At 39.8% G+C, this 144,179-nt stretch overlaps 3 protein-coding genes and 1 long non-coding RNA gene across 5 annotated transcripts; 2 read left to right on the top strand and 2 right to left on the bottom strand.

Annotated features, from left to right (window-relative positions):
- Window positions 1–22,539: 22,539 nt before the first annotated feature.
- On the top strand, window positions 22,540–67,101 carry LOC128502996 (rho GTPase-activating protein 20-like). The gene is made up of 15 exons (XM_053472996.1): window positions 22,540–22,779; window positions 48,763–48,842; window positions 52,217–52,387; window positions 52,806–52,955; window positions 53,641–53,682; window positions 53,919–54,003; window positions 56,286–56,363; window positions 57,184–57,250; window positions 57,639–57,827; window positions 59,230–59,405; window positions 60,469–60,630; window positions 62,034–62,143; window positions 64,189–64,378; window positions 64,868–64,985; window positions 65,142–67,101. The coding sequence occupies exons 1-15, from the start codon at window positions 22,699–22,701 to the stop codon at window positions 66,824–66,826; spliced, it is 3,384 nt and encodes a 1,127-aa protein (XP_053328971.1). The 5' UTR covers window positions 22,540–22,698; the 3' UTR covers window positions 66,827–67,101.
- Window positions 67,102–68,274: 1,173 nt separating this feature from the next.
- LOC128503004 (uncharacterized) lies at window positions 68,275–68,803 on the top strand. The gene is made up of 2 exons (XR_008355190.1): window positions 68,275–68,386; window positions 68,426–68,803. It is a non-coding gene; the product is annotated as an uncharacterized LOC128503004 (long non-coding RNA).
- A 12,349-nt stretch (window positions 68,804–81,152) lies between these two features.
- Window positions 81,153–86,938, bottom strand: LOC128503002 (adrenodoxin-like). Its single transcript, XM_053473006.1, has 5 exons — window positions 86,735–86,938; window positions 83,581–83,708; window positions 82,931–83,060; window positions 81,599–82,113; window positions 81,153–81,438 (listed from the first exon to the last, which is right to left on the bottom strand). Exons 1-4 carry the CDS (start codon window positions 86,890–86,892, stop codon window positions 81,993–81,995), a joined length of 537 nt encoding a protein of 178 aa, XP_053328981.1. The 5' UTR covers window positions 86,893–86,938; the 3' UTR covers window positions 81,153–81,438; window positions 81,599–81,992.
- Window positions 86,939–96,062: 9,124 nt separating this feature from the next.
- Window positions 96,063–135,549, bottom strand: MSN (moesin). Of its 2 annotated transcripts, XM_053472999.1 has the most exons (13): window positions 135,377–135,549; window positions 110,142–110,225; window positions 105,890–105,985; window positions 104,831–105,105; window positions 104,396–104,479; window positions 101,289–101,435; window positions 100,765–100,861; window positions 99,969–100,132; window positions 99,503–99,633; window positions 97,656–97,816; window positions 97,135–97,227; window positions 96,597–96,830; window positions 96,063–96,470 (listed from the first exon to the last, which is right to left on the bottom strand). In XM_053472999.1, exons 1-13 carry the CDS (start codon window positions 135,386–135,388, stop codon window positions 96,306–96,308), a joined length of 1,743 nt encoding a protein of 580 aa, XP_053328974.1. In that variant the 5' UTR covers window positions 135,389–135,549; the 3' UTR covers window positions 96,063–96,305. The 2 variants fall into 2 exon arrangements, with proteins under 2 accessions (XP_053328974.1, XP_053328975.1); XM_053473000.1 differs by lacking the exons at window positions 104,831–105,105; window positions 105,890–105,985; window positions 135,377–135,549 and having other exon boundaries at window positions 110,142–110,200.
- Window positions 135,550–144,179: the final 8,630 nt, after the last annotated feature.

Below are 144,179 nucleotides of genomic sequence, written 5' to 3'. Positions count from 1 at the left end.
GTGGCAGTGTAAGCGGGCAGGGCTAGCCTCAACCAGCTTAAGTTTGTATGAGGATAAAATGGAAATGCAATGGGGAGAGGGTGTAACAAAGTAAAGAGGGAGAGGTTTATTTTAAAGGAGGAGGAATCAATTGTTGTTAAATAATTTAGAACAAATAATAACTACAAACCTCAAACGGTTAAAATAAATAGCAGAGAGGATTCTCCAGCTGTAACTGGGTAATTAAGCTGCTTGCCTCTGAGCTGCAGTAATATCATGCTCAAAGGAATCAAATATACAAAAAGAAATAGCGTTAACATTACTCAGTGCCACAATATGTATAAAATACATTTGATTAAATTAATATATAATATATAGATCAATATTATTAAATACAATGTATTCTGCAACCTTTTGCCCCAATGTCGGCTCCACAATGCATCATGGATCTACCTCTAACTGGCCCTTCTCCTCCAGCGGCGGACATGTGCGCCCATACATATATATATTTTTTGTGCATTACTCATAAAATGGCTTAGAGGGAACACTGCTCCTGAAAAACTATTGCTTTAGTAAATAAACCCTTAATGTGAAATGTTCTACAAAAATATGTTTTTTTGAGTAACCATTAGAGGGCAGCAAATATAAAATTAGACTCGTATTCTGATGCATGAAAAAATTCCCACACACAAATGATACATGCCATATGAAAATTTATCCTATATAACTAGAGTACTGGAAACTGAATATTTTCATAAAACAGAACAGTATGCAGTTTCTTTAAACAGACTGGTTTAAAAGCACACGCATTTTTTGCTGGATTGCTTAAATGGCAGAGCTCAGAATAGCTCCGATCTATCATAATCTGCCTTAAAATGAACTGGCTTGTACGGTTTCACAATTTTTTTTTTTTTTTAGTAGTAATACATTACTTTTAAACATAAAAAAAAGTATATTTTATTATTCAACATAGCTTCCCATTCTAACATAACTGTCCATAGGTGGCACTATACTATAAGAAGAATAAGCAACCAGCTGCTGATGCTGAGTAAATCTATTATGCTCCATTAGAGAATATGCTGACCATAATGTTAACGCTATATTGTATTTCCAAAGAAGCTCCAGTGGCAGACCGGGTGCTGCAGCATGCAGCCAGTACCTAGAAACGCTTGGCTGCATGTTATCTGAGCATAATCTAGTGCATGGCTGCTATTCAGCCGCTAGCTGCATTTAAGTCATCTGGTGGCTGCTGGCCTTTAAGTGCAAGGCCCCCCATCCAGCTCAGGATATGAATACTCATCTTGCATAAACCTGACTGCAGGGGGGTTGAGCCAATGGAGGCTGATTCTTAATCCATGAGTTGCTTGTGAGTTGCCAATCTTACCTTGCATCCCTGGGTCATTGAAAGCACTAAACCCCTGCAAACACAAAATGCACTCGCAGGCAACTCATATGTTACTGAATATAGAGGTTAATTATCAATTGTGTAAGTAAGGCTTGAGTGAAGTCTGGTCAATCCAGTTAACCATTTATGTAACCAACTGCTTGACTTCTTGGTGACTAGACCCCAAACCTGTGAATCTCAATGCCTAGCAATACAAGGTTCAAAGTGAATGACAGCAGCACTTATGTGGTTAACTTCATTCTCTTTTGTAAATCCAGGCAATGTGGTTAAAAAATACTTACATTAATAAGAAAACAATTAAACTGTTACATCTCTGTTCCCTTGCAGCTTTCAACCTCATGACACAAGACTCTGTTTCACATTGATACACTCTAAGAGCCTTTCAAAAATATTCAGACCCTTCAGAAATTCTTTCATGTTACAAATGGTTCATTGAAATTTGCTTTCTGTGTGATGTTATATTTAAAACAATGAAATACGTTTTTTAATGTGTTGATTTTATTTTGATGGAAAATGACAAAGAAAAAAAAAGAAATTAAACAAGGAGCTTGTGTAAATATTTAATCCCCACACACAAATATCCAAAAGCACCTCCTTTTCCTGCAAGAACAGCAGAGTGATTTTTGGCCCCTTCCTCTATACAGATTTGATCAAGGTTGTAAGGGTTGGTAGAACATCCCTTGCGGATAATAATAATGTTGCCACAAATCCTTAATGGTATTTAAGGCCATTCATCTTTTTTGTTTCTGAGCGACTTAAATCATGCCTTGGCTTCTCGTTTTGTGCTTGGTATCATTGACTCTAGATTGTAAGCTTGTTTCAGCAGGACCCTCCTCATGTTGTTTCTGTAAGTCAACTTGTTATGCTATATATTACTTGTTATGCCCGGTTTGCCCATACTGTTGAGTATGATGGCGCTATATAAAACAATAAATAATAATATTAATTGACAGAACAGTGAATTTCCATTTGAGCTTCAGCTTTTACAGTTGGTTGAAGTATTTCCCAGTATTTTTCTCTATCTTTTCCTAGTTCAGTTTTAACAAAATATCGAAGCTCTGCTGATGAGTAGCATCCCCACACCGTGATGGTGCCATCACCATACATCACTGTAGTGGTGCTACGTTTAGAAGCATGAACATTGTTAGGTTTGCACAAAGGATTTTTTAGATAGCTTTGATCTCAAATGACTACAAACCTTTTTCCCACATCACAGTTGAGCACTATCATGCTTTTTTGTCAAATGGTACATTTCTTGCCACTACTCCATAGAGACAGTGCTATGCAAAGCTTGTGACATGGTTGGCGCAACTTTAATTCACTCCATGCTGTTAAACTCCCTTTGCCACCACTGGCCTCTCTTCTCAGCAGATAGCGATCACTGTAGCTATAATCTGTAGATGACCTTAGTGGATAATACTGCAAGGATTAGAGTAGAGGAGGAAATGTTTTTTTTTTTTCTTTAAGACTCAACTGTAGGGAAGGCAGAAACCAACAGCTCAATGGCAAACAATAGAAGGAAAAGGTTTTTAGATAGTGTACAGTATATATTGGGAAGACAGAATAATGATATAAAAAGAAGAGCGTTGATAAACTGTAAAAACTGCATAAATTAATATGATCATACATTTAATGCGTTACAATCTCTAAGTGCGAATAACAAATATACTTATATGGGTTATAGATTTAGAACAACTTATATTTTGTTAAAATTGCGCATGTTTGTAAAATGTTAATCTACCATTTTACATATAATATTACAACCAATGAACATACCAGGAAACTTTCTGAATAAGCTGACCTTGAAACGCTTTGAAATATTGACTTGAAATCATTTATACAAATAATTATATTTATATAAACCACAACTTCTCCATAAAATTATGATTGAGTCAGCTGTAGGATACTGGGGCCAGAGAATCTGCCCGTTCAGCCTCAGGGTCCCACTGTAAGATGGTCATGATCATAATTCAGAAAATTCAAGATAACTTTACCTATACGCTAGTTTTCTATAAAACAGTTCCTGTTTTGCTAACCCAATCTTACCATCTACTCAGTTTCCTTCCAGCTGTTTCAATTACCACATTGCTTTATACTAGAAAGTGAATAAAACCAAAGTGAGTCTGTTGAAGCTTGAATGAATGCTAATGAAAAAGTTATGTTTTGACAGCTATTAAATCATGTAGCATAATGCCAAAATTGCAGCATTTCTCTTATTAAGTTATCTTCATAAAATAATTCAGAACCCCTGTATCTCAAAATATAGGGATTGGTCATCTGGTATATGCATGTTGGGAACGTTCTAAATGAGCTGACCCTGAGACTCTTTAAATACTAAACATTTAATAGCTCATCGTGCAGACTCTATGTACTGACTCATTAACTGGGTTACCCAAATAACTAAAATATTGGTTCTTCAGTTGTCATTATATAACGTCGCATTTAATTAAGTAAAATGAATTCAAACAGAGATATTGGCCATCCCATTCTATTAGGAAAAACACTAAATAGCTGTCTCAGATATCATTACATCAGTGTAGAGTATGAATGAGTCAGCTCCAGACCCTGGTATTGAAACAAAAGCCCTCAGAGTTAGGGTCAAAGTTTACAATTTTTACAATTTACAATTTAAATATTATTTCACTCCAGTATACACAGTATAATATATCTCCCAATATTTCAAATGGCAAACGAGATGTTTTTGTTTTAGTGATGCCGTTTTAAGGCATTTAGAAGAAGGCTAATGTGTGCTGATTTATATTATGTTTATATATTTGTTGCCAACTTTATTAGGGTAAGAAGTGCAGACAGTTTTTGTTTTTTGTATAATGTGTGCTATTGACAGAATTTAAATATAGTTTGTGCTGTTTCTATATATAATTTTGAATTTTTGCGGCACAAACATCTCATTCTTTAATGTGTTACTTTACATATACTTTTTTTTAACACTGGGGAAGGGGTAACAATACCAAGAGAGGTCCTCTCCAAGATAAGGTTCAGATAGAAATTCAATGGAGAACTGTATAATATTAATATATTTAATATTATTTATGCAGATAAGCAGATCAATGCTGCTTGATTCACACAATCATATGTAATACATTATATATGCTATACAAAGCATTAATTGACCATTGCGGGACTAATTAATTTCGTGATTGTTGATCATTATTTACTTGGCTTAGCCTCACTTCCTGAGGACAAAATAAATTTGTCTTAGCTGTGGGTTCTGGTGGCTCCAGTTGCTTTCAAGTGTTTGATATGCCATTTGCTGAACGTGAAGACAGTGTCACGGCGGTGGAATGAGGAGCCCAGGCCCTGCCCGTGGAATGTGTCAGGAAGCCCTGCCCGTTACGTGAGGGGCCTTGCATACTTCTCAAGTGAAACCATTTCCTGGCAGCATTCAATGCAAAGAATCTTCTTTCATTGGTCTGGTGAAGAAAAAAAAATACATATGCCTTGATGCAGTTTCTTAAAGTGTACCAATCTATCAGAGCATTCTTTATGGCATATAGATAAACAGGCTGATACTATAAACATGTAATGCTGTTATTTACTTTTACTTTGTTTGACCGTATGTACAATGCTGAATTTCCTTATGAAATATAATTTGATCTAGGTAGTCTATACAGGGACACATTCACTATAGGTAGATACCCTAACACACAATCTAAGGAATCTTTAGGAGAAAACTTTGGGTTAGCACCACATTTTAGGGTCTGGTTTATGAATTTAGTATTAAATGAATGCGTCCAAACCTATTAATTCCTATCTCAGGTAACACTCTTCTGATTGCATCCCAACGCTTAGGATATCCCCTGAAAATACCTAAAGAAGAAACTAACTTTGAGATGGTGGCAGTGATGTTAAAAAAGAGAAACTAAATCAATGATCAGGGTGGTAACAGAAAATTTAATTTTGTTTGTGTTTCATTATGCTGTTTTGGTATTTTTGGCAGAAAAGAACAACAATTTTTCATTGTTCACTTTGGCAAAACCTTGCCGCACTTCAAAGAATCTCCCATGTAGTGTCTACATTGTAAAACAGATAAAATTTTCTGTACCGTGACATCTGGCCTAGCACACCAGCACAGAGGGACTTCCAACATTGCTGCACCTGTATGTTCCAGCGTGCTGACAAAGCCTAATTTTACAAACGTCGCATTACCAGCCTCAAAGCACTCTGGTGGGATAACTTTGTGACAAATATTTTTTTTTTCCTCATATATTTGTATGTGTCTCATCCCTTAGGTTTTTTATGCAGATGTTTTTCTTCTAATGTGAGATAATGTTTTAAATGTGTGATAACTAAGATACTAACAAGGTCCAGCGTATGGACAACTGCCTTAATAAATGCAGTATGAAGTTAAAGCTAGTTAGTCCCAAGGGAATTTATTACCAAATGTTCCCAGAAAAAGGATTAGGAATGGGGGTAAAAGCTGTCAGCTCTACAAAGCGTAGGTATTCTGTATAGGAACATAGACTCTGATGTCAGAAACATTTGGCACATCTCATATTTTACTGCTCATATTTTACTGCAAATCCCTAAGGTACCCCACTATCCTCTGAATATGCAACATTAACTACAACCCTTGTCTCCTGTCTCCATTCTCACAGACAAACACACACACAATTAGACATCCATGCTCACACACACAATTACACATCCAGGCTCACACACACACACAATTACACATCCATGTTCACACACACATCCATGCTCACACACACGCACAATTACACATCCAGGCTCACAAACACTGTATGAGCAGCCATCGGTTTCACCCGATACACTTGTGTCTCCCTGTACCAGTTCAAAATAGTTAAGAAAGGGTCCTTCTAGGTCGGAAGGGCACTTTGTAAACTATTTTGGATCGGTATGTGGAGATAGGTAAAAGGGGTCACAGGGGTCGCACCAGGCCCCCTAGAGGCACAGGCCCCATCACAGCTGCAGCCGCTACCCCTGTAGTTATGCCAGTGTGGCCATCCCATGCATGTTTAAATGCCCTTACTGTATTAACATCCACTACTTCTGATGGGAGGTTACCAGTAGAGTAAAACTTTTCTTAATACAATTTCTTTACATTACATCTAAACTTCTGACCTGTTCTGAAATTTGTTAAATCCTTTTAAGCTAAACTGGACAAAAGTATTGGGACACCTGACCATTATAAGAACAGAGACGTTTATGACATTTATAATATGTAGCTGCCCCCTGCCCCCCTTTCCAGGTATAGAATCTTCTACTCTTCTGGAAAGGCTTTTCACAAAATTTTGGAGCATTTCTCTGGGAATTGTTGCCCATTCATCCAGTAGAGAATTTGTGAGGTTAGGCACTGATGTTGAACGAGAAGGCCTGCCTCGCAATCTCCGTTCCAGTTCACCCCAAAGGTGTTTGGTGGTTGAGGTCAGGGCTCTGTGTGGGCCATTCAAGTTTTTTTTACAGCAACCTCATCCAACCATGTATTTATGGACCGTGCTTTGTGCAATGGGGCAGTCATATGTCAAGACTTATTGGAAAATGCTATAAATTACCTTTGTGACCTTTTGTAACACCATGATACCATTGAGACCATTGCGAGCATTGTGGATTTTATATGATAGGCAAGTTATTGTCTACATTTATTCATATGTAGCTGTTGAACAAATGCTACAAGCAACCACCACACCCAAGAAAATATTTTTAAAAACATGGTATAAGCTAGCTTTTCCCCAGTTTTAACCAAATACTTTAAGGTTGTTAGGGCAAATTAGCATGCTAACAAATAAGCAGCCATGGAAAGTATACATTTATCAGCCAGCAAAATGTACTAACCAGTTTAATGGTTTGCAAGCAATTTTAAGGCAAGACAGGAGGCTTCCTATTTTGCATATCTTCCTTTACTTCTCACCAATAGCAGCAAAGAAAGAAACATTGACAAAGAAAAAACAACCAATAGGCATACACCACAAGGTATATACACCCTAGCCAGTCCTTCCACTTCCTCTTTCTTTGCTGCTCACCGATAGTGACAGGTCAGATTCGTTTATTACAGATTTCTGTTTTAATAATATTTGATATATTATCCATTACTGTGTCTTCTGTATGTCTCTTGCCTTTTATGGAATGATTCCCTAGGCTTTATTCCTTGTCATTTTAGTCCTCTCCTGAGGGCTTTTTGGTTTCTCCACTAGCACCCCCCCCCCAGGATCAGTACCACACTTTCTGGTTTTTCTCTCTGCTGTCGGCGTTTCTGTCTGCCGCCGTTTCGCTGTGCTGGTGGAGCCGCTACCGGCGGTCTTTTCGCGGGCTTTTCTTGTGCCTCGCGAGATTTCGCCGCAATTTTTGATATTTCGCGGTTTTTCTGTGGCGGCGGCCATCTTGGTTTCCTTTTTTGACTCCTTGATGCCGTTTTCGGCGGCCATGTTTTTGGTGGCGGCCGGATCTCGGGTATTTTAATGATTTGGTCGCCAATTATGATTTATTTTCAGTCTGTTTATATTTTCTACTCGTTTGTCATTTCTATTCATCTGTTTTTTATTGCAGGTTTCTCTATTTCAGAGCCCCTGAATTTTATTCTCTGTGTGCCTCAGAGTTTATTGTTGGAGCCTCTATTGCTTCTGGCTTCAGACAGGCTGAGCCCCTGTCACACTATACAGGCTGAGCCCCTGTTGTGCGCATATATATTGAGGGCCATTATCACATTGGCTTTCGGCAGGCTGAGTCCCTGTCTCATATCCTTATATACATCAGGCTGAGCCCCTGTGATCCTATCATGTCCCAGGATAATGCCCCGAGCCAAGACGCCTTCATGGCATGGCTAGATTCCAAATTCTCCTCCTCTGTGGAGTCATTCATTTCTAAAATGTCGGCATCTATACCCCAGTCAGCCCCTCCTCCACCTCCAGCCCCGGTGGCTCCTTCTAATGTCATCTCAGACTCTGGGTCTGACAAGTCCGAGGAGGAGACTAGATCTTCTAAACGCCCCTGGAAGGGCAACAGTGCCTCAGCGGGCAAGGGCAAGGCTCCTGCCAAACGCCCGAAAATTCCTGCCCCTTCCCTGCTCTCCGTGCACCATGCTGCTGGGGATGAGGATTCCCTCCAACTACCCCTCTCCATTTTAGACGAATGGCAGGCAGAGGGTTCTGATAATTCTGAGGCATCACTTAACCTGGCCTCGTCCAGGACTCTAGACTCACGATACGTACGTGAGTGTTTGGTGGAGGAACCCCTTCTTAATGAACCCCATCATTCCGGAGGCCCCTCGGTTACCCCCCACTCTGCCTCTACATCTACGGACCTACCGGTCGTAGACCCCTCCGGTTCTGCCCTATTCGACCCCACCACAATGCGCCATCCCAGAGCCACGGAATGGGCTCCTCCTGAGCACATTGCGCTATATATTCACAAATGGCTGCGCAAACCGTGATCTAAGGAGGTGCGCAATAAGCTACGGGCTGAATGTCCCCGTCCCTGCATTCCCGACAAGGTGGCGCTCACTCCTGAGCTTGACCCTAATGTGGTCGCCCTTTTGTCCGCCTCGCGCTACCCTAGAAAGGGCTTGGAACAGGGTCTTAAATCCGCCCAGGATAAGATCCTGGATCTTGTTGGCCCCATTACCCAAATTTTGTCTTTAGCAGACAAGGCTTATCTCCAGGCCTCTCCCCTTGATCCCAAGCTTGTCCGGGAATGGGCTCTCCGGACTGTCTGCCTTCTGGGAAACGCCAACGTCGCCGTTGCCACAGAACGGCGTAAGGCGGTCCTGCTCCGTATGGATCCTCGGCTGGCAGAACTGGGCTCCAAAGATTTGGGGGCAGCCGCCAACGGAATGCTCTTTGGCGACGCCTTTGTCAAAGAGCTCAATCGTCATGTTTCCCTCCTGTCTTCGTGGAATAAAGCGAAGCTCTCCATGAGGAAGGTTTTCCAGCCAGCCCCTCGTTTTTCCTCCAGGGCTGGACGACCGCGGGGCCGGGTCGCCAGCCGTTACTCTTTCCAAGGCTCCAGATACCCCCAGCAGCCTCAACCGTCCTACCGTGGGGCTTTCCAGCAGCGACCCTTTCCACAACGTGGAGGCAGCAGAGGCAGAGCTTCTACCGGCTTCCCCAGAGGACGCTCAGGGTTCGGTGAGTACAGATGTTTCCTGTCTCTCTTCCCATCCACAGGTCGCTGGCAGGATCTCCCGTTTTTTCCGCAACTGGGTGCGGATTACGTCAGACCCTTGGATCCTCCAAACGGTTCGCGGGTATCTGATAGACTTCGTGTCTCCCCCGTTCCAGGTAAGCAAACCTCCTCCGGCGGTCAGATCCGCGTCAGACCAATATCTCTTAGAGTCAGAGCTCCGGTCTCTACAGGCCAAGGGAGCTATCGAACGGTCCAGGGGTCCCGTCTCGTTCCTCAGCTCTGTGTTCTTAGTCCGGAAACGCTCCGGAGAATTTCGCCCCGTAATAAATCTCCGGTCCCTCAACGCATTCGTGGCTTACCGTCACTTCAAAATGGAGGGTATTCATCTCTTACGGGACCTTATGTCCGAAGGGGATTGGTTCACGAGGTTGGACCTCAAGGACGCCTATCTCTCGGTCCCTATCCACCCGGATCACAGGCAGTTCCTTCAGTTTCTCTGGGGCGATCAACTTTGGCAATTCCGCTCTCTTCCGTTCGGCCTCAGTTCGGCCCCCTGGTGCTTCACGAAGCTCCTCAAGCCGGTGATGGCTTTCTTCCGCTCTCGGGGGATTACGTGTATTGTTTACCTCGACGACATTCTTCTTTTCTCCAGGTGTCGGACTCTCCTCCAGGTACAGACGGATTTTGTGGTCCGGTCGCTACATCAGTTGGGCTTCATCGTCAACACGCTCAAGTCCGAGTTGGTTCCTCGTCAGCGGATTCAGTTCCTGGGGTTCATCATAGATTCCAAGGCGGCTATGCTGCGTCTCCCGAGGTCAAAGATGGTGACTATTCGGAAGGAGATCCGCGTCCTTTTGCGGAAGGAGGTTTGCTCCCTTCGCATGCTAGCTCGAGTGGTGGGTCTGCTTTCAGCGTCCATCCAGGCCATTTTTCCAGCCCCTTTGCACTACCGGGCTCTCCAGCGCTTGAAGGCGCGACACCTCCGCTCTCTTCCTTCCTACGATCAGCCGATCCGGCTCGATCAAGAAGCTCGTCAGGAGTTGAATTGGTGGCTTCGTCATATGGAGGCCTGGAACGGCCGGGCCATATTCGGGTCCCAGCCCGATTTCATCCTGGAGTCCGACGCCAGTTCCCTAGGCTGGGGTGCAGCATCCCTCACCGAGGCAACGGGAGGCTCCTGGTCGCTGGAGGAGCGATCCCTCCATATCAATTGTCTGGAGCTGATTGCGGGGTCGTTCGCTATCCGCAGCTTGGCAAGGGACCGTTCCGATTGCTGTCTCCTTCTCCGTATGGACAACATCTCGGCGGTGCGGTACATCAACCGCCTAGGAGGTACGCGCTCCAAGCTTCTCGCCGATCTGACGAAAGGCATCTTCGATTTTTGTCTCCCTCGCAACATCACCTTGCAGGCGGAATACCTTCCGGGTCCGGAGAACCTGTTAGCAGACTGGTTCTCGAGACATTGGAGAGATGCAAGCGACTGGAGGCTTCACCCGGGGGTCTTCCAGGACATCCTGCGTCTCCGAGGGCCTCTACACCTAGACCTCTTCGCGTCGAGGACGAACCGCCAGCTCCGGGAGTTCTTCAGCTGGCTTCCAGATCCGGAGGCCCTGGCGACGGACGCCTTCACTCAGGTTTGGCCGGTGTCCGGCGCTTATGCCTTTCCCCCCTTCGCCCTGATTCCTCGGGTCGTCCACTTTCTTCGGCGTGCAGGAGGCTCCTTGGTTCTGGTGACTCCGCTTTGGCATGCGCAGCCCTGGTTCCCGGCTCTGCTGGAACTGTCGGTTCAGGATCCGTTGGCCATTCCGGTGTTTCCGTCTCTTCTGACGGACCCGGAGGGGCGGTTTCACCCCCTCCTCCTAGAGGGACGCCTATCTCTGGTCCTGTGGACAATCTCGGGGGACCCCAGCTTGTCCAGGGCCTATCGGAGGTCACTCAGTCCCTGCTCCGAGAGTCTTGGGCTCCGGGCACCCGGAAGTCTTACCGGGCGGCTTGGGGACGATGGGCTTCTTGGTGTTTGGGACAACACATGGATCCCTATTCGGCCCCTTTAGAGGGTGTTCTTAATTTCCTGGCCGGCTTGTTTCAGGAAGGTAAGTCTTATAGGACTGTTAACCTTTTTCGGTCAGCCGTTTCTGTTGGCCATGTAGGTTTTTCGGGTGAGCCTGTGGGTAAGGCTCCTTTGGTGTGCCGTTTGCTACGGGGCATTCGATTGTCCAGGCCTCCGGCCCCTCGGTATGACTCCCTGTGGGATGTGGCCCTGGTCCTGGATTTCCTTCGGGCCTGGCCCGATAACGATTCCCTGTCTTTACGTCAGTTGTCAGCTAAACTTACCTTGCTCTTATGTCTTTTGTCTTTTCGCAGGGTCTCTGACGTTCGGGCTTTCGATGCCTCGGCTATCTCTTTCTCGCCTGACGGTATTCGCTTCTCCATTCACAGGAGGACTAAATCTCTGTCCTCTTCCGTAGCCTACCCTTACCTGTCCGACGATCCTAAACTTTGCGTTGCCAGATGCGTTCAGGCTTACCTGGCACGTACGTCGGCCCTTCGGTCTCCCTCTTCTTCTCAGTTGCTCATCTCGTATGTTCGGCCTTTTCAGCCGGTCTCGAGCCCTACCTTAGCCAGGTGGGTTCGTTGGTTGCTCTCCCTGGCGGGTGTAGCGACCTCTTTTGGCGCCCACTCGGTCAGGGGTGCGGCGGCCTCGGGCGCTCTTCGGGCTGGGGGGGCCTTGAGCGATATTTTGTCGGCGGCGGACTGGTCTCGTGCAGCTACCTTTCGCACCTTTTACTTTCGTCCGCTATCCTCTGCAGTTCCCGCGTTGGTGTCGGGCGTTAAAACTGCAAAATAGGAAGCCTCCTGTCTTGCCTTAAAATTGGAAATTATTCTAGCCTGGGTGCCCGAATAATTATAATTTTAATAAAGACAGGAGGCGAGTATTTTCCCTCCCTTCCCTCCCGTTTAGCTTCGGGATCCATGGTGAGGTAATTTTCGTTTGTGGTGTCTTTTACTCCTGTTATTGTCATTAGTGCATTTCGGCGCTTTTGTGGTGATTACTGCCTCTGATATTACAGCTTCTGTGTACCTGTGCTCTCCCTTACCATATCATTGGTATCTGGTACTGTTACGTGTTCTCTTTGCTTTTCAGCTTGATGCCCTGTCCGGGTGGTACCCCTCCGGGTTGAGATCCTTCGTTACCTGCTGTTGAGGTTCTTTCCCATGCGGACTCCCCTGTTCCTGTTTGGAGCCTGCCATGGATCCGGTCTTCTTGTTGTCGGAGGTCGTCGGCTGTTCTTCGCCTTCTTCTGACTTCTGGTTGGAGTTCCAGTTTGTGTCCGGTGTTCGTCGCCGGTGTTTGGATGTTCTTCGTAGGTTCCGGTTCGCAGCGGTCGCAAGAGGAAGTGGAAGGACTGGCTAGGGTGTATATACCTTGTGGTGTATGCCTATTGGTTGTTTTTTCTTTGTCAATGTTTCTTTCTTTGCTGCTATTGGTGAGAAGTAAAGGAAGATATGCAAAATACTCGCCTCCTGTCTTTATTAAAATTATAATTATTCGGGCACCCAGGCTAGAATAATTTCCAATTCTACTGAACTGTAAAACTAATCTTATTGGCAATGAGAAGAACAAGTAAGGCGTGGAACTCTAGTATCCTTAAATTATGTGTATCCCTTTGTATCATTATTTCTAACAAACATAAGTGAATCGTGAGGCCTTCAAGAAAACATCATGTTGCAAATAGCCTTTATACATATCTTAGCCAAACATATCTAGCTTCTCAAGTACTGAAGAGGTTTTATGACTATATGCCGTGTGTGGAAGACTGCCCAAACACTTTGAGTGACATCAGTATTAAGTGTATTATGCAGGGTGATCCTGGACAGAAGACTGTTTGTTTAGCATCTGTGCCAATACTTATTCATTTTCAAAAAAATTGCGTCTACTGGTTGCTTCATCTTTTTGGCCTCAGGGGGGATAGTCTGTAAAAATTCTCCTTTTATCTCTGTTTCTTCTTTCTCAAGAGATCAAAACACGACATGGCAGTGTCTGATTTCAGTCACCACAGGGGCAAGGACACACTTAGCTCATTGAATAGGCAGCACATAGCAGACCCCACTCCACACAACATACTGAAGCCAATCTAAATTGAGGGAATCGGTCATGTAATACTTTTGCTTTAATGAAACATGTTCATTGTTCTAAGTCTTTAGTCTTCTTAGGTATGAATAATATGTATTGTATCATCTATTAAAAAGTGGAAGAGCATAATGCTGAAAACTAGATTCATAGTTTACGTTAGTATCTCAAAGCACTAACAGAAACAAGGAAAATTAGTTATGTTGGCAAGTGCAAAAACCATTATTAAAATGTTTATGGACAATCCGACACATGCATATATGGCTGCAATCTTGTTTCAATGGCCATATGGCTCTTTAGGTTGTACATTGTTGTACACCAGCTCATTTTCGTAACATTGTATTGGCAACAAACATGGTGATCTACAAGGTGTGGCAAGAGATAACCTATGAATGCAACCCTCTGTGATGTTTTTTTCCCCAGAAATTGGTGCATAAATTGGGCAGTTAAATTGTGCATAAAGATATGTAAGGACTCCGTAATAATTTTGGTATTTTGATCTGGGAACACCCAATATAAATTTGCCCTAAGCTAAAATAAGTAGTGGGTAATCAGGTTCTAGTGTTTTTCTTGCGCGTCAGCCTGCTCAGCAATCTGCGCAAATGATACTGTTATTTCTGATTGGATAACTTGTTAATCTAATGGCATCTTATATTAGGTCCTACAAACATGGTTGGAGGACGAGGTCCTATACTGCTGCCTACAACTGAAATAGGTTATCATTAGATTTGGGTGCTGGAGGAAAGGTTGTGTTCGTTTTTTTTTTTTGAAAAATATTTTCCTGGTCTGTCGCCGTCTTCGTATTCAACAAAATTCAACCAACTTTTGTGTTTTCGAAAATCACATTTATCCGTTCTGGTTGCCATGGAAACAAGAAATAAACTCGTAGAAGAAGTTGAATTCTTAGTGTAGTTACAATCCCGGTTCCGTCGATGAACAAATGGACGAAGGTTTTCGTATTGCACACATCCCTTTTCTGTTTCTTTTGTCCAATTTTGCATTTGTTCGTTCGTTATACTGATGAATGGACGAAATGGCACGAAAACGCATTGGTACAAAAACGAATGTGCAAGTCTAGTTATCTGCAGAGACTGGAAAAATACTGTATTCAAATTAGCATGTGGTCATGGCTCAAGCACCTTGCTCCATTAGGTCCACAATTGACTCTATTTATGCTTGTTAAATATTTATAAAACCTCACAAATACCGAGTTTGGCACTAAAACAAAGAGTATTTGTGAAGATTTAGAAGTTGCTATGAGTATTTAAGAAAGTTACAGGACCGTTAGCTAAACATTTGGTCTGTATATTCATTTCACAGCAACCAAATGATAAACTAATTTAAAAACACATTTTCTATACATTAAATGTACTAGCACTTGATTCCCATATCAAGTTTATATCTGCTGCCATAAAACAAATTGTAGTAAATGTACCATTATAGAAGCATAAAATGCATAGTTGCGACATGAGTGATATACGACTGATATTTTGTTTCTATATATAACTCTTTGAGTGTCAATAGTTTGAAAATGCATTGTATGGCACACCTGTCTAAAACTAATTGAGACAATACATGTCATTTTTATTTGTATAGTGTGACATTTTCTTGTATTTAAGTGTCTTTCCCACAACATATTTTTATTCATAATCATTTTAGTGTAAACTGTTCTGTGCAAGTGAGTTTCCAGTCCCCAGCTGACTACATTCCATGTATCACCTTATAAACATTAATACCATATTTCAAAACAATGGGAGGATATATTAACCCCAAAAAACCCCATTAACCTTTGAGTGGAGGTGGTTGGGACTAATCTTTTTATAAATAAGATGCCGATATGCATTAGATATACTTAGGTAACCTTATAAACAGAATACAGTTTTTACATACTTTTTCTCAGAGCTATTACACTATTAATAGATACCTATTTTAAGGCAAACAGTAAATCACATCACATGATGTAATGGCAAACAACTAACAAAACATTTTTCCCATAAAGTATGGCTCTCAGGACATTGACTATATTCCATTAAGAACTTAAAAGTGGGCAAATCACAAGTATGTAACATTATGTATATATATATATATATATATATATATATATATATATTTTTTTTTTTTTTAAAGTGATGGAACTAAGCTCCTGCATTCCAAGTGCTATAAAGATGGCTAAGTCCATTACACCATTTATATTACATTTGTTGCTATAGTGCCAGCAGATTCCATAGCGCTGTTACAATCAGTGGAATCATTTAAAATCACAAACAATAAGAAACTGGTACAAATGAGAAGAGGACCCTGCTCTTGTGAGCTTACAATCTAGTCAGTGGATGAGGGGGAAGTGAAACAATAGGAGAGGACTGCTTGGATGGGTCTGTATGATCTGTAGGGGTTGTTGGTCATTCAGATGTCTTTAGTAGGATGATGGCTTTCGATTTTTTGGAGAAAAGCTTGTACGCTTCTCGAAAAAGGTGGGTTTTCAGAGAGCAGACAGATAACAAACGGGATTGTGATTTGTGGGGATGAGATGCCTTCACCTGAGAGTGGTTAGTGGTGAGGTAAGGAGAGAATGGCATATGAGCTAAGGTAAGTGAGACGGCAGAAGGGAGGGAGAGATGTGGACTGTGGAGGGATTGTTAAGGGGAATGAAATATATTTAAGAAGTAGAGAAAAATAAAAGAAGAGTCAAAACATGTAAGGGTTCATAGTGAGGATTATGGTGATTGGGACAAAAAGGTGCACATGAAGATGGTGTTGCAGTTCTTTGAGTCAATGTTTGGGGCTATTTGTGCTCAGTTGTGTAAACAATCTTATTATGGTTTTGTCAAGTCTCCATGATTATTCCTCCCATGAAGTTATCTCTCCCATGTTGTAAAGTTGCTGGTTGTTGATTCAGGCAGCCTTTGCAAGGGTGGGGTGAGAAGAAGAGTGATAACTTAAAGACAGGAAAACAATCAGCTACTGTTAGGTCTCCCACATTGACACACAAGTAAATGTTTAAGTTACGTATGTCCAACACAATTACACTGATTGACATACAATGATCACAAGGAATACATCATTTTAATAAATTAACTTTATTATGTGACTGTTCCCTGTTGAAGTCGTTTTAATTGTGGAATTCCCTTACAAAATAGCCCAGTATAACAGACAAGATTTTTTAGACCAGAAAAATATTGCTTCTTACTTTTCACTGCACAAGAGCATGTATGGTGTGTAATCAATTATATATCAGCATACGAAGGGGTACTATAAAAACATACGATAACTGCATATTCATAAACAGAACAGTCCAATTCCTGAAGCTGGTTCCTACTCTTCTCATACTGTTCATTGTGGGAAAGTATTACCTTTGACGAATGCTGTGCATATTATTAAAAGCCATGCATTTTTTAGATAGCTGGTGATCTAATGTCCACGATGACCTCAGAAGTGTTTGTTTTTCTTGGCTCTCTCCCATTTAGGATTTACTCCAGCCAAGTTAAATTTAAATATGTCCAAAACCATTACACAAAGTGTTGTACTGTACTTTAGATAGAAATCAAAACCCCTGTTGGATAAATCACCTGATTAATACCCATAGAGGCGTAGAAAACAATCACGCCACATGAGTATCACTCCCTGGAGAAGAATACTACCTCAATAAGATATTGTGTTATTTTGGTAATTTCGTAATCAGACATCATCCATCCATAAAATATAGAAAGACACCCACTTCATGCTGAGGTTGGTATGTACAACAGCAAAACCATTTAACACTACTCCATAGTAATTCCAATTTCTCTATCACCATGTAAAATGTTTATTTTAAGCAAAAGTCCAGTTGCATTCTTACTGAAAATAATGATTATTATTATTACATAATTGCTGGCGATTATTAATATCGCTTATTAGTTATACATGCTGAGATACAGGCACTGGGGGTTAAGGACATAATGCTATCAAAATTTACTAGTGTATCATTGCAAAATGTGCTAAATATTACCCCTGAAATATTGTGTCTATGGAACACAGTAAATGGAACTGTCCGGAAGTCACACAAGGTTTACTGCTCCTTTTTGCAATACTACTAGAGTGTTGGGCATGGATAGACTGGTCAGTTTAAGGGAACAGGGCCCTTGGATCAAACTGTCCGGAACGAAACCTTATGCATGACCAGGAGGAAGCTGCTAAATGTGATCACAAATTGTTACAGCAACTGTTCCAACAGCAAATCCCACAGTATCTGTGAATTATGTGCTTCTATTGTAATGTTCACTATACTGTGACTTTAAAAATAATAGTTAAATGGAAGATATTTTTAGTGATATATAATAACTAGAAACAACTAGTTATGCCGAGTATATATTCCACTAGTATATATACACACACAAACACATATACACTCACTGGCCACTTTATTAGGTACACCTTGCTAGTACTGGGTTGGACCCCCTTTTGCCTTCAGAACTGACTTCATTCTCCGTGGCATACTTTCTACAAGGTGCTGGAAATATTCCTCATACATTTTGCTCCATTTGGACATGATGGCGTCACGCTGTTGCTGCAGATTTGACGGCTGCACATCCTTAATGCGAATCTCCTGCTTCATCACATCCCAAAGGTGCTCTATTGGATTAAGATCGGGTGAATATGGAGGGCATTGAAGTACAGTGAACTGGAATTGTCGTGTTCAAGAAACCAGTTTGGGATGATGTGAGCTTTGTGACATGGTGCATTATCCTGTTGGAATGAGCCATCAGAAGATGGGTACACTGTGGTCATAAAGGGATGGACATGGTCAGCAAGAATACTCAGGTAGGCTGTCACGTTTAAACAATGTTCAATTGGTACTAAAGGGCCCAAAGTGTGCCAAGAAAATGTCCCCCACATCATTACACCTCTACCACCAGCCTGAACCATTGATACAAGGCAGGATGGATACATGCTTTCATGTTGTTTACGCCAAAGTCTGACCCTGCCATCTGAATGCCGCAGCTGAAATCGAGACTCATCAGACCAGGCAACGTTCTTCCAGTCTTTTATTGTCCAGTTTTGGTGAGGCCTTGGTTGTAACGTGTGGTTATTTGAGTCATCTTCTGTCATCTCGAACCAGTCTGCCCATTCTTCTCTGACCTCTGACATCCTCAAGGCATTTTCGTCCACACAAATGCTGCACACTGGATATTTTCTCTTTTCTGGACCATTCTCTGTAAACCCTAGAGATGGTTGTGCATGAAAATCCCAGTAGATCAGCAGTTTCTGAAATAGTCAGGCCAGCCTTTCTGGCACCAACAACCATGCCACGTTCAAAGTCACTTAAATCCCCTTTCTTTCCCATTCTGATGCAAGTTGTCTTGGCCATGTCTACATGTCTAAGTGCATTGAGTTGCTGCCATGTGATTGGCTGATTAGCTATTTGTGTTAACAAGGAATTGAACAGGTGTACCTAATAAAGTAGCCAGTGAGTGTACATACATCCCACCAACCTCCCTCCCCCTGCAGCTTGTTATCTGGCTGCTCACACACTGTGAGAGCAGCCTCGGTTTCACTGCTGGGTCACGTGACCCCCAAAACGCTTCTGTCTCCCCGTGGCTTTTCAAAATAGTTTAGAAAGGGCCCTTCGACTTGGATTAGTGTGGTCCAGGGTGGAAGGGCCCTTTCTAAACTATTTTGAACCAGTACGAGGAGACAGGAAGAAGGGGTCGCACCGGCATGCCTAATAGTTACACCAGTGATATGAGTACTGTGTCTGGAATACAATCCTAAGTACTGAAAGCACTCAGAGGGTTAAAGGTAACAAAACACAGTCAGGCAATGAAGAAAAAACGATGGTTTTCTTACACTTAAAATACACTTAAAGGAAAGGAATGCAGCTGAGAGTCTCAAATCATCCCAAAAGCATTATATGCTTGCTCCTATTAGAAAAATCCTAAAAAGTTAAGGTTTGGCTTGTTCCCATTCCTTGGCCCTGCTGACTGGGTGTGGTCCGATCAAAAATTTCACTGCTGTATTTCTAAAGGAAGCTGGATCTGTGTGCGGTTTATGAATAAAATGGAAAATGTCTAAAATGAAGCTACAAAAAACCCAGTATCTTTTCTTGTGCCTTGATTTCCTTCTCTTCAGTTTTTCAGGTGACTCAGAAACTACAAAGTTCACGTGAGGCTGCATAATTCTCAGATTAAGTCAACTCTACAACTTTGGCCTCTTTCTATAGAAAAGAAAAACGGTAAGAAGAATGTAAAAATTACCCATGCAGGAGATGTTTGATCTTTTCTTTTGGGTATTTGCAGAAGTAACAGTAGTTTGAGCTTCAAGTTGAGATAATAGCAGTAACATAATAAGCTAGGTTGAAAAACGACACGTATATCACGCGCAATCGCATACCTGCCAACTCTTGCTCCAGGGGTCCCGGGACAAAATTGGATGGAGCCAAAAGTAGGCGGGTTATGTGGGACTAGGTGACTCCACCTACTTTAGGCCCCACCCTTTCTGTCTAGAGTTTGTTTATCAGCATTTAGGCTATGTGCTTCTCTCTGATATACACAGTTTAAATGCAGTGCTGGATGTGCACAGTGTAATGCATTGTGCATAGGCAGTATTTTTATGCTGAATTTGGTGGGACAGGACCCCAAAAAAAGGGACTGTCTCGTCAGGACTGTCGGCAGGTATGATCCAGAACTGATAAATAAAATTCACAGGACCCCAAATAAAAATCTAAGACTTATTTAATTGTGTTTTGAAATGTTACTGCATTCTGGTGAGTAGTTGATATCTGCAGTATTTATCTGTTCTGTGATACAAATATTCCAATAATCAATAATAAAGTTACACATTAGTGTATCTTGAATCGAAAGCTGATGCTCAAGCATATGGTTTTGCAGCTGGTGGCCTATGGACTGGATGTCAAGAGTTTTTGCATAGGTGTCAGCCAGCCATTAATTTTATCTGCATTTAACTATGCAACATAAGTAATGAATGATTTGCAGCTCTAGAAACATGTAATTTAATGGCAGATAAGACCCAATCAAACCATAATCAGTCCACAGTCTCATCATAGATGTAGGATAGCCATATTGTTACTTGTTTTGCATCCCTTACTGTGTTAACCTCTACCATTTTTGCTGGAAGTCTGTACCACTTATGCGTCAACATTTCATTAAAGTGAAAACTCCACGACAAGTCCACGACCGCTTGTTTTGAAATTTCTCCTGAAAAAACTCCCGTCTCTACATAAGCAGTTACATGTTCCTATTACATCCTCTCTATCTCTTCTTTACTACAAGTTATACATATTGAGATCCCTTTTTTCCTGTAAACTGTTCATTATTAGTAAACCTTTAACCTATTAAAAAAACATACTGCTTAAATTCCTCATCTGGGACTGACCCTGGAATCCTTAGTGCCTTCAGCAAACCAAGTTTTTGATGTATATCTCATTAAATGGTAAGTTCAATGGAATATGAAATATTTGTTTTATATATATATATATATATATATATATATATATATATATATATACTTTAGTAGGACAGTGGTTTTCTCAAAAAATATCCAGCTGTAAAGGCAGAAAAAAGTACATAAGCAGAATCTAAAAACGGAAAACTCAAGCTTCATACAACTACAACCCAGAAAATTAGAAAAGCATAAACCAGGTTCGTCACAAACAAAAAGTAAACTGTAAGATCATCTTTGTTTTAAATATGTATGTCTGTGGGCAATTTATTGGGAATCACTGACCCAAATGGCTTGTAATTACATTTCAATATTAAAAGATGTTACAATGAAGCCCTGAGGGTTGATTTTGGGATGGAAACCAGGCCCACAAACATCAAAGAACGCAGCATCACTCTTCCTAGCACTTGTTTATTCCCGTCAATTTTGAAGGGCCAGCTGGACAAGGACTTGCCAATAAAAAGAAGTTTGAATTCCAACCACTTCATTATCAATCAGAAATAATGTTCTTCAAGCAGAAGTATGTTTAACCCTTCAAGACCAGAAAGGATTGTCAGTATATTGACCTGCAAATAACTGATCAATGAGATATTGATCAGAATCCTTGCATTGAAACTCTCCTTGCCTTGTACCCATGTTTGCATTATCTTACTGAAATAGTAGGTCCCTGTTAATATAAATAATACAAATGTAAAATTATGTTTTTTTCTTACTCGGCTACCAGATGTGAGCCGGTTACAATCATGAGTGGTGGACCTTTTCATCACTCACGCTCTACAGTAGTTCATCAGTGTGCTAATGCTTAAGTAATTGTTAAGTTACAATAACGTGTGGGTTGCTTTCAAACCTACAGGATGCAGCTTTGCACATTTCTGCTTTTTCATATCAGAAAAGAAGAGACCACTGAGTCCTGTAACTTATGTACTTATACATTTTGCTATGTTGGCCCAATAAAAGCAACCATCAACTAAAGGCTTCATAATATTTTGGGCATTATTTTGCAGCTATAAACATTTCTTGCAACTCATATAAGTTTTTGTGACAATTAATTTGATCTTTAGTGAGCAAACCACACTGAGAAACAAATAGTATGGAGGAGATGTGTATGATCATATTCATAAAGACAGTTGTCTGCTTGGTTAGAGGTACTTCGTTAGCATTTATGTTCAGCGTGCTGTCTATGCCATTTACCAGCCATGTACACACACAGACGCATGCTTGTCTTCCATTAGGGTGAGATAGCAGCCCTGGTATGTAGTAGGCTGCAGTCTGCTTCCAGCTGAGAGAGAAATTGTAGTTGTTAGTGAAGCAGAACAAGTACAACCTCCTATATGAATGTCCTTATTTAGTCAGCCTGTGAGGTGGAGCACTAAAACTGCATCCTCTCTGCTGGCTGAAAAAAGTCAGACACAAGTCAATGTTAAGTTAACTCTCTCCACCGCTCTGCTCCATGCAGTCTGCCAGCAGAGTGCAATGAATTAACCTACAAAGGAAACATTCCTCTCTGCTCCAGAAGTGCTTTGTTTCCTTTGAGTGGAAATTTGAATCAGGCTTTGACTTAACATTCTCTCATCTCTATGTGTCTGCTGGCTGCTGTGGATAAACATGTAAAACCAAGATATAATGCATTTGACAGCAAACGCTCACAATGAAAATGACCCTTCAACAGGCAAGTCTACAGAAAGCACCTAGCAGAGACCTAGGATCCTGGATTCAGGAAGGAGGAAAGGTGCGTATAGTAAAAGACCATATACTGAATTCATATATGCAATGATCCACTGTATTGTACTCAGTATAACTCTATTATTATTTGTCGTAAAGATTATTATAACTATACAAAGTAGACTCATGGAGTAGACAGATGTCTTTTTATTAAGTCATTTTTTTTGCCCACATTAAATGAAGTAGTTGTTAATGACTGGAGGAGATATGTGCTCCATTCTCAAATTGTTTAATAGTCGTCTATAATTATTCACTTTCAACTGTACAGTACGTAATTTTGCATGTGTGAACCAAGATCACGTCAACTAGAATTACCCTTACTATGTATCTTTCATGCACCTGCTTTATTTGTCCAATTTTTTAAATCACCTACCCACCCGCTCACCACCCATGTCTTTTTGCTTTTATACTGAGCTGTGAATTATTTTGTTGCTTCATAAAAACAAAAGACTTACTACATTGATTTTAAGGTTCTGCTATCTTGAAAGCACCTTGACGAAATTATATATTTTTGTATTAGTAGTTTTTTTTTCTGATTTCCACATGTTGTGCGCCTTAAGCCATTCAGAACCTTGGGTCATAGGGCCGGACTGTACTATTCAATTAATGATGTGATACAATATAAACTGTGGGTTACTGGCCAAAAATACTGAAAGTCCATATCATTTTTGTTGGATAGTAGTCATCTGTTGTATGAAGGGAAGGAATTGAATATGCTATTGTTATATTCACTGTTGAACTGATGACCAGAGTAAGGAAAGGGAGCCATATCCCATTAACATTAAGAATGGGTTGCAGTATATGTAATATTAAGAGCGGATATTTGTTGTTAAGTGGTTTTGGCATATGATGGAACCTTATACCAGAAGAAGGATCATTTTCTTTTATGGGCTAAGCAAAATTCTCAGAGTTTTGTATGACCTGTAAAAAGGGATATACAGCATTACATCACTGCGTTACATCATTGATTTAATTGGTCACTAACCAACGTTTGTCTTAAGTTAGATATTGCTTGTTCTGATCATGACAATGTGAGGGTAAACAGATAAACACTAAAAAACTTCTTTTTTTAGTCTTATTGTCTTTAATGTATCTCAATCAACATAACCATCTTTACTCTCACATATTTTGTGATGTTATTTACAAACAATAGTGCTCATCTCAAATCTCAAGCCTTACCCCTATGGATTCTACATGCTGCAAGAGAGTCTGACAAATTGCGCCCAGCAAAATACTCTTCAAATTCATTGAATGCAGTGTCTGAATTCTACATACTACTGGGCAGCATTAGCCAGACTCTCCTACAGTGTATAGAATCCATAGGTGTTAGATTTCAAGTGGCTGGGGCGTGAACTCCCAATACATCAACTTCTCACATGTCTTGTGGCTGATCGGGGACATTGAATGTGTCTCAAAGCAATTCTTCAATGAACTCCTGAGCCAACAGCAAAGTTTTGAGAAATGGAATAGCTAACATAAACCCTGAATAACACAATAGCATATTTTAACAATTCTCTCTTGCCTAGTCTTTCGACTGAGCCCAAGGCCTTATCTAGGACCGTTATTTTAGTTTGTTTGTTTGTTTATAAGATTATCTTAGTGATGAAGTCCTTTAAGGGTTTCAGTTCTGCGTTATCCTTTTTTTCTCTCTTTCTTCATTATGACCCCCATTGATAATTTGCTATGTACCTTGGACTTAAAGCAGCCAATCTGTGTCAGGAAAGAACATTTGATAAGAACCATTAAGCCCATTTAGTCAGCCCATGTTTTTTGCTTTAAAGACTCAACCTTAATCCTTGGTCTTAGATTCAGGATGCCTATTCCATGCATGTATTAGTCTCTACCACTGCTGCTGGGAGGCTATTCCACTGCCCCTGTAAAGTAAAGCTTCCTTACATTACATCCAAGCCTCTGAGCCTCTAGTTTCAGTTGTCCTAAAATTTCTCTTGCTTTTAAATAAAGTCCCATCCTTTACTGTTAAATCCCTTAATATGTTTAAAAGTTTTTATCACACCGTCTGTTTCTCTTCTCACTTCCGAGTTATATAAATTGAGATCCCTGCAAGCCATTCACCGTTTCAATAGTCCTTCTCTGAATTCCCTCCTGAATGTATATGTTCTTCTAGAGATGGAGTCTCCAGAACAGTAGACATTCCACTAGGTAATGTCTGTTCGGAGATCTGTAAAATGGCACACCAAACCAAAGAATAATGTTGTATTATTATATACTGTGCTTTATCAGATCGCCAATTTATCCACCTAGCTGTTCTACTAGCTGCTTTTTGTATATACGCATGTGTCATTTAAATATTGTGAACAATTGAAGTAGAAATTAACAGTTGTGGTGCCATATTAGCATCTAACAGCTGCTCATAACCTCGACTTATCTTGGGAAAGAAGAAGGATATTTTAACATATTGTCATGTTTATGTGGAATATCATACATTCAGGGTTTTGGCTCCTTAGGGTTTATTGGTTTACTGTGTAGCCAAGTTAAAAAGAGACTTTTACGGTTTTGTTTAAACTAGCTTTTTATTTTCACATTTTGATCTGTGATTATTTTAAGGAGAAACAATATTTTACAGTGGGGTCATTTATGCCAAAACTATTAACGTTTCTTACAGTATATATATATATATATGTTATGAGCTCATAATTCTCACAAATATAAAAAGTGTTTTACCCTGAGTATGTGGGTATTGCCTTAGGTAACAACCTATCAGTGCAAGCTTTGGTGTCACGTGACAATTAGGTGTTCCTGTTAAAAAATATAGATGATGCAAAATGTTACATGATTTAAGAATTATTTCTGGAAAGGATTTGGGTATTCAGCAGTACTATGAATGATGTTTCTTATAAAAGGTCCACAGGATACTTGCTTTCAAAAAGTCAATGAGAAAACACACAATTTCTAAATATAATTTAATTGATGCTGTTAAGAATTTCATATTTTGTTAAAACAAAGAAGAAAATAATAGTATGCAATCACACGTATTAAGCAGATGAAGGTTGTGCCGCTTTGTCGATTTGTAGGCAAGATTAGTTGCTACATTTGACTTCCACATATTAGCGCACTGTGAAGTATCTAAAAAACACAACAGGTTCCTTTTAGACATTAGGGATGTGCCCATTTATAGGTTTATATGTTCTTTCAAGAAGAAGTAAAGATTTTCACAAAATATTCGGATTTGATGTTTTTTGCTTTTTTGTAACACACCAATAAATAAAAATAAGGCACGTTTTCCTTTTATATTCTGAACATTCTTACACTTTATCAAAAACTTAAAATAACCATAAAAGTTTAAAGGTCAAAAACATGATCTTGTTTCTGCCCGCAGACCATTTTAGTGCTAAAAATAACTTTGCATTTATCCTTAGTATCCACAGAATGAATGCACTTTTGTATACCAAAGCCCTTGGCGATGAATACGCATGGAAAGGCGTGCTTATCCATTTAACCCCCGCGTACGTGCATTTAAAGACAGTAACATGACAACATTAAAAAGGGATTGCATGGCACAGGGACGCGTTAAATTTGCACTGGCTGCCAATTTACTGGGCAATGATCCAAATTTGAAAACAAAAAAGAACACATTCTAAGCACTCTGATCCGAACCTACATATTCAAAATAAGGCTTTAGTACTGATTTGGCCAAAGCACAAAAGCTCACCTGCCATTTCGAGGCACGCCATTATCTCTAGCATAGGAGATCCATACCAAGTATCCTCAATAAGAAACAGAAAAGGCTTTAAATGCCCTATAGAGTAGAAGCTTACAAACAGGGACCTCTTTAACTAATGTATATGTTTGTGTAAGTCTGTCTATTCTAGTCTTGCCATTCCCCTTTAATATACGTGTTGTGAGAAGTGTTCCATAAATTGTTGGCACTATATAAAAAAAGATAATAAAAATACTAAGAATAATATATCTTTAATCGAGAGCTCAAGCAAACTAAGTGTGAGTGCACCTTTTTTCCTAAAAACCCTTTTGTAAACTTTGAAATACCGTATGTTGGCACTTGGCAGCTGCTAGGTCAATAGAAGAAAAAAAAAAAACTATGCTCAATTCAGTAAACCTTAATCATCTTCAATGTTGTAACAAAAACACAGTAAGCAATTTAACAGCCTGACTAAACATCATAGTACGACGGTACTCTGCGACCACACAGAAAATGCTACATTGAAACCATGGAAAAGCCCGCTCTTAAAGCGATTCGATGAGGTCCGCAATGTGTCTGACTGCCTAAAATTGATACATTTTGCCTGTACATATTGCACCATCAAATCCTTCATCTAACCTCCTCCACAGCTGACTAAACTAAATGTAGACACCATACAGGAACCAATTTAAAAAAAAACACTGCATGTGTGCAGACAAGCAAAAATAAACCTTACCAAGGACATTTAACCCTTATAAGTATGACATGTTATGTACCAACAAAACATGTCAACCACAACTGCTACTCTTGCGCTCCTTACATATTACTAAATGTTCTCAAACCTCACTTACTAATCCAACTGGTCAGCTGCCAATCATACCGTCCAGATGAGGGTGTAACATGTGTAATATGTTAACGCAAAGATGTAGTGTTTATTCTCTCCTTCAGCGAAACTTCCACATCTCTGTTTTGTACAGCAAAAAGCCTTCCTTGAAATGAAGATAAAAGAGACATAATATTACAGTAATACAGTATATCTGTTGTATTTGGGAGTTGTAGTAGAATATAATGTAATGTAAATAACCCTGTTTGAGAGTACTAGCTTGCTGAAAGATTTGCAAGGTGGTTTCCTGACAGATTACTGCTCTATTTCTAATAATATTTTATTTCCATGATGATGACTAGGAATAATGTTATGACTCTCGGACTATGTCTATAGGGAACGGTTACTCCTAACCTTACTGTCAAACACCATGTTTCACTGGCAATAATATGGATATTTATACAGTATATTATTCTTGTATTACTATAAATCCATGTCAAAACAACAGGTGTGTATATTATTCTAAAGGGCTGGTACTTACAAGTGTCATTTATCCTAAACCACGACTGCTTTAATGTAATAAAAAAAAATGTATATTATACCCATCCTATAAATTCCATGTTAAGTAAATACCTCAAGGGGGATGGCTGTAGATTAGATTGCTGGGCCTGGTCAAAAATATGTTCAAGTAAATGCTACCTGCCTGTGGCCGTCCTAACCTGAAATTTCCCGCTCTTATCCAATCTCGGAAGCAAGGAAGGGTTAAGGCCTCGTCAATAGCAGCATGGGTGAACGAATGGGATAATACTCAGGTAGATAATATGGAAAAAATGTCAAGTTTAGTCACTGCTACATCGAATAGGCCTAGATATAGTTAGTTTTTTACTTATTGCGCACCAACAGATTCTGTAGCACAATTACAATAGTGAAAGAAGGACTGTGAAAATTAACAATAACATTAAAACTGACAAGATTCAGTCTGACAATAATATTGACACACAGTACGACATAGTGGGAGAAGATGGCCCTGTTCTGATTGGTGGTTGTTTGACTTGGTTTAAGTCTAATGGTTTTTTTCCAACCTTGAGTTGATAAACCTATAGAATATATTCACTAATCTTTGGATTCCAGTGCAATATTTCATATCAACAACTTTGCTAAGCATTATGAAGGACTCATTGAAGTGACTGTCTTTTGAAGGAAGGGTTATGGTAAACCAGTGAAATTATTTGGGTGGCTCTTTACAGTGCATAATTAAAAGAACAGTCACACTGATAATCTTGTTATCATGGCACCTGTAAGTGGGTGGGATATATTAGGCAGCAAGTAAACATCTTGTCCTCAAAGTTGATGTTTTAGAAGCAAGAAAAATGGGCAATTGTAAATATCTGAGGGACTTTGTCAAGTGCCAAATTGTGATGGCTAGACGACTGGGCCAGAGCATTTCCAAAACTGCTGCTCGTGTGGGATGTCCTGGTCTGCAGTGGTCAGTAGTGGTCCAAGGAAGGAAAAGCAGTGAACAGGCGACAGAGTCATGGGTGGCCAAGGCTCACTGATGCACGTGGGGGGCAAAGGCTGGGCCGTGTGGTCAAATCCAACAGACAAGCTACGGTAGCTCAAATTGCTGAAAAAACGTAATGCTGGTTCTGATGGAAAGGGGTCAGAACACACAGTGCATCACAGTTTGTTGCGTATGTGGCTGCATAGCCACAGACCAGTTAGGGTGCTTATGCTGACCCCTGCCCTCTACCAAAAGCACTTAAAATGGGCACATGAACATAAGAACTGGACCACAGAGAAATAGAAGAAGGTGGCCTGGTCTGATGAATAATATTTTATTTTATATCACGTGGATGGCCCGTTCTGTGTGCATTGCTTACCTGGAGAAAACATGGCATCAGGATGCAGCCATGGAGCCCCCATTTCGCAACTTACAGGACTTAAAGGATCTGCTTCTAACGTCTTGGTACCAGATACCGCAGCACACCTTCAGAAGTCTAGTGGAGTCCATACCTAGATGGGTCAGGGCAGTTTTGGCAGCAAAAAGGGACCTACACAATATTAGGAAGGTGGTCATAGTGTTATGGCTGATTGGTGTAAGTGTAGATAGTATGGCCCTCTGATTCATAAATCGCAACAGACAGCCACTGGGTACATAAGAGAGCAGTGGTTTACTTGATTTAAATGCTACCCGAATTGCCACTCAACTAACTTACTGCTCACTGCCTGGTGTATTAAGGGTAATGTTATCTCACCTTTTGCACATGTTATCATGGCTTTTTCCTATTTTCTTATTCATAGAAAACCAGCTGCTGAAATAATACAAATATAAATTGTTCACATATGTTGCTCAATCAAAATCATCTTTGTTTGCTCATTTCCTTTCCAGGTGCTAGTAAGAACGATACACGGAGATCCAGATGTCCTGTATATATATTTTTAAATGTTAATGTATCCCCTGCACCTGTTACAAATACAACATGATTAGGATAAATCCCACATAAAGCAATGAGGATAATATCTAAATCTGCTCTATCGCTAGCTTTGTGGAAGGTCACCAGATGTATGCATTTTTTCACTTATTAAATGCATGCAGAATGCAGGGGCTAGTGTGACTATTTTTCAGCAGTCACAAGAAGAGACCTCTGTGGTCCTGAAACTTATATAACTTTACACCTTTTCAGGGGCGTACCTAGAGTATTTGGCACCTGGGGCGGATCCTGTATGTGGCACCCCCCACGCACACACTTTAAAACTGCATAGCTTCGTTATATAGCTTTGTTATATACTGGTGCAGACACTGAAGGTGGTACAGCATTACTGTTATTATTATATACTGAGGCAGACATTGAAGGTGGTAGAGCATAACGCCTATCACTATATACTGAGGCACACATTGACAGTGGTACAGCGTAATCCCTATCACTATACATTGAGCCAGACATTGGTAATAGTGCAGCATAACTCCTATCACTATATACTAAGCCAAACATTGATGTGGTGTAGGCCTACCACTTCATTGTCTGGCTTAGGGATGCCCGAAACGAATTCTGGACTGAAACCGAAAATGCAGCATTTACCTAGCCGAAACCGAATATGACCCCCCCACACCATAAAAAAAATCTAACACTTTTATTTAAAGTAAGTAACACACCAAAATAGGACAAAACAATTAAATATATATATACGTAACCAAAGAAAAAATGGGCACTCACGGGTCTTTGCAGTAGTTTACTTCAATCAGCACGGCCAATGTTTCGGACCACCTACGGTCCTTTCTCAAGGCAAAGACCCGTGAGTGCCCATTTTTTCTTTGGTAACATATATCTGGCTATTTTTGGAGCACCCGGGCAAATAAAAGCCTGTTTATATTAACAATATTTCTGAGTGTGCAGCCGCTCCCTTTGGTTTGTATATTATATATATATATATATATATATATATATATATATATATATATATATGATTGTTAACAGCAATCACATTCTTATCATGCCCGGGCATACCCAGATTCCAGGATATACTCGCAGACTTGGCATGATAGGAGTATGATTGCCCTATCTACCCCTTCTCACTCCCTTCTGCCCTATCTACCCCCTATCCCCCATCTCACCCATTCTCCCTATCTACCCCCTCCTAACTATCTACCCTCTCCCTCTTTGAAGTTCACTTACCTTTCAGGAGTCCTGCAGTGGGGGTGCAAGGCCTCTGTCTCCCAGCTCTGCCACTGTATGGAACAGTATAGAGTGATGGGAGTTATGATGTACTTTAGAGCATAATTATATAATGAAAAATTCATTGGAAATGGTACAGCATAACACCCATCACTCTCCCACACTTACCAATCCACACATACCAATCCACACATACCAATACCAATCCACACGTATACCAATCCACACACATACCAATCCACAAACACACTAATCCACACACATACCAAACCACACATATACCAATACCAATCCACACGTATACCAATCCACACGCACACCAATCCACACGCACACCAATCCACACGCACACCAATCCACACGCATATCAATCCACACATATATCAATCCACACATATATCAATCCACAGACATACCCATCCACACACATACCCATCCACACACATACCCATCCACACACATACCCATCCACACACATACCAATCCGCACATATACCAATCCACACACATACCAATCCACACACATACCAATCCACACACATACCAATCCACACACATACCAATCCACACATACCAATCCACACATATATACCAATCCACACATATACCAATCCACACACATACACCAATCCACACATACACCAATCCACACATATATACCAATCCACACATACACCAATCCACACATATATACCAATCCACACACATACCAATCCGCACACATACCAATCCACACATATATACCAATCCACACATATATACCAATCCACACATATATACCAATCCACACACATACACCAATCCACACACATACACCAATCCACACACATACACCAATCCACACACATATACTAATCCACACATACCAATCCACACATATACCAATCCACACATATATACCAATCCACACATACCAATCCACACATATACACCAATCCACACATATACCCATCCACACATATACACCAATCCACACATATACACCAAACCACACATCAGGGGCGTACCTAGAGTATTTGGCACCTGGGGCGGATCCTGTATGTGGCACCCCCCACGCACACACTTTAAAACTGCATAGCTTCGTTATATAGCTTTGTTATATACTGGTGCAGACACTGAAGGTGGTACAGCATTACTGTTATTATTATATACTGAGGCAGACATTGAAGGTGGTAGAGCATAACGCCTATCACTATATACTGAGGCACACATTGACAGTGGTACAGCGTAATCCCTATCACTATACATTGAGCCAGACATTGGTAATAGTGCAGCATAACTCCTATCACTATATACTAAGCCAAACATTGATGTGGTGTAGGCCTACCACTTCATTGTCTGGCTTAGGGATGCCCGAAACGAATTCTGGACTGAAACCGAAAATGCAGCATTTACCTAGCCGAAACCGAATATGACCCCCCCACACCATAAAAAAAATCTAACACTTTTATTTAAAGTAAGTAACACACCAAAATAGGACAAAACAATTAAATATATATATACGTAACCAAAGAAAAAATGGGCACTCACGGGTCTTTGCAGTAGTTTACTTCAATCAGCACGGCCAATGTTTCGGACCACCTACGGTCCTTTCTCAAGGCAAAGACCCGTGAGTGCCCATTTTTTCTTTGGTAACATATATCTGGCTATTTTTGGAGCACCCGGGCAAATAAAAGCCTGTTTATATTAACAATATTTCTGAGTGTGCAGCCGCTCCCTTTGGTTTGTATATTATATATATATATATATATATATATATATATATATATATATATATGATTGTTAACAGCAATCACATTCTTATCATGCCCGGGCATACCCAGATTCCAGGATATACTCGCAGACTTGGCATGATAGGAGTATGATTGCCCTATCTACCCCTTCTCACTCCCTTCTGCCCTATCTACCCCCTATCCCCCATCTCACCCATTCTCCCTATCTACCCCCTCCTAACTATCTACCCTCTCCCTCTTTGAAGTTCACTTACCTTTCAGGAGTCCTGCAGTGGGGGTGCAAGGCCTCTGTCTCCCAGCTCTGCCACTGTATGGAACAGTATAGAGTGATGGGAGTTATGATGTACTTTAGAGCATAATTATATAATGAAAAATTCATTGGAAATGGTACAGCATAACACCCATCACTCTCCCACACTTACCAATCCACACATACCAATCCACACATACCAATACCAATCCACACGTATACCAATCCACACACATACCAATCCACAAACACACTAATCCACACACATACCAAACCACACATATACCAATACCAATCCACACGTATACCAATCCACACGCACACCAATCCACACGCACACCAATCCACACGCACACCAATCCACACGCATATCAATCCACACATATATCAATCCACACATATATCAATCCACAGACATACCCATCCACACACATACCCATCCACACACATACCCATCCACACACATACCCATCCACACACATACCCATCCACACACATACCCATCCACACACATACCAATCCGCACATATACCAATCCACACACATACCAATCCACACACATACCAATCCACACACATACCAATCCACACACATACCAATCCACACATACCAATCCACACATATATACCAATCCACACATATACCAATCCACACACATACACCAATCCACACATACACCAATCCACACATATATACCAATCCACACATACACCAATCCACACATATATACCAATCCACACACATACCAATCCGCACACATACCAATCCACACATATATACCAATCCACACATATATACCAATCCACACATATATACCAATCCACACACATACACCAATCCACACACATACACCAATCCACACACATACACCAATCCACACACATATACTAATCCACACATACCAATCCACACATATACCAATCCACACATATATACCAATCCACACATACCAATCCACACATATACACCAATCCACACATATACCCATCCACACATATACACCAATCCACACATATACACCAAACCACACATATACACCAATCCACACATATATACCAATCCACACATATATACCAATCCACACATATACACCAATCCACACATATATACTAATCCACACACATACCAATCCACTCTCACTTAATGCTTTCCTACCTTTCCTTTCTTCTTTCAGCTTCTTTTCCTCTTCTTCGCTCCTCTTCTTCAGTTCTTCTGTCTTCTCTGTCTTCTTCCGGGTCAGAGGGCACGGACAGCGGTGGGCGCGGCTTCAGTGCTGTGCCGCGCGGATCGAAAGGGAGCGGTATCAGAGGTCTTTAACAGACCTGCGGCTCCCTTCAGTGATCACTCAAGGGAGCCGGAGGTCTGTTAAAGACCTCCGATACTGCTCCCTTGCGAGCCTGCTCCTCCAGCGGCGGACATTACTGTCCGTCTCTGGAGGGGTGCCGGGTGCCAGCAAATTGGCACCCCCTGATGAGCGGCACCCGGTGCGGACCGCCCCCCCCGCCCCCCGCTAGGTACGCTACTGCCACACATATACACCAATCCACACATATATACCAATCCACACATATATACCAATCCACACATATACACCAATCCACACATATATACTAATCCACACACATACCAATCCACTCTCACTTAATGCTTTCCTACCTTTCCTTTCTTCTTTCAGCTTCTTTTCCTCTTCTTCGCTCCTCTTCTTCAGTTCTTCTGTCTTCTCTGTCTTCTTCCGGGTCAGAGGGCACGGACAGCGGTGGGCGCGGCTTCAGTGCTGTGCCGCGCGGATCGAAAGGGAGCGGTATCAGAGGTCTTTAACAGACCTGCGGCTCCCTTCAGTGATCACTCAAGGGAGCCGGAGGTCTGTTAAAGACCTCCGATACTGCTCCCTTGCGAGCCTGCTCCTCCAGCGGCGGACATTACTGTCCGTCTCTGGAGGGGTGCCGGGTGCCAGCAAATTGGCACCCCCTGATGAGCGGCACCCGGTGCGGACCGCCCCCCCCGCCCCCCGCTAGGTACGCTACTGCACCTTTTTCTGCATTGTCCCAACCAGAGGTATAATCTAAACTTAAAAAGATAAATGAGGCAGTGGCAGAGGTTTTTTTTCTTTCTTGGGCTTTTCCTACTTCAATTTATACACACCCATGTGTCTACATTTGTCTGCTGGGTCACTATATAACTGGACTATATGGCTGCTGTTATTAGACTACTAATTTTTTCTTAATATGTGGTGGCTCAAATTTGTAGCTAGAGGTGCAGCACAAATCCAGCCCCAATTACGCTATGCATCATGGGGCAATTCTCAATGATAGAAGAAAATGTAAAAAATCCCTCCTGCACTGAAACAAAAATCATTAGGGCCAAGAAAAGGGACAATAAATCCAGGTTTTTGCATCAGATAACTTAGTTAAAGGTTTTTTCCGAAATGGTTTCCCGTCAGAATTTTCTTTAAAATAAACCTATAAGTCGTATGCCACCGAGCTACGTAAGTAATGAGGTTCCAGTTTCCAAGCACTGTCAGGAATGCGGAGTGGCTGAATAGCTTCCACAAGCTGATGTTCATAAGAGGTAAAGCCATCAGCAGCTCGCACTAATGAAACCCAGATGCTGGAAGCTGTATTTATTCAGGAGACTGCTTATTGTGCCAAGCTGCTGGCAATTGTACTCCCTAACTGTAAACACTATCCTTAGAGATAAGCAAGCTGAAACCACAGCCAAGGTGTATTAAAGCGTTAAGTGAAATCACAGTCTTCTAGCACTGATTACCAGTTGCACAGGCCTATTCCCGAAATATGTGATTATAAGCCAGACTTTAGACTTCATATTTATCATGATTTGCTACTGACGTATAAAAGGTGTTTTGCAACCAGCGATGACACCTGAACCACTGCCATAAGAAGTGTATATAAGAGTCACTTATCAACCAACCATCTTTCACACAAAAAAACCCTGAAAAAGGTATTTAGAACATCTGGCAAAACTATTGTAATGCAGAAACTGTTATTCATACCCTCTCCTTAAAAATGGAAATTTGGGTAGATATATTTAGTGATAACAAGTTGGACATATGGCAACGTCAACAGGCCGAGATTACGGGAGGATACTGATACATAATTCAGATGATAATGTTTGTAGATCATTACATAATAAAATGTGATATTTAGAGGATTTTGGTGCCTTCAGCCTGGTCTGCACTATTATCTGGAAAAAAATTGATGTGGTTAGCTTTAATCTCAGTTTCCTTTTCTTTTCTTTTTTTTTTTATAGCCAACCTGACACTTCTGACTAAGAGCCAGAATCTAGAGCCAGGTTCCAGCTGTTATAATGTTATTTCTCCCTGTGTTGCAATCTGGAAATACAGAATAAGACTAGGGAAATCTTAGTTTTGCATTATTTTATTTGGCTGGTGTGAATCGAAGAAAAAGATTAAAAATAAAACAACACGAGATAGACATCAGATAACTATTTGTGCTCTGAACTCCCCATCTGATGCATGGATCTCACACATTGAACAGTTCTTAGCTACACTTGGTGAGGTAACCCATGAGTCATGACTAAATGAAAAATGCATCAATAAAGAATACAGTTTATTTTAGAGAACCATACTGCCTATATGTTTAGTTTTATTTTAAGTTGCAGACTTTCCGCTATTGTTGCAATTTTATGCGCAGTAGAAGGACTGTTTTTTAAGAGCAAAGTAGCTTGGGTATTTTCAAGAGTTATTCAAGAAGCATATTCATCAAAGAGAGCTAAGGTCTAAATGAAATCATGAACTCACTCTGTACCCGCACTTAAAAATAACCTGCTTTGAAGTGTTGAAGCAACTCAAAGGATTTTACTTGGTTGTACTGTAGACACCTTTTTGAATTATATAGAATTATGCACCTGCCTGATATTTAGGTAAAAATGGCGCACCAGTCAGATTTTTGTCAGTTCTCTGACCAAAGCTATATTCAGCTGCCATGTTACACTTCGTTTTAATGTAGCTCTATGACGCTAAAGCCCAGATCGAAACATATCAACACTCATGAACATGCTGAACCCTCACATATGGTGCTTTGTATGTGACTGATTTCTCAGAACTAGAAGATATATGATGTGGTAGATTCCTTGGATGGAGCTTAATTGTTATACATCTTATGTTGCGTACAAATTTACAAGTTTGTTATAAAAACTTTTGCGGTGAGACTCAGCAATGAGATAAAAAGAAATATATTAGAGTTAATAATTTTTTTTGCTGTTTGTTTTTTCTATATAAAAATTAGACTGGTGTATATTTCTATAATGTGACAAAGGTGCCTGCGGAATTTGTGTTCACAACATATAGGCTTTTTAGAAGTTCTACAGTTACAAAGTGTGTAATTCACACCCTTTTGTATTACTTCATTGTAATCGCTGTAAGGCTTTTTATGATTTACTATCTGAGTTATATGGAGCACAAAGAAACCCCCTAGAGGCAAAAATTGACATATATGCTTCTTAAGGATTCAGCAAGTAATACAGTGTCTGAGTAAACAAAGTTCATTATGATGTCATTTCCTAAGAGCTATTGTGAGATGCATATATATTAACATGTTCTTTAAATGTCTGGACAGACTATGCAACTGAGTTTCTTGATGGTTGATGTTCATAAATAGTTTAGGATTACTTTGTTTCAGAAATGTTTTTGTGGCTAGGACCAGAATAGAATATTCTTCTTTTTATTGTTGTTATTACCTTTCTATCTATTTCAGTTGTGTTTCTCTATTGACAAACCTGCATCATTTTAGTTTTCTTACACGTTAGTTAATTCTTTTTTCCTTCATTCTAAACAATAGACTATAAGTGTAGATAGCAGAATAATTAGCAACACGTAAACCAGAAAATCCGGAATCTGGAACCACAGACTATAACCACTTGCTGTCAACACAGAACCCAACATGGCAGGCATATAGGTTAAACACATTTAGGGCACCAACACCTTTTCTTGCAATTTTCCCAGTAGCTAAATGGTTTCTAGCTGCATAGAAGGCTTCTTCCTTTATTTGGTGTATCTACAGACTTTCTATTCAGTTATGTGTGATGCTAAACTCCAAAACATAAACAGTAAGTTTAATTCAAGTAAACAATGTGCTTCATGTGTGATGCACAATTGCAAACCTTGTTGTAATTCCTATTACTGTTGTTGATACTGCACTTAAAGTATGCAGTCAGAGTGTAGGCAGTAAAATTATATTGAGTCAAAGAGTACCAAAGTACTATTTACCCAGAGCAAGTTGTCCATTAAAAATAAATCTGCCTAGTTCCCCAAACAGTGGCTACAAACTCAAACATTATAGCACACAGTGTACAACAGCATGTAAAACACAAAAAGGCAGAAGTGGTCAGCAGGGTTGTCATCCACATTCATACCCAACTGTCCTAGAAAGAAGAAGTCACACTAAAGCCTCAACCATTATTGTATTGTGTATAGCCATTGAAAATAAAATAGCATTTTAAGTGTTATAAATAAAGAAAAGCAGCAAAGTCCTTGCTGAATATGGATGGCCCCATGTCAGATCCCACAGAAGCAACATCTCTAATTTGCCTTTAGCTTTTATGATAATCCTTTTACAAAACACTATCGTTTTTTTGGAGCTTCACTCATACTCGAAACAAAATAGAACTTGGGTGTCACACTCCAGGACTCGAGAGTCACACCCCGGTGAGATTTTCTGGATATCGCTGCATGAGCACTACTTATTGCATGGCACTCAAAATGGTGGAACTTATTAAATCACTTGTGTTTCAAGCAAGGATTTACCTAAAGGCTTGTCTCTTTGTATCCCTTGAGGCCTAGAGTTCGACAACATTGAAGTAGAATAACACAAGGCCCAGGGGACAAAAGTCTTTTTAAATGTGGGAATGGTATACATAAATGTGACAATTATATGCATGAAAGCTGAAATGTATTACGTGCAATAGAAAGCACATTATAGTGTTACAATAAAAATACAATGTTGACACTGGTATTAGGTCCAGTGGAAGTTGCCTGATGTTAAATTGGTGTTGGTTTAATAGGTAACAATCCCATGTATGATGTATAAAGAAATGCAAATCATGGTATATCCCAGCCATAGCTGACAGAAGTAGATCCAGGATTTATGCATTAGCATTTGAGAACGTACCCATACGACTAGTACCTTTTACTCCCAATGTCAGCTGTATTTTGTGCGTTCTGTATCTATGGGAGAAGATGACCTCCTGGCATATGTACAAGCCTGTGAGGGACCAGGCAGACTTGATCTGTGCCAGTCAACTACAGATCTACTGCACCTATCACTGGAAACCAAGAACAGTGGCCACAGTTTGTACAGCGCAGTCAAACACAACCAGCAATCCCACAATTTATATTACTGCCTTAAAATATTTCCTTATGTCACACTGGATTAACCAAGTCAGAAAATCTTTGCTTGCATGGTTAAAATGTTTCTTTCCAATAGGCTAGCGACTCTCTTTTTTGCGTCACATCTCCAAAGAAACATTGCCACATGGTTGTACCCATGCAAACAACAGGAACCCAGAACTGACTCTGGAGTTCTTCAACAAAATGATAAAAGCAGTACAACGTTTACATGAACACGCCAAGGGGCAGGGGATGGTCTTCACTGTTGGAATAACACTGTGCAGACCTTTCTATTTACTGGAACAATGGAATCAGAACAGTTTCAAGGCCCAAGGAAATACTTTATAGAATTTTCCACTGAGTCTGCTCTTCAATAGCTCAACTTCTCTTTTACTGTGGCTGGAAAACTTTTGGCTGCATATTAAACTACAGAAGTCTTGGCCCATATTGCTAAGGAGATCTGAACAATAATAAATACCTCATTAAATGGTGATTAGATAATTATTTAGTTGTGAAAGCATTCTTAAAGTAGTTGTCTTAAGTTTTCATAATACAGAAGGAGAAAGTGACCTGAACATCTGAGTACAGAAAACAGCATTAATTGTACTAAGAGTGATGTGATCATGTCGTTAACCTCAGATCTATGTTGGCATTCTCTGTTCAACAGCATAGGGGATGGAAGGAGGGGGAAAAGTGGGCACACACTCATTTTAATCCGTGTCCCACGAGACACTAGAAGTGGGTAATTTATTAGAACTTTACCTTGGTTATAGACTGTCCTGTGGATCCCATTTTTTATTGTTTTTCTATTTTTTTTTCTATTTAAACTTTTTTGTAAAATTTTGCAAAGCTGCGTCAAATGAAAAAAATATTTTCATTTTTTGGGACAGGACAAGATTTGAAATAAAAAGGGTTAACCGCACGGTCCACCTCCTGCTCCTATGGGCTATAAAGCCACACTACCCACACAGACTAAACTGTCAGGTTTTAGAAGGTCTTTCTCTTTCATTTTCAATTACTGTCCATTCCACAAGAGCCACAGTGACCTAGTGGGCTGAAAAGGCATTTGCCTCTCCAGATGCAATCAGTAAGGCCGCAACCTGGTCATCTCTCCATACGTTCTCTTAACATAACAGGCTCAACATCCTGAGCTCTGAGGATGATGCTTTTGGGTGTAAAGTCTTGCAAGCAGCGGTTAAGCACTCTAACCTACCCTAGTTTTCTGGCTTGCTACATCTGTAAGGTCTGCTGCCACTTGGAGGATGTGGGGCAATAAAAAATTATTATTGTAATTTCACTTCCCGACTCCCAAGCAGCAATACTCGATTTTCTTCTTTCATAAAATACTTTGTATTTGTGTAGGCTTTTAACTTTCTGGGGCTATGTGTGGGTAGGGTAGCTTTATAGCCTGTAGTTAATGCTTTATTTCAGATACTGTCATGTCTAAAGATTTTATCAATATCCAACCTTGCATACAAAGGATAAATGAAAATGCTGTTATGTGACTAAAATAATTGATCAAGGTGGTGCAGTAGACATTGTGTATCTAGATTTCAGTAAGGCTCTTGACACTGTCCCACAGAGAAGACTAATCAATAAACTGCAATCTCTGAATTTATTTCCCAATATTGGGACAGAAGGTTGTAGTCAATGGAGTATATTAGGAGCATTGTTACCAGTGGCGTACCTCAGGGATCTGTACTGGGACCCATTCTCCAGGAAAGGTTAAAGGATCTTAACAAATATAGCCTGGAAAAAAGACATGACAGCGGGGATATGATAGAAACATTTCAATACTTAAATGGAGTCAACAGGATAATGGAAGATAGTTTATTTAAAAGAAGAAATACTACCACAACAAGATGACATAGTCTTAAGCTAGAGGGGCAAAGGTTTAAAAGTAACATCAGGAAATACTTTACTGAAAGGGTACTGGATGCATGGAATAGTCTTCCAGCAGAAGTGGCAGATGTTAATACAGTGAAGGGTTTAAGCAAGCATGGGGTAGGCATAAGGCAAAGCTAGATATAAGATGATGCTCTGGATGCTCTGTGTATTTCCAAGCATATAACTTAATTATTTTCTAAGACTGTAGTAATTGTGCGATAACCTGTTAAATATGGAGCAATATGATAATAGAAACAATATGTAAGCATCATCGGTGGCCCGCTCGAGGGAAAAATAAGACCTCTTTGGTGCTATAATTGGAGCAACTGCCCCAAAAAAGTTAATGAAATTGGTCGGCTGATCCAACTTGCCTTGATATATGTAGTATATTTTCTGCTAAAAATGGCAACAGACAGAACACTTTGACTATAAAACATTGAAGTTCTGGAAAAAATATTTCATAATGTTAGGTTATTGGAGAACGCTTATTCTTGAACTTTCTTTGCTGTTTGTTAAAAAAGCAACATGATGAACAATAGATTCTTTCTACTTTTGTGATACTATGTTAATATTTTGTCTGGAATGATAGAAAAGTCAATTATGAACCATGCAGGATAACATTTAAGATAACATTGTAACAAGCAAACTATTGTAATCTGTATTATGATCAGATATGTTCGATGGCTTCGTCTACTTGTCAAAAAATATGTTAAAACACAGTCATGTTATTTATAGACGATAAAAATAATAACTGCAGGAAATGTAAACATTTTGTCAATCATTCTGTACCCGGGAAAGGTTTTGGTGCAGAATAAAAAAGCCATAAAAATACCTATGTTTAGTTGTCACATGTTAGGTTGTAAATGACTGAAGGCAAGTAATAATAACATGCCTAAAGAATGTTTTAGTTAGCCACGTATTTACCGTTACCGCTTCCCCTCCATAGCCGGCATCTCCATTTTATTATAAGGGAAACGTGCCTTTTAGACACAAAGCACCGTGTTATGGCATCATACACCCATGCTCAGTGTCTTAAATATGTATAGCACCTTGTAATCCAGTCTATGGAGTCTTCCAAGGTGTAAGTGAGTCAGTCGGCCTAGTCGACCTAGGACAGGATATGTCACTGGTTTTTGTTATAATTACCTACTTAAAAGGCTTATTTATTTGTACCATTGTCTGACTGAAACAGTGACATATCCGGGCCTAGGGTGTAGCAGTCCCAAGAGGACGATAAAGGCCCACAATGTAGTAATATCTGGGCCACCATGCCTTAAAGGCACATACTGCTTTTTAAATAATTCAGGGTGCTGACTGTGGAGGGGGCAGCTGAGGTCGCTGCCCTGGGTCGGGCCTAGGCTAGTACCCAAGATAAATACACCTCTGCATAAGGTGCAGGTTGTTACCATTGCTGAAACTTATTGCAACCACTGTGGTGGTAATATTAAATAGTATATTCATCTGTATAGTTAATACTTAAAAAATTAAATAATATTACACTAACATATGGTACAAATTATTTTTTATTTCCACTTTCTATTGTGTGTTAAAGTTTTTTGACATGTCCTTTTGATTCTACAAAAAATGTTATGGTCTTTAGAGAGCAGAAAAAAAGTATCCATTTAGGCCTACTATGTAACACTCCATGCACCCCATTCCATAGCTTAATAGATTTTTTAATTTAAATGTAGTGTTTTAAGCAATTTTTATTTTTCATTCACACCAATTAAGGTTTGAATAGGTAATCAAGCCTGAGATACCTTGGAGCTGCCAAATTTTATGTCTAGGAATGTGTTTTTTAAAGATAATGCATAAGAAAAGAGGGTTCATTTTAACCCCACTTGCACAATCCATGACGATCACTGGTTGTTTGTCACATTCATTTTCTGCTTATACCCTGCCTGTTTTCTGCCTGCATAAAAGTTTTTTCTTTTCCCCTTTTTTAAATTGCTCAATATTTCGTCGAGTCTGGAGAAATGCTGCAGTAGCGTCTAATGAAGTCTGGAATGTAAATCTGGCATTGAATGAGATTGCAACTCAGCCTAGAAAGGCACCCCTACACAAGGATGCAAGATGTACCTTAGTATCAGCCATAACATTATGACCAACTGCCTAATATTGTGTAGGCCCCCCTTCTGCCGCCAAAATAGCCCTGACCCATCGAGGCACGGACTCCACCAGATCTCTGAAGGTGTACTTTGGTATCTAGCACCAAGACGTTAACAGCAGATCCTTTAAGTCCTGTAAGTTGCGAGATGGGGCCTCCATGAATGCATCCTGGTGCCATATGTTCTCCAGGTTAGCAACGCACACGCACCCGGCCATCCATGTGATGTAAAAGAAATCGTGATTCATCAGACCAGACCACTTTCTTCCTTTGCTCCGTGGTCCAGTTCTTATGCTCACGTGGCCATTGTAGGTGCTTTCGGCAGTGGGCAGGGATCAGTATGGGCACCCTGACTGGTCTGTGGCTACACAACCCTATACGCAGCAAAATATGATGCATTGTGTGTTCTGACACCTTTCTATCAGAACCAGCATTAACTTTTTCAAAAATTTGAGCTACAGTATCTCATCTGTTGGATTTGACCACACGGGCTGGCCTTTCGCCCACCGCATGCATCAATAAGCCTTGGCTACCCATGACCCTGTTGCCTGGTTGCTTTGTTGAACCACCAGGGGTAGGCAACAGGTAGTTACTACTACAGAGGCATAGCTCATAGCAAAACTCTCACAATCCGTTGCCAACATCTAATAAAACATGCCAACTGAGGATCATTGAAGAAATAATTCTTGTGACTCTTCTTGGTTTCTCCCTCTTTTGAGGCTTCCTATGAACATGAAACTTGCTCCCTACAAAGTTTTGTTAATTATTTTCAATAGGCATGAAGTCTTTATATTGATTATGTCTATTTATATCATTAAAGTGTGATTATTTATTAACCAAAACGTTACTGTATACCATCTCTTCTGTCCCTAGCTTGTAAAACTATTTCTTATCTACAAATTTCTATCATCCGGGATCGATACAGGGCATACCTGGGAACTCTCCAGGTCTCAGTCGACACCCGAATCCTCCTGGTCACGGCAGCTGGGTCCTGACACACCCCACTCCCTGCCCATTTACCCCCTTAAATGGGGGGGTGTCTTTTGATGAAGGCGGTAACTCCCACCGATGTTGGCGGTACCGCTCACCGGCATCGCTGGGACGTCATAGCAGCATCTCGCAATGGTAGACTCCGGGTACATGGAGCCTAAAGGTTCCCAGTTATGGTTCAGGGATCAAACCATCAAACTAAAAGAGATTGAGCCTAATTTCACACATAAACACTGTGCAGAGAACACAGAGATTGGGGAGAGGATGGAGAAAATGTTAAAGAACAGCCCTAGCAAAAGGAAAATATATGAGTGTTTCTTTAAAATGTTCATGCTGTTATGAGAACCTTATATCCAAGAAGCAGTACAGATATTTACTTTGTAAAGATCATGAAAGAAATGGGGAAGAAGTATCAAAGTGTATATTTTGATTAAAAGAACATGGAAGCTTTAGAAAAGGGCTAGAACACATTTGTATAGCAAGGCTATACCATGGGAGGTTCTAAACTAGGTTGCTGGGCTTCTCTCTTTAAAGAGACTTTTCTTTCCATTTAATAGTTAACTTTTATTGATGCAGTTTTGAGAAAAGTGGCAAAAAGGGTATCCCTCTATCTCGAGCTCTACTAAGGAGACCCCTTCCATATTTTTTGTGAAGCCTAAAATAATATACCCTCATGCATTTCATACCTCACATGCAAGTTTGTTAAGTGAAATCTTCCAGCTACTGTGAAAATAAGAAAACCCTAAGCCATAAATGGATTTAAAATGAACAATATTAGAGGTGTGCATGCCAAGAAATACAGATCAGGAGTTGGCAGTTTTGTTGATGGATAATGCACTGTTATAGCACAGAGCCCAAGTCGAGCGGGTAAGCTCCAAATCATTACCTTGGAAACATAACATAGTAAGAGAGATGTTGACAAAGCTGTCCGGTTGACAGTTTTAAAACCAAAGCACAATTCAGGACCAATGGCCATTACCCAATATGGCCTCACTGGAGAAAGCCACCCTCAAGATCAAATGGTTTTGTATGGAGTATATATACTTTAAAAAGAAACCTTATGTTGTGTAGGACAGATGGTGGGGAAGCGTTGTTAAAGTGCTAATGCTTGCCACTTACCACGATTCACCATTACCAGGTTCTCCAGAGAATAAATCATGGTACTACCCATAACTTCATTCGCTAGCAGAACTAGCTTGAGTGATGGCTCAAAACATACTGAAAGGTGGATGAGATGTCCTGGGATATATTAGGTCACGACTTCCACCACAATTAATTCTTATGTATTGTTTGAGCATAAACAAGGAGTTCTTTTCCAGATGGGCACCTGTGACGGAGACCCGTACTCTGACTGAGTGGCTAGGTCCCAGTCAGGTAGATCGAGCGTTTCCTGGCTTATAGAGCCACCATAGCTGGCTAGTTCATAGAAGTCTGCTTCTGGCAAACCAGACGGGATTTCTCAGCTACCCTGTGCCCCCCCAGTGAGCATAGGGTTACTTAGACATAAGAGGGGACTGGGCAGGCAGGTAAGGAGTCTCCCCAGGAATCCACCAGTGCCCCCTCCCAAACTCAAACATACCTCCATGTGTCCTCAGCCTTAGAGGGTTACCATGACAGCACCTATCACTTGTCATGTTTTGTACTCCTCCACCTCAATTCAAAGTAAGGTAAGCAAGACAGTATGGCAGAGAAATATAGCCCTTTCCCTTTACAATCTTGCAGTTAAACACTGGCGTATCTTATGAACGGTGAGAGCCTGTTTTCCTTCTACCTGTAATATAGATGGACACTGACAGGGTTTTTACAACAAGGAAAGCCCCCTCGATAAATAAAGACCTACAGTCCACAAGCAGGCTGTAGTTATAGCATGTAAAGGTCCGACGATAGACTACATCTTAGGCAGCACTCTTTTTGCATCACTTCTTGAAAGCGACGGACTTTATTGAGGACTTTTATGGTGGGCCTTAATGGTTGGCTCTTTATTTTCATTCATTATTTAGTTTTTCATATTTGCTTCTATATTTATGTATATGCCATTTTTTTGTTGTTGCATAACTGACTTTATTGGAAAATCTATTTTCTTTATCCGTTATTAGTTCACTGTGCTCTGGTTCCAATTTTATTCTTGTTGTAGAACAGTGGGACATTACTGGTACAGATTCCTTAGGCAGCTCTATGTAATGTAACACTAACCTTGGCTGTTCATCATTAGTCATTAAGAAAACAAAAAACTCTTATGTTAATCACTGAAGTTTGAATTGTGCTAAAATAACAGCACGTCACCCAAGACCTTAGGGTCTTATTCATAGGTGTTTTAAATCATTCTGAAACTGAATATGACAAAAATACATGATACCCATTCCTTTTAGGAAACCTGGAATTAGTTCCTAAGAACTAACAAATGATGTCATACCTTGATAACTGTGCTGATAACCATTTGACTTGATAATCGTTCATAGTTGAAGTTTAATGTGTAAATAATCATTTAAATTGTAGCGTTATTAAGCCTACAGATTTTTTAAAAAATGGTTAAAGAGCCCTTTGTCAAGGAACGTGAGTGTGCGTGAATGTCCAGCAATATTTGGTATGAATGAGGAAATTATATCGACATGCCATCCTAAAATTCTAAATAATGCCTCTATAAAGAGCAGATAGTATGTTTACAAATTAAATTGTGTAAATAAATAAAATGTATCTTTTTTTACATAATTACAGAAATTCGCCATAAATAGTGCAATTAAAAATCTCAGTGCCCCTTGGCCATGCTTCTAACCACAGACACTAAAACCTAGAAAGTGTTCTCCTTTGGCTGTTTAAAATGTTGGAAGCTATGTTGAACTGAGAAACACATTTGGTTACCAGCCGTCCACCCATTTCACAGAAAATACGTGCTGACATTTTGTTTCCATAACCACGGATATTTTTAGAGATGGGGAATCTTCGCAAAAGAACAGATGTCTGGGCATTTCAGTCTGGCTCATTTCCACATAAAACTATTTTGTGGTTATTTGCATATGGTTATTTTTAACAGATTTTTAACAGATACATATAATTTTACTGTTATTGAGTTATGAGTACATTTAGCACCGCAAGATGCAGTACATTAAAAATTGGTGAAGCAAATAGTCTTTCTTTAATATTACTACATTTACTGTATGTCCAGATATCACTAGCTCTCGTGTCAGTAATTTCTCCAATGTTAATACGAGGACCCAAATCAAATTCAGATCAACTTCCATTTTGCTAGGGGAGATTTATAACAAGGACGTTTTCCGTAAATATTCTGCTGTATTATAGAGAACTATATATAAATATGTTCATGCTCATATTGGAGGAGACCCTATGAATGTTTAAATATCATTCTGTGCCTTTAGGTTGCATAATGAAGTGCAAATTAACCTTAGGTAAAATGAAAAATATGTTGGCCCATATATATATCCTGGAAATTAGCTATACACGTTAGACTTGAACATTTCAACTCACCGTGCACTATGCAGCGCTAACCCCTGTTTGTTGGGTCTGCATAATGAATAGGTAATACTAAGATTTAATTTTTAAAAATTTGCTGATGAAGAAATACGCTATAGATGACCAGATCTTGCAGGAGAAATGCTCTGGGGTTTGCCCTTCATAATGTATATCAGAGTTGACGTTTTCTGTTCTCCTGCTGACTCACTCGACCTACAATTGCATTCGTTTGCCTTTTATTCCCCCTATGGCCGAACCCTTTATTTGTATAAAGCTTTATTTTGTAGTGAATAGGTATGTTTGAAAGGTCAGGAAAACCTAACTTTTTGTAAGACTTTTCAGTGTAATAACATTTGCAAGCATGCCCAACCCTAGCTAAAACTGCCACAGACACTCTCTATGGTCTACTTGCAGAATAAAACAAAATGTCTACAAAACAAACTATGATGCGTTGTGGAATTTGATTATTTTGAAAACAGCTGCATATTTATTTGCATGAAGCAACAGACAATAAAAATCCATGTTTAATATGCCGTTTCATTATAAGGCCAGCTAATGCAGCTAAGCAAATGTTGACCATATATTGTGAAGATCAAGTTTCGCATTCTGGTGATAATACATCTAAAAAAATATTTAAAACATATTGCGCAAAGTATAGCCATGCATATATGCGACATACTGCATTGTACAGGGTCCTCTCTATTTCCATACAAGTCTACTTTAATACATATATAATGATGAGTGGAACAAATATGGAGAACAAATCATTTCTAATTAATTCAGAGACCTCCACATCCTTGAGACTATGAACCCTAGCGGTTAAAGACATTGGAGTAAACAAGGCTTTGTGTGCAACACACTTGTACTTAGTACTTAACTATCCGGTATAAATAATTACTTTGAATATAATTGTTAATATATATATTACTAATTATGTGCAAAACAGAGATTTCTACTTGTATGACTGTTTAGTAGGCTAAAAGTGGAAATTAGTACTTATTCTCAAAAAACATATTTTGTCTTTTTTCTTCTGCAGAAGATGAAGGCCTCAGTACAACGAAGACGTTCCACGTCTGCCATCACCAAGGCCCTAAGCAAGAGCAAATTACATTCCAGGTAAAAAGATGACATATGTGCTACTTTACTGGCCACTCCATGTTCATTTACTGGATGTTGCACTTTAATTGTTTTATCTTTTAATTGTATAAAAGTTCAACACAAAAGATTACAAATGGTATACTTCTTGGACTTCCAGATTATGGGCATACTGGAAATATGAAAAAAATATCTTAAAAACTGAAAATACCTAAATTACATAGTGTTTACCAAAATATAAGGGGACTTAATTATTCCATAATATATCACCTAGTAATCTACTGCCATTAGCACAGGTATTTTGGATAATGTAGGTAGCTTTCTGAAGTGACAGATGTTTTGCGTTGAATCATGCTTGTACATATCCTGCACCTATATATTTAACTAAAGGACCAAGGACTGTTATATTTTATTAATAACAGCCGAGGAAGAAAATAACTCCCTTATCCTGTGCACCATGCTCGATAGAGAAGTGTAAACTGGGATTTGGCATTATGGGCATGGTGTGCTTTCCATCCCCAGACCTGGATGGTACAACTCTCTGCTCCTCATGACTGCCAGGAAGGAGATGTTAAGTCTGAGGATGGTGCAAGTACAAAAGTGGGTTATAGCTGAGGTATGCGGTTATGGCACAAGAAGTGGGGTTACAGGGCAAGATTATAAGAAGGAGTAATTTGGTTGACCGCAGGGTAAAGAAGGGAAGAAGGAGAAACATAGCTGAGAAGAGTAAATGTTGGAGTGTGAAATGCCGTTGCTGTGGATGGTTGTGGCACAGGATGCAGGATGTTCAGGGATTTCACACCCATGCAATGATCATGTGTTTAAAAAATCATCAATCTTAATTATCTGCTTCTTTGTTGACAGAATTTTAGGGGACAGATAAGTAAATTATTTTTTCTCATGTTGCTGTTCTTTTCTGTTATTACCGGTAATAATAATTCATATTTTATAGTTTTTGATAAACAGATTTTACCGTCAAAATTGAGTTTTGAGTTAGCAACAGATCATAGTTTGAAAAAGTTAACCCCCTCAATGTTTCTACACAAAGTAGTCTTTATAAATGGGTATAATTTGAAAAGAAATCTCTACTTGTCTTGAAAATTGATCATCAGTAAGTAAGGGTGTACTTAGTTTTTCACACATGGATTCTCCATTTTGGCTTTATTTGTGTTGAATAAATCATGACACACGAAAAAAACACACAACACAGTGCAGCTCACGATCAAGATAACGAGGTTAACTGAAACACCACCTATACCTCAAGTGGAATCAACATATGGAAAAATACTAAAACAATTGTATCTGTCCTCAGTAAACCACAATGACATTTGGAAATAGCAGTTTAGGGAAATAAGAAAAATCTAGAAATATATGTGACAGTATGTGGTTTTTATACTGTCACATATATTTCTAGATTTTTCTTATTTCCCTAAACTGCCATTTCCAAATGTCATTGTGGTTTACTGAGGACTGATACAATTGTTACAGTATAATATTTATTTACCTAATTTTTAGACCTGTTATGGATTTTTTCCCCGATTCCCCCCCCCCGATAAATGTAATGTAAACTGGGTGTGCTTTCTTTTTTCACACAACTGTATATTTAATGAGAGCACTCCAGGGGATCTTTAAGGTTCGTTCAAACTCTCAGTCAATTTGCCTTGCCAAACATCATTGCTTGATGAAGGATTCACATACACATGTTAGATATTTGTCTCTGATTTCCCAGAACAGATATAACGGTATTGTTTAGCCTGACTGTAGATACAACAAATGAGAAGAAAATAAATAAATGAAGGTTAAAATTGGTTGAAAATGCTGAAATTGCTTGGGTATTCAATAGCCTGTATCCTTAATGGGTTGAATACCCTTGCAGTAATAGTCCCCAAAATCTATATGATGAGTGACCAAGGGGATACCTAATATAATTCGTAACTGTTTAGCTTAGATGTCTAATACTGCAGGAATCTTCTTAGGAATGATGTACCATTCTCATAAAGAGAATAAATAATTAGAATCAAATTGTTTTTTTTTTCCCAAACCCGAAAATAATTTCCAGTTTCAAACAATAACAGAGAAGAGTCAACAGCAGCCAAAAGATTTTTCTCTCTGTTTATCTGCCTGCTCTTTTATAAATAATTCATCTGGGTGTTTATCTCTACTTAAGAGTTTGTTAGCTGAGAAATGGTAGGAAACACGATTTCAATATCGTGTTACAGCTCTGAGATTTGAAAAAAAACTTTCCTGACATATGTGAAGTGGCTGAATAGTGCAGATGCCTTCATTTTTCCCTGGCATTTACGCTATTGTACTTAAATTATTTTTACTAGGAACATAATAATAAAATATTCTTTTATTAAACAAACCATATGAAGGAAGCTATTCCCAACATAGATGTTTGTTTCATCAGTTTGAGGCTATCCATAACCTTGAATGTTTAAAGCTCGGATTGCACTGTAGTAGTCATATGGTTATCAAAATGATCATCTCTATGAATGACTATAATAAGGATACCACGTCCTTGATACAGAAAATAAGGTGGGGTTGAGACAAGGTTAAAATTATATAAGGAGACATTTGTTTTCCTGTTGTTGGAAAAAAGTCACAGTTTGTAGGATACAATTCTGTGGGCTTCCTGTTGAGTTTCCTGTGTAATTCCTCTGTTCTAGAATTCTAACTAATAAACTTTTGTTTATGCCAACTCTGATTTTAGAACAGACAGGACAACATAAATGTACCCAACATCCCTAGTGTACCAGATAGTAAAATTATACAGCTGTCTATTATTCTTGTCCTTGTCTTGTACCATCTTGTGACGCTTGTGTTTGGAATCGAGAGCGCACCTTTTCCGGCACAGCTCTTTTGAAATGGAGACCTATAACCTTTTGTTCTGGTTCCTAAACAAATTTTCCAAATTTTGGGACTCTTCATTTTATGGGATGTTTATTTCTCCAATTGAAAAAATAGTTTGTACCAGAATGTTCTTTAGGGAGTACAGGGCACCTTAGTCAATTGGTCCCGAAAATAGATGCCATGATTGAATATTTGTTCATATCTTTGGCATACTGAAATCCCACGAACATCATTTAACCAAAAATAACAGGTCTGACAATTTATGGCTTTTGCTCTTCAAATATCATATTAAGGCATGCTTATCAGGGGTTTTAGTGAAACCCCTAAATGTAATAATGATCACTCCTAACATATGTATGTATAATGAGTTTGCATACTATGTCTGTATAAACCCAATGGCAGTCTACCGTGGACATTCTACATTTTAAATGCACATATCACAGGATAAGTATGAGGTACATTTTTTTTTAACTTGGATATATATCTAGAAGTGATACTATCGCTTGTTATATTTAGGTAATCTCTGCTTTTTGTTTTCATAGGGAGATTACATTGTTTCCCGCAAACTCCGCAAATGGACTTCTCCTTGGTGCTTTCTGTAGCCCCAGCAACATGTTCATAATGAAAGAGCGAGTGCAGCTTACAAGTGGGTGGCAGATCCAGGAGAGACACCTGTTCCTATTCACTGACACCCTCATCATTGCAAAATCAAAGTGAGAACAACCTGTATGACTCTTCTGGGTCTTTTTTTAATTAATTGTTCAACGGAACCACACAAATAAACATAATACAACTGATTTGTTACAGCATTTGAAGTAGTGTTTAGAATAAGTGTTTAGATTTTTAAGTTATTAATTGAGTTGCTTATATATTTACTCTAATTGATCATGCTCCATATTATGCAGTCAAAAGTTAAAGATGTAACAGCTTATTGCTCACAGATAATGTTTCCGCTTATTCCACTTTTGATTCATACTATCAATACAACTGCTTGCTTAATATGATAAGCCAATAATCAATTTTTTCTACTTACTATTGGAACCAATATGACTTTTTATGCATTTGAAAAATACCTTCTGTACAAGGTATTGATGAACCATATTGAATAAAACCATGTCTTATATCTTGTAGGTCCTCTTCCAGCCTGAAACTGAAAAAGCAGGTGCATCTGAATGACATGTGGACAACCTCTTGTATCAGTGAAATCTCCGAAAGAAATTTAAGCACTGATAATTCTTTTGTTATTGGGTGGCCCACCACAAACTATATTGTCACTTTCAGGTACATAAACATTCATATCTAAAGTGCACTTGGGATAGGTGATACATTTTCTGGGCCAGTGCTGTCCAACTCTGTTGTTGTGAAGAGCTGGATTTTCTTGGACCAACAAGCTGGGATATCTGACCCACAAATACTAGTGCAATTACACATACACGCTAACACACTTACACTAATCCATACTCACAATAACATACTTACACATACACAATCCTCACACACTACACAGCCGTACCTTGTCTGGAGCCTTCCCTTAAGGCCGCTTGCACAGTGTAAAAGCAGCCAGGATATTATTGCAGTGCCATGTAACATGGTGTAAGTGACCCTGCCATTCTACCACCTTCACAAATGTGCCAAACTAATCAGATCGTTAATCTGTATGAATAAAATCCTCATAGCAATATTATCATGGTATTCTGTATTTTACAGCCACCTTTATTTTTTTATTAATGAGTGAATCAAAACATAATGTTCAGGTCAACTGAGATGGAAACAAGAGGAACACTAACAAAAAAAGCCTTGAAATTGGAAGAAGGAAATTCAGACTGGACATAGCTTTAATATTAAAATAGAAGCAGGAAGGGTTGTTTGCTTATGTTGTGGATCACAGGAAGGAACCGTTATATGTCTACAACAGCCTTTAGAAGTCACGGTACTTACTTCTCTATGCATTCTTGTTCTTTTGCAGTTCCCCAGAAACAAAGGAGAAGTGGCTCTCAACCTTATGCTGGTCAGTTATCCTTTATTAAACTCACTGTTAACCACTATTGTTTCAGAATGTACTTTTCAAAATGGCAGGAAAAACTATAAAACATAAAACAAGAAAAAAAAATAGAAATATAATACTGTTCTATTTGTTTACAATTGTGAAATCAACATAACGTTCTATTGAACATTCTCTTTTTTTTGAGATTGGAAACTATTTGCAAATATTCATTGACAGAGGTGTTATTCTTTTGTGCATAGGCATATTAATGAGGTGAAGAAGAATGAACATGGCAAATCAGTGCCCATCAGTGTGTTATACCTGGATGCAGATGATTTGACTTCTGTAAGTAAAAGTCTAGCCTTATTTTCTCATAGACTCATGTCAGGCATGTTGGACTATTTGGGCATTACATTTAAGTCTCTTACACTTTAACTGCTTGTCTGATCATCAGATACCTTCATTCAGATCTTGGGAACACTCTGGTTCCCATTGAAAATCACTGCCAGAAAAAGCTATGACGAACTGCCTCATATCTGAACTAGATCTAATTTTGGATGTGAAATACAAATTTAGGGAAATAAGCTCTTCAAAAATATTAAGCCTTTCCCTCAAGTAATAACAGAATGGAGTCTGGTCACTGGTCTCTCAATGGCTCTGATTAATTTACTATGGCATTCGTCATGACATTTATGTACATCTCACTGCATTATGAAACTCGTCTTGGCCGACCTTCAGCTGCTTGTTTTCTACAACAAACATTTTTACATTTCAATGCAAGATTGAGGTGATATATATATATATATATATATATATATATGTATCTTTTAATCAACCACTGGGCCTCTGCATGCCGATGCAATACTTCACCACCATCAAGTGTTTAAGGATGCAGCTTTTTATTGAGTGGTATTCTTGGCCATATTGCATATGTAAGGAAAATACATCTATAGAGAAGAGGATAGTCAGAAGGAAGTCTGAAATAATTTTGAAACAATGGCCAACGTATGTTGCTTTGTTGCATCAATCAGCCCTGGGGATCTTTAATACATATACTGAAATTGTGTCCTGCTAGTGAGAATAGAAGGTAAACAAGGTCTGTTTGATCACTTCCCTTAGTTACATCAACTCACATCTGGCATAGGAAGTAAGTAGTGCTGACTCTGCACTTTCAATACAGATCTTAACACAGACATTGCTGTTAACTCATTCTATGCTGGGGGACGGACAGCTCTAAATGTATATATACTTGTGTGGTGAACAGAACTGTCGACGTCTATCATAATTTTAAAAGAAAAAAAACATACATAGGGTTATTTTTTCTAGTGGTCTTGGAAGCAAACCCCCGTTTAAGGCAGAGCCTTGATCCAAGTCTACGTCTTCTGTTGTCTCTGACAGAACAGTACCCTCGATTCTATATTTTGCCTTTGGATTTTTACGTCTCAAGGCATTCTTTTATATTTACCAACATTGCAACTGCAGTTGCCAGACTCTCATACCCATGCTGTTTCTGATTTTGCAGATCGCTTGAGCAGGGCCCTCCTCACCTATTGTCTCTGTTAATCAATTTGTTATGTTACATACTACTCGTTATGTATTGTACAGTGCTAAGGAATTTGATCGCGCTATATAAAACAAAAAAGAATAATAATCATTGACATCCAGACAGGGCCGGCCCTATAATGGGGCAGACTGGGGCAATTGCCCCAGGCGGCACTTTAGAAGGGGCGGCACTTTGCCGCCCCAAGCGCTTTTTTTTTGGTTTTTTTTTGAAGCGGAGGAGAGAGAGAGGGGCACCGAGTGGTTTTCGCTTACCCGCTCGGCGCCCCTCTCTCTCTCTCCTCTGCGGTGAGTCTCCCCGTTCGGTCCCGGTGCCGGCTTGTAATGCAGAGCGCCGGAAGTGACGTCAATTTCCGGCGCTCAGCATTACAAGCCGGCACCGTGGCAGAGCAGGGAGACTCGCCGCAGGACTGTTTAAAGGTAAGTACCGGGGGGGGGCGGCGTTTTAAACTTCGCCCCAGGCGGCGTTGAGTCTTCGGCCGGCCCTGCATCCAGATATTTAATTATTATTTTCATTAACATGATTTCCATTAACTTCCTAACTACTAACATAAGACTTACTGGTCTGTAGTCAGCAAATGTTTCCCTGCAACCTTTTTTATGTGAATATACTCGTCAATTGTGACTGGTTAAATAAGTCTGCCAGAACACTAAAAACATATTTTTACTTTGGGTGTATACCACCGGGTCTCATGGATTTGTCTGTTTTTATTTTAAAAAGTTCAAGTAGATCTTCTTCATTTGTAAGCACACATTTGTGTACATTAGATTCACATAGTATTAGCATAGTCTAAATTTAGTATCACAGATTCATGGGAAATGATGGCAGATTCTTGGAAAATAAGTACCAAATAAAATCATATATACGTACGTGTATGCACATAAAGACAGCTGATGCATTTTATGCTGAATTGCCTTGAAGCACTTTAAGAATATGCTTACAAGCATTCTATCAATTAAATAAAACTATATGCATTCGAACTAAAGGGTGAAACAGCAAGAGATTAATAGTGTAGAATGATGAGATTGTGTCACGGTGTTTTATGAATTTTGTTGTCTCTTTTCAGAGTACCACCATCAATGTTTGTAACATGGATACAGCAGACAAAGTGATCAAAATGGCTTCCCAACAGCTTGGAATTCCAGTAAGTGCATACGTTATTGTCCATTATTCTCCATCTGTTGAATTTGCATTAGTGATTATCTTGATTATATTTATGCAAATTGTAAACTACCGCTTTATACTTTATTGTTGTGCTCAATTGTGCAGTTGAGCTGCATATTGAAGAGAAATCTTCTGCAGTTTACTGCATTTGTACTTCACTGTACTGCAGTTTTACTGCAGTTATTTTTGTACGGAAGTAAAAAACTGCAGTAATTTTTTCGTAAGGGATAGCTTGTAGTTTTTAGTTTTCAGTTAATCCTGTGAACAAAAAGATAAGAAGACTGCTTCCATGTGGTGCATATAAGTAAAGGAGGTTTATAATGCATGGATATTGTTTATCTTCAAACTGTAAACAGCAATACACACCAAACACTAGTTTATTCTAGCAAAGTGATAAAATATAGTATTTCAGAAAGTGCTACTTTGCATAAAGTGCACTGTAGCCATCCCTAGCTTTTAATAGGCCCTAGGAAAAAATGGTTTATGTTTTCATCTCTAATTGAAGAATTTAATTGATACACAGACTAATACATGTAATACAACTGTTTTTGTTTATTTGCATTATTGTAATAAGGTAGATCAATCTTAGTTACATGAGTTTAACAGTAATACATTGTTAAATATGTAGATATTGTATAATAGATATGTGTGTGTGTATAAACAATGCTAGTGAGAGAAATACAATGCAAGCATTGGGCAATGTTTCATCTTCCACAACTGCAATAGTTCATGATCTTCTTGATTCTAATTGGCGGTGCTCTCCTTCTTTAATAACTTCTCTTTAATGTGTTTCTTTGTAGGGCAGACCAAGTGACTACCATTTATGGGTTTTGAATGGGAAGGATGAACCCCCTTATTCCCTGTTTGGTGAGACCCCTGCCGAATACTTAATATATATATATATATATATATATATAGGGGACATCTTCACACTGCTTGATACACTTACAGATGTACCATAATAGAGCAAACCATGAATCATTTTGGTGTACCATGATGTACCAAAGATAATGTTCATTTACTTTTCAGGGTAAAATATCGTTTAGATAATGTACGTGCATATTAATCATTTTCACATTAGATTATCTTGCAAATACTAGCCTTACATTGAAGCCATGCTATAATGTTTTAATCATGTTATTAAATCCACTGATCAAGTCCCTCTATTATATCATTGGCAGACACTGATGTTTATGAGTATGCACTTTACTTTGTCTTAGATACACATTTCTCTTCTGTCCTTCTGTTTTCTTAGGCCATGAACACCCCTACAGTATTGTCATGAACTGTCTCCAAGAATATTTTAAATTACCCAGTGGAAGCAACAACAATCTCTTTGTAGACAAGAGCACTGAGACTGTCATTGCAGAGCAGCTTCAGAGGGAGAGACAGTGCCGGTTCATCCTTCGCCTGAAGCCACAGGTCCCTTTATATACAAGAGGAGGTAATGCACCCTTTGTGGCTACCATGTATTTCTTGGAGTAATGAGGTAGTGTCAGTAATCCAAAATTATAGTTTAAGCATATTTGCAACAAGATAACATTCCAACCATTCAATAAGGTACCTGTAGCTTAAAAGTACAATAGAATAGTCAGTAGTCAAATAGAGTTTATGATTTGTATGTGGTACAGAAATCTTATTTCTTTAATTGGAGGGGTTTTTGTGGCAGATTGATCTCTTTGGATGAAATTAGGAATGACAGTTTATAATTCATTAATTAATTAATACATAAAGTTGTTTTATTATTGTTATTTATCAAGAAGAGCAAGATTTTACTCTTTGGTCTGCCTTTTGCCAGAAATACTGCCTAATTATTCAGGCGGGTTTCTTGAGTTCACTGACTCATATCCCTCATCTGAAGACAAGACATATTTAATTTATATAGTGGAGCAGAATATGAATAGGGAGAAAAAAATGGGTAAATTAGGTCAAAGTGGATGCTAACAACAATCTTGGAGAATGTGAAAGATTAACTTCACATAAAATGGTATTAGGTCATCACGGTTAGGTATATTGCTAATGTTTTTCTAATATTTGTTTGTGTCAATGACCCCGTGTGCACTGAGCACTGATGGGCCCAAGGAAAGCTCTAGCAGAGAATAATAGTGGTGAGCTTCAAATGTTACCCATACCAACTTATCCCTAAAAAGAACTGTATTATCAGCCTGAGAACAACCACTGACAGTAAGAAAGCATAGATTTTCGAAGCAGGGGAGACAGCCTGATATAACATGACCTGGTGCTATTTGATGATTTGCAACTTAACGTCTCAAAGGTTTTTCTCACAATTTCAAGCAAATAGCGGCACTGCCTACAGTGTGTCAGCAGTTTTCTTATGTCCTATAGCTTTCTCACTCACTCACTCACTGTTCAAAAGCCAAACTATCAAATATCTCACTAAATTCATGTTAAATTTGAGTTTGCAGAAGCTAGAATGACTCATACCAACTCATACTTTTAACGCATAAAGGGTTAATCCACATGTTGCCTGCTTTTGCAACTTCCATCAGCTCTCCTCTAACGCAGTTCTCTGTTTATGCGAGTGCAAATGTAAGCTGGCAATGTGCACGTTGGACCTCAACTAGTGTGGGCTAGCTGCTGCAAACTTACATCTTTTCCCAACTTGCAAACACTTGCTGTTTAGTAAATAGGCTTCACAAGACTCTTGTGTAAAATTAGGCAACTGATCGTCTGACAAATATTTGTTATTAACTCTCAAAAATATCAATAATTGGCAATACAAACAGGCATTAATTTGTGACCTATAGCACATAGCTTAGAACATAATAAGACCTGTTAAATATTATGAATACATTTAAAAAACTAAAAAATTACCTGTTCCACAGAATCAGTGCAAAAACATTCAAGGAGGAAAAAGTCACTAATAGACTGGGCCCTTCGGCGTAGTGGAAGTACCACGCTGAGCAGTCCTGCCTCTCAATCGCCGACTACCCCTCGCAAACTCTTTGGCTTGTCCCTATCATCTGTCTGTCTCAACGGCAATCTTCCCAAACCCATCATGGTAAGTCAGGATACCTTTTTATGATATCGGCGCTATATTACACTTTTATACCTAAATTTAGCTTAATACGGTGACATGTGACTAGCTAGTGGCAGATTGTCCAAAGAATGCTTTCTCTGGACAGATACATTTTACTCCAAACCAAAGAATCTTCTCCAATAAAGGCATGTGTGAATGGTTGGTACATGTTTTGTGCAGTTATACTATGCATAATATATACACTTATGCAATTATAAAAAAATGAGCCTGAGCTATCTTGGTCATGGCTGATAACAGATAATTATAGACGTATTCAGTAAATGCTTTGGTGCCTTGGTGGAATAATGTGGAAACTAAGGCCTCCAAGTCACTGACAGATGATGGCCTTGGTAGCATTAGAACAGCTCTTAATGTAAGGGCTCCATGATGGTGCATGGAATGGTCAATAAATACATACAGACAGTAAATAGTTATAGGGCAGCAGTCTCTATAGTAGCTTTGTCGCTCTGGCAAATGTTGGTCAAGCTGGACAGGGCTTAAGTTGAAGTTCCAGTCAGAGATACGGTTGGGGTGGTGTGGTAGGCGATGACAGAGAAAAAAGGTAATAATCTACCACAAGGATTTTTGTTCCTTCCTCTCATTGTTCTTTGTTTTGGATTAAAATGATCAACCTGGTCCCTGAGGGCTTTAGTTGCCCTTAATTACTGCTAATCCGAGCGACTAACGCAACTAGCTAAGTGCAGGAGAGAGTGGGTAGGGTCCTTGGTGAGTGGCAAGCAGTGTGTCTACTATGAAGGAGATGTTATGCTAGTGGCTACACCTATGTAAGTACTCTCAAGGACTCCATCTAGTCATCAAAGTGTCATCAGCAAAAAAATTCAAATTAACACGTTGATAGATTACAGTATACATTTTAAGTTAATTTTAAAATAAACTGTCACAGTGTTTAATCCCACTGTGACCTTTTATTTCTGTGTCTGTATCTTTGTTTAATAAAAAAAGATTAGATTTTTTTTGTCATGTATTTTAGCACAAAAGAGCTTAGAGAGAGCTGTGCAATCACCTTTTCTTATGACATCTTTAGGACATGCTTATGGTTCTGTATGAAGAAGGCCCAAACACCAAGGGGATCTTCAGACGTTCAGCCAATGCTAAAACCTGCAAGGAACTAAAAGAGAAGTTGATTTCTGGAGATGAGGTTCAAATAAATAGAGAATCCGTCTTTGTGGCAGCCTCAGTGATCATGGTACTTGCTCACCTCTCTAAGGGTTACAAATTGAATACTAGTAATTTTAACTCCTGTAACATGTTAAACTCATATTACCAAATAATTATAATCTTTTATTTTTCTTTGTTAGATTATCGTATAAAATGCAAAGGTTTCTTTACAATAAATTGTATCTTAAATTATCTATGTAATGCATGCATCTGTTGATACAACTGATATGATAATGCAACACTTTCTGTGTCATTGTGGTGAGAAGGAGAAGAGAGATCTGTGCTGGCAGAGGCACACATCCCCTTTCTCCATTTTGGACCATTGGTGAGAGAGGGTATATTGTGGGTGATTTTGGAACTACGCTTCTAAAGATGAAGGACTGTACAGGAAAAAGTGAGAGTGTAGTTTCTAAACCAGCCTTGCCTGAATCAGTCTGAATCTTTGTAGAAAAAAAACCTCTAATGGGCAGTCGTTATTTCCCGAAGACCAATAACATGGCATGTATTAGTTAGACATGTAAGTTACATCACTTTTTCATGTTTTAAATGGTTACTCGCCTCTGATCTTGAAAAGCTAAACATAGACTAAATTATATAGTCAGAAGACCTGCCTTCCAAAGAAGGGACTTGCATTCCAGAATCCTATACTGCTAAACTTCCTCTTAGTTTAACCAGAGGGTGTTAATCTTTTTTGATATGGAACAAACCATATGGGTGGCCCCTGGAAATGGGATCTTGAATGTTATGGCCTCCGTCTTAAGTGGATTGTATAGATTTTTCAAGGTCCCTTTTAAACAAACACCAGAAAGTAGCCTTGTAAAAGTATGAGATGGGGTTGGAAAAAAAATAGAAATTATAGCACCACATTGACAGCCAGAATATACAACTAAGGAGATGTTGTATATTCCTAAAATATTCCATGAGGAATATAGAGAATACAACAAAATCTAAGATGCTTAATAAACGTGCAATAATTAAAATTATTTAGCTTTTACCTTTTTAAATGATGATGTGAGGCAGAGAATTGTTAACTCAATGGGAAGCAAAAATTCTCTTACAATGAATGTAAACTATAGCATATGAAAAAGTAATGCCAAAAACCTGGGTCATCAAGTGCCACCACCCTAGCCAGACAAGGCTAAAACACTGATCTATGAGAAGAAAGGGTTCCACTTGATTATTAATGTCATAGGTTTATTTGGTACCCAATATGCCACATCCTATCAGTCATATAATTATACTGTATGACTTTTTGAGCACATGACATTATTTGTTTAACTATGAAGGCCCAAAAGTAGAAACATTTAAAATACTAGAAATCATAGGAAATGACTGTTTAAAAAAATGAAGATTATTTTTTAAAAAAATGTGTTTGTAATTTATGTTTACTTGTGAACTGACCTTCCTACTATACGTATATATTTGATTTAGGACTTTCTGCGCAATATACCTGACAGTATTTTATCCTCAGACATGTATGGACTGTGGATAGAGGTTACGGAAATGGAAGAGCATGAATATAAAGTTGAAGTTATTAAAAGGTTAGTTCAAAGTTTGGAATAAACATAACTGCGAACCCCTCCAAGACCCTTATTCAAAAGTAAAACACTTTTAAGTGTCTCAACCCTAGTATTGAACTTTGCCAGAACTTCTTCTCTGTATTAAGCTTGGAAAAATAAAAAAAATAATATAAAAAAAAAATATATGTGTACATACCTAGGAACTCTCTGGGAGGAGTGCCGCTTCTCTGGTTCTCCGGATCCCTACTCCCCATCCATTTCCCCTTTAAATGGGGGTGTGCCCTGCGATGTTAGCAGGAATGCCCACCAACATCAGTAGTAACGCCCACCAACACCAGCAGGAACACCCACCAAGATCAGTGGGAAAGCCCACCAATGTCAGAGCTACCCCCAACCAACGTCAGTGGTACCACCTACCAACATCAGCAAGGAGCCCACAAGTTCCCAAGAATGTGTATATAAATATGTGTATATCTCTCTCTCAATACAGTATATCTATCTACATCTATATAGTTGTGTGAAAAATAAAGTACACCGTCTTTGAATTATATGGTTTTACGTTTTAGGACATAAAACGCTCTTCACCTAAGGGTGAATTTGCTGGGAAGTCCACTCCTGGCTTTATTTTTGTTGAATAAATCATGACATAGTGTAATATGCCATTTCTTATTGTTAATCTGGGGTTGTTTTTACCTAATTTTTAGACCTGCTAAGGAACAGGTGATTGCTATTATATCCTGATATGTAATTCAAAGAAGTTGTCCTTTCTTTTTCACACGATTGTATGTATGTGTCCTATTGACATCTCAAGGTGTATCAGCTGATTTCTAGTCTAGTATTATAACATCAAAAATATCAAACTTAAATTCTACATTTAAAAGCATAAATACAGAATCTGTAATGGTGTAGCTCGCAATGTGATTTCCGCTACTGCTGAGTAAGTTTGCAGTTAAAACCTTACATTTAGTAAATCAATTAAAATGGATTTCCATCTCAGGTATCTTTGAATGTCAAAAACGAAATAACTAGCATACAGTACACACAAAATAACTAAAAAGTCTTGTCTGCTCTGCAACAAATCATATATCACACTGTAAGGTAGTGTGTTACTAAAGTGTAACTAATTTAAGAAAAGCAGGGGAAGACCTAAACAAAACAAAAAAATGAATAAAGTTCTACTATATGTCTTCACGCATAAAAGTCCCTCTCGGTAACCAAAGCACACACCTCAAAGTATTAGTTTTAGTAATATGGGTGCGCAGTAATATGTCCTGCCTTGTATATTTTGTATATGATAAATACCAGTTATTATTTTGTTTAACATTCAAAGAGACCTGAAATGGAAATCTATTGTAATTAATGTTATAAAGGTTAAATTTTAACTGGAATACTTACTCCACTTACTTACTTTTGGCAATTTCTTTTCTTTGTGGTGCTCCCATTTTTTGAGTGAATAATCAATCAGGGTTTATTTAGTGTGTTAATAAAAAAGAGTCGATGTGCTTGTTTCAGATCATGTTTAGTGAGTAGCTAGTGGCTTCTCAAACATCTCCATGAGCCTCACACTATCATAGGAGACAGCAAAACAAAATCTGCTCGGTAACCAAGTCTTTTACAACATGTTTCTCCCTCGACTGTCTGTTCCTGGTACCAAATGATCTCAGTACTACTGAAAAATAATTTTATTGATTACTTTTTATGAAGGGCCTTTTCTAAAATATACGCTACTTAGAGAGCTGGCTAGGGCACTGAATTGGTGCAGGTACCACCATCAGGGTTTCAAGTCCAATGTTTTCATTTCAGCTTGTACTGAATTTCCCAGCAGCAATAAATATCTACTTTTGTGTGCCGGTAGTGAATTATATCTGCTGCTACTAAATTGTATTGTACACAACACACTTGATATACACTTTAGTATGTTGGTGATGGGTGAAAATGAATTCATATTCCAGGTTGTCAATTTTAGTAAGGTGATCATTGTAATACAGACTATGTAAGATGTTGGCAATAGCGTTATGTCTTCTACAGTGAAAGAATGATTTCACTAATAAAGTCCTTCATTCCAGGTTGTTGAAGCAGCTTCCAGAAGCCAATGCTGTGTTACTTCAACATTTATTTGCGGTTCTTCATCACATTAAGGAGAACTCTGAGGAAAATCAAATGACAGCGTTCAACTTGGCTCTTTGCATAGCTCCCAATATATTATGGCTCCCCACAGCCTGTGACCCAGAGGAAGAGACTAAGTCAACGAAAAAGGTAACTGCACAAAGCAGCCTGTTAACACATTAACATCAAAGTGAACGCATTTCTTTCTTTATTTTAACTATTTCTTTTAAGCATGTTTAATGAGGTTACAAGTTCATCTGGATGGGGCTGGCTATGTGATGGCATTGTATATTTTCCATGTGGTGCTCCAACCATTTTAATTATAAAAATATTTCTGTAATTTGTGGAAACAATAAAATAAAATTCCATTCACAGTACTCAAAGGATTCTGGCTGGTGTCCACATGCTGATGTCCATCCTCAGATTATACCATATTTTTAGAATTCCTGCACATGTTGTTCCTTTTTTAAGGATTTCCTTCACTTCTTAGTTCATGAAGACATAACTTTTTTGTTTATCAGTTTGATAACTAGTGCAAGATCCTCTCCCTTAATAATTATATAGATATATAAAAATCAATAATTTCCATAGGTTTTTTCAGTCGTGTAATAATGTTCTTGATATTGTTCTCCAATCCAGGTTGCACTTTTAGTGCAGTTCCTGATTGAAAATTACCATCTTATCTTCGGACAAGATGTAGAATCATTATTCAGAAAACCTGATAAAGAACATTCAACAAGCGCTGATGATTTATCAGGTAACTGGACACTGTGTACAGCAGAAAGACTGATAACTCCTAAAGAGCCTTATGAAATATTTATCATTTTTTCCTATACACAATTATTTGTTTGTATATTTCTAGTGTATCCCTTCAGTTAGCTAATTGCATCGTTGGTTTGTAAATTTCTTACAGGTATAAGCTTAATCCACGGGCAGGATTCCTCAGATGAACTTGAATTTGCAGCATCTGACTTGGATAAATCAGACCCAAATTTGTTGAAAGACATGGATGAGATGTTTGACGAGTCTTTATTGTTAGATGACAGGGAAGACTGGGACCTTTTCAGTGAAATTGCTGCTTGTTATCAAAGTAAAACCAGGATGGATACCTTGGGTTGTCTTGACAAAGACCCCTTTAACTGCATCAACTCTGCATGTTGTCTGAGTCCATCCAGGGACAGATGTTCCTCAGAACCAACTGTCTGTCTCAGTTCCAGGATTCCTGTTCAAGACCATGAACCTGTTGCTCGGCAGTCCAGTTGTGATGCCACCATTATGCATAACCATATTGACTATATCAATCACCTGAAGCAGCTTCAGATGGAAACTCAGAAGCTAATAGATGAAGAACTCAGTACAACAATAAATAAGCATATGCTTTGGAGATCACCACAATCCCGCACCAGGCTGAAGAACAAAAGCCCACATAAATTAACACCATCAAGTAGGTCAAGCTTTTCAAGCCTTTCTTCTACCTCCACCTCTCCATCAGCCTCTTCTTTAAGTTCTCTGGACAGTACTTTTTCTTATTGTTCAGAGTCTTCTGTTTTCACACCAAATGATGTAACTTCTCTACCATTCATGTTTGGGACATCAGCCCGGCTACACACATTGTCTCCAGAAATCTCCCAAAGGAAGCTGAAGGAGTGGCATGCACCTTTGTCCATGCTTTTTACTAGTGATCTTGATTTAGGTGAGGCACCGGTGAAAGTAGAAGATAAAGTCATAAGTGAGGACAACATACAAAAAAACAATAAAGACAATAAGTGTTTTGCAAAAAAAATGGACTTTGACTTTAGTAGTTCTGTAGAAGCTAAGGCTACTACAGGCTTGTTCATAGACTCAAAATGTGAAGAAAACTATGTCCAAGCTAATGTATCTTCGGATAATTCTCACTGCGTTCACAGAGAAACCTCCACAGAGCACACAGAGATCAGTAAACAAGAGTCTTCCAATGATGATAACCTTAAGAAAACAAAAGTCACATTTTTTATGTCCCCAAATATTATCCCTGTAAAGAACATGGATGATTCAGATGAAAATACAGATTCAAATGGCTCACATTGTCAATCCACAAGGCTCAATATACCCCAAACTGTGTTCTATGGCCAAAATGCCCCACTTGTTCTACACTCCGTATCCAGGAAGCAACACCTTGAAATGGAGAAACCGCTGTGGCAAACACAGCTAAAACATGTAAAAAGCACATCTACTACAAATGTAATGTTACCAGACAACACAAAACCAGTGGAGAGTTGCCAAATGTCTGGTATATACAATGAAACTGTTAAAGAAGAACAAATTATAGAACATAACACTGAGGAAAGAATTGAAGAGCCAACATTAAATAAAAGTCACAGCAAGTCTATTACCTCCTTTACTCAAACTATTCGTATTGTCCTGCCATCGTCTGTAAGGAACACCATGAGGGGGTACTTTAAGCACACTGAATCAAAATCTAATAGCACTTCCCAAGTAGAAACAGGGCTGGAATACCTGCTCCATAAAGCACCGGAAGACTGCAACCAGCCAACCACAAACAGTTCCATAGACACCAAGGAGCAGAGCTCTGTTCAAGTTGAACAATCATTTGTGTAGCAATGACCCACACAGCTCAATAATGTTTTTTTATAGGAGATGTTCAAAAGTTGTAAGACATTTCAAAATGTACAAATTACAAGATGTGAAAAGTTATATTGTATAAAAAAATGATCAAAGATTATGTGCAGTAAAGAGAAATAGTTTGTAAATGTTTGATATTTTGGATGGAATAATTGCCCTTACCCTTGTTATAATTGTAGGTCCATAGAATCACCCTACAGTGTATGTTTTCCAGACTGCTAGCATTAGTAGATACAAAAGGGACTTTCTGTTCTGCTCCAGATTTAAAACTCTTGTCAGCCGTGGACATAAAACAGAAACAATTATACAGATGACAACTGAGGTCCAGATGACGATAAACACTAAACATGAGAAGCATTTTTGTGAGGACAGTGGATTCTATGTAAATTATTGAGGCATTAAATGTAAATTCAGGGTGCCCTCTTGGGGATGTTGCTGGAGATCTTAAACCACCAGTGACTGTTTTATTAGTATTGCTTTGTTACTTCTGCTTGTAGAATGAAGATTGAATGGCATCAGACTTTACTTTCTTTTGCCACAGGTAGTGCCTTTAAACTGGTGACACTTTAAAAAGTCTCATGCCTGACAGCAATAATTTCCATACATTCATTTTCTAAAAGGCACTCACAACTGAAGGTAAAATCTACTAACTGCAACCTAGTTTAAGAATTGCTGTTCTAGTAACCATATTCTGCTATCACATTGTGACAATCCTTGGTCAACTAAAGAAATGTAAGAATGCTTTCTCTTGTAGGTTGAATTTGTCAGCGCTTGTGTATCTGTATGTAATTCTCATACAGTGCATTAATATAAAATAACAATAATAGTGCATTCTTGCTTTAATATACAATTGGTAACATAAGTCTTAATTTTAGGAAATGTTTTAAAAAAAATCTTTAAAAAATAACTTATTTTGCTTCTTGTCTAGATGCAGGGGTTATTTTGAAGATATATTGACAATTTAACTGACGATTGAACACCTGTTGCACTCAAATGGTTTAGTTATTATGCAGGCAAATGAATGTTATTAAGGGTGTGTGCAAGTGTTAAATGGAGGGTCTGAGTATGTATAAAGAGGGTATTTGATGCAGGAGTATTATACAATATTCCATGAATGAATTAATGCTACGACAGAGACCAAACAATAGATGACTCATAGGCAATAGTGCAAGCATATATGGATTTGGCACAAGAATGAATTAATTTTTAGAATGTGTATTAGATAGACGTCGGGCATGCTCATGGAATTAATTTTCTGAATGATTGAGTACTAAAGTTGTCATGGTTGGTTTAAGTAGTGCAGATGTTCATTGTTTTCAATTGTAATGTGCCCAACTAAGGCCATGCACTTGAGTTGACCTGAAAAACTGGAAAGAATGACTCTAGAATGATTAGCTTTACATTATATTGTTAGACTGCTATAACAGTGTATGGGCAAATGTGTGACTGTACATTTCTCAGCTGTTATGTTTACTGTGTTTATGGGGAGAATACTACATCATGTCTAATGTATATTCACAAAAGCAAGGTATATAAGTGGTTTTGCATTTGGACAGCATGGCTGCCCACCAGAAGCACAATGGCCTCTAACTATACCCCTCTTACCTACTTAAGAACTCAGTAAATGCTATTATAGTTAAGGGTTGTTTCAATAGGGTATGTCCTATAACCTACAAAATTTGGATAGCAATGACCAAGAGAGAAAGCATTCTTACACTGTTTTGTGAATCTTCTACATTTTTATCAGGTATCTAAACAATGTGGTATCAAAACACGATGCAAAGTTCCGCTTATATTTTCACATGTTTTAAACTGCTTTCATAACCAAAGTTCTTATTTTGTATATAGTACTGTATATTTCTTCCGTGTGTGTATGCCTTCACGTTATATGCCAACCCTCTGCCACAAAATGGTTGTAACTATTTCAATTAAAGTAATACTAATGCACTACAACCCTGTTTTGTTCTCTGTTTGATATTACTACCCACTGATTTTTGTACACTATACCTAGTTTATCTCTCTGCTGCTCTGCTGAACCAAAGTATTGATCTCCAGCATATTGAAATGAAATAAGGCCACTTTTGTCACCTCCAAATTCTTTCTTACAGTGAGGAATGTAGGTATATTAATAGATATGTATGAATGCATACATATAGCATACATATATATACAGAATAGCAAATACCAAACTTTTTCCTATATTTTGATTTTAAAACAATTTTAAAATATACAAAAAATGTATGTAAACATACATTTACTCAATATACTAAAAAAATAGCCACACTAGGCCTGGACTGGTCATTTGAAAACATGGGAATGCTTGTTGGACTGGTGCTCAACAGTGCCTTCATCTGTGGAAAATCTGATCCTTCAGTGTCTGCATGGAATACATGCAGCCGCACACTGAAAAAGAAGTTTAGGAGGTGGCTACATGTATCCAGCAGGTGGCCGCAAACACCTCTGTCCACTGGGATTAAAGTGCCAAGGCCAACTTTAATCTACAGCCCATCCCTGAGCCACACTGTTGTAGGACTTCAGCAAACAATGGATGCAACAACATGAAATAAAGAGCTTTGAATGCCAGAGGTACTATCAAGAGGTACAGTATATTCATGAAAAGACGTTGTACGTATTAACTGGCAACAAAGTTGACCGCATATCCTGTTTCAGCACCATGCAGAGAGCCACTTAGCATTTACTTGGAACATGATAGATTATTTAATATTAAGGTACTTTAATGGTGCACATGTGTGTGTGTATATATATATATATATTTATATATATATATATATATATATATATATATAAAATCACATTTAATACATCCCATTCCAAATCCATAGGCATTAAAACGGAGTTGGCCCCGCCTTTGCGGATATAACAGCCTTCGCTCTTCTGGAAAGGCTTCCCTAAGGATTTTGGAGTGGGAATGTGTGCCCCAATTCAGCCAAAAAAACATTTGTGAGGTCAGGCACTTGTTTTGGACAAGAAGGCCTTTTGCTTACAATTGCCTTTCCAATTCATCCCAAAGTTATTCAGTGGGGTTAAGGTTAGGGCTCTGTGAAGGCCACTCGAGTTCCTCCACACCATGTCTTTATGGGGCTTTATTTGTGCACAGGGGCACTGGAAATGGCCATTCTTCAACTGGTGCCACAAAGTTGGAAGCATATAATTGGCTAAATGTTATTGTATGCTGTGGCACTAACATTATTCTTCACTGGAACTAAGGGGCCTAGCCCAAATGCTGAAAAATAGACAAAACCTTTATGCCCCCTCCAGTAAACTTTACATTAGCCAATATGCATTCTAGTAGTTAGTATTCACCTAAAATATAAAAAAATACATTATAGAGAGGCACCCTTATAGCTCTAAGTAGCCTATACACTTTTATTTTAAAATATGTTAAATATTTGATGTGTCCATCAGACTTTCAGATAGTGAAGCCTGAGTCATCGCTTTGTAAAGTTCTCCTGGCATCTGCCAAATACAGATTTGTCCATCAGACTTCCAGATAGTGAAGCTTGATTTGGCTTTGTAATCTATAAAAATCTCCAGGCCCCCAAAACAAAATCTTTTTAAGAGGTATCTAAGATTAACCATGTACATCCTCATCTTAGGTTTTGACCGATTTTAATTAATAAAAAAATGATTGCACATGTTTTTCTGTGGACATTGTTACAGATATACTAGTACTATAGAGTTAATTTGTAGCTAAGAGCATGCCGCTATTTGGAGTGGTATATTTGGAATTCTTTTATAAACTTATCAGCAGTAAAACTCACAGGGATTTTTCAGGTATTTGAAGGGAGCATAGACTGGCGTCTCTTGGATTGCAGGACACATGTTTATACTAAGGAGGCACTTCCAAATAGTTGCCATTTCTTGGTCCTTCTTGTGACGCAGTAGTTCTGGAACAGGTCCAGTCTGAGTAGCCTATGTCTGTGTTTGTGATCCTTTTCTACCTTACGCCCCTGGAACAGAGAGAGGGGGAAACTGATGTTTGAGTGTGTGTGTATAGGATCACAGGAGAAGAGAACTGTGTGTGCACATCACTGACACCTCTCACACTCAGTGTATGATGAAAGCTGGGTTTAATTAGGTACTGTATGATTTATTTAAATGTATGCGACAATATGAACTAAATCGCCATAAAACTACAAACCTAATCTTAATATCTACTTAAACATATATCTGTTGAACAACAAGAGTATTTGGATATGGTTAAGCAGTGCAGATTTTTGTTTCTTGGAAAAAATATATGAACCCGCAGGGAATCTGACTCGGATGTAGAGACAAACACAGAACACAAGTAGTGCTATCATGTTTGTAGTTTATGTAACATAGTAACATAGTAACATAGTTCATAAGGTTGAAAAAAGACCAAAGTCCATCAAGTTCAACCTATATACATATTGTGTCCCTACTGTGTTGATCCAGAGGAAGGCAAAAAACCCTTATGAAGCAGATGCCAATTGCCCCATACCAGGAGGAAAATTCCTTCCCGACTCCAAATATGGCAATCAAAATAAATCCCTGGATCAACGTTCTGTCCCTATTAATCTAATATCCATAACTTGTAATATTATTGCTTTCAAGAAACACGTCGAGGCTCCTTTTAAACTCTTATTGAGTTTACCATTACCACTTCCTCTGGCAGAGAGTTCCATAGTCTCACCGCTCTTACTGTAAAGAACCCCCGTCTGTGCTGGTGTAGAAACCTTCTTTCCTCCAGCCGTAGAGGATGTCCCCTTGTTATAGATACAGTCCTGGGTATAAATAGGTCCTGGGAGTGATCTCTGTACTGCCCCCTTATATATTTATACATAGTTATTAAGTCCCCCCCTATGCCGTCTTTTTTCCAAACTAAATAACCCTAATTCTGATAATCTTTCTGGGTACTGTAGTCCTAACATTCCCCTTATTACTCTGGTTGCCTGTCTTTGAACCCTCTCCAACTCCACTATATCTTTCTTGTACACTGATGCCCAGTACTGTACACAGTATTCCATGTGTGGTCTGACTAGTGACTTGTACAATGGTAGAATTATTTCTTTGTCGTGGGCATCAATGCCCCTTTTGATGCACCCCATGATTTTATTTGCCTTAGCAGCAGCTGCCTGACACTGGTCGCTACAGGTAAATTTACTGTTAACCAAGACTCCTAAGTCCTTTTCCATGTCAGTCGTCCCCAGTGTTTTCCCATTTAATACATATTCCCAGCCTGGATTTTTCTTCCCCATGTGCATAACCTTACATTTATCTGTGTTGAACCTCATCTGCCACATCCCAGCCCAAGCCTCCAACCTATGCAGATCCATATGTAATCGTGCACTGTCCTCTATTGTGTTAACCACGTTACAGAGCTTAGTATCGTCTGCAAAGATTGATACTTTACTATACAATCCCTCTACAAGGTCATTAATAAATATATTAAAAAGAATAGGACCCAAAACTGACCCCTGTGGTACCCCACTAGTAACAGTCACCCACTCAGAGTATGTACCATTAATAACCACCCTCTGTTTCCTATCACTGAGCCAGTTACTTACCCACATACACACATTCTCCCCCAGCCCAAGCATTCTCATTTTATGTACCAGGCTTTTATGTGGCACCGTATCAAATGCTTTGGAAAAATCAAGATATATGACATCCAACGATTCACCCCGATCCAGTCTTGAGCTCACCTCCTCATAAAAGCTGATCAGGTTAGTTTGACAGGACCGATCCCTTGTAAACCCATGCTGATATGGAGTCATACATTTATTTTCATTGAGATTCTCCAAAATAGCATCTCTTAGGAAAGACTCAAACAGTTTACATACAACAGAAGTTAAACTAACAGGCCTATAATTCCCCGGGTCACTTTTTGTCCCCTTTTTGAATATTGGCACAACATTTGCTATGCGCCAGTCCTGGGGAACAGACCCGGTCACTATAGAGTCCTTGAATATTAGAAATAGGGGTCTGTCTATTACATTACTTAACTCCCTTAGAACGCGGGGGTGAATGCCATCTGGACCTGGTGATTTGTCTATTTTGATTTTTTTAGGCGGCACTGCACTTCTTCCTGGGTTAGACAGGCGACATGTACTGGGGCATTTATCTCATCCTGCTGTATATTACCTGGCATTTCATTTTCCTCTGTGAATACAGCAGAGAAGAATATACCGTATTGGCTCGGATATAGGCCGCCCCCGTATATAGGCCGCACCCTAAAAGTTTGGTGCTTTTTTAAAGAAAAAGTTTTTTTCTTTAAAAAAAGCACCAAAAAACATCCTGCCACTCTGTCCTCTCCCCCCCGAGATACGCTGCCACTCTGTCCTCCCCCTCCCCGAGATACGCTGCCACTCTGTCCTCCCCCCCTCCCCGAGATATGCTGCCACTCTGTCCCCCCCCCTCGAGATACGCTGCCACTCTGTCCCCCCCCCTCGAGATACGCTGCCACTCTGTCCTCCCCGCGATATGCTGCCACTCTGTCCTCCCCCCCCCCGACTTACCAGAGCAGACTCCCGGGTGTCTTACGGGGCCGGAGGGGGACATCTATGCACATCGTGTATACAACTCCCGGTACCGGCACCCAGCGGAAGTTGTATACGCGTATTGCGTAGATGTCTTCCGCCGGGGCCTGCAAGACACCCGGGAGTCTGCCCTGGTAAGTCGGGGGGGTTAGAATGCATCGTGCGCACGTTCACCGGCAACGGCGCATCGCCGCTGCCGGTGAACGTCCGTGCGATGCGCTTAGACAACCTCCCGTGCCGGTACTCCCCCCCGTGGGAAGTGCTGGCACGGGAGGCTGTCTGAGCGTATCAGACAGTAGGATGCAGGTCCCCTGCACCGCTGCGGGGAATCTGTATCCTAACCCCGCTGCCTGCCCGGCGCCCGGGACTGCATGTCCCGGGCGTCGGGCGCTAGACCCCGAATATAGGCCGCACCCCCACTTTAAAGAATTAAAGTGGGGGGAAAAAGTGCGGCCTATATTCGGGCCAATACGGTATTTAATAGATTAGCTTTTTCCTGATCCCCGTCTATAACTTCTCCCTCATTACTTTTTAAGGGGCCAACGCTTTCATTTTTAACCTTTTTACTATTTATATAGTTAAAGAACATTTTGGGGTTTGTTTTACTCTCTTTGGCAATGAGTCTTTCTGTCTCCACTTTTGCTGCTTTTATCTGATTTTTACATATTTTATTTTTTTCCCGATAGCTTCTTAGTGCTTCCTCACTGCCTTCCTGTTTTAGTAGCTTAAATGCCTTTTTTGCCATTTATTGCCACCTTTACATTTTTATTTATCCACATTGGTTTTCTTTTGTTCCTGACTCTTTTATTCCCGTACGGTATGTACTTTTCACAGTGAGAATTTAAGATATTTTTAAAAATCTCCCATTTAGTGTCTGTGCTTTTGTTTTTGAGGACATTTTCCCAATTTACAGTGTTAAGTGCTTCTCTTAGTTGATCAAACTTTGCCTTCCTAAAGTTCATAGTTCTTGTGGCTCCTCTAAGAGTTCCCTTATTGAACGACAAGTTATAATGTATTATATTGTGATCACTATTTCCTAGGTGCCCTCTGACCTGCACATTAGTTACTCTGTCAGGTCTGTTGGTTAATATTAAGTCCAGTAGAGCGCCCCCCTCTGGTTGGGTCCTGTACCATTTGGGACAGATAATTATCTTTACTTATAGTCAGAAACCGCAGTGCAGTTTAATATCTGGCAAAATTTGTTTGGATGGGCATATTTCTTGTAAGTAGTTCTTCAATACTGAATAAATGAATAAAACAGAGACCCATCTGGTACTTACTGTATAATGGCGCTTGCCAAGGGACATGGGGAAAGTAGACTTTTTAAAATTAGACTGAAGGGGGACAGAGACATGACTCTTTTTGGCAAAATTGTTTTCATTCAGCCACATAAAAGGGTTTTGAAGCAGGAACTACCCTTTTTAAGTCATACCACATCATCTCAATTTAGTCAGGACTTTGACTAGGCCACTCTAAATCCTTCAATTTGTTTCGTTTGGGCCATTCTGAGGTAAACTTGCTTGTATGCTTTTACTGCTGCATAACTGCAAACTATACCCGCGCCTAAAGCCACAATTTAGTGCCACTAATCCTTTTTAATAAGATATGCAGATTGAAACAGAGTAAATAACATAAAACCTTTACTTTTCCTCTCACTGATTTCTAGGCCAAGAAAGTTTTGTCCGCTGAAGTGACTAAAAAAGCATGTTGCTATTTGGTGTATCTGGTTCATTTAAAGTTGTGGGAAACTTAATGAAAGTATTAAGGGCAAGCATAACAAAAGTATTTTAAGAAATAAAATAGGTGATCAGTGGATATAATTGAGTAAAATAATGGTTGACTAGGAAGGTAAGGAGGTGGGACAGACATCACTTTAAATTCCTCTTGGAAGTATAGTTTAAATTCATTAAATATAAATTTTATTTTGTAGCTAAAAACTAAAAGTGATTGTTATGTTTTTCTTGTTCTAGGTAGAGGCCTGTAAATCAATAAGCTTCCACTGTGATACAAAATTACAAGTGTAATATTCCTCTGATTGTGGGACATGTCACTGCTTCATGTGTATATTACCAGACCTTCCAGCTATGTTGACAGCTGTCTTTCCAGTTGTAAGTGGGACATGTCCTGCCTGTGATAGAAAAAGGAGATAGTGACACATGCTGCTGTGGGAACATTGCTAGATCTTATTCCATTCTCATGGCACTAATTTATTCTTGGAGAACAACAGTGACCCACATAGCAACATGTACTTAGCTACCACAACCAAAGACAGAAATATCTCTGGCATTCAAACCTGAATCTTTTCCTAGCTATATATGTGTGTGTGTGTGTGTGTGTGTGTGTGTGTGTGTGTGTGTCTGTGTAGCAGGACTCATAGGCCAACTGCAATGGCAGTAGTTGTCAGTCACTGATATATATATATATATATATATACATATATATATATAATGCATATAATAGCTAGCAGTGCTGTGTTTCTATAGAAAAATCTTTTGTTTATCCTTTTGTTTATTTTTACAGGAGATTCCACGTTTTTTGCTCATACTACAATATACAAGAAACTTTTATTTTTTATTGCAATCATACAAATTGCTTGCAATCCTGTTTTGTGCATCTCAACAATTCGAATGGCCAGCGTTTTTGTATTTGAGGATGTTGTTTGGGATGTGGCTGGGGGAAGATTTTTTTAAGATTTTCCAGGAAATAGAATGTATGTGTTTGTAGCCTGTTAATAGGTATTTATGTAATTCAGGCATTTAGAAGAAAAAATATATTTTATATTACATGAGCTGGTCAGACCTTACAACTGGCTGATTTACAGCACAGAGGTGGAACAGTCTCTGTAGTATCTGATTTCAGAAGCCACATGAGCTTCTAAGGTAGCGCTGGAATAAGACATCATGTTCCACAGAAAATGCACAGTAAAGGAAAGAAGAGACCGTACTCAAGCTAGGTCCTAGGAGGAGGCTAGGGGCATTGCTGTGGGACAGGCATAAGGCTGTCCCTTCATAAATACACTGGTGCTTGTATGTGTTTGTCCACATGTACATCAATCACACATCATTTTGTGTATGTTCCAGTATGTATGTTAGTTAGCAACGTTTTTGTAGATTTCACTCTAAAGCTCGCCTCGAATAAGGCATTTAAAAATATGTTTTTCTTTTAAACTGAACTGAATTATTTAAAAATATATATATATATTTTTGATAAATTTTCATTGTGACTTCTAAGACTGTAGAAAACTCATACCTAGCAAGCATCCTGCACTGCTAAAAAATAGGGATATATAAGACAGATGGATTTAGGTCCCAAAAGGTGCGACCCCGTCTGATGTACAGAGGGAATTTGGGAAGTATTTGGAAATGAATTTACCTTTACATTAAAATATTCTAATACTGTGCTTTACTTGGGTTTATTATAATATCACTGCCTACTACCCTTCAAGAAAATAAAATAACAAAAAAGTTCAGATCGGGTGCCAGTCCCAAATCTCCTTCATTTAGGTGGAACTTAATGGCTGGGTCACTGCATACTTATGTGCTATGGTTTGATTCTTGGTTATGTCTTAACCTTGAAAGGATAAATTGTGGAGATCTGGAAGATTAACACGGTGTTGGCTAATATTAAGAAAAATAATAGTTATTGATTTACTATCAATAACCATTTTATAATAATGTTTACTGCCCCTGTACAAGGAAGCAAAGAAATGCCTACTTGTCTACTCTCAGAGCTCCATCCTGTGGAAATTTAAAGAATGACAGTGTTCTGGGAATCATGAGTATGGATTAGTAACCTCAATTCTTGGGTTGAGAGCAATGCAGTGCCACCTTTCTGGGGCGACTTAGCATAAGGGCGCCACAGCACCAATCTGATGCTGCAAGTTGATTTATGGAAAGGTGGCATGCAGAGCAGATGCTGTGCAGAGTGGTGATCTGCTGAGATCTGGTTAGGCTAGAAATCCCTTCATCTAGCATTCCAGCTGTGAAGGTACAGAGAAGATTAATGTTACATTGTATATTATATTACATACCCCGCCTGGTATGTTTTTATACTTATGTATTATTTACTAATATTTAATATGGACTATATTTGATATAAGTAAAAAACGTATGAAAACTGCAATGCAATATTAAAGGGGCAGTTTACTGTCCCTAACAGTCCCACTAAAGAAGAAAGCACTTGAAAGTAGTCTGTAAGTACTTTAATATGTATTCTTCAAAAACAGGGAAAAAACTTACTTGGAGAAGAGAAGCTAACTGGAGGGAATTATATATTCTGCACATGGAGATGTATTCAGCAGAACACATTTCCTAGATGGAGAATAGCTGAGGTTACCACAAACATTTAAAGGGACCACACAGCTATCATATGCTTACAAATTAATATCAATATTCTATTAATAAAAATGGTCCAGTGCTTTATGCTCTCTATGAATGTACGAATAGATTATATATTTAAACATGTATCGGGTCCTATACATTTTATCTAGGGGGGGGCAGCATGGGCTATAGTGGGCCCTGACTGTTGTGCGGAGGAGGGGTAGGCTTTTTGGCGGGAATTTTGGGGGTGGAGTTGGGGGTAGATTATATAAGTGGCTGCGTTCCCGGGCTTAGGAACCATTCTTGTGGTTAGCTTACCTGGTTGCGTGTCCCACCCTCCCTCCCTTTTTCTTTTGTTTGTTGGTTTGTGTCATTTGTCACAGTCTGTGGGGCGGCAGCTTGCCAGGTTATCCAGGGGGTTAATGTGGTGGTAAGTGAATGGTGGGAGGTTCTTGGCTGTCAGTGCTGGGAACCTCAGGTCAGGGTGGGGGCATCTCGGTATGTCCCTTCCTTAAGTGGTATTTGGTTATGGTACCTGGATTACTTGGCAAGCTTGGGTGTTTATTGTATTAATTTACATGTTGGTGTTTTGAGTCACTGTCCTTGTTAACGCACCTATGTTTATTGTTTCAGGTTTTGGCGTAACAATGACTCTAATAAATAAAATTGGCTGTGGCCTTTTCTTATCCATATTCTATGGTGTGGTGTCATTATTGGGGTTTTTAATGGGGAGTTAAGCCTAGCCCAGAAGATCGAAGCTACAACAGTCATATGCTTGCCTGGGATGCATATTGGTCTGTTCTGATTCAGATCCATGGTTAGCAATAGGGCCATGTTCCTTTCTTATTTTCTTGTGGAGTAGTGCTTCTCATCCACAGATCTCATTGATTTTCTCCATTGTAGGACAAGACATTTTACATTTTATTTTACGTTTTATATCCAGTTCATTACATTTTTATTCTACGCATGTATTTCCAATGTAAATAAAACATTTTACAAACTATAAATTTGCCCTTTTTTTTCCATTCCAATTACATTTTCATAATGAGTTGTACTCTTAGCATGGCCTTCTTTACACAGAAATCCAGGTGTTTTTTGTTATTGCAAAGTGTATGTAACTGTATAAAAAAACAACGTAAACACTAAGTGTGCAATGAATTTACAGTCGGTAAGTAACATCATTTATATCAAAGTGTACATAGCTGGTAGCATATAATCAATAGAGTGCGTAGGAAAAAGCATTTATGCAAAATAAAGAGGAGCCCTGGAGCTGCATAGGTGTAAAGGCGACATGACCTGGCATGGTGCCTTCAAGGTGAGGAGATGGAGAAGACACCAGGCATTCTGAAGGGGTTTGGGTTGGCTCTTCCCCTTTTTTACTGGGGTTCCCAACCCCCCCCTGAGGAATGTGAAGTAATTGCGTTTGGGTGCGAGGGGGAGAGAGTCATTTATGTGTTGTTAATTTGGTGCATTGTTATCTTAAATTTGGGGGATCCCAGCCCCCTAAGGCTTGCTATATGTTTCAATTGAAAGATGCGCGGACGAAAGACGTAGTAGTCCCATCTTGCTGCACAGTGGGTTACAGCCAGTAGCTTATGGCAGGCTACTTTTGGTGTTTAGGTTTATTTAGTGCTAGCTCTTTCCCTCTATGTGGGTGAATGATTGTTTTTATTATGTTATTTATGTTATGAATATTTGTGATGTGCCAGTACCCAGTAAAAAGGTCAAGCGTGTAATTACTAACCTTAGATCATTCATCCTGTTCACTACTGCGATGGCCAAGGTTTTTTAGTTTCTAGGCTATACCTAAGTGATTGTACAACAGGTATTAAGTGCGCTCAGTATATACCGTATCTATTGACAAATAAAAAAATATATATACACAACCTGTATGTGTGTTTTGAATCTAGATGGTTTCTTGGTATAATATATCTTAAAATGAAAAAACAAAGACCAGAAAACACATAATAGTGTGGTATTGTCAGAGAAGAATTTGCTTGAATTGTATTGGGTAGACATCAGCGACAACATGGTATATACAAAAAAGCTTTATGCTGTGGGTTATAGTATAGAAATGTCTGTTCATATGGACTTGAACTCTGTCATTGTTAACTGATAATACTGTTCAAATTATTATGTAGTTAGTAGAGCTCATGCACACATGATTGGGGTTGAGTATGCACTAAGGCATCAGTATACAAGAGATTTTTAACTCAATGCCTTTATGATGCATGATTAATTATCAACCCAATCAAGTGGCTTCTGAAGAAGGGTTGAGCTGGTCCTGTTTGCCAAATAGTTCAACTACACACTGCTATAAATATGCATTATACAATGACCAACAAAACTTTCCTTACAGGAGAAGTTGGGGTTTCATAGTGGATAGAGTTGAAAAGACTGCTCTCCTGCAAACTACTACTTTATTGAAGATACCGGTCCTTTGTTGTCCTGACCATGCCAGCTTAGGGAACTCGGGTTACAACATAAAGAATACATTAATATTTTACTCATCTTGTGAACCAGTAAACTAAAAACCCTTTCTACTAGGGTATAGTTTAATTAGCAATGTTAAAAAAAGAGTGGCCCCATAGAAAAAGCTGTTACTAGATCACATGAGATAATGGCACATTTCTAAACGTTTCATATGTGAAAAGTGGCACACTTGTGTTTTATTGGGTGTAGCCAGAGAGATACTGATAACAAAAAGGATTTTTTTGTAACAATGTGATTTATTGAGATAATATATATATATATATATATATAAGTACCATTTGGAACAAGTATTTTATTTACACAAACCTCAATTGATTAACATTCATTATACGTTTTATTACTGTGATATACACACCAAACATTCTAGAAAAATATAACGTGGGTTGTAATGACAAGTAATGATGTCTCCAAAACAGGACGCTTGCAAGCCTTATTATTATTCTCAATAATATCCATCAGTTCAACTATCAATCAAAACTTGATTTTATTAAATACATAAAAATGAACACATACAGCAAAATGTTGTACCATTAAATGTTGAATTTGTTTTTGCTTCTCAATACAGAAGTGTAGCCGCAGTGCATGTTTGCTTAGATATCCCCATGCTACAAATTATATTTACAGTGCATACCTTTATTTCACTTATGGCCCAATTGCTGAGTCAACATGTACAAAGGTTACTGTAGATAACATAGTAATAAAGGTTTGTATTTACAACTGAGTGTATAGCCCCTGCTTGCATCTACACTAGCTCTGCAGAAAGGTCAGCTGTTAAGATATACAATCAAAGATCTGAATAATCTTTTGTAAAAAAAACAAAACATTTTTTTTACAAGTTATATTTGCTTCCTCGTGCATCTTTCTGTTAATTTATACTGTAAAATAGTGATAGGTATAGAGAATATGGTAATGAAATGGCAAACCCAGATGACATGAGTCATAACTTAAACTAAACCAAACTAAATCAAAAAGAGGCTTTATTAGAGATGGGGAGTCATGATAGTATTTTTTTCTTTTAACATATTGTAAGGTTAATGGCTGGAATCGGTTAAAAACATAAGAGAAATCATTGGGACCAAAAATAGATGTCTATTGTCAAGGTGGGTTTACTTTACAGGTCAAAAGTCTCCTAGAACCCCACACATCCTACATTGAACATATTGACGACTACATTGTTTATGACTGGGCTAACCATAGGTAAAACTGAACCAGGTCCAGTCCAATGCAGTGGTAAGGAAAAAGAATAAAAACATTACTAAATTTATTTGAATATGATAGCTAACAGGACATAATGTACATATACATTCTGCATGAAATAAATTACATGTTTCATGGTAAATAACAGAAGTGTTGTAGTTAACGCTAGTCCCCAAAATGGTTGAGTTAAATAATCCTCACAAATAATCTCAAATTACCTCATGACACAGTTATTGTTTCCACACAGGTAATATTGAGACAACCGCACCTATGCTGTGTGTCTGAATCTATCACACATCATTAATTAGGATAATGTGTTACATCAAATAGATTGAAAGCTTGCCAGAGCAGGGCCCTTCCCTTTCTGTATAAGGATTACTTAATGTGTTTTAACAATATTGTCAGTTCTGTTAATTTTAATGATACTGTTAATTCTCACCTATTGTTATAGCACTAAGGAATCTGCGGGAGCACTATAAACAAAATGTAGTACACCTTCAAAACATTGTGGTGTCATGCTGTCCCCTACATTGTACAGATAATGTTCTCACTTTCAGTGCCACATATAATATCTATGACCATATAGCACTGAAAGCTGGTCTAATGGGAATGTCATTGTTTGCTCTGCTTCAAAACTTCAACATCTTTCCTTATATCTGATATATCTTTTGGAACCCGAACTGTTATGCCGTCCAAGGACTTATTCATACAAACCTGACAGCCAAGACGAGACCTGCACAGAAAGCGAGAAAGAACATAAATGATTAAGCTAGAACAGTTCAACGTAGTAGATTGGAAATCAGCAGAGTTTGTAAACTGTTAGTAGCATACATCCTCACAGTCCCAGTGTACGCAAGACACCGCTAACTAATTAGTCATTTTATCGATAATGTATTCTATTCTGCACAGTTATTAGCAGGAGCCAGAGGCACATGAACCTTACACCTAAACCTTGACATGCTTTATTTAGATACTATTTGTAGGTTATGGGATTAAACCCCATGGAACAATCAGTAGCAAAAATAATTTAATTCCCAAGAATTACAAGAACTATTAGCGGTTAGGCAATGTATTTGTGAATTGATTCATGTTCCTGTTGTTTTCAAAGGATATCTAATCAGACATTTCAAGGTGCTGTTCCATCTGCACATCTCAATTTAACACTTTCGTAAGTAAATGTCGTATCAGAATTGTCATATTATTCTTAGTATGGTTGCATGCCCAAACCCTTAGAAATAAATCTTTGATCATGTCAATTTATCCTGATGTTTTTGCCTAGAATACATTGTGACACAAAAGCATACATTTTATGCTGTATTATGTGATTAAACATACAGAGGAAAGACTAAAATGACATATTTGCTAAGGTTTGTCTGCTTAATGTGCTAGAGAGTGAAATTAATATTTTGTGGAGCAGCACCTGTAATGACCGACTACGATGTACCCTTGTGATATCATTCCAGGAGCCAATGCAATCGATTATTTCTGGTACCTGAAGAATAGTTCGTAGGTGCACCTAACACCCTGAAACACAAACCCAGGATACTCACGTGTCAGTGAGTCCAAAAGCCAAATCCAGCATATCCATCTCTTCATCTGAAATGGGGTCCAACTTCTCAAAAACCTGCTGGTCAAATATGAGGTGGCAAGTGGAGCAAGCAAGAGTCCCTTCACAGGCACCTGGAAAAATAAGGGGGTTGGGGGTATATAGTTATCAAGACTGCAATACTTATCAGAGTGTTTGTTTCAGTAAGTGAATATAGAGATGAGTGAAAGTATCTTTTACGAGTGGTTGATCTGGCTTTGTATAATGCATAGTTAAATATGCAAGACAACTTTAAAAATATCCCCGTTTTAATTATATATGATGCAGGGTTCTTGCCCATTCCTTTGCAGCGTTAACTGCAATAACAAAGAAAACATACCAAATCTGCTTGAGTGGTGCTGGGAAATATGTGGATCATCTTAAAGTGGCATACAAAATTAACGATGGTACTTAAGTGATGATCACTGTTTAACCCTCGTCAGGATAATGTATTGTAGCTGTACCAATATATCTTAACATATGTTTATGGCGCCGTGTATTTTGTTTTGTCATTTTTAATTGTGTTGTTACTTTTCAATGTTTAACTTTTGTAACAGTGCTACAGAATCTATAAAACAATAAGAAATGCTCCTTTAAGGTAACACAAAAACTCACCAAAGCCATCTATATTTAAGTGGTGACGAATCACTACTTCCAGCAGACTCTCTCCTTCCTTGGCTGTTGCTGTCAGCTTCTCACCATCACGGTTGATGAAATTTACAGTCAGAGTGTCCTCTGCATCTCTGGATGTAAGGGGTAAGGATAATGGTGAAGATGTTTGTTATGAAAGATGACAACACAAATTATTTTTACAGAACGTTTTAATGGATGGTTGGAGTTGTGAGAGATTAGATTGTTTTTTTATTGTATTGTAAGCTTCAGTAGTACTTGTCACATAGATTACTTTTTACATTTCTATTTACACAAAAGCATATCATAAGCAATGTGACCGCTAAAATCATATCCTACTTTACTGAGAGTGTAGTAGGTAAATAGAACCGTCTCTTGGTAGAAGTGGTAGAGGCGAATATAGCGAGAGAGGATTTAAACATGCATTGGACAGGTATAAGGTTTGAGTCTTTACATCAGGAAAAAAGGGCAGACTACATCGGCCAAATGGTTATCTGCCAATAAATTCTATGTTTTTATCTTATTCCAGATAAGAGGTTTGTAGTGGTATCTATGGCTTTATTTCTGATTCTTTGAAGTAGAGACCTCTGACATCCCAAAAAGCTAATATGAATCCATCTTCTCTTGGACCTCCATTCATTTTCATTTCTGGTTCCACTAGCGTGTGGTCAAAACATGTTATTGCCAGCTTTTACAGAGTTTCTTTTTTAGTAAGGTTTGTGTGTAAAATTAATGCATCAATTTCTATATTCTAAGCACAGCATTTAAAGAAAAAAAAAGTTAATGTTTCTTATCTCTGTAGAAACCTTGAACATCTAGCTATCCAACAACAACCTTTCTAATGTGAGAGACTGCGTGACAGAATGTAACCCTGGTGAGTTCTGCTAACCTTGAATTTACTGAACTTTTTTCGAGGCCGCAGACCAAAGATATGATAAGGATGTGTTCTGCAATAATAAATGCCACATTTCGCATAGATGAGCACCAAACATATGGTAAGATAATTATTATTATTTATTGTTTGATATAGCGCCCTCAAATTCTGTAGCGCTGTACAATGGGTAGACAGGACATAGCAAGTAGTATGCAACATAACAATATGACTTGGAGAAACAACAGGTGAGGAGGGCCCTGCTCAAAGGAGCTTACAATCTAAAGAAAAACTAGGACGTCCAAAAATACATTTACATGTAAATTGAGAAAAAAACATAATAATGTCCAAAAAGTGAAAAATATAAAATGCAAATTGAAATAAATGGCAATAGCAGTGTATAACTTGTAATATATAATCAAAGGTGCTCATATGTGAAGAATATAACCAACACGGCAATCTAGGCTCTGCATGTGGTAGTAATGTGATCCCTTATCCATGAGTTACTGAATAACTCCTAGTGATCTAATATATATATATATATATATATATATATATATATATATATATATATATAATACAGCAAAAATATTCTGAAATATTCTGAACACATACATATCAAATGTACAAAATCAGAAAGACCTCCCTTAACCCTCAAGGGGGCATGACTGCTGGCCTATGCAATGTTAGTCTGTGATCAAGGCTGTTGCTTTTGGACATTGGTGACAAGTTGCTTGGGTTAAAGGCTAGGGAGCGAGTGGCCTTACCCCAATTCAGCTCACTACCAAGCCCGGGATCGTTTCCCTACCCACCCCATTTGGGGTTTTTTTCCCTCTGCTACCTTTCCATGTAGTCACAGCTTGTTGGGTGTTTCTGGACAGGGTCCTCAGTGGGATATGTTTAAAGTCCGTCAGAAGACTGTTGAGAAGCCAGGTCCTTTGGTGGTTGGTGGCATTGTCAGGATAGGAGCTCATGGTGACTTAACTGGCATGTGAATAATGTTGTGCCCTTACCCACAATTTGGCGTTTGTGTCATTAACTGGGATAAAAGGCTTTTGGATTAGGGTGGGTGCCTGTGGCTAGACGCTTAAGCAGTCGTCTTATTAATGCCAAAAAGAGTTTACTCGAAAATGCACACAAGTGTGTATACAGATAATTCATTTATAATGCTCAGCCACAAACCCCTAGCGTAAATACAGCAACAAAAATGGTCTTATTCTAGCTAAAATATTGCCATATTTCAGAAATTCTTCTTGCGATTCTGTTCCTAGGATTGGTAAATGGCTTAAAACCATAATTAAAATCAGTGGAAGATTTTTCCGCACAAGTGCTTGGGGGATCCCCTGCAAATCTTGTGTGAGCCATCGCTACAGCATACATGTGCACTGACAAGCGACATATATGTGCAGCTGAGATGAGGTTGGGTGACAAAAAATGAACTCTACACGATACATAGGGGATGTCCCTTTATAGTGGTGTTTAATCGTATTACAACTCAGCATTTAGTGAATAAAACCCATTTCACCGCTAAATCCTAACCTCTATTCTATACTGCAGACATTATAGTGTTTTCAGGAAAATATTCTTCGCAGACACAGATTCATTTATCACGCTTTCACCAAGGCATATTATTTAAGTATTATGGGAATATAAACATTATACTAAAGATACTGGAAGTTCAAGACATGTATTAAAATACCCAACACCATATTTCTTTAGACCCCACATGATTTACTGCTATATAATAAAATGTTTCAAAGTGTAGCTACGAATTGTCCAATCAAACTGCCATCATCCAGCGCTACACATTGTCATTTTTACAAATAAATAATAATCATAAACAATTATAATGTCCCTTTAATAACGACATCTTATTACTGAATTGATACGATTATGAACATGTAAAAAGGGGCAGCTCCACCTCATTAAGCAGATCAGTCACCTTCACACAATATTTACTATTTTCTTTTACTCGCCTGCAATGATTTCATAGGGTTAACCCTTTCCCGTGCAGACTGTGGGATAAAACCACTAAGCAGTGGTACAGAGAAGAACACGTAAAGCATGAATACAATGTAAACACCTAAATCACCCCAAGAGTGAAAAAAAGAGTGTTAGGTAAAAAAAAACACTAGGTTAGGATACACCTCTGGGGGGGTTCTATAGCTTAACCCTTTAAGTGCAGAGGGGTGTTCTGTAGGTTTATTTAATATTAATAACACATGTTTAGGGGTGTACAGTCAGAAGCACAAATGACCCGAGGCTTACCCGGAGCTGAATTTGGTGTCGTGGAGTCTGGCCGTGGAGGTGATAGCCCTCACATGCGAAAAGGCTATGGCTTGAGATGCAGAATAGTACTGGGGAGACAGGACTCCCTGGTGACTTCGGAGCAGAGTCCGAACAAGTCCAGCAAGACGCCCAGCCATGTTCGAGTAAATGATGCTTACGAGAAGTGTTACTACGGGGCAAGAACTCGGGTTATAAGGACAGCGACAGGTATCCCACGACTGACGTCCCACTGTGGGCGTGACTCCACTAACACACCCCAGTGCTGGGATAACGACCCACGGGAGAGTTTCACGACTCGCAGTCTACGCATGTAGTTTGCAAACGGTGCAAATGTCACAGGGTGAAGTTTAGGGCACAACCGACCCGAAACACCACATATATTTTCACATGTCTAAAATGACATATAGAGCTAATGTTTACCTTCACTCGGACCCCAAGTAAATAGCTTTGAATTTGTCTGTACCGAGCATCCCCCATCAACATGGAGTGTCAATCTAAATGCATTTAGAAAATGGCGCCATCTCATAACTCCAAGCCTGAACCGGGTGAGGAGGGGAAGAGCGACATTCTCAGCCTGGGGAGGTGGGGCAGATCTAAAGCAGAGGCATCTACTTGGCCGCCTTTCATGGGGTGGATTGCTCTGTTTGGACTCTGATCCCCGTGTCTCTCTCCTGCCTCTGTGTCCTCCTTTCTAAGAGCTCAGAAAGTTTTCTGGGTGTGAGTGTAACACACCTTATGGGACACAGACATAAATGTCACACAGTCAAGCACAAAATGTGTTTAGACATTAAACTGTTTAAGCACACAATAACTGTAAAACCCCTATGCTACAGGTCCGCACTAGTGTCTGCCAGATAGGGCATTAGCCCAATGGGCACACCCGGAAACTCAACTGGGGAAGCACTGATTATTAGGCTGGTGGAAGCAGAGTTGCCGCACGCCCCCCCCCCCAAATGTTGTGTCCCATGTTATCAGCTGGATCCCCCACTGATGTCGCGGGACCTCCTACTGGCATTCTGCGATATGGGGGGCTCTGGGTAGCCAGAGAGTTCCCAGGTATGCCAGTGACTCGCTGGCCAACGTTGCTCCATACACGCCCAATCTCCAGCGGCAGATCGGGTGCTGCAGTGTATGGACACTGGCTGGATTTGCCCCCTTACACTCCGTGAGCATACAAATGTAGCATGAGGCCTGTCACATTCAGCCGTCAGCCGCACTTATGTCATCAGGAGGCCACCAGCCGTAAAGTGCTGAAAGTGTCTTGCATACATTGCTTTTCTGTAGGGCTGAAACAACTAATCGATAAAATCGATAATAATCGATTATGAAAATCGTTGTCAACGAATTTCATCATCGATTAATCGGATCGATTTTTATCGATTATAAAAAGAGGTTTTTTTCAGAGCAAATGCTCTGAAAAACTCCTCTCTTTATATAATCCGACCTCAAACAGAGATCGGATTATAACACCGGAATCCAGATCCCCCGCAACGCTGCAGGGGACCTGGATTCTCCTCACTGTCGGCCGGTCTCTCACTTCCGTCTCTCTCCCCCCTCCCATAGACCCCTCTGACTCCTCCCCCCTCCCATACGTCACTCTGCCTCTCTACCCGGCACCGTTACTGAAGGCACTTTCCCTGCAGCTTCATAGAAGCCTCAGTGTAAGTGAAGGTGAGTAACGGAGTCTGTCTGTGCAATGCAGACCCCCACCGGCTAACAGAGAATCATCCTCTCTGATGGCCGGTGAGGGTCTGCATCGCACAGACAGACTCCGTTACTGCCCTTCACTTACACTGTGGCTTCTATGAAGCTGCAATGAAAGTGCCTTCAGTAACGGAGCCGGGTAGAGAGGCAGAGCGGTGTATGGGAGGGGGGAGGAGTCAGAGGGGTGTATGGGAGCCACCCTCCAATACACCACTCTGGCTCCTCCCCCTCTCATACGCCACTCTGCCTCTCTACCCGGCTCCCTGGTGTCAGAAACGGAGGTTCACAGGAGGCAGAGTGGAGTATGGGAGGGGGGAGGAGGCAAAGTGATGTATGGGAGGGGGAGGAGCCAACGTGATGTATGGGAGGAGGCAGAGTGGAGTATGGGAGGAGCCAGAGTGATGTATGGGGGGAGGAGGCAGAGTGGTATATGGGAGGGGGAGGAGGCAAAGTGATGTATGGGAGGGGAGGAGCCAGAGTGGCGTATGGGAGGGGGAGGAGCCAGAGTGGTGTATGGGAGGGGAGGAGCCAGAGTGGTGTATGGGAGGGGGAGGAGCCAGAGTGGTGTATGGGTGAGTTATAGTGGTGTATGGGGGGTATTATGAATTTTTAGGGCATATAGGGGGTATAAGGCATATGGATATTAGGCATATCAGGGGGCATAAACATATCTGGGGGTAAAAGGTATATCAGGGGGCTCAGTGGCATATAGGGGGTATAAGACATCGATATTAGGCATATCAGGGGGGGCATAAAACAAATCTGGGGGTAAAAGGTATATCAGGGGGCTCAGTTGCATATCACTGGCATATAAGGCATATCAGGGGCACAGTGGCATATCAGGGGGCACAGTGGAATCTGGCATATAAGAGGTATAAGGCATATATGGGGCAGAGTGGCAAGCTGGGGGTCAGATGTGCATAACTGGGGGCAGTTTGGTAAATAAAAAAATTTAAACAAGGCTTTTTTCTCAGTTTTTATTAAATATGAAAAATAGTTAACATATGAATTAATATTTACTAATAACTTTGTATTAAAACCTAGTTTGAGAAGCACTGTGTTTGGGTTCTTGTAGCTTTTATTATTATGTCAGTAAAATAAGAAGGTGAATAGAGAGAGAGAGGCCATTGCAATAAAGAGATGAAAGTGTAAATTGTACGTTTTTTATTGCAATTTTTCTTCAATTTAAAATAATGTATTTTTTTATCCGATTAATCGATTAATCGAAAAAATAATCGGCCAACTAATCGATTATTAAAATAATCGTTAGTTGCAGCCCTACTTTTCTGTCCCGGACCAGCCCTGGTTGGGATCAGTGGCGTCACTATGGTTGGTGTCACCCGGTGCGATGACACATGGTGTCACCCCCCCTGGACGTGCGTGGTGCCGTAATTTCTCCTCCGCCGTCCAGTGATGATCTGCCAGTGCCAGGTCTGCCTCCTCCGCTCCGGTTGCACCGCCGCTGCCGTGTTATGGTAGGGTGATCCCAGGCGGATTACACTCTCATAGAGTTCCCTGCCTGGTGTGGTGTCGCCCCCTGTGAGGTGTCACCCAGGTGCAGTCTGCACCACCCGCACCTGGGTTGTGACGCCACTGGTTGGGATTGTGGATAACAACAGTACTTACCCAGACTTTGGGATTTTATGACCTCTGTATCATATGTGATCTTTACCTTAGTGATCTTTAGCACCGTTAACCACTTCATGACCAAGCAGTTGCACAGCTTTTATCATTGTTTCATCATGATTCCCCCTTTTCTGTGCTTAGTGTACTAATGTTTTAATGTATAGCTTGCATTTGAAACCATATTCATATACTGTATTAACCTTAAAAATATTTAGTGGGTAAAAAATGAAAAAAATATGCAATTTTGTTATATATATATTATATATATACCGTATTTATCGGCGTATAACACGCACTTTTTTAACTAAAATATGAAGCTGAAACCCTACCTGCGTGTTATACGCCGATAAATCCTAGAGCCAGTGGCGGAACTACCGGGGTCGCAGGGGTCGCAACTGCGACCGGGCCCTGGAGTTCTGCCAGTCAGGGGGGCCCAAGGGGTGCCGAGCGGTTGCTGAAGACGACCGCTCGGCAACTCTCGGGCCCCCCTGACTGACAGAAATCCAGGACTCCTCTGCTGGCGGCGGCCGCCGCCTGCCTCAGCGCTTCAACTCCTGTGTTGGAAGCGTGAGGCGTTTGTCTCGGGTGCCGGCGCTTCACGCTGGGCGCCGTCATATGACGTCAGACGCCGGCTCTCAGCAGTGAAGCGCCGGCACCCGAGACAAACGCCTCACGCTTCCAACACAGGAGTTGAAGGTAAGTGACCGGGGGGGGGGGGGGGGAGATCCTGAGAAGGGGGGTTAGGGAATGAGAGAGGAGATCCTGAGAAGGGGGGTTAGGGAATGAGAGAGGAGATCCTGAGAAGGGGGGTTAGGGAGGAAGAGGGGAGATCCTGAGAAGGGGGGTTAGGGAGGGAGAGGGGAGATCCTGAGAAGGGGGGTTAGGGAGTGTGTGTTTGTGTGTGTCTCTGAGTCTGTTTGTGTCTGTGTCTAAGTGTGTGTCTGAGTGTGAGTGTGTCTTACTGTGGGTGTCTTAGCGTGTGTCTGAGTCTGAGTGTGTCTTACTGCGTGTGTGTCTGAGTGTGAGTGTGACTTACTGTGTGTGTGTGTCTGAGTGTGTCTGTGGTTTCCCAGATAGCAGTGATTCTGATGAAGTTTTTTTTGTTCAGTTTTTTTGTTCAAAGAGGTGCTTTTTCTTTCATATTTGCCTTATAAGTGGTACAAATGTTATAATAAATGTTATAATGTAATAAATATTATTCCAACATTAAGTTCATAGCTTCCAAGTTAAAATTATTTTTTCTTACTCAAATTTCCTTGTTAAAATGGGGGTGCGTGTTATACACCAGTGCGTGTTATACGCCGATAAATACGGTATATATATATTTATATTTTGCATCAGCCCATGTATACTGTAACACAATGCCATTTTATACACTACACATTTTTTAAAAAAATTTGGGATAATGGACAGAAATACCTTGATAAATCGACAGCAAATAAGAGGAGATTGTTAAGTTTATAATTATCTGACCTGCCTTTTCTTCTATATAACGTAAAACCAGTCTTCACGATGGCTTTTTCCGCAACTTACGTTCCTTTATTACACTCATGCCATATCTGCAATAAGTTCATGCCGCATAAAGCAATTCACTGAAATCCAACGCAGTTAAATCACTTGTTTTGCTGGTTGCAACATGGATAACTTTTAAGATCCTTCTCTAGAAATCCATAAACTAAGTGACTTTGTTCCTGGACAAACAGCTACAATGTTTGTGTTTAATTGATAAAAATGTTAATCCGTTCTCCCTCTAGATAAAGTTTGCCATCAGGTATTACTCTTGTTACAAATCCCTGCAATTCTGTATCCATAAATCTGACCACCGTCAGGTTCCCCAAATTGCTTTTCTATTCACATCCGTTAACTTACCGCACGCCAAATTAAAGCTGGAATTTATTTTGTTATGCGGATCTGGTTCGCTCAAGTAAAGAGGCCTTGGGTTTGACAGAGAAGATAGGAGTTTAGCAGTTTTGCTCTTGAAGGACACACTGTTTTCAGATTTTAACCTTCCTCATTAGAGGCTAAAAGCAGGTCAGTGCCACGTAGCAACGACCTCCATTCTGACAGTAGAATGCATCCAGTACATCAACTTCCACTGTTGAAGAGCTTGTTAGTTTTATAGCTGCTGTATTATAGATTACTGTAGAAATGGCAACTTTACAATGAGTCCACAGGGATCATAAAGCTACATTTTGATATAACGAAATGTTTTATCTCTCGCAGCAGGAAAAAAATATTTTTATACATATATATACCGTATTGGCTCGGATATAGGCCGCCCCCGTATATAGGCCGCACCCTAAAAGTTTGGTGCTTTTTTAAAGAAAAAAAACATGCTGTCACTCTGTTTCCCCCCGTGAGATATGCTGCCACTGTCCCCCCCCCGAGATATGCTGCCACTGTCCTCCTCCTCCCCCCCAGAGATATGCTGCCACTCTGCCCCCCCCCCAACTTACCAGAGCAGACTCCCGGGTGTCTTGCGGGTCCGGGGGGGGGACATCTACGCAATACGCGTATACAACTTCAGCGGATGTGCTGGCACTGGAAGTTGTATACGCGTATTGCGTAGATGTCCCTCTTCCGGCCCCGCAAGACACCCGGGAGTCTGCTCTGGTAAGTCTTGGGGGCAGAGGTAAAACACATCGTGCGGACGGTCACTGGCTGCGGCGATGCAGGTAAACAACCTCCGCTGCCGGGACATCTGCACGATGTACTTTAACAATCTCCCTTGCCGGGACTCCCCTCGTCGGAATTCCCGGCAAGGGAGATTGTTAAAGCACATCGTGCAGACGTGTCCGCACGATGCGCTTAGACAACCTCCCGTGCCGGCAAACCCCCCCCCCGTGGAAAGTTGATGGCAGGGGAGGCTGTCTGAGCGTATCGGAGAGTAGGATGCAGGTCCCCTGCACCGCTGCGGGGGATCTGTATCCTAACCCTGCTGCCTGCCCCGAATATAGGCCGCACCCCCACTTTAAAGACTTAAAGTGGGGGGGGGGAGTGCAGCCTATATTCGAGCCAATACGGTATTTTCTTTATACATCGAGTCTCCACGAGCATAAAATATAGCGACATTCTGTAATGTACGGTAGGTTAGCACTGACAAAATAGAAAAATGCAGATATGGAGGCTGCCAGTCAAGTGATGTTTTGGGTGACTTTTCCTGCTCAAATACACTGACCTCATTCTTCAAAATATAAAAGGCAACAGTATTCTTCAATTTCATATCTAGAAGATGCAATGTTTAATAACTGCACTCCATACATTCATTCCACTGGTGCACTTTATTTCAGAGCCAAAACCATTACACATGTATAATATTGGCTCTTAAATCAATATGGGTGACAATAGAATAAAGCCATGGGGTGCATGTTTTGGAGTTGATTATGGCAATGCTAATGAAGACTATTCCTCCATAGACTTTCATTAGTCAGAGTGTCCTGCTTGGTGATTTAAGGCTGAGCAATTCTATTGTCTGGATATTTGTCTAGCTGCCTGAAAACATTATATTTGTAAAAACTAAAATAGTTTAACAAAAAACAAAACAGGACAACATTTTTGAAAACTTATTTTTAATCTGATGCAAGAAAATACAAAATGGTGGGCGTTCCCCTTCACATTCCCAAAAGGGATTACATGTCTGTTTGCCATGTTCCGATTATATGCAGAGCACTTTGGTTCACTGCTCTATTACCAATCAGCTTCCTGTATTCAGGGCTGCTAGACTGACATGGAAAATGCAGTATTTGCTGCTCCTATGGCCCCCAGATATACAGTACCTTGCAAAGTTATTCACCCGCTTGGCATTTTTCCTATTTTGTTGCATTACAACCTGTAATTAACCCCTTCAGTCCCCTATGGACATACCGGTACGTCCAAAAAACGCATCCCAAGAATCCCCTATGGACGTAACGGCACATCCATTCGTTTGACAGCCTGGACTCCCCCTTGAAAGCAGAAGCCAGCATCGCCGGCTTTCTGCTGTCCGATCTCACGTAACAGCTTCCGGCACGAAAATGCCCAATCGGGCATTCCCTTCCGGGTCGCATCACTACTGACGTCACCCAGAAGGTCAGAGGACAGGATATCCCCCTGCAGGGTCTGTCCAGAAAAAAAAAATATATAAAAAAGATAATAAAAAAGAAATAAACCCTTACAACCCTCCTGCGCCCGTTCACAACCCCCAAACCAGTTAAGCCATAAGCATAAAATTTCCACGAATAATGTACACCTTATAGTATGTTCCCTATAAGTGCTGGGAAAGTATTGAAAATACATATAAATTAGGTATTTCTGAAATCAGGCCACCTGGGTTGATAAACTTAGAGGGGATTTTCCATCACTTTACCTAATTTTGTGAGGATTCAGAGGGAAAATATATTAAAAAAAAATTAGGGTTTTATTTCTAATTTTTGCTAGTTTTTACTAAATTTCTCATCCTAAATTTTCAGCTAATCATCTAACTATGGTATCAAAAGAGGCTTCCAAAAGGTAATTGGTTGCACCAGATGTTATTTAGGGGCTTCAAAGAAAAGGGGGTTAGGTTAATACATATGCACACACGACTTTTCCCTTTTTTTATAAATTTGTTTAAAAAAAATAAAAAAAAAAAATTTGCTTATTTCGCTTTACCAATTTGGACTATTTTGTGTATGTCCATTACATGAAATCCAAATAAAAATCCATTTTAATTCAAGGTTGTAATGTAACAAAATAGGGAAAAAAGGCCAAGGGGTGAATACTTTTGCAATGCACTGTATGGTTTCTTATATCAAAATATATTTAGTGATGTAAGAGTAAGTCACTTGTCCCTGGGGTGGCATGGTTTATAGTTAATCATTTAGAAAGACCGGATCTCTTGGTATTGGATGCCAAGGACTTTTTAAAACTCTTAAAAAGCAAAAAATCCCTGGCATACTTTCTGATTAACTGTCAAGCACTGGAAAAGTTACGGATAGTTATGGTTAGCTGTATTTATCCATAAAGTTATACTTCCAAAAACAAACAAAAAAAAAACTAATACTTGCCAGATCTCATCAAGGGACATGCAACATGTATTTGCAGGTAACACAGACCTTGCTTGCCTCCCATGTGCTTAACAAATGAGGCTGGGCAGGAGGAATCAGGATTTAATATAAACTCAGATGAAGAAATTGCTTTACTAATTTTGTCCAGGAAGTTGTGTAAAGTGTGACAGACCATAGAAACATTAAATTTGAATTCTTTATACTTTATTGGCACTGGAAGAACAGAACAAATGTATGTTTGCAACCAAACAAAGGGGATACAAAAAAAACCCACAAATGGTTCAACAGGGAAGCTGCACTGTTAAATCTGAAAACCATGAATGCTGCTCCTATATGATGTTACACTCTGACATAATTTATAGTAATAGACTTAAAAAAAAATATAGGCTGGGAAATAAAACAAGAAAAAAAAGGTCTATAATTGTCACTTAATACTGAAAGTTCTTATAACATTACATTTGTTCTGAAATAACCTCTTTTATAATACAGTATCTTTTTATTATTTCCCCAATGGCAAACTATGCCACTTCATTTATATGTTTACTAGACTGTGCATAGCTATTAAAAAAAAATACATACCGGAATATATAATACTGCTACAAGGAGAAAAGACAGCATAGAACCACAACCACAAAGTTGGAAATCCCCATACAAAAGCTCTCCATTAGGAAAGGACTTAAGTCATCATTATTAAAGAGCAAGGAGCATAGATATGTTCGCAGAGATTGGAAAACAATTACCAGGCTAAGGATTGCGTCCACTTTTGACATTTTGATTTCCTTAATAACTGCCAATAGGAATAAGGCAACAGAAAAAATGAATTACATTAAATATAAATGCCGTTTTACATGCTTGCTTCTTAATCTGCATCCAAATTGTGTTAAATTTTAACACCTTCTCTCAATGGCCCAATTCCTATTTAACATGATGTTCTCATGAAGTAGCAGATTTGTAAATAGTTTGTGTACAAATAGTTAATGTAAAATAGTTTTTATGGCTCTTGCTCATTATGTTTGGAACAGCCTGGACCTAAATGGATAGTGGATGATGATCCCTTTTATTACAGGGAAATAGTTTAAAAAAAATAAATGCCTAGTGATTGTACTGCTTCTAACCCTGACTGCTTAGTGGTGGTTCCAGCCGAGACATTGAAAGGAAGGACACGAGTGTGTGGAATGGACAAGCATATAAACATTTTACATGGATTCAAATTCATCTATACGCTGCTTGGTGTTGCCCTGACGGATCTGGCGAAGGGTCTTGTATTTGTCTCTTCCAGCACGTACGTTCTCTGCATGGAGAAGATCATTTGCTGTCTTCTTGGTCTCATCCCTGGCATTCGCCAACTCAGAGCTTAAAAGCTGGAAAGGTAGAAAGTTGGAATTTAATGAATTGTAGGTATAATGCTACAATCCAACAAGAATTCTAAAAATTTGTGATTTTTTTTTTTTTTTTTAATTTAACAGCAACACATCCTAAATATTTACCTGTAGGTGTTTCTGAACCCTTTCATTCTTCTCAGCTTCCGTGGTGCGATCTTCCTCACTTCGGTCCTTGATTGTGGCATCAGCCATAAGTTCTGCACTGGCTTCTGCACTATTCTCATCTTGTTCATCATCATGTTCATTCTCAGAATGTACGGGCTCCTGAACATGAGGAGTGGCCATTACATGCTTCAGTTCCTCCTTGGTCTTTTCCAGATCGGCTTGCACCATGTGTGCCTGTAACACAAAAGTAAATAAATAGGAGGAAAGATGTCCAATATAGTGCCCACAATACTGAAATTAAAGCATTCTACATAAAATATGGAATTGCGGCTCATGAAACCATCCATTCATCCAATGCTGCTAATAGCTGATAATTGGTAAAAAAAAAAAAAAAAAGAAGAGCGCAGTCTGGTTCCATAATGTGAAGGCCACAGCTGTAATTGCATTCTGGATTCTATATTGTCCGAGTTATCACTGTGCCATACTGCAACACACATTCTGCAATTAATAGGGTGCACTGCTAAAAGGGCTATTGTACCTTTTCTTGCCATTGTTGAGCTTCACTTTCCTTCTTCTTCCTGGCAAGCTCCAGCTCGCTGATGCAAGAAGTTAATTCTGCCAGTTCTGCCGACTGAATACAAAAACAGTAATTATTATTAATCCACAAGGAGAAGACAGAGTACAAATACTTTTCAGTTTAAATATACAGCTATATCCATCCTCACATTGTTCAGAGCAGATCGCCAGAAACCCATCAAAACTAGCTAGTGATTTCAGTAATAATATATATATTATTTTTTTTTGCTATGTCACTACATAATACTAGAGAAAACAGTCCATGCTGGTAGTTGTGCATTTATGGGGGTTGCTTCCACGGGCCGGTAGAGAGGTAAAAGTGCTATGAGGGCAATAGCGCCTTGGCATAAACTCTCATAGCGTAAGTTTGTCTGTAACTAGTCTCCCAGTAGCGGGACCTATTTCAGATACTGCCTCGTGTGCCGCTTGGACAATCCATCCTAAGCAAGAGTAAGAATATGTTTGTTGGACAAGGACACATACCAGCTGTTCTTGATTTTTCATTTGGTCTTGTGACTGCTTTAGCAGGGCTTCTTTGGCCTCCTCTGCAGCCAAGCGCTCCCGGGCCAGTTTCTCTGCCTCCTCCAGCGCTCTCTTCCTTTCTTCCTCCAACTCCAATGCCTTTCGAGTCTGCTCCTCTAATGCTGTTAATTAGAAAAAAAAAGAACATTAAATCATGAAACTGTATTAAACTTCAAAACCTTAACATTGGGTACAATTCACACTACAAAATGTTATTTTAAAGTTTAGATATTCTTCTGTGAATGTTGGAAGTTATACATATATACAAACACATACACCACACAAAAAATCCTAATATACCTCCTCCAGTCACTCAATATGATCTCAGTTGTCATTAGAATGTATCTGTTTAAATGACTGAATGCCAACCATCATAATTAAAAAAAAAAGTTAAAAAAAATAAAAACATTTAATGAAATAAGCCATTTCAAAATACTGAATGTAACAGAATGACCAGTCATACAAGGCCCCAAGCCTGGTTGTCAAACAAAGATAGCACAGGCAGGAACTCCATTGTTTAATTAATCCCATCAATAGGATTGCTGACTGGGGATTAAAGGTTGGGTTGAATACATGTATCTGTTAATTTATGTTAATGCCGTTCTGTGGATATATGAGTCTATGTTTTACATCAATAAACTGTTCATTCCTGCTGTACTCAATTCAAGGTAGTTGTGTCTACTTATTGGGTACACATAGCAGGGTTCCAAGGTGCGCATGCTGGCTGGTGCTGGAAGTGATTCCGGGGACAACAGGAGGATACATGTGGGTGATCTCTGGGAGTTACTACAGCTCTCTTGGTGAACCCGTTACACTGAAATACTTTACATTTTTTTTTTTTTTTTTTTTTTTTAAAAAGAAGTCTTCTGGAACTAGAAGGGGTATAAGATTTCTTTTTTTACTTGTTCCTTCTTTAACCCCTTAACGTCTATTGACAGGTCAGGCACTTCAAAAAAAAAAAAAGAATGGTCAGGTGATGCCCTACGATGTGCCTGGCATGTCATTTCATTAAAAAAAGCTTAGAAAGTGATCTTATTGAAAAATAAACAAACATTGGGTATTTCCAAACACAGGACAAATAGTAGAATCCATTTAGCAGAGTTTTTCCCCCCCATTAGCTTTTTTGGATGAGAAAGAATTTTCAAATAAAAGTGAGAAAAAGTGTTTTTTTTTTTTTTAATAGGAAATCAGATTTTGTTGATCATATTATCTAAAGAAAGCCCTTCTTGTCCTGAAAAAACAATATATAACTTGTGTGGGTAGACTAAATGAGTAAGGAGAAAATTACGTCTAAACACGAGCACCGCAAAAGTGTTAAAACAGCCTCGGGGTTAACATCCACATTATAATTTTCTTGTTGACATATCAAGCCATATTAAAGCTTTGTGTGAAATGCAGCATCTTGAATGAGAGCTTAGGAGGAAATCAACATAACATGTAGCACAGTTACCATTTAATGCTTACACGGCTCCATCTAGTGTCAAATGTAAAAAGTGCAATGAAAATACTACTTTGATTTGTTTTAATGCTTACTGTCTTGAGTAACAATGTTCTTTCTTTGTTATTGTCAGTTACTCAGGTTACTTTATATTTAAATATTATCGTAAAGTCTTTTGTAAAGTGGTCTGGAAAACGGTATCATTAAATGAGCACTCATTTGGTTAATGTACCGTTATGTTAATATAACCATACAGTGCCACACGGCAAAGTACTAACAGCTGGACGTGGGTAAGAGACAACTAGCAGGTTATTGCCTTTGACTAGGTGAAAATGTCTGAAATCATGTTTGTGTAATGCTAGCTATTTACCTTCTTGTGCTTTTCTAGTCTGATCTTCAATCTGCCTCAATCTTTCCATCAGCTCTTCCTTCTCACGCTCAATCTTTTCTTTCTCCTTCTCAGCCAGCTCTCTCTTCTTTTTCTCATTCTCCAGCAAAGCTCTGGGTAGAACATGTACAAAATAGTTTAGAATGGGAGAGTTCAATTCTACCATATATACCGTATAAATAAAATCGAGTCTTCTACAATACAATGAGCTGTATTTATGAAGAGCAGCTATGACACAGTGTGCTATATATGAAACAGATGGGTCGTTCCTTGGTGTTAACCTCACACTTATTACTTTGCTCTTTTTAAACCTGGTCCTAGGCTTTCATCAGTGCATTTGAGACTTGACATACTATGTATTGAATAGCGCTACAGAATTTGATGGCGCTATATAAAACAATAAAAAATAATGTATGGTGGAAGTCTGAAGTGCTGTGTTTTTGTTCACCTCTCCATCTGCTTCTGGTGCTTTTCTTCTCGGGCCTGAGCCTTCATTTGCTGCACTTCAATCGTGTCTGGTTTCCTGCGCCTCATGTATAGTTCGTGATTTCCCATGCACAGGGCCAGAATGCGCTTATTGATCCGTAATCGTGGGGCATAGAACACAAAGTCCTGAGAAAGAAATATCATTTCAAGAGACGTGTGTTAAACAAATGACCATTTGTCCTAACCTGGATCATTGTAATAGCAATTGCAGGTAGATTAATACCGTTTTCCAGCCTTACAAACCATGGCTACATGGACTTTTACTAAACTTTGTGAAAAAAACTCATAACAACTTTCTCTGGTACAATGCTGGCTGGTAAATCAAAGGCACTTAGCTACTTAAAACTGTATAATTCCAGGGGAATTCACCCACAGTTAATGGGGGAGATTTCATTGACTTAGTTATACATTATACAGGATAAACTCAATGCTGCTTGCAGGAGATGCTCACTGAGGTCAGTCCTTTATACCAAAGTCACTAAATCGAAATCCTTAACCAAACATCCCTTACTTGAACATACCCATGAGAAAGCACCCAAAACAAGGTGAACCTTAGCCTTTTTTCGTATAAATAGTACATCTACGTAAACACCTAGAATTCAAAAGGCATTTTTTAATCAATATCCACCTATTTAGCTACTGAAGAATCGGACTGCTGCCCTATGGACTGGAAAAATGTCCATGTTTTTTGCTCAAGGCAGCACACAAATAAGTCATCTTTAAAGGCAAAGTATTTGATAAAGCAGGAGAATACTCACAGGAGCTTTTTTGTCAATTGGTTTAATAACAAATTTCTTGTCATTGAATGAAATATTTCGAATCTCGCTCCATGGGAAGCCAATTTTTGGGGTCAACCTGAGTAATATTAAAAGAGGGAGAGAGTCAATGAAAAAAGTAAGGCATACAAGGCTCAAACATATAGAAGGGAGGAAACAGGTGCTCAACATAAATTAGTGTTTTCAGAAGCCTAAACAATTGTCTTATCCTAGTTAACAATTTAACTTCCCAGCATCTTGTCGGTGGCACTGGTACCAACAATGGAGAAAGCAGCTCTGCATGGCACTTCTACTACACACCATGTGGGGCACAGGGAGACTTTTTATTGACAGAAAGGAAAGGGGTCCTGTTTAGCAGTCTTGTACAAGCATACACTGGATATTCTCTGCCTGACTGGCTACTCATTTTGTACCCACCTACTGATTTAAAAGTTCATTTAAAAAGATTTAAACTACCTTTTTATAAAAAACAGCATCTATTTCAGTGAAATGAGCTGCACCATTACCTGTCATCCCGCTCATAAATATTCAGGCCAAGAGCATCCACTCCAAGCCAAAGCTCAGAGCCCTTCTTGTTCTTAATGCTGAAGTAGTTCACACCATACATCTCCAGGTCCTGAGCGATTTTTAGGTATTCCAGAATTGCATCCTCTCTGTATGATAAAAAAGGACAAAAACGTTATGACAGTTTTCAAACCCATATCCAAAACTTTGGTGTGGTAATACCACAAAACAGCAATAATCTTGTTGAAAATAATGCTTCCATAAATGCAAACTGCAGTCTACGTATTGATGATTGTCACATCACATGTTTGGGGTGGTTTCTATATCCTTGGCACCATGTTATCAAAAACGTTATTGTTCAGGCTGCCCCTCAAACACTAAATGAACTTGGTGACTGCCTGGGGTACAAAGCTGGTAGGTTCTCAGAGTTCAAAAGAAAAGGGGTGCCAGGGGACTCATTGGATCAATTGTTTTTTTGCTAAACCAACACAGTTTCATCGTTTAGAAATAAATACAAATTGTAATTTGTGTCCATAATGAATTAACACATTCAGCATCAACCACGTATGCGATACCCCAAGAGCCAGCTTCAAGCAGAACTATGCAACTAATTTACCTCTTATGCCTGCCACAAAATATATTGTGTGCATTCAATAACTACATTTACTGGCTATTTTTTTTTATTTATTATTTAATTTTTTTCTAAAGATTTATGGAGGTTGTAAATGAAGAATGCCAGTGGAGATAAACTCAATGGGTTAAATGAAGCAATAAAAGTAGTAAAATCAACCAGTTAAAGAATTACAATTCTACTTTACATCTGCGGCAACCAAACAGTATAAGCAATTATTACAATTGGCTGTTTACTTCTACATTTAATTGTGTGCAAACAAACATTTGGAACTGCTGTGCACGCGACATGTTTATTGGAGGCTTCCAGTCTCTAACTTCAAGTCAAACCGACAGAAACAAACGTATCTGAAAGCAACATTTTCCAGGAAAAATCGTGTAATCACCAACACCAAGAGGCAGTGAACTTGTAAATAAATTGTCTTTAAAAGGTATACATCATCCCATTTGTGTGTGTGTTTTTTTTTTTAATCTTAAGCTATTATGAGTGATGTTTCTCAGGACCGATATCAACTTTGCTTCTACTAAATACAGCTAGTATATATTTCCACATATTACCCATGATCCTACAGCGGAGATTGCACTAGACCTCTCTAGGCCAATACAGAGGTTGTAACACACAAGATAAATAAGTCACATTTAGGCAGAAGAATTTGTGGCTAGAACTACAGCTTGGGATAATGTATCGTATTTGCTCGATTATAAGACGACCCCCCAAAATCTGAATATTAATTTAGGAAAAAAAGAAAAAGCCTGAATATAAGATGACCCTATAGGAAAAAAGTTTTACCAGTAAATGTTAATTCATGTAAACTATGTGAACAATTGTTTGTTAACACTCCCTCCCCCAAACTTACCGGTGCTTCTGAGTCCCCGTCGCTTAGTCCGGGCAGCGTACACAACTTACGTAGAGCTCTACACGCTGCCCGGACTAAGCACCGGGGGCTCAGAAGCACCGGTAAGTTGGGGGGGGGGATCCAGGTCCCCTGCATCTGAGTCCCCAGTGCTTAGTCCGGGCAGCGTGTAGAGCTCTATGCGCTGCCCGGACTAAGCACCGGGAACTCAGATGCACCGGTAAGTTCGGGGGGGGGGGGGCATAACACAGGAGGATCCAGGTCCCCTGCATCACTGCGGGGGATCTCGATCTTAGTCTCATAGTCAGACCTATTTGAGGTCTGATTATAAGACGACCCCGACTATAAGACGAGGGGTATTTTTCAGAGCATTTGCTCTGGAAAAAACCTCGTCTTATAATCAACCAAATACGGTATGTATCACAGAATAAGAAACCTGAGTACCTCATCATTGGATGTTCATATGTGAAAATCAAGAAATTACAAAAAACTAGTACCAACTGAGTACCAAAGGTGTTTTAGTACCCTAAATACAGTATTTTGGCCATTTTTACAGATTGGTTTACTCAAGAAGACAGGTCCACATCCATCCCTTACATTTTACCCTATAGTGTACTATCCTTAATTTATAGTGGGACAATAGGATGTCGGGCATTTTTGCACTGTTCTAGCACAATATGGATAGACATCCCTTTGACATTAATGAGCTCACTACATAGTTTATTTTTTATCTTTTACAATTCATGGAAACTTTGTATCTCCCAGTCATCTCGCCTGCACTGATCACACTGATTATAAAGCATGGCTCCATAGCCTTGCACCGTTGACTGCAATGTGTGCGATCAGCCAGCAGGGGGATCAGAGATCCCAGCAGGGTCTAGACATAACCAGCAGGATTGCTCCTACAAAAGATCTTTCAGCTGGTTTCAGCAATGACACCTACTGGAAGGGAATGTCGATCAGGTGGTGGGACAATCCTTATACAATGGTGTACAGGTGCTTGTGTGCTCAATGATCTGTTGACAGGAAGGAAGCAAGCAACGCTGGTGCCTGCTGACAGGGAAATGTCCCTGCCGCTGCAAAAATGGCTGGACCTACCGGTTCATCTTACCTCACCTTTTATGGATTTACTGGTACATCCATAGGGTTGGGAATAAAGTATTAAGTACTCAGAAGCTTAGATGTGATGTAAAGAATGTGATGTAAAGAAGCCAATGAAAGTGAGGAAGTTTACTCATCCATGGGATGTGATGGAAGGACAGATTAAGGTTAAAGTCTTTCCATCAGGAAAAATGGGCATGTTAGGTGGGTCCAATGGAAGTTTTCTGTTTTCACTGCAGTAATTATGTTATACTTGTGCTATTTTTTGTATCTTTGGAACACACTAAATACGTTGTTTATGGTTCTGCAGGACTGTAATGCAGAGGTGTTTAACACAGAATTTAGGATCCATACGGACTCACAGGCATGAAACAGAGAACCCAAAAGTTATATGCCTTAGATTGCTCCTTAATAGTGGCATCTAAGGATTTTTTTCCAGGTCTGTGTTTCCTATATAAATGGTTGTTTGCTATTTGATGTCACATGTAAATCCAGATTGTATACTTCTAGTACATATGGGTTACCTGAGCATTCCTCTGTGTTCTTCATGCCAAACATGGATCCTTTCCTCCCACTGATCCTTGCTGAGTTTGTGCTGCTCCAAAACCCTAGATACAGTGATAGCAAGTGCAGGGTACAAGTTCATGAGATGAGAAAAGAATTGTCAAAGGTCAAACTGCACACACTTATTATGTGTATGTGGATTACCATATCCCCCCCTCCAATACATCCAGGCAAACAATGCTGTTAAATGAACACTAGAAACATCAAACCCTCAACAGAAATAATTAAAAACGTTAAAAATCTTTCAAAATATCGATAGGAAATGTGTTGTGATTTGACACAAAAATAAGCACTGATCGGCTATCACAGAAATGCAAAAACGTAAAAAAGTTTACATCAAAATTTTCAGATCCAGATTGCGTTGCAGTAATATGATAGTATGTGTCCACTCTCACCTCTGTGGAAGCAGCTTGTCCCCTGCCAAGTAGCCAGGTTTTTGCACATCTTTGTTGTAGTCTCCATATTTGGCCTGTACTGCGTAGGAAGCCAACAGTACTGCAGTCTCAGGAGGACAATAGATGTCATCATTGAGGATCCCCTCTTTAACCTGCAGGAAGAACAACCTCTGGGTGATGTCTTGGATCAGTTCTTCTGATACATCTTCTGGGTAGAACTTGGCACGGAATTTGAAAAGGAGTGGGCTGTCTTTTCTGACATCCTGGGCTGTCACCTGAGCAATAGAAACATGAAATAAATTAATAGTTGTAAACATAAGACTGAACATCTAATATTTCTTACTTGAGTGGAGACCAAGGAGATGTATTAATTGCACATGACTAACAGTGCCATAAGAAAATTGCTGCAAACTATATTTATACAAACTACATATTTCTCTTTGTTCAGGGATTTATTCATTAAGGGCTTGAGTAAATCCCTGGATTATGATATTGAAACTTCCCAGGGCCCTTAACCTTGGAACCAACTATTTAATGAAAAATGAATTGCAAGCTTCAGCTAATGGCTTAATTTGTGGCAAAGCTGTACACAGCCCACACTGAAGTCAAAGGAGACCCAATCCTGAAGCCGAGCGGTGAATTTACCAAGCTGGTCATAGCTAATAATTCACAACAAAGCATTGTTTAAACAAAAAAAAAACAATGCAAGATGTGCTACATTCTCACCTGGCGATAGAAAAAATTCTATTTTCAGGTTTGCTGCTTTCAAAAAAGCATACAACTTTGTTTTGTTCATTAAATAACATGGACTAATTTCAAAGAGGAAGCAGGTTGAGGCTTCAGAGTAGCAAGTCCGGGTATGTTAGTGAAAAAGTCTAGGTGCGTGTTTAGATTTTTCCACCTATCCGCAGGCAACAGATTTTTATGGTATTTTGTTTGAAAAAGTGAGGATCGGGTTTGTTCAGCGGATGTGTAGATACAATCAGCAGGGCACTGGGAAGCAGAGGGGACTTAAACATACAACAAGAAAAGGTAAATCCATGAATGAGGGCGAATTACCTTTTTGTTGAGTTTTAGCCATGTGGAGAAACCCTTTGTGTCTTGGTACTGCAGCCCAAAGAACCACACTTCTCTAAGGCCAATGGTTTTCACAACCTGCGAGAGAAGAAATAAAATCATCAATATGCATAGCAGAGATATAATGGTCATAAGAAGCAAAACTAAACCTGTGATTACAGTTTAAAGTCTGGACTGAGCTCCCACTGATTTCAAGGCGTTTGCTACAGTGCATGTGCAAGAGTGTACCCAAGTATGCTTTCAGGCCAGACAGCCAGGGGAGGAGGATAACTAAACAAGTAAAGAATGCAGCCCTAATCAAATGTACTGCGATAGGTGGGCAGCATAAGATCACACCGGGGAAAACATTCTGCACTTGACTGGGGTCAGTTTCTACAATACCTACTTCCCACTCTGGTTCATCTTCCTTCCAACCTACTTGCTGTCCCCTAGCGCCTACTCCCCACCCACCAAATCAATGTGGGCCTTATGATTTATGGTTTTATATAGCACCATTATATTCTGCAGCACTATACAATGGGTAAACAGGCCATAAGCAGTGCATAGCATAAATATTTGAAGCAAGAAGGAGGGCTCTGCTCAAGTGAGTTTACAATCGACCCTCCTATAGCAACAGCCCCAGACAAGCCTGGAAGGTTCACACCCAGAACCCGGGGCAAATGTATATGTAGGAAGATGTGGTTTAAAATGGGGCAGTTAGCAAACAAAAGTTCAGTCACAATCCTGATCACCCAAAGTCCTAACTCGATACCTCCTAACATTCCTGACAGCCAACGTGGGATATTTCTGTTTTAGGGGCTGTGGTTTCTTGTGAAACTTTATGAACTATTGATAGCCATTTATTTACTTAGTAAGGTAGTTAGAAACAACTATGCTCTCCAACAAAACAGGGACATCAGTGGAGGAAAGAGGGACTAGTGCCCCAAAGAGACAGTTCCTTACTAAAGAGACAGTTCCTTAATAAACAGGGATACTTCGTAGCCATTGTGCCTTAATACAACTTTCGCTTAGACACTGCTGCAGCAGTTTATGTTTTGTTTATTCTTTTTACTGTATGTAATGCACATCGAGAAGCTGCAATTGTGACAACTTTCCCGCACACCTAGTTCACGGTGTGTGTTCTGCCCTTCACAGGGCACTTGCCATATGTACAGGGAATGGAAGGCGCAGTTAAGATTATAAATGGAGGAGAGGAGGCGTCTGTCATTGCATTATCAGCGAAACCTTAAGTGTTACGGCCACTCAACACCCCCTGGCACAGACCAGCTCTCCCCTATCAATCATTCTGCATTCTCATGAGAAAGCCTTACCCAGTCATCAGGCTGTAGAGTCTGTTAGCAACAAAAGATAACAGCAGGGACCAGCTGCTAAACACCAGCTAATGCAATGATGTCAGTGTGATTTTATTAACCACTACAGTAGGTCTAATTCTTTGCTGCGGTAACCCTTGCAATGTTTCTTCTACCTGTGTGACTCTAATCTCACTGTCTCTGGTCATTGTATTCAGTTCAGTTTATTTATTTTAATATCTTTTAGTTGTTGTTACAGTCCAGATCAGCACTCACTATTGTATTTATAACACAATAAGTATTAATGGCAACACAATGCACATAGCACAGGAAGAGCGTTAGCTTCCTGCTTTGGGTGATGGTCCGATGATATCTCCACTGACAAACCTTGGGTGATAGGGGAAGTGTGTGTGTGAAACGTCTTGGCTGTGCACGTGGTGGCTATGGTATCAGTGCTGGAAGGGAAGGAGTGAGACAAAGGCATTGCCTCCACCAAAGAACATTTGATTTCAGACATGGGGGGAGAAAAAAAAAAAAAAAAAAAAGTCGAGTAACAATACAGTGTGACAATCTTATAAAGTGGATAATCTTATAAAGTAAAAAAAAAGTCCCAAGAAAAGAGACACAGAATCTAAATCACCAACAGCTGTGCAAGACTCTAAACATTTGTTGATGATGCATCTATGAGGGAAAACAAAATATCCGCAAATGCAAAAAAGTTACGGTATAAATGCTTATTTTCTAGAATTTGTTGTGTCATTTTGTGGAGAGGGTTAAAGTATTATTTAAAAATAAAAAAAAGTTATTTTTAAGTAAATAGCCTTAATCCTTTGCCGCTTCTTTCATCTAACAGAAGACCAACAAACAGCAATGCATTTTTTTAATTTGTAGGCGTTCCTTCTATAGAACAAAATAATCTGCCTTGGAGGCATCTTATGGTAATAGCTCAACTAGTGGACACGTCAGAAAGCCGTTTAGGTCATGATCGTTATTTACAATGACTCACAAGTCTGCGTTTAACAAAAACACAAATGCACTAAACAAAAACATTACCCAGCAATATCTGCGTTAACATATCCTGGCCTTTTCCATATGTCTATAAAGATGCCATTTTTCAATCCCCTCTGGGCTTGTACCGCTAAAGTAAGCCCCGGACCTTTTCAAGTGTCTAGATTTAGGGAAACACAGGGGTCTGTAATCTTTGGTATTACTACCAATATCATGTATCTACAGGTCTCTGCCGTCCTACAGAATAATTTAACATGAAAAAACATATATAAGCAAATATTTAATAAAAATTATGGCTCAAAAAGGTGTATGATCTCATCCAATTAAACAGGAAGGAGGAAGAAGCCTGCAAAACTATCAATCCTTGCCTGCCACTCATCCAGCAGTCTGGATCCCTGTTAAGCAAACAGTTAATGAGTCCCATTCTTCATTGTCACTGACAGCAGACAACAGCCAACAGCCATTTCCCCTTCCATGGAGTTCGCTGGCTGGAGCTGTGGAGCCGAGAGGTTCATACTAAGTCTGTTCGAGTAACAGCTGCTTCCAATATTGGAGCCCATGGCTACCGATCCCAGCATTTCTGCTTCTGTTTGCTTTCAGCAACATCAGACTCTGGATATGAAACTACTGTCAGTATCCAATTGGTTGACAGTATAATATATATTTTATGTGTGTATAATATAGTATCTCACAAAACAGAAACAAACAAGGCAAAACAAGTCCATGCAAGATATGCACTTCTTTCATGAACTGAAGTTACATGAACTACATTTACGGGGCTGGAACGATTTAACATCATAAGTGTGCCAGCCCTAGGATACTCTAAGCAAATTGCCTCCTCCACACCTTTACTTTGCTGCACAGGAGAGAAACCCTTGGCAGCTTTCTAGGTCACCTATATGGTGGTAAAGGTCATACTCTTTCAAAATGGCCTATTCACTAAAGGGAGAGTAGACAAGAAAGTAGTAGTTCTAATACCTCACGATTCATTATGGAGGACAAACAATGCAAATATCTGTGAGGACTGAGCTGGCTTGCGTAACGAGTGAGAAGACTTTAAAGAAATCTTATTGATTTAACTATACAGACCAGGACGAGGGCCAAGCTCTATGTACAGCAGAAGCTCACAGTGGTTTGACCTCCATGATGACTAGTGAAATCAGTTAGCTGAAAGCACAACTCTCCACAAACTCCAGACCACCATCCTTCAGAGAGTAGACCCGCAAAGTAGAATAGTCAGAACTGCAATAAAAGCTTGATCATGTCCAGCATTGATAACGATGATTTTAATAATCCACCCATCTCATTACTGTGAGAAAGGAATACTTCCCGTTCCCAAAATGCTCTATTTTAACAGACCTAATATGTACCTCTACAAAAAGAAACCTTAAGTATAAAAACAGCTTACTTCTAGTTATTTCCATGATTACATGAGAACAGAGATGCAATTTAAAGAGTAATGTAGCCCCAAAATGGCAACTCATGACATCCCTTCTACTCTTCCTCTGTAAGACACAACGTTCTTTTCTAGAATATATCTTGGGTATGAGTTTTCTACAGCCCTAAAAGTCACTACAATGGGGGTAGAAACAGCAGGGAAAAAACCCTTTGGAAGTAATATTATATATATATATATATATATATATTATATATATATATATATATATATATATATATATATATATATATATATATATATATATATATATTAAGCTTATTCTAACATCTAAACAAATAGCTTTCATCAGCCATACCCCCCAAAGCATCCCATTTAAAATTTTGTGAACTATGGAATTAAATGGATGATTAGGACTGTAACCGTTTGTCTGTAACATTGAAAACCTATGTTAAGTGATACATGACTGGACTGAAGACATGTGACATTAGGATGCTAGGATTTCAAAATATGTCAGCCCAATGGGACTCTGGGTACTCGCCTGGTCAAAGAGCTGTTTTCCTGTGGTGTTGGGCTGGATGGCAAACTCCAGCTCAGCATCCATCGTGGTCACACGTACGCTGATCTAAGGAAAGAGAAAAGTGGTATTAACACAATTGCTATCATTACATTGTCTGTTCAGGAGTGCCATTTTAAAATACAACAATAAATGGGGGGTTATTTTAACAAAAATACAATCTTGTATTTCTCAAAATGCTCTAAATAGTTAAAAAGAAATTCTGAGGTAAACGCAGGAACAACATTAATGCAGCAATTCTAAATGGAAACAGGGGGTGAAGGGTGGTTTTTGTTCCTGGTGCTTATTTTTCATTCTGGATTGGGTGTGGTATAACTCATTGCTGCAAGAACGCTAGGCTCATTTTGCATTAACTTGCAGCCAAACAAGTTTCCATTGATGTGCCATAAAAGAACAGTACACGTATACAGCTGTATAAAAACAATACTTTCCATCTTGTGGCAGACCTAAAAAAAAAATTAGTTTCATGACCAGCGCTGGCAGGCCAAGCTTTCTCAGCTCTGGACCAGGCGGACAGCCCTTTCCCCATTCTCTCAGATGGGTCAGGGGGCACAGGAATTCTGTTGAAAACTCACTCGGCTGCATTTAAAATACAAAAGGGTTTTCCTACAGTACAACAGTGTGTATTCATGTTGTAAACAGGTTTAAAACTAGGGCTGCAACTAACGATTATTTTAATAATCGATTAATCGGCCGATTATTTTTTCGATTAATCGATTAATCGGATAAAAAAAAACAATATGCAAATTTTTCGTTTATTTAAAAGAATTTAATGAACTGGATGTTAAAAAACAACTTAAAATTTACATTAACATTCTTATTTTGTTATGATGTAATAAAAAACAATATTTTCAAAGTACAAGAACCCAAACACAATATTTATGAAACAAAATAACCCCAAACATTCTGAAAAGAGGTGGACTATTACTGTTCAAGAAACTTTGCCCCAGCACTTTGCACTTTGCACCCAGCACTTTGCACCCAGCACTTTGCACCCAGCACTTTGCCCCAGCCCTGGCACTTTGCATCCAGCACTTTGCACCAGCACTTTGCACTTTGCACCCAGCCCTGGCACTTTGCACCCAGCACTTTGCACCCAGCCCTGGCACTTTGCACCCAGCACTGGCACTTTGCACCCAGCACTTTGCACTGTGCCCCTGCACCCAGTCTCTAACTCTGCCCTGCACCCAGCCCTGCCCCCACATTCTGCCCTGCCCCCACACTCACACTCTGCCCTGCACCCACTCTGCCCTGCACCCACACTCACACCCTGCCCTGCATCCCCACCCCCACTCTGCCCTGCACCCAGTCTCCCACTCTGCTCTGCACCCACACTCACACCCTGCATCCCCACCCCCACTCTGCCCTGCACCCAGTCTCCTGCCCTGCACCCCCCACCCCCACTCTGCCCTGCACCCCCACCCCCACTCTGCCCTGCACCCCCACCCCCACTCTGCCCTGCACCCCCACCCCCACTCTGCCCTGCACCCACACTCACGAACCGCTCTGTGCGAATGGAGCCACTCGCACAGAGCGAACCGCTCTGTGCGAATGGAGCCACTCGCACAGAGCGAACCGCTCTGTGCGAATGGAGCCACTCGCACAGAGCGAACCGCTCTGTGCGAATGGAGCCACTCGCACAGAGCGAACCGCTCTGTGCGAATGGAGCCACTCGCACAGAGCGAACCGCTCTGTGCGAGTGGAGCCACTCGCACAGAGCGAACCGCTCTGTGCGAGTGGCTCCATTCGCACAGAGCGATTCGCTCTGTGCGAGTGGCTCTGTGCGATCCGTGCACATAGACATGAAGAATACTTACCTCCGGAACGCGTCACATCCGTCACGTAGCTAAAAGAAGGCGGAGACTGCAGAGCGTGTAGCAGAAGCGGGGAACGCTCGCGGAGGTAAGTAAAAGGAGCCGAGTGCTCCAACAACGAATTGATCACTCGATTAATCGATAACGGAAATCGTTATCGATGATTTCCGTTATCGATTATTATCGATTTTATCGATTCGTTGTTTCAGCTCTATTTAAAACTATTTGATAAGTGTTCTGAGGCATGTTTCTAACCCCTTAGGTAACACAGCTCAGCTTCTTCCCCCTCCACCTGCAAACGATGTCAGCCCTGAGCCTGGTACAGCTATCAGCAGAGAACATTCCTAAAACCTCTTCTCCGATACCCACAACAGGCTGCTGCGCCAGACACAATGTAACGCTCTTAGGAATTTTAACTCTTAAGCTTGCCGGCTTTATCCTCCCAGCATTCCTGTACTTTTAATCAAACTAGAACGACAAAAATTCTGAACGGCATAGTCCCAATGTGGGGAGCGTATCGTTGCCCACACTACTGACAATATTTCACCTGTACATTTATACACATTTTGCGACACTAACCCTCTAGATTGTAAGCTCGCGAGCAGGGCTCTCTCCACCGAAAGTATTGGTTTGTCTTAGTCTGTCAATTCTTGTCTTGTCATATCCTTTGAATTTATGTATTGTATTAAGCGCTGCGTAAACTGTTGGCGCTATATAAATAAAAGATTATAATAATACTAACCACAGGCCATAAAGTTAAGTCACCTCTCCATATATGACATATGGGACAATGTAAAAGTAAGAGTGTATATAAAATATTCTAGCAGCTTTATTTGGAACCCGAGCACTTATAAATCGGTTTTAAGTTAGATGCTGCCATTTTTAATACAGATTAAAACCAGTGATATTCTCCTTCCAAAAAAGCCCATATACATCACTTTCCTGGACAGGGACTACCCAACACTGTACAATGCCACAAACCTGACCAACATCTTCTGGAAAGCCAACCAACACTTCTCCAAAGTAGAGTGTAGACTCAACATGATTTCAACAAACTTAATTTATTGTTGTTGCCCAACCTTGCTGGTGCTATAAAAAAAGTTTAAATTCATGTAAGAAGGTCAGAGTGCAGGAGTCTTTCACTCCAAAACGCTGGGCACACATCTGTACACCCACCGGAGACTGGCACCGGACGCAACTCTTAGTTACCCCAAGGGCCCTTATGTGCCGGTTAAAGCTTGTGACATGCCATACTTCATACAGCATTACCACATATTTTTAGGTCTAACAGAGGATTTCTTAAAGAAAAAATACTAAAGCATATAACCCACATTTAACATAAATACATTAGTCTTACTTACAGACATTGGGTTTTGATTTCAGGTAGCGAGCAGCAGTATAGAAAGCACACGTCGCTGTCTGGACGCCTTTTTCTGTGTCAGAGCACAAGCTACAGGTCACATGAAAGTGCTTGCAATTTTTCAAAGGATTACATTTAATTAAACCAAGACCCCTCCTCCACAGGGTATAATAAAGGGAAAGAGCCTTTTCGTGGCTCAGTGTAATAACTGGAAAGGATAGTAACAAGCAGTCCGGGATCTAGCCAGCCGTCTTCTGACTGGACGATCACATCAACAAGCCAATCAGAATTCAGCTTTGATTTCAAAAACAGTATCGTCTGTGCTTCACTTTCACTCTTAATACACACTTTCTCAAAATGAAGAGCTTCTTGCAATGAAGAATTTTAGGGGCAGCACTTAATCGTATACTTTCCATTATGAACTTCACCGAGCCCGACTCACCTGCTGTATATAGAACGTTCTTGTGCGTGTCCTTTTGGACATGCATGAGAACCCAAACACAGAAGATGGAGGAATTTTGGCTGCCTTAAAGCCAGCTCTCATCCCCCTCCTCCTGAAAAGCTGCTCAAGCATATCTGCTGGTGACACTTCTGACATTAAGGTCATGGTACAGAGAACCAATTTGTCAGCAAAGCTGGCAAATTCAGTGCCGTTCTCCCATTTGTCAGGGCAATCTGCATTATATTGCTGTAAAAGACATTCACAAGGGTGAAGACTTCAGTTAAGCAAGGAAAATATAAACAGCAAGTTTCTACCATATACCTTAATGCGAAATCAGCGATATTTTAAGTGTAGCTCAAGATCAGACAAAATATTTTATGTGCAATACCAACCCCAAGGGTGCAGAAATGCATGTTGCAACCAGTTGATGCTAAAAACACAACCTTGTGTCTTCTTGTCCTTGTATAAGAGTAGGTACAAACACTGCCCCATCTAACACACAGCCACAGGGGGCTACAGAGTTTTCGTATTCTCATGTAATCAAGTACGGACTATATATTACATATATGATTTGTTCCATTTTCATTGCACGTTTGGACAGGATCTATACTCTTGGCCTGTGCCAACTCTAATTTGGCACAGAATTTTTCTGCAGCTTTTTGCTACACTTGCTGATAATCCTATAAATGAAGATACAAGCAATGCTTCTCATGGATCTATCTAGAAAGTTCTAGAAAAGAAGGGGAGTCCCTGGGGGGGGGAGTATACTCAATCTAAGTTCCAGAAGAAGCAAAACAAAAAAAAATGATATGGTTGTCAATAGCCCACATTTACTGGGACAAATCCAATCAATATCTGTGGATAGAACCTTCCATCACCTTGTATTACAACACATAGTGGAGAATGACATCATCATGACTACTGGGGATGGCCTACGAGGAATTATTTCTTAACTCACATTATGTGTTTGGTATGCAGTTGTAAATTAAATCTTTCATATAAGATAAAATGCGGAAACGGCAAAACAAAGGTTGCCTATTGACCTTGATGTGTAAGCCTCAGATTAGGGCTGCCACAGGAAGTGAGCCACATCCTTCTAGAGCAGGCCTCGCCGTCACTGCAGTACACAGAGGTGGGGGGTGACAGGAAGAGGTGGGAGGCCACGGCGCACAATGTCAGCTTATTACTCGTTTAACATTAGCTAAGTGATGATTAACAGACAAATCTCCTCACTTGGCGAAGCTTTCAGTTATTTGTTAAACAAGATGGACCCCTCAGTTAAAGGGTCAGCAATGCCCTATTATGCATATCAACACAATTCCATTCCCCAGCACCTCTGTCCACTTACAAGTTTGAGACCTTAAAAATTAAATAGATAATCACTCATTATGCTAACTATACCGTACTACAACCACACCGCTAGTGGGGTTTCTGGTGTTCTCCTGCCCTCCCACCGCTAAGTTTAAAAAAAGAGGAACACTGGGAGAAGCTTTAAAATAGGCATATGCAAGCCGTGAGACTCAACTAAGACATGAAGAAAAGCTTTGACTTTTGAATTGAAATCAAGTGTGATTTGCTTATTAGTGCTTCTATCTACAAGATGGCCGGTAATGAAATCATGGTCAGTAACCAAAATTTAGCTCCCCTTCCACTAACAAAAAAACCCTGCAGTACCATTAGAAGTTAAACAAGCAGATTTAATATCACCTCAAAAATGCACGTCTGTACAGGACGCGTTCATCAGCCAGCAGAATCAGAGCCTCCGGCAAAATATGCAAACCCGCCTAATAGCTGGAGTTATTTTTATTTTCTAAAAGGAGAGTTTTGCTGTAAATTACACAATTTCAGCTCCTTGATGTCACAAAACGTTGTAAAGATCTATCCCCAGTGAACTTCATAGACAGGCAAAGCTGGTCGCCCTGTATAGTTGTTGCCAACCTAGACCTTCCTGTACATAGAATTGGACAGCAGATAAAAACCCGTTCAGCCCATCTTATCTGCACACTTTTCCTGCTTTAAAGAATCAGTCTTTGTTCTCTTTGTAGATTCAGGATTGTCATATCCATCCCCCCCCCCAAGGTTGAAATTCTCTCAATGTATGAATCTCTGCCACTTATGCTTGGAAGTGGTTCCACTTACCTACCACCCTCTCGATAAAAGTAAAACTTCCCTACACCACAAACCTCTAGTTTTAGAGGACGACCTCTTGTTCTAACACTTCACATGCTTTTTCCCTCCTTTAATTTGTTAAAACTCTGTGTGCTGTCACATTTAATGCATGCATAGATAAAAATTATAAATATAATTAACATCATGCATAAAATATTATTTACATTATATTGTATAATCAGTTGGACAAGTAAAGTCTTCAGGCCTTAAAGTATCAGCTCACACAAAACGGAGCCAGGTACAGGGCCATTTGTTTTAAAATAGTTTGGAATGTCCAGTTCTTTACAGTTAGAAGTTTGGAGACCAACAAATCCTGAGAGCTATGGCCAGAATAAAAAGTTGACTTATAGTGAATACAGTGAAGGAAAAAATTTGATCCCCTGCCGATTTTGTACATTTGCCCACTGACAAAGACGTGATCAGTCTATAATTTTAATGGTAGGTTTATTTGAACAGTGAGAGACAGAATAACAAAAAATACTCAATTTGACCCCTTGGCAAAACATGATTTAGCCTTTGTTGACAAAACCCTTGTCGGCAATCACAGAGGTCAGACGTTTCTCGTAGTTGGCCACCAGGTTTGCACACATCTCAGGAGGGATTTTGACCCACTCCTCTTTGCAGATCCTCTCCAAGTCATTAAGGTTTTAAGTCAGACGTTGGCAACTCGAACCTTCAGCTCCCTCCGCAGATTTGTTATGGGATTAAGGTCTGGACACTGGTAGGCCGCTCCAGGACCTTAATGTGCTTCTTTTTGAGCCACTCCTTTGTTGCCTTGGCCGTGTGTTTTGGGTCATTGTCATACTGGAACACCCATCCGCGACCCATTTTCTCACCCAAGATTTGACAGTACATGGCCCCACCCATCGTCCCTTTGACACGGTGAAGTTGTCCTGTCCCCTTTGCAGAAAAACACCCCCAAAGCATAATGTTTCCACCTAAACGTTTGACTGTGGTGATGGTGTTCTTAGGGTCATAGGCAGCATTCCTCCTCCTCCAAACACTTAAGTTTTTGGTCTCATCTGACCACAACACTTTAACCCAGCTCTCCTCTGAATTATTCGGCTGTTCATTGGCAAACTTCAGACGGGCCTGTACATGTGCTTTCTTGAGAAGGGGGACCTTCAGGGCACTGCAGGATTTCAGTCATGGCGTAGAGTGTCACCAATTGTTTTCTTGGTGACTATGGTCCCAGCTGCCTTGAGATCATTGACAAGATCCTCCCGTGTAGTTCTGGCCGATTCCTCACCGTTCTCATGATCATTGAAACTCTCCCTTTAAGAGAGTGCTCCTAATCTCAGCTCGTTACTTTTATAAAAGTCACCTGGTAGCTAGATTTCTTGCTGATTGATAGGGGTCAAATACTTATTTCACTGAGTAAAATGCTAATTTAGAACGTGACGCACGCTTACACACGCGCGCGCGCGCGCACACACGCACGCTCTTGAAAAGCTTAAGGAGCTAGTGATAGTTGGAAGCCACTTACACCAATTTTTGTAAGAGAAGTTAAAAAGTGGACCCATAATTTTTATGCCATTTTAGACTTCATGAAAAGTCAGATCTGAGTGTTTTTCTTAGAAGACAGAACTATTCATATAATAACAGCATCCCTCCCTGGGCTAAAGTTGCTCTATTGAGTATATGGAAAAAGTTCAGGCGTGCATAGCTATAATAAATCTTACAAAATGAAACCGGAAAAACAGGGTGTGCTTTATATACAGAGGAAATTAAAAAAAATTAAGTTATTGAATTAAAACATTCGATTTTTATTGAAAACGCTATAAAACTATTATTGATGATCACCATGCTATAAATGCAGAGACTGTATTGTGGTATGAGAAAAAAAAAGTTTATTAACTTGACTACCATTTAGTTTTCATGATGAACTTTTGAGAGACTCAACTTCTTTCTCTGTTTATTGCTTCGGACTATAAAAGGAAGTGAAATAGACAAGTGTATACAGAAAATATGTATTCTTCACCATTTTTGTTACATTGAAAGCACTTAAATATGTACAGAAATACTACAAAGCTGAAGCTGTATTTCTTAGCGGTCTTTTCTACATGTCATGTCTTCAAGTCATGTCTTTTAATGGGCCAAATAACGTCACCAGCTTCCAAGACCTTCAAGGTTATTTTGATATTTATCACATCTGAAGAAACGCTATCAGAGGTCCCAAAAGCCACGTGACACTCATTGCCCACAGCTGGCTTGGCTACGCATGACTCGGCTCATACCAGAGAAGTCTAATCCACCTCCACCCATGAAAGGTTACTCCGAAAGTAAGCGTTCTAAAACCCATAAGGGGCTACATTGCGTTTGGAACAGCGATATGCAAATGTTAAAGATAACCATGTCCTTTACGTGATTTGACGAAGTGCATAGCATAAAAACTGGAAACAGAGGTAAGAAAAGAGGTCTTGGCAAACGTAAGATAAGATATTCTTAATCAGTGTTTTGTTACAAATACTTTACACTGGAAAGGAGGTTTCATTTAGACACCCTAAAAAACTGCCCATAACATCTGCGTAAAGCAGTTAAGCAACTTCTTAAAAGTTGCACAGTAGATGAAGGTAAGTTACTGCAGACCTCTGCACACAATGGCTTTTTCATCGACCTTGAGCTGTTCCAGACAAGGTCAGAAGCAATGGGTGCTTTGTTTGAAATAATATCAGTCACCTCTGAAGCCGAGAACAGAAGGAACTCACAATACACACACACAGGGCTATATCTAGAGCAACAGCATGAGTGAATATTACTATACATAAAGCGAAGTGAATTCAATCCATCACTTCTGAGCTACACAGACAAGGCTCAGGACATGTGGTGCCAACTCTAGTACCGGAGAGCCATAGACATGCACATTAAAACAGTGTTTTGAATTCTTCAGAAACTTTCTATTGAATGCATTTTAGTTTTTGCAAATAAAATGTTTACTCAGAGATAACACAACTAGAAAGTGACAGCTCAATACAGGGGGGGGAATAAAAAAAACAAAACAAAAATAAATTTAGGTAAACACAAAAATATATTTAAAATTAAAAAACAAAAATCAAAATACATGCACGATCACAAAAAGGCACAATGCATTTTAGAGGTAAAATTGTCCGTAGAATCGCCAAGTCCCTTATACTGTTGAAAATACAGTCCTTTGACAGCTTGTTGTAAAAAAGGTTTGTCCGCTAACCAGGGGAAAGCTTTCACCTTGCGCATAATCACATGCAAGATTTCACGCTATGACACGGAAGGTCTTCCAAAGCATAACATTGTTTTGATCCCTAAACTTTTTCCCTGGTTATTTTTTTCTAAAAATTATTTGCAAAATATTGTAACCAATTAACATGGACCTTCAATGTCCTACTTGGCTAGCCAATTCATCTTGTGTGCGGTTTTGAAAAAAAATAATTTTAACATATTCTCGTGTCAGGGAAGGTTTAAGGCTCACATTATGTTGTACTTCAAAACCAGTGCTTGCTGGGATAATTACACTAATATATACATGTAGTGTATACACAGACACTCCCAAACGTATGTATTAGATGCACGATTCACTTAAACTTTTTTGTAATAGAGATTAATGGTATGCAAACCTTATGACAAAAGCTTTTATTTCTTTATTGAATTTACTACCTTTGTGCCCGGCATTCATTAAACATTGGTACTCGCATTGTGTGCCCATGTCCTTCCTGTCCATGTTTCTGGTGAAAATTTTGTGGCAGGCACACTAAAGTGTTACGCTAATGAGCTGAGGTAATATCACGATAGGTGGGCTTATGCAAAGGAACATACAGCGCCGGCTGCCCATCACCATGAAAGGACATCATGAGAGCAGAGTTCACTGTCACGCTATAAAGTAAACGGCAACCTCCTAAGAACCAAAAAACGCATTCATCCACAAAATCAGGAGTCCATGTGGTGATTCACTAATAAACTAATAAGTTACACAGTTACTCATGATCAGGAGACAAATCATGGCCTTTGCACTATGCCTATAGAACAATAGTAGGCAGTGCAATGTCTTTAGGACAAATTCAACTAAAAAAGGTAACACACACACACTAATATATATATAAATAAAAACACACTATTTTTACTCATGGGAAAAAAGGATCCTATGTTTGGTCTGCCAACCTTCATTACAAGTCTGGCAACAGTCTTATGTTTAACCTATAATGAAAAAAGGAGGGGTGGAAACCGCCTATTACAGAGCTTCTCATGGAAATACATTATAGACGTTAAGAGTCACAAATTATATTTTTTTTGCCGATAGTGGTAAAAAAAAAAAAAAAAAAAAAAGGTTCTTGTTTTTCAACAATTAAACATTAAATGTTACATATGAGGCAAATATACCTTGAAAATGACACTTTTGCTCTTTGCAAAATATTTTGTTGTTGCATGCAAAATCTATTACAGAATTATTTCTGCGAGGCTTTGAGCGTCCGTTTACCTGGACCAAGTATCGGCTGTCAATGAATCATTTCTGTTCACACGCAGCTACATTATGAAACTAACCATGTACCCATAATCCTGAATGGCAACTTGCTCTTTCAAGGTCAGCTTGGTAGGAAACGCAGTAGTAGCAACATCTAGGAAGCATTCCGAGTTTTATAACTGTTTCAGTCACTCAACTAACCCTGTTCAAGATTAGCAGGGGGGGGGGCACCAGATATATTTTAGTAATATTCTGCAAATTAATCCTGAAATGAAAAGCCTAGTTAATGTTATTGCTCATAATTTCATAGTAGTACGTTTAAGGCTCGGCTCGTTGCTGGGTAAATTAAAGTGAATTATTTGAAAATTATACTCATTGTAAACATAATTTTTTTTATTTGCAATATCAGCCATGGCACCCGTTTGACAGCTGTATTAGAGGCCTGGATATCCTGTGGAAGCTCAGTGTGCAGGGAAAGTCATTCAAATTATCACATGACTGAAAACAGTGGCAGCCTCCAGGATATTTACACACACACAGGGACTGACAGAACCTGGGTGCCAGGTTGCCACGACAACTAGTAATCACTTCCTGGCACCCAGGAGGTACACCTCCCTGCATGGCTACGGGGGCTCTGAGGTGGGTGCAGGTAACCCTGTGGAGGTTAAGAGGAAGGACTTACAAAGGAAGAGGGGACATACAGTATGTATGTGTATATAATATAGTGCTTGAGTCAGTGTGTGTGCGTAGTCTCATGTGGTGTCAGCATGCATCCGTTACACTCAAACTAATGCAATACAGTATGTCAGCATATAGCGTAAGAGTATTAGTGTATGATGTTTGTATGTGTGTACATGAATGCAGTGTGTAATTAATGTATCAGCTTTATTAAATGGCTTAATGTTTTCACTAATTTATCAATTCTTTTCCATTTTAAATTAGCGATACCAATAAAGATCCTTTGGTAGCTGTGCAATTTGCACCCCTCCCCCAACGCTTATGTAACACAGATTCTTGGGGGGAAACCAAAACAAAACAATTTTGTTTTTTTTGCAAATATTTCTCACATAAGTAACTCTGAACTCTCATGCCTAGGTCCTGCGAGTCCACTAGATTTAAAGCTCCTCCTATTTATGGACAGAACACAAGCAGTCTCTGTGAGAGCAAAGAGTCCTGGTTGCTTCACCTAACAAGTACCAGCTAAACTGCCAAATAAGGCTTTTTGGAAAGACAGCGAGCCAGGAAAGGCCTCGGCAGCTGACGTAGACCAGAGGAAGCCTTTAGTCATCCATTTCCTACTGAGACTGGATTATGGCCAACAGACTCTCTGCAGACAGAAGAGGATAGACTCCCTCGATCAGAACTTACATCACAATATTGGTTTGACCTCCTTTATTAAAGCTTGGCAATCAAAGCAATCCTTAGATTGCGGACGAAAGAGATGTAGAGACAAAATAAAAAACAAAGAAAATCTGGTATAAATGCATTTTAACATAAATAAAAAATGAATTTACTACTGTGGTTTTGGTAGCTACAGGTTTGCTGCACCAAGATCGCAATTTAGCCATTTCAGGGGAGCGCCGTACCGTGATAGATTATGTACTGATATCTCAGGCAAGATAAGTACTTTTCGTTCACTTTGTACCGCACTGTTCTATGTGTTATCACTATAAATAAATGGTAATGTCAAAGGGGCGATGTGTCTCACAAACTCCGTGACTGATAAATCATGAAAAGTATTCCTATTTTTAAATTACGCCCTTGGCAGAATTTCATTTTTCCATGAGGGAGTAAAAAAAAAAAAATAAAAAAAAAACCCACGAAGCACGAGTACTAAAAATTACTTTTTTTCATTTTATTTTTAACCTCTGTTTAAAGATGTTTAACTAACAAGTCTACACACAATAGGAAACACATTTTCATAGGATTTTAATTGTTTCAATGGTTTATTCTACAAGGCATCCAAGAAGAACAATGACAATGGGCTGGAATCTATGCTGGAGATACATCTATTAGGAGTAATTGAATAGCAAACCTCCCATAGACTGCAGTGGAGAAAAAAAAAAGACTGATTAAAAATGTATCCGATCCAAAACATTTTTTTTTTACAATATACCGTATTGGCTCGAATATAGGCCGCACTTTTTTCCCCCACTTTAAGTTTTTAAAGTGGGGGTGCGGCCTATATTCGGGCTCTAGTGCCCGACGCCCGGGACATGCAGTCCCGGGCGCCGGGCAGGCAGCGGGGTTAAGATACAGATCCCCCGCAGCGGTGCAGGGGACCTGCATCCTTCTCCCCGATACGCTCAGACAGCCTCCCCTGCCAGCACTTCCCACGGGGGGGGGGGGGTCGCCGGCACGGGAGGTTATCTAAGCGTTTTACCTCTGCCCACCCCCGACTTACCGGAGCAGACTCCCGGGTGTCTTGCGGGGCCGGCGGGAGACATTTACGCAATACGCGCATGCAACTTCCGGTACCGGAAGTTGCATACGCGTATTGCGTAGATGTCCCTCGCCGGCCCCGCAAGACACCCGGGAGTCTGCTCCGGTAAGTCGAGGAGGAGGGGGGGGGCAGAGGAGGACAGCGACAGCGGCAGCGTATCGCGGGGAGGGAGGACAGCGGCAGCGTATCGCGGGGAGGGAGGACAGCGGATCGCGGGGAGGGAGGACAACGGCAGCGTATCTCGGGGAGGGAGGACAGTGGCAGCATATCTCGGGGGGGGGGGACAGAGTGGCAGCATGTTTTTTTTGGTGCTTTTTTAAAGAAAAAAAACTTTTTCTTTAAAAAAGCACCAAACTTTTAGGGTGCGGCCTATATACGGGGGCGGCCTATATCCGAGCCAATACGGTATATGCATATTATATATATATATATATATATATATATATATACACACACAATTTTTTTTTTAAAGACATTAAATGCTTAGTATTACACAACCACATTGCTAATTTCAAGTACAATGTTGGCTAACATTTTACAACAAGAATTAAAGGGGGGCAGACTAATGCCCCATGCAATCCCAACAATGAAGTATGCACATGCAATGAGTTGTTATCACTCTTATTCTTAACTGGCAGAAAAAGAAAAGGCAATTTTAATTCCTTTTTTTTTTTTTTAAATAATTTTATTCTACTCTATTGGGCAGAACAAGCATTTGGCCACACTTATCTCCTGCAACACAAATAGAGGGGCGGGAAAGGAAGCAAATGCATAAATAGGATTTAAGGGGGGATAATCATTGTATATGTATCATCAGCTTTGCATTGTAAAGCATGATACGACGACATATCTTTTTAGATAGAGCGCAGTTTTCTATGGCTAAATTTTACCTAAGGGGCTTCAGACCTTATGCCTCAATTTAAACACCCAAATTATGTTCTATACACAATAAAATATGTCATGGTTAATTTATGGTTAATGGTCAAGTCTGAAGCTATTCTAAACATGTGACTGAAAAACAGACAGATAAGGTACAGTTCGCAGCAACCAACAGGTAAATCTATAAATAATGAATAAATAAATAGCATATGTTAAAGAGAATGCAAATCACACACAAGCATTGAAATGTATTCACTCATTTAGCCCCATCCAACATACAGAATATTAAATGGCACTTGTTCTGCAAGGCAATCATTTTGCTATATCTATTTGGCAATCATTATGTGATTAAGAGGGTAAATACAAAACAAATCTACTGCAGTCACAAGGGAAAAAAATCCCCCTAAAGTGCATCAGTCACTTTATATTATATAAGAATATGTCAAGCTATTTTTCTAAAAAAAAAAAAAAAAAAGGAGAGGGAAAGGGGTTCAAAAAGCACCAAAACATGCTCAACTCAAAAGTATTTCTAAAAAAAAGAATGTGAAATGTAAGGGTGTTCTGGCCCTCAACACAGGGGACATCCTGTGGAAGAAAAAAAAAAAAAAGCACTTTTTTCATCCAATTTCATTTGTCTCATATGAATAACCCCTACTTACACCCTTAATAATAATTCGTACATGTGCACTAAACTTTAACGGGGGACCTATGGTTTATCGTTTGTGTATGGCTAGAGAAGTTAAATATTTCTTTTTATATAGTGTTTTTATATTATTCAATTTATATTTTCTTGATCTGAAAGTCATAGCTAGGGCATTTCACACAAAAGTTCCTTAATGTCTCATGATCCCTCAAGTACAGGAATCCTTCGCAGGAAGTTACAACACACTTCCTTTGCATGTATTGTTCTTAGCAGACTGCTTGTGCACCTCCAGCGACAGCAGAGCACTAGCATGTGAAGCAAGATGAAAAACATACATACTTACACTGAAATGTTTGGGGTCATTCAAAAACTTCCTTGTTTTTTTAAATACATTTTGTCCATTAAAACATTACAAAGATCAGAAATACAGCGTAGACATTGTTAATGTTGTAATTGACTATTTTAGCTGATTTTTATTTATTGGCAACCATTTCTCCTGTGTTCCAATGGCACGTTGTGTTCGCTAGACCAGGTTTAAAAAGCTAATTAAAAATTAAAAAACGCTTCAATTATGTTAGCACAGCTAGAAATGTCCTTGTTTTCCATGAAAAACAGCGACCCCAAACTTTTGAACATTAGTGTGTTTATATAAACAATTAAAATATAAGTAATTTCCTCTTTAATAAACATTCTGATGGTAGATCCTGTATCTATGCATGTATGTATAGCTGACAGATGGAGTTTCCCTTTCAAAATGCATTCATATTTAGTGGGTCTGACGGCCCTTTTAACTTGCAAGCCTTGTTCCTGTCACAGTGGCGTTTTCTGCTTCGGCCACAAGCAAAACACACAAGTTAGGAATATCATACGCTAGTAGAGCATCAGATATCATCTGAAGCCTGTTTTGTCTTTTCCAGCAGCAGAACTAATCCAACATTTTCCATTAAGCACAATGTCTATGTAAACACACAACTCTGCTGAAACGGCTGAGTAAATATTATTCAGGTATCTCAATTGAAAAGCAAATATAAGAAGGTGATGAGACTAGACATTTGTTACATAAAACTAGGACGATGCTCCAGAACTGTATGGAGTGTATATTATATACACATATAGATACACACACTATTGATATACACCGATCAGTCATAACATTATGACCACTGACAGGTGAAGTGAATAACACTGATAATCTTGTTGGTATGGCACCTGTCAGTGGGTGGGATATATTTGGCCCTATTTTTGCCTAAATGTGATGGCTTGAAAACTGGGTCAGAGCATCTCCAGAATTGAACCTCTTGTGGGGTGTTCCCGCACTTCAGTGGTCAGTACCCATCAGAGGTGGTCCAAGGACAGGGTCATGGGCGGCCAGGGCTTATTGATGCATGTGGGGGGCTGGCCTTTGTGATCATATCCAACAGACGAGCTAAGGTAGGTCAAATTAGTGAAAAAGTTTATGTTGGTTCTGACAGAAAGGTGTCAGATCACTGGTGTGTGGGGTGCCCATGCTAACCCCTGACCACTGCTGAAAGCACCTACAGTGGGCACCTGAGCATAAAAACTGGACCACAGAGCAATGGAAGAAGGTGGCCTGCTCCGAAGAATCACATTTTCTTTTACATCACGTGGATGGCCGGCTGCGTGTGCATTGCCTACCTGGAGAACAGATGGCACCAGGATGCATCCATGGAGTCCCAACATTCAGGATCTGCTAACATCTTGGTGCCAGATACCACAGCTTACCTTCAGAGGTTTAGTGGAGACCATGCCTCGACAGATCAGGGCTGTTTTGGTGGCAAAAGGGGGCCCTACACAATATTAGGCAGGTGGTCATAATCTTATGGCTGATCGGTGTATCACTGCGCCAGCAACCATGATCTCACACTGCTCTTTGTGCTCTCACAGAATACGAGCGCCCATGTGAACTCAAGATGAGAATGGTGAAGTCACATTTTGGCGCTCAGCAGTGAAGCAGCGCAGGAAGCAGCGGCAGAGCAGGAAGACTGAGGCGTCGTGCTCCCACCGCAGGACTTCTGAATGGTAAGTCCAAAACCTTTAGCTACAAAGGGGGAGAGGGTAGATAGTGGGGAGGGGGAGAGGGTAGATAGTGGGGAGGGAGGGAGGGTAGATAGTGGGGAGGGAGGGAGGGTAGATAGTGGGGAGGGAGGGAGGGTAGATAGTGGGGAGGGAGGGAGGGAGGGAGGGAGGGAGGGAGGGAGGGGGGGAGGGTAGATAGTGAGAAGTGGGTAGAAAAGGGGGAAGGTAGATAGTGAGAATGAGTGAATGTGTGGATGAATTGTCTGAATGAGGGAGATAATTAATGAGTTTGTGAGTGCATTAATGAATGTGTAAATTTGTGTGAATAAATGATTGTGTGAATTAATTATGTGAATGAAAGTGTGAATTAGTGAGTGACTGTTAAAGTGTTTGTGTATATGAAAGCTGTATATAGATGCTAACAGCAATCATACTCCTATCAGCTAGTACATGCTGGAATCTGGGTATGCCTATATAAATATTGTTATTGAATTTTTTTGTCCTTTTTTGCTGTGTTATTTACTTTAAATACAAGTGTGAGATTTTTTTTTTCTTTCTTATGGTGGGGGGGTCATATTCGGACTCGGACAGGTAAATGCTGCATTTTCGGTTTCAGTCCAGAAGTTTCGGTGCATCCTTAAGCCAGACAATGAAGTGGTAGGCCTACACCACATCAATGTTTGGCTCAATATATAGTGATAGGAGTTATGCTGCACTATTATCAATGTCTGGCTCAATGTATAGCGATAAGGATTACGCTGTACCACCATCAATGTCTGCCTCAGTATATAGTGGTAGGTGTTATGCTGTACCACCGTCAATGTCTGCTTCAGTATATAGCGATAACAGTAATTCTGTACCACCTTCAATGTCTACGCCAGTATATAACGATAGAAGCTATGCAGTTTTAAAGTGTTTGTGTGTGGGGGGGGTGCCACATACAGGATCCACCCCAGGTGACAAATACTCTAGGTACGCCCCTGGCTGGAGTCAGTGTATGTGTAAACTGTCACGTCAGAGTAACTATGTATATGTATAGTGCCGGAGTCCATCTGTGTGTGTGCGTGTGTAGGTACAGTGCTAGAGTCAGTGTGTGTAAATGTATAGTCGCAGAAACAGGTACTGTATTGTGGTGCCAGAGTCAGGGAGTATTTGTTACAGTGTTAGAGTGTGTGATTTTATATATGCATAGTGTTAGCCAATGCGTGTGTTTGTGTATAGGAGTGTAGTTCTAGCTTCTATGGCGTTTATGTTACAGTATGGCATTAGTATGAGTGTATATATCAGCATGTGTGTGTATTAGTGTATGGTGTTAGCATGTGTGTACATGAACATAAACTGTTAGCGTGTGTGCTACTGTATGGCAAGGCCCAACAAACCCTGGGTGCCAGGAAAACAAAAACGAGAGGGGAAAAAAAAAAAAAAAAAAAAGCAGCTTTTTTTTTGGCTGGCTCCTACATCCAAACCAAATTTGTCTACCCCAGCACTAAATACTTAAGAAGTTTTAATTAACCTGGCACAGCTCATTCAGCACTTCTACCACCAAAGCTCAATTAGGAATAACATAACAAAATAACTATTATGGGTAAGTTTTAGTATTCAGTCTAAATGGCATGTGAAATACAGCTTAAAATTGATATTACAGGGAGCACAAAAAAAAAAAAAAAGTTTACTAGTAATGTTTCAATTCATCCAGAAGCTGAAAAAAAAGTGGAAGTGAAAAACTTGGGCGTTTATACAAGCACACAAAGAGCAGTCAAGCATATCTTTTATATCTTAGGGATCAGTGAAGCAAACAAACCGTGTTTGCCTCTTAAATCCCTCTGTTTCAATATAACAAGCAGTGTGCGACTGAGGCCAACATCCTATATCACAATGGTGAGGGGCTTAGCACCCATGCACTGCACTTGGCATTAAGTATGTGTTAGCTGGTGGCGGGGCTCATCTATTCATAATAGGAATATCCATGTCAACATGAATGTTAATTTAAGTTATAAAGCAAGCAGCAGCACTTCAGGTATGAGGAGGTCACCCAGGGCCTTGGGAAGCAAGTATTTTCAATGTCATTTACAGAGCGACTGTTTTCAATCGTCCAAGGGTAGGCTGATGGTATTAACCGAGAATATCAGTGGGAGAACACATTCCCTGCAAGCCAAGGAGAAGGGAACAAGGGCAAATGCATGGGGGATTCTGGTGAATTTGTATATGTATGCATGGGGTAACAAATGTTACTTTAAAGAAGAGACTTAGCTAGAAGGGACAGTATTAAGACTGTCCCTTTAACTGGCAAATCCCAGTTACTACAAATAGCCATAATGCTGCCATCACATATAACAAAGATTAGAGCAGAGGATGGTCAATTGGTTTACAGTAAGCACAAGACTTTTTCCCCATGTGAAAGTGTGTAATACTGGGTGGGCTGGTTACCACTTCCTCTGTAGAGTGACCCTCCCCTGAACACTTTTTTTCCAGGCATACATACATGACTAAAGCAAGCAATCAGGCTCCCAGTTAAGCATAAACTCTTAATTCAAGATGAAAAGTGCAGTCAGCATGGTCAGTGGCACACATTAACTTATTGAGTCAGACACCAAGGCTCATTGGGCAAGTGCAAAAAAAAGTAAAAAGCTGGCCACCAAATAGGTATGCGATGCAAGTGGTGAAAAGAAGAAAACAAAAATGATGCATGTAACTTTAAGCAGCATTTACACAGTTAGGGAATTAAAACAAATGAACTTACTGGTGGTACTTAAATCACCGATTAGCTGAGGCTTACGCATCTGGTAAGGACAACAGATCAGAGTAGACATGGGAGCCCCATTCTCTCAAAGGATTTGGCTGCTCATACAGAACTGATCTTTTGCACAGTAGAGTGTCATTGTCGAACTCAAGTTTAACCAATAAATTAACCTTTGATTTTATAATAAACTTGCATGTTTGTGTCTGTGTGTCAAATTGAAAAAATAAAATGAAAATCTGTAAGACCGTCACCTTCTGAGACCCTGTTGATAAAAACAGAGCTGAATTTATTTCAATTAGTTAACCTTTAGCAGGGGCAGCAACATATTCCATGAACATATTCACAAGTTAACGTTCAAATATTTTCTCTTCTCAGTGTCATTAGTGGGCTTTGGAAAGTTGTAGTGGGAGTTTCCCCTATAACGGTTCAGTATAGCTCACATCCTGCGGTCTGTCTGCTGGATACACACAGCCAAATATAAGGTGTGGCAGAAACAGAAGCATTACTCACACAACATCAGCTCTCTGAAATCCCCCAACTCACAGGGATAAAAGGAACTTGTGAAATTCCGAAAGGGCCCTCAGAAAGACAACCATAGCTTCTGAGTCAGATTATACTTGAGCGTTCATTAACCCCTTTGTGACAGGATACAAGGGTATGTGGTGACGAAAGAACGAACCATCACATCTTCAGCTGTACCAAGGAGCTCTCCCTGACGCACAGGAGATCAGACTGTCATTGGACAGCTTCATCTGCCCCGTTTGCAGGATAACGTACGGGTTTCTATGTTGGAACACAAGTTCAGGCATTTTTTCCTAGGCGGACAACACTGACATGACTGGAAGCATGGATTCTCGTAACAGAGACACTGCTGGGGTCTGCGATGACCAGGAGTGCATTAGTCTTCTTTATGCCTTACCCAGTTACACCAAAACCAATTACTGAGCCACATAAAGACTTGTTAGAGCCCTCCATCTCATGGCCTTTAGAAAGGGGTGGGGAGCCGTCAAGGTAGACTATACATTGACTGCTTCACTTATCTCTCTCAACTCTATGTTACACATATGCCAACAAAATAAAACATACAGCCATGTAATCTACGTAAACAAATGGAGTATAACAGCCTGTACCGCAGTGCTCAGTGACTTAACATGTGGCAGAATACAACAGTTTGTCCAATTTCTGCCTTAGTAGAGTTGCCCTCAGTCAACTACAAGTGCTGTTATTTTGAGGTAGAAATGCCTGCGAGCAACAGAAATCTGCAAGGTCGTTGGCCACAGTAGCTCATACAAAGGGATGGTCAAGTACTACTGACATCCTAACCACCTGTAGAAGCTCTATCAACCCATTAAATGTTTGACAGCCTCATGAGATGGGTCTCCATAGCTCAGGAGACATACAAAAGCCTAAGCTGGTACGGCGTGAAGCTCTGGAAACACTTTTTTGGATCAATAATTTCCTCTTCAGCATTTGATAGTATAAGACAAGGGCCTGCACAAAGCCCCACCAAAAACCTTTGGTATGACCGGGGAAATGGACTGCATGCCAGGCTTAACTGCCAACATCAACGTCTGACCTTGCACATAGCTAAAATTCAACATTTCACTGAAGAGTAGAGGCTCTTATGATGAAGGTGGAGACCCACTCCATATTAATACCCATCATTTTGGAAACATTTGACCGGCACTTTTGCCAAAGTGACCAAACGTACAATGAGCTCAAGGCAGGCCAAAACAGTATTTTCTACACACCAATATTTTGCTTACTCAATTTTATATTGATTCAATTTAAATTCTTCCATAAAGAATTTAAATGTTTTAATTTAAGATAATACATAATTAAAAAGTGACTAGTATTTCCTCTGGGAGTGGAGAACATTATATGCAAAAGTTTTCCAACAGTGAGTGGGAGTTTTAGACGCTCATATGCTTCCCAAACTAGAGCTGACTTCACGCTGAACAGTCAAGTATAAACTTGACAAGCTTAGAGATTAAGCAAGCCCCAAGAAAAGAAAAAACCCTTTCATTCAAGCTGAAACAGAAACAATGTTAAGCTTTCACTGTAAACTGTAATTACCCACTGCTAGGAAAGTTACTCGACCCCCAAAGTCTAGCGATGGGTAAAGGACAGGGAACAATTTGCTTTCTTCATTCTAGAAGCTCACTGTACTTAAAATTATCCAGCATTCGCCCAAAAGATAGAAGCGCACCGCAAAACTCAATGGCAATTAACAGTTAATACAAGTTCTCCGTTTCACATCCTGTTTCACACACAAGAGGTCCTGATTTTAAAGATAAGAATTAAGCCATTGTATTGGTAAGGGAGCAATTTTGCTGCCGTTACTAGATATTTGCATTGTGTTTAGTGTCCTACACAGACTTACCAATGAAGAATGTATATTAAAGCACACTAAGTAATTTAACATACATTCTTCAACCTGAAAGGAAAAAACCCAAAAGTAATCTTATGAGAAGTTGCAGCTCCACAGCTGCAGCCCCCCCCCCCACAGTTCCATTTTGAAATCAATGGGAGCACTTTATGTGCATCTGCTGAATTCACCTCCTGCAAGCGGGCTGAGGTGAGGGAATAGTTCACCAAATCCTTCCATGTAAATGCAAGAGGAACATTAAAGTCCATATGGTGGCTGGAGTTTTTAACTCAGAAGCTAAACTTTCAAAGTAGTCGACTGCTCGTCATTAATTGGTTCTCCTGAATCAACAGAAAAAAGGAAAATAGTCAAAACGATAACAATGGATTTAGGCCTATTTACCTTGACTGTATAAGTGGCCCTAGATTAGATTGAAGATATGTTTATGCTTTTATATGTATTTGTATAATACAACAATCTGTGTTTTACTACACAAGTAGTGTGTATAAAATCAGGTTATCCCAACTACAGGCACCAATTTGTAACGAAGTAGCTGCAGTAAAGTGTCCTCTTTAGCTACAAAGAGACGACATATAGCCCTAGCATCACAAGGCAACCACAAATCTAACAGTCTAACCCTGATCCACCAACATGAGAGGAAGAGCGTCTCTTATGCGATATTTACTATCTAATAAGGGCAATGCTGGCAGAGCCACAACATTGCTAAGAGTATGGCTCAAAAAGTGGATATTTCCCCAACAATTCTAGATCTTTTTGTTGGCATCACAAAATTGAGTATTGGTGGTGATCGGTAATTCATCTTGGACATGTATTTTTGGTTGTATGTAAAAATAAATACGGATAAAGTGACACAAAAAGTGGATCTGCTTCCAAAATACTATTTTTGTAAATAAACTAACGTTTTCTTCATATAAATGTGCTTTAAGGTAAAGGGTCCTTAACACAGAACGAAATTAAGGAACCTGAAACGACAACAGGTTTTCATCAGTCAATTTCCATTGTATATCTCACGTCTTTCCGTTCTTCATTTAAGTAACAGGCTGGTTTTCTTGAATCTAAAAACAGCATGGCCCTTTCACGTTAAAAGTTCTAAGGTGTATCCAATAACCCAGGGTTAACGGTTTTGTACCATAAACACAACCTGAGTCAGCATCACCTGTCAGAAGGGTTATCCCTGCATAACGTTCAAAGATCTTTGAGAAACTGGAAGGTAGCCTGTACATTCATGAACTCAGAGGTTCCTTTGTGAAATGGACCATAGTCAGAGTCAAAACATAACCAGCTATGTGAATCATTACCCTAGAAACGTACAGGCCGACGGGTTCACTCTTGTTAATGTACCTTGGGAAAAATAAGTATCAATCTGTTGACAAAAACTTTCCTTTTTAGGACAAGGTTTCTGCCTCAGGAAGATGGCTAAAAAAATAAAATAAAAATCTATGTTTATGGACGATATATAATTTGAAACAAAGAGGGACACTACACGACGATATACAAGACTTTGAACGCGTGAAAAATGCAGCGATAATAAACAAAATGTACAAATAGTTTGTGAAATACATTTTTAAAGGGACAATTTATAGCATTAACTATTATGAAAAACAGACTGGCACGAACACTTGTCATGCGAGAAAAAAGCACCTTTAAATCACCATAAACCATAAGGGCATCTCCTTATGTTATCTATCTTGGCACACAGCACTGTTATACAACACACTTAAATATGAAAACATTCACAAGATGCCACTAAAAAGACAGACTATGTTTGTCCCAAAATATCAATAAGTACCTGCTACAGCAGCAGTACAAAGGAGTATTATTACTTGATTTAAGCCCAAAAAAATCCAATGTCCTAGAGACACCCCCCTTATATTTTAACTAAAAAATAAAATACCCTAAGTAGAAATGCAGCTCCATGCCCCATCCATCATGTTTCAAGGTTTTCTTACCAGTGGCAGGAAAGAACTGTTACTGAAATCAATGTGAGTGCTTCTTGTGCATGGGGGGTTTCAGACCCCCAAATGTTTGTGAAGCCAGAGCTGGAGCTGACAGGCAACAAGTGTTTCACGTGGCAGAAGACATGTTCTGCCCAACATATCTCCTGAATGGTAAATAACGGGGGATGCATTTTGAGGAATTCTGCAGAATCCCCACATAAATTTCAAGAAGGGGGAGGGGCACCAGGGAAATGTAATAGGCCATGTAATAGGCCATCTCATCTATCATATGCATTATATATATATTACACACATTACACAATTCAACAGTTATCCATCAACCGATTGGCCAGTAAGTGTGGAACTTTAGCAATTTACTTAATTCATTCCTAAAGAAAGCCGGACAAACGATATTTTCTTAGTCATATTGTTGCATATTTAGAGGAGCGTTCACAATTTCCATCAGTACTAGGGGATTTTTGTATTCATGTTAATCTACTGCGCTCACAAGCAGGACACGGAGGATACTCTTGCAGAATGAATCTATTCAAAGCACAGTTTCATGAATATTGGTGGGTGTAAGAAGGCCTTCTCTCAGACTTGGGAAACAGCCAAAAAAAAAAAAAGAGAAGGGAGGGAGGGAGGTAAGAAAGATCTGTGTATGAAACCAAATTCTAGCTTTCCACAGAAACAAGGATAGTGGTTTAAAACCACAAGAATGTGCACAGAAGCAGAGGGATTGTTAATGTAAGCATCATAGGGACGACCTTTCCGAAGCCATTAAAAAATCACAGAATGGGGGACCTGACGCTTACTACTACAGGGAAGGGTATTCCATTACTAAGGGTGCTCCACTGACGACAAAGAGTTAACCTTGCTCAGTTACTGGCTGGTTCATTCAAGAGCAAGTTGGGAAGCAGGGAGACACCCTGAATTACACACCCAGGGGAAGCTGATTCAACTGCCTCTTCCTTCGAAGGGGACAGACATTGAGTAAGCATTTACTCTCAATACATCCTACCCGGTCCAACAAGGATTTAAGTTTAATGATCGCAAATCTAGCACTGGGAGGCTTAAAAAAATAAATAAATAAAGTCAACCTTCAAGAAATCACTCATGACATTAACCCTAGCCAGTGTTACCCAAAATGAATTCCTCTTGGTAAAAAGATCCAAAATGTTAAAAAAAAAAAAAAGTTTAAGAAAATAATAAGTTCTCTCATGATGAGTAACTAAAAAAAAGTTAAACTTATGGGGCTCCAAAGCATGTGCCCTATTTTCATTCACAAAATATACCTTTCGTTCTATCCATACAACAAAATACTGTGTTAACCATTTCAGGCTCCAGGGTGTGTCCAAGAAGTTACATTAAGTCACAAGAGGCTACATAAGAAAAGTGTGCCTACAACTACCCACCCGAACTGATTGATCATGTAAGGGTTAAGCAGGTGCTCAATGATTTTTTAACCAACTTTCTGATGAACGTATGAACACCCGGCCACTAAAATGCAATGAAAAATCATAATGACAGCATTGACAGAAAAACAGAACAGTAGCATCTACGTTAAAAGCTATACTACTAAACCCTAACGGCAGCCATATTTTGTCACCCACTGACATATCAAACCGCTCTTTCTGAAGAGACCTCCGGGATTATTCCAGACAAAGGAGAGAGAAAAAAGTTGTGTTCCGAACTATATAATAAAATGCCGGCAGTCTCATTATGGGCGGCAGCGGAGAACGAGACAGTTTTTTTTATTTTAAAAACTTTTGGTGCCCAAGTAAACGCATGGCATGAGCCCAGTGCCTCAATGTCAGAGATAATTCAGTAGTAAATATAGCGGTTTTTTTAAGCTTAGCATCAACCGTGGATGGAGTTCAGGGTCACAGAGGGATACAAACTGAGGCAACTCACTGTTTTTGGCATGGTGGCTCCTGAACTGTCCTCTGCTACTCTTGTATCCTGTTAATTGCAGCTTCTGCCCATACAGGTCGGGTGAAAAGGCGGAGTATACCGGGGCCGCAGAGACTCTAAGCCGGGTGTCTGTGTGCGTCTGCTGCCGTGTGATCCCCCCGCTATAACGGAACACTAAAGTCTGAGCGCTAACCACACCCAGGGAAATGAAGACATGGCACAGAGAATGGGCGCCCACTGACTCCTCCTGCCTGACTCAGTCCCCCCTCCCCTGTACTCAACAGCCCCCTCAGCGAGGCATTTTCACGGGGTGGTAAAGAAATTAGGAGGGAGAGGGAACACGTCATACACTAACTTTAGTGAGACTTTCAAAGACGCTCAACGTTTTAACTGATTAAAAAAACAAACAGAGTATTTACATTTAATTTTCTAACCCATTATCAATATGCAATGAACTAAACTTCGTCGCATTCGGAATCGTGAATACTGTTTACGTAGTAAAGATAACGTGACTCTTGCTGTGTCATTACATCTCTTGGGCAGCGAAAGCGATGCTTAACCCTTTCAGGCATTGTAAAAAAAAAAAACCAATCCACTGTTGAGCAAAGGATACATTTGATTTTTGTGCTGCCTCGGTGTCTTTTTTTCACGAACTTAACCAATTAGAATTTATTTTAGTGCTGTATTAATGTCATGGGAAAAGGTTAAACAAATGAGATGCTTTAGGCACTGAATGGGTTAAACACTGCCACTCTTCTCACTAGATAACTGTCAGCGAAGGGGTTAAGCAGTACAATTGAAGTAATAAACGTGTCACTGAAAGGTGTCAATACTTCACCTGTTCATGTGAAGAGTATATGGCACTGAATGGGTTAAAGGTACAGTGCCAGCAAAAATGAAATTCATGGGATCCTCGCTATACATTCGGTTTTTTTCCTGCCTCCTACCCTCAGCTCCTTGACTTGTGTTTGATCAAATGCCTATATTCACCAGCACTGGCTCCTACAAGATTTCCAGGGAGTCTAATGAGACCCCCAGACATGTGCATTTGGTGCTCCAATTTGACTTCAGTGAATGGCAGCTTAGAGCAGAAGGGTCCTTACTCTGTAGCATTTTGTGATATTTGCATATTAATGCACCTGCAGGTCCCTAGTAGGTAGTGAAGCTCCTGGTGAGCTGCTGGTCTACAGTGCTCCATACTCATCCCATCTGCCATGCCGCCAGCTGGATATGCTGGTTGCATTCTGCGTGAGCATCAAAACTTAACATGCGCGCATCTACCTGGATGCTTTACTTATTTGGTGACCCTGGCACTTTGAGCACAGTGGCTGTCAACATACCTCGATCAGCCATAACATAACGGCCACTGAAAGGTGAAGTGAATATCCCTGATAAACTTATCATGGCACCTGTCGGTGGGATATACTGTATTAGAGAGCAAGTGAACATTTGGTCTTCAAAGTTGATGTATTAGAAACAGGAAATATGGGCACGCTGAAAGATCTAAGCAGCTTTGACAAAGGGCCAAATTGTGATGGTTAGATGGCTGGGTCAGAGCATCTCCAAAACTGCAGCTCTTGTGGGGTGTCCCGGTCTGCAGTGGTCAGTACCAAAAGTGGTTCAAGGAAGCAAAAGCGGTGAAGCGGCGACAGGGTCATGGGCAACTGAGGCTCATTGATGCACGTGGGGGGCGAAGGCTGGCCCGTGTGGTCAAATCCAATAGTTTATATGTGTCCTATATTTACCATACAATTAAACAATTTATTTGATATTTACAATATTTGCTTGATTATAAGACCATTCCCCCCAACTTTTCTTAATGAAAGAAAAGGCCTGAGCATAAGGAAAAAAAATCCAAACCACTGTTTTTCTTTCGTTGCACTCACACTCTCACTCACACACTCACTCTAACATGCTCTCATAATGTCACCCACTATCTCTCACACTCTCTCATGCTTTCTGTTAATGTATAGTTAGCCCCTCCATTGGCCATGTCCCTTTCTCCTTTTGAACAGCTCTGTATCTTTTCTTGCCTCCTCTTCTTTTTTTCTTCTGTCTTTCTTCCTTGGTATCAGCTCCAATATCCAGGTACTTCTGCAAAAGTGCGTAGCCACGATGCACACCCTCTCCCTGATTGAAGGAGTGCGGAAGAGGCTGTCCCTGTGGTGCGCGCCACCCTTTTGCGGAAGTACTCCAAGAGGCCAGAATATTGCTGATGCGTTTTTGCACCTCTCTTTCTCTCTTTCCATCTGCAATATTCTAGGCAATGCCACGCACACCACGGGGACAGCCTCTCCCCCGTTCCTCTATTTTGGGGGAGAGGGTGTACACAGAGGCTCTGCCGCTTTCCATAAGCTTTCCATAAGTTCTCCTGGAGGCATGGATAACGGAGCTGATGCCAGAATAATGAAACAAGACAGAAGAACAAGAAGAGTCAAGAGAAGAAGTGGAATTGAGGAAAAGGAGACAAGGACATGGAAGCTGTTGGTGGAGAAGGTAGGGAGACATTGAGAGAGAGTGAATGAGAGTGTGAGAGTGAATGAGAATGTGAAAGAATACAAGAGAGAGCATGAGGAGGGTGTGAGTATGAGAGAGGGTGAGTCACAAGCCCCTAGGCTTGGTTGGCTGTGTGGTGATGCTGCGAACCTGAGGGATGGACAAAAGACGACCTCGATTATAAAACAAGATAATTTTTCAGATAATTTTTTGTCTGGAAAAAACCTTGTTTTATAATTAATATAGTATATATTTGCTATATGTTTAACATTAGCACTAAATGAAATCAGAGCTAAGTTTGCTGGTACAACTCCTTCAAACAGAATATTGCCTGTCCAAGTGAGATGTGTATGGGTATCTAAAGTGGTACCTCTCAATTGGCTGAAGAAATAAAACACTCAACCAACAGCCATCAACATCATAGGAGTTATAGTTCCACATCTGTTGGGCTGATGGGGCATTGTAATAAATCTTGAATAAAACCCCTGTAAGTCACAGAGAGTTAATTTTTATATGAATTATTTACTGTTTCCATGTGATGAGATAAATTATTATTATCTTTAATATATATAGCGCCAACAATTAGGTGGAGCGAGTCCTGCTCGCAAGCTTACAATCTTACAAGTCTTAAATGTACTTCTGTCTACTTTCCCATTTCATCCTAATGTAATCAGTACAGGGTCATTGTTGTGGTAGCTTATAACAGTACAGTAGAACTATAAAACTATATATGCAGTAACATATTTTGATGACTAGGACCAAAAAAAAATAGGTCCAGAGGGGTGGCAGCCTGGCCACACTGTTTGGCAGGTTATTGCTGAAATCTGCATATAAGCTAAAGGACCTGGGAAGCACATATAGATATAGATATATATCTAATAGAAATATATATATATATATATATATATATATATATATATATATATATATATATATATATACTGTATATATATATATATATATATATATTATAGTAAAAGCTATCAGTTTTAGCATTTTAGTATTTTACATATATGTATGTATATATATATATATATATATATATATACTGTATATATACATATATATATATATATATATTATAGTAAAAGCAATCAGTTTTAGCATTTTAGTATTTTACATGTACATTTGCACTGAACTTTTTGGCTCTGTATTAAACATGCATTACAATGTTATTCACGTGTAGCATTATTTTTTTATGAGAAAACTTCACAATTACAAATGTTTCATTAAAATTATCGTGGATACGGATGAGCATGGAAGGATGTTCCATATACAGCTACCTTGGCAAAGTTTTATTTTTTAATCAGGTTGTGGGCAGCGGGAAACATGACTCATACTGGCACTTGTATTTTACAAGAAAAGGCATATTTTAGGTAGAGTTGCTTAATCCCAATGGATTTTGGGAACAGCCTAGAAACGTCTGAGATGCCAGCATTCAATGATTTGCTAATTTGGACATGTCTGGAGCTGTGCGTTCTCAGAACTGAGTGTGCATTACAGAATATATCTGCTAAGATATTTAAGCTTTTCAGTTTGGTGGAACATTCACCACAGGGCATAATAGTATATTGGCTGTTGACTGTAATGCCTCTAGTATAAAATCTGCTTTTAAAATTCAGCTTCCCCTGTGCATACCTGGAAACGTCCCATGGTAGGCTGCCTGGTGCCCCCCTCTCCAGGAGGAATAGCTCAGTGAAGTGGTGGGGCTAACTGCACTTAGTGGGTGGGGAGTTTGATAGAAGTTGGCCTGGAGCAGGCATTGTAAAATTAGTGACGTATTTACCTTTTGCCCTGCCCAAAGCTTGATCTAGGCCTCCTCTTTTTTGCTTTTGATTGGCTGCTTAAAGCCCCCATGTTTTTCCAAGAGGAACAGCATGAAAATGTGAAGGGAATATGATGGCTAGAGTGTCCCTTAAATGAAACTTCTGTTTCATTTTTGTTTTTTTGGTTTCCTTTACTGAGATGATAAAGTATATTTAAGTACCCTTGAGTATGTACTTATTTATTTATGTATGTATGTATGTATAAGTTTCTGATAGCGTGGATGTGTAAGTGGGAGGCATATATAGCACAGACGGGTTGTTTGGGGCAAATATGGCACAAACAAGCTGTTTGGGGACAAAAGATTGCACAGACATGCTGTTTGGGGAGTAAGGTGTCAGGAACATCCTGTTTGGGGGAAAAAAAAAGATGGCCAATGAGTCCAATCTGATTGTGGGCTGGTCCTGTGGATGCAATCTGTGTGCTGGGGCAAGTCCTATGTGTGCAATCAGGGTCCCAGGGCTGGCCTTTGGGTTGTGTGACCTGTGATCTATGTCTGCAATTTAAAGTTTCCATGCATTATTTATTTGATCTATAGCTTCAATGCTGAGTTTACATTATTTTTCAGTTGATCTATACCTGCAAGGCTGGGTTTGTGTGTAAATTAGTTGCTCTACACCTGCAGTTATATATTTCTATGTGTTATGTAGTAATACCTGCAAATACTGTGTGTCCATTTGTGGTTTATTTGATACCAGAATTACACGAGGGAGGAAAAGAGAGGTGTGGTACAGTATGTCCGTTTCGGGTCACTCCCCAGACCTGCACCATTCATTTACTATGAGATTGGCATAGCATTGTGCCGCTCCCCTGACCTGCGTGAGTCACGTTTGGGTCAGTAGGAAGGAAGACTGTGACAGTCTCCTCTAGGGCTGCAACAACTAATCGATAAAATCGATAATAATCGATAATGAAAATCGTTGCCAACAAATTTCATTATCGATTAGTTGAATCGATTTTTATGGATTATAAAATGAGGGTTTTTTCAGAGCAAACGCTCTGAAAAATACCCCTCATTATATAATCCGTTTAGTCTGACTCACAGCAGCAGCTCCTACTTACCAGTCCCTCCCTGTAATCACTGTGACAACTGGCCCCGCCTCTTCCTTCTCCCAAAAGGCCAGAACCACATGGCTGTGACACTCATCTAACTGTAAGTATAAAATTAATATTTGGGCTGCTGAAAGTTAGGGGAGGTGGGGGTTAATTTAGGGGCAGTTATGGTTAATGGGATGTTTAGGGTTAATTTAGGGGCAGTTGTGGTTAATGGGGTGTTTAGGGGCAGCTATGGTTAATGGGGTGTTTAGGGCTAATTTAGGGGCAGTTATGGTTAATGGGGGGTTTAGGGTTCATTTAGGGGCAGCTATGGTTAATGGGGTGTGTAGGGTTAATTTAGGAGCAGCTGTGGTTAATGGGGTGTTTGGGGTTCATTTGAGGCAGTTGTGGTTAATGGTGTGTTTAGGGTTAATTTAGGGGATGTTGTGGTTGATGGGGTCTTTAGGGTTAATTTAGGGGATGCTGTGGTTAATGGGGTGTTTAGGGTTAATTTAGGGTAGTTGTTTTGATGGGGCATTTAGAGTTAATTTAGGGGTAGTTAAGGTTAATGGGGTGTTTTGGGTTAATTTAATGATGAGGACTGAGGGTTAATTTAATAAAGTTAACTTAAGGTGAAGTTAGAGATAAAGGGGGGCAAACTAAGGGGAATCTAAATCCTGGGGGCAGTGAACATTAACCCAGTACTTACTTATAAAATATAAGGTATAAGGCATATCTGGGGAGGACGGAGTGACATATCTGGGGGTATAAGGCATATACGGTATATAAGGCATATGTGGGGAGGGCAGTGTGGCATGTCTGGGGAGGACACTGAGTGGTGTATCAGGGTGTATAAGGCATATCTGGGGCCACAGTGGCATATTTGGGGGTAGAGTGGAGTGGCATGTGGGGAGGGCAGCGTGGCATGTCTGGGGAGGATGGAGTGGTGTATCAGGGGGTATAAGGCGTACCAGGCACAGTGGCATATGTGGGGGTAGAGTGGAGTGACATATGTGGGAGGCAGCGTGGAGTGGCATATGTGGGAGGCAGCGTGGAGTGGTATATGTGGGAGGCAGCGTGGAGTGGAATATGTGGGAGGCAGCGTGGAGTGGAAAATGTGGGAGGCAGCGTGGAGAGGAATATGTGGGAGGCAGCGTGGAGTGGTATATGTGGGAGGCAGCGTGGCATGTCTGGGAGGCAGCGTGGAGTGATATATGTGGGAGGCAGCGTGGCATGTCGGGGAGGCAGCGTGGCAAGCCTGGGCTCAAATGTGCATAAATTGGGGGTGCTGGTTGGGAAATAAAGACAAGAAATGCATTTTATCAAAGTTTTTTTTATTCGGCTGTTTGTATTTAACATCATTTGTTTATTAAATTATTTTAAATAAATGAAAAATTTACATTCATTTTTTTTATCCGATTAATCGATTAATCGAAAAAATAATTGGCCAACTAATCGATTATGAAAATAATCGTTAGTTGCAGCCCTAGTCTCCTCCTCATTTGTAGAGTCGCTGTGGAAAATACGTTTGGTTTTTTTGTGGGTTTTTTTTATGTTGGATTGGAGGGTGTGATGGAGCAAGGGTGGTCAGGTGCAAATGCTCGCCCGTGGTCCAATCAATACTAAAGGTGGCTCCAGGTTGGTGGGAGTGCTTGGTTTCAGATTGTGGTTTGCAGAAAGCTTGGGGTGTTTCAGGAAATATGCAAGAGGAGAAACAGAGAAATGAATAAGAGAACTTAGTTTTTAGGTTAGAAAAAGGGGTGGCCATGAAGCCAGAGGAGGATCAAGACAAAGGAATGTACTTTCTGAAAGTAAACAACATTTGGTCAAAAAAGAAACAAGGTCCCCATAATACATACTGTATTTGCTCGATTATAAGATGACCATGATTATAAGATGGTTTGAATATTAATTAAGGAAACAAGAAAAAGCCTGAATATAAAACTACCCTATAGGAAAAAAGTTTTACTAGTAATTATTAATTAATGTAAGCTATTTTTACATATTTAATAAAAACAATGATTGAGACCTGCCCTCCCCCCCCCCGTTATGCACATCTGCTCCCGGTTATGCACATCTGCCCCAGGCTTGCCACTCTGCCTTATAGTGGCCTTATGCCCGCAGGTGTGCCTTATTCCCCCCTAAATGCCACTCTGCCTCCAGATATGCCTTATACCCTCTATGTGCCACTCTGTCTCCTTGATATGCCACTCTGCCCCCCAGAAATGCTTTATACCTCATTATATGTCACTCTGCCTTATAACCCCCTATATGCCACTCTGCCTCCAGAAATGCCATTCCCCCCCCCTCCCCAACTTACCAATGCATCCCTAGACTTAAGAAGTGCTTCAGACTCCCTGGTGTCTAGTGGGGTTAGCCGGTGGACTTCTGCGCGATGCGCATAGACAACCTCTGCTGCCCATTAGCTCTTTTGAGGCTTCTATTACTGAGAACCAGAAGGTCATGTCATCCCGGTGTTCCGTCATAGAAGCCCCAGAGGAAGTGCCGGAGGTTACCAGAGAGGAGGCTCCAGGTCCCTGCAATACTGCGGGGGATCTGGCTCTAAGTCTAATAGTCGTACCTCTATTTGAGGCTTGATTATAAGAAAACCTTAAATATAAGACAAAGGGTAAAACCTTCATCTTATAACGAGGAAATATGGTATTTTGTAAAAATATCAGAAAACCATGCACAATTATACAAAATATGAAAAAGTAAACTTGCTTACAGATCTATCAAAGTTCAAATGAGGTTGAATTCTTTTTCGATTCTTGCAAGGACCTCTCTTCAAATGGTGGTTTGCAGAAGGTTTGGGATGTTTTAGGAAAGCTACAAGAAGGGAAAGAGAAAAGTATACTACTGGCTTATTCTGACCAGTTTTGGTTGGAGTAGATGGAGCAGGGGAGGAGAATGAGATATAAGTCAATTGCAATAACTAGAGAATGCATGCAGTCAGGGCCGGCCTTTGGGGTGTGCGACCTGTCCGTGCCCTCTGATCCGGAAGAAGACAGAAGAACTGAAGAAGAGGAGCGAAGAGAAGGAAAAGGAGCTGTAAGGAGAAAAGAGAAAAGGTAGGAAAGCATTCAGTGAGAGTGGATTGGTATATGTGTGTGGATTGGTGTATGTGTGGATTGGTGTATGTGTGGATGGGTATATGTGTGGATGGGTATATGTGTGGATGGGTATATGTGTGGATTGGTATATGTGTGAATTGGTGTATGTGTGGATTAGTATATGTGTGGATTGGTATATATGTGGATTGGTATGTGTGTGGATTGGTATGTGTGTGGATTGGTATGTGTGGATTAGTGTATATGTGCGGATTGGTATATATGTGTGGATTGGTATATATGTGTGGATTAGTGTATACGTGTGGATTGGTATACGTGTGGATTGGTATACGTGTGGATTGGTATACGTGTGGATTGGTATGTGTGTGGATTGGTAT

Source organism: Spea bombifrons, chromosome 8, assembly GCF_027358695.1.
Source record: "Spea bombifrons isolate aSpeBom1 chromosome 8, aSpeBom1.2.pri, whole genome shotgun sequence".
Classification (NCBI taxonomy): Eukaryota; Metazoa; Chordata; class Amphibia; order Anura; family Pelobatidae; genus Spea; species Spea bombifrons.
The sequence above is the reverse complement of the archived record's forward strand: the minus strand, read 5'-3'. Positions and strand labels throughout refer to the sequence as shown.

Coding starts and splice junctions, on each gene's coding strand:
- LOC128502996 (XM_053472996.1), top strand. CDS start 22,699: ATGAAAATGACCCTTCAACAGGCAAGTCTACAGAAAGCACCTAGCAGA. Junction 59,406..60,468: donor ATCTTCCCAAACCCATCATG/GTAAGTCAGGAT, acceptor TGACATCTTTAG/GACATGCTTATGGTTCTGTA. Junction 64,986..65,141: donor AAGCGCTGATGATTTATCAG/GTAACTGGACAC, acceptor AATTTCTTACAG/GTATAAGCTTAATCCACGGG.
- MSN (XM_053472999.1), bottom strand. Junction 105,106..105,889: donor GGCTAAAACTCAACAAAAAG/GTAATTCGCCCT, acceptor TCTATTGCTCAG/GTGACAGCCCAGGATGTCAG. Junction 100,133..100,764: donor CAATTGACAAAAAAGCTCCT/GTGAGTATTCTC, acceptor TTTCTTTCTCAG/GACTTTGTGTTCTATGCCCC.
- LOC128503002 (XM_053473006.1), bottom strand. CDS start 86,892: ATGGCTGGGCGTCTTGCTGGACTTGTTCGGACTCTGCTCCGAAGTCAC. Junction 83,061..83,580: donor CTTAAATATAGATGGCTTTG/GTGAGTTTTTGT, acceptor TTATTTTTCCAG/GTGCCTGTGAAGGGACTCTT. Junction 82,114..82,930: donor GCTTTTGGACTCACTGACAC/GTGAGTATCCTG, acceptor CTTTCTGTGCAG/GTCTCGTCTTGGCTGTCAGG.